Source organism: Sceloporus occidentalis, unplaced genomic scaffold, assembly GCF_023333645.1.
Source record: "Sceloporus occidentalis isolate IW3139 unplaced genomic scaffold, rSceOcc1.0.p SCAF_22, whole genome shotgun sequence".
NCBI lineage: Eukaryota > Metazoa > Chordata > Lepidosauria > Squamata > Phrynosomatidae > Sceloporus > Sceloporus occidentalis.
The window spans coordinates 1,504,376-1,648,554 of record NW_028317002.1 but is presented as its reverse complement, the minus strand read 5'-3'; the positions used below and the strand labels follow the sequence as shown (position 1 = coordinate 1,648,554).

The following is a 144,179-nucleotide window of genomic DNA, read 5'->3' as shown; positions in this document are numbered from 1 at the left end:
GGGGACCGACAATTAAAAAAATCCCCCACCCCATGGGATCAGTATACAACAGTATAAACGCCGAATGGCACCCAGACGGAGGAGAGAGACGGGCGATGAGCGTTCACTCATTAAGGGGTTTCAGCAACCATTCGGCGCCCCGCTGTCTCCTCCGTTCCAGCTGCTAGCCGCCACCCACCTTAGCGCTGCACTGACTGCGGTGGTAGGAGCGCGATGCGTCTGTCTCGGTGCTGGCGCTTCACGTTGAGCGCCGGATTATGACCTCCAATTCCCAATCCCTTGCCCCTTGATACTTTGGTGGGTACCACCCAAGCGCACCAAAGTCAGACTAGCATCTCTGAAATGGTCAAAGCCTACCTTGAAGCCACTACCTTCTACTACTGACACTCTAAGTTGTTGGGACTAGAAAGCCTTTATCTGGATAGGCCTCTCCTTAGTGGCCCAGCAGCTGCTTTCAACACCAGTGTCAAAGGTGAGACACTCAATTGCAAAGTGAGTGAAGTTCTAGCGCTCCTGCTCTATCTCCTTCCTTACTCTCAGGGATCACGTCTTTTGATTATTCAAATTTTGGGAAAATTTGGTCCAGCACCAAGGTGCTACATGTGCCCCTTGGGGCTATCATCAGCACCAAGAGGCTATGATCTGCCATTGCCTGCCCAAGCCAGATGACTTACATCCTGACTGCTGCTGCTGTTGTTATTCCTCTGTCTCCTTCCTTACTCTGGGGGATCATTTTAAAGAAAAAAATCAAATAAGGTGGAAATTAATTCCTGTACCAGGTGGCTGGATGTGTCTGTCTGCCAGTGCCTGCACAGGCCCAGTGACCTGTTGTTTCTGAATCAAAAAAGACCTCTGAAATTTGTTTCCCGAAAGCTGAGAAAAAAAATAAATGAAAATCTGAATTGATTTGTAATAATGTGCTGTGCACACATCTATAAAATAGTAAATATATTTATACATCTCCTACACTGTATTCATTAATTAAATGTTTGCATTCTGGTGTTACCAGATCACATACAGTGATTATCCAGTTCATTAAGCATAACCCTTACTGTCACAGCTTTCTTCAATTTGCTGTCTGACTGGTAAAAGTTTATGTTCAAACTTGCTTGTCAGCGTGCACAAATTGACTTGTCCCTGAAACAAAGTGATAATGCTTAGTCTTAGTCTTACTGAAGGAACAGAAAGGGCTGTGTTCTTGTTCACACAAGGGAAGTACTCCCTTGGTTGCTGTGGTTTTAAAGTGCCAATAAACTTGGTTATTGAAGATGTCAAAGTAATTTGTCCAATGTCTCCAAAATTTTAGGAAGGAAGCTCGCACTTTTGAGGTTTCAAGATGGTTTGTCAGGAGAATGGCACTGCCTGCTTTTAGACAGTGGTCCTGTTGCCGACCGCCACGCACTGCTGCTGCATTGAGTGGTGTTATTTTTACCTAGAAGTGATCTTAACTTATTCCACTCTACTATTGGTAAGCAATTCCGACTACATAGGCAGCAAGAGAATCTTGCTTATTTACCAACTGACCTCATAAGCCATTTTAATATTAATATGGTACACTTGGTATTGTGAATCAAAGTCATTATTGGGTAGGAGGACTTTGCATTGTCACTGCTTATTGCCTTATAAAGTCTTATGAATATAAATGAGTAGGAGTATATTGTTGTTAAATGTAAAATGTAAGAAAAATCTGCAAAAGAAGCAAATACTGAACAGCTAGATGGACAACATGTGGAGGGTTTCTCTATATAATTACTCTTTATAATAATGGTCTATAGCTGTTTGGGGAAAAAAACATTTAAAGGTTCTCCTCCATGTACTCTGCTGAATGTGACACATTTATGCAGCATTAGAAAGCACACTTGTGCATTTGGATTTATACAAATTAAAATATTAACACAATTTGCCAAATGTATTAATTTGTACAATTACCTGAAAATTAAGGACCCCAATGAATCAAATGAAAAAAGCAAATACCTCCAAATTTTTGTTGGTTATTTCACTCTAACTTTCTGTCACACTATCACGCACTCTCTCTCACACTCACCATTCACGCTCCCATGCATTCTCTCTCACGCTCTCTCTGAATATCTCCCTACCTTCTCCACGACTATTTTCATGCCCCTATCTCCTTGACCTGCAGCTCCGCTTCTTCTATGGCATCTTCTTGTACTTCTGTCTTCTTTCTTAATCCACTGCTCCATGTGTCTTGTTTCTTTGTCCACTTCTCCATTGACATGGCCTCCTGGTGAACTTCTGCAAAAGGGCGCAGCCTCTGGGCACACCCTGTCTCACGACTGGCGGAATGGAGAGAAGCTGTCCCTGTGGCTCTCTTTTTACGGAAGTGCACATAGAGGCCATAATAATACAGACAGATTTGCTGAGAAAGAGAGGCGTTTCTGTACCTCACTTTCTCTGACTCTAAATGCATTAGTTTGGGTCTGTGTGCACTTCTACAAAAGAGTGGAGTCATGGGAACAGCCTTCACCAATCGGACAGAAGATGCAAGAAAAAGCAGAGCTGCAAGGCAAGAGGGCAGTAACACAGAAGTGGTCAGCAAGGAAGGTAGGGAGACATTCAAAGAGAGCATGTAAAAAAGTGAATGAGAGTGTGAGAGAATGGGTGTGACTGAGACTGTGAGAGATTTTGGGTGAATATATTTAGTTTCCAAATGTAAGAAGATCTCTGATTTTCATCGGAACTGAAAGGGCAGGAGACGAAATTCATTGTCTTAAAAGACAAATGGGACAATGAATTGTTTTTGGTGCATTTGCACAAGCCTATTAGAAATGCATTTCCTGGAACTGTTGCATGCCCAAACCCTTTCCACAAATTATTAATCAAGTAAAAGATTTGTCTCATTCATAATTTTTACTAGGAACATTTAATTGGCATGTATCACAAAAGTGGATAGTGATAGCCTGTTGCTATAAAAAGTGGTAAAACCTCTTAAACTTGTCTGTGTTTTTATGCGATTAAACCTTCAGTAAAAAGAATTAACAAACAGGTCTACTAAGGTTCATTTGCTAATCATGTCATAGGGTGCAACTAAGCCTTTAAGTTTTGGGTGTAAGGATGCATTTTACCCTGTGGGAGGCCAGGCCATGTTTGTAGTTTTGCAATAAGTACATTAAGGTGAAAAAAAAACTAGAAAATACACATGCTCCTATATATGACACCCATTTTGTACCCATGGTGCATATGCATGTATACGTTACAACTCCCATCACTCAGTATTCTGACTGTGTTGATTGTGTTGAGTGTGTTGATAGTTGTAGTCGACAAAGGCTCATCAGTAAAAAAATGTTATTAAAAAATAAATATATTTATATAAATTTCAGTCAAATGGTATCTATTTTACTATTTTGTTTTTTTACATTGTTCTTCTTAGGTGCAGGCTTTTTATAGCGAGGGTAACTGTGACACAAAAAATATGATCCCCGCATGCCAGCAGCAATTAGGGTTCTCCACCAGTAAATCTCACAAGAGATCAGCTGGTAGCATGCTCTCACTTCAACATAGCAGCATTTGTTACCAATGAAACACACAAACACAATGGCTGCCTCCACAGACCTAATTGCTGCCTTAAGGATTTTTTATGCTCCCAGTCACCCACTGATCAGCAAACATCTTCCAAAACATAGCCTCGCATTTAAGAGTAAATGAGAGACATCCCTCTTTAAGCACTTAACCCCTTCGTGACAAAGGCTGATTTTACTTTTTGTACCCTTCGTGACAATGGCCGTTTTAACATTTCTGCGCTGCTCGTGTTTAGCTGTAATTTTCTTCTTTCCCATTTACTGAACCCACACACATTAGATATTGTTTTTTTCAGGACAAGAAGGGCTTTCTTTAGATGACATTGTTTTGATTGTATCGTATTATTTACTATTAAAAAAAGTATAAAATATGGTGAAAAATTTAGAAAAAAATGACTGTTTCTAACTTTTAGTTGAAAAATCTTTTACTCATCTATAAAAGGTAATAAAAAAACCTGCTAAATAGATTCTACTATTTGTCCTGAGTTTAGAAATACCCAATGTTTTTATGTTTTTTTGCTTTTTTCTGCACGTTATGGAGCAATAAGTACAGGTACCGTTTTGCTATTTCAAAGCCATTTTTTCCAAATCTGGTAATTCTTCCCCCCATGTGCCATTTCGGGTATCTTTGAAGCCGGCCAATGCAATTTACCCCATCAAGTCATATATTTTTGAAAACTAGACAGCCCAGGGTATTCCAAATGCTGGTATTTTAACCCTTTCCAAGCACTTATTCTACCATCAGCCTTTGTCAAACTTTATGGTAGTAATTTTTTTGCATTTGTTTTTTCACACACATTTTACTTTAGGTATAAATAAACAGGTTCTGGTATATGTCACTATCAAAAAACACCCCAATATGTGTTTAGCAACATCTCCTGAGCGCAGTGATACCCCACATGAATGATTTTGCCTGGCTGTTCGGGGGCAAAAGAGCCACATTTGGGGCATGCACATTTTTCAATGTTGAACTTTGGCATTTGGGGATCCACTGCCCGTGCCCTATTTGGTACATCTTTGAGCCGGGCCATTTCAGTATGCCCAACAAAACCATATATTTTTGAAAACTAGACACCCCAGGGTATTTTAAATGCTGGTATTTTAACTCTTTGCATGCACACATTTTACCACCAGCATTTTTTTAAAGTTTGCAGTAGTATTTTTGTGTGTGTATTTTTCCCACACACACCTACTTTATGTATGAATTTACAGCTCCTGGTATATGCCGCTGTCACACGACACCCCAATATGTGTTCAGCAACATCTCCTGAGTACAGTGATACCCCACATGCATGGGTTTGTCATTTTTGGGGGGAACTAAAAGGCCACATTTGGTACGTGTGCATTTTTCTAATTGGAAATTAGATGTGTGGCCATCCTTCCCCCCGTGTTAATTGGGACCTTGTTGAACCCGGCCAATTCAATTTACCCCATCAAATCATAAATTTTTTAAAAGTAGACACCCCATGGGCATTTAATATGCCAGTATTTTAACTCCTTCCATGCGAGAATTGTTTTAAGCTAATATGCTAATTTTAGGACTTGCTCACAAAAATATATTTTTTATATATATATTTTTTTTTTTTGCCTTTTTTTTTATTTTTTTTACATTTTTTTTCAACTTGAAGGTTCCCCTGATAGTGACATCAGTGGGAAATTATTTTTACATTTTACTGTTTTTTTACTATTTTTTTTCTAATTATTATTAATTTTATTTTATTTTTAATTTATTTTTTCTAATCACACTGTGATTAGAAAGCTGAGCTCCATTGACTTGCATGGTTGAATGCAGTACCTATATTCAACCTGCAAGTGGAGCCAGAGTTCTCTAGAGGGTCTGGAGACCGTCTAGCGAACTTTTTAGACTTTATTGTTTCTTTATTGAATTTTCCCGGACCGCCGCCATCTTGCAGATGGCGAAGATCACCGGCAGCTGCGGCTGTGACCGCTCTCCGGAGCGGTCACAGCCCATCCAAAGGTAAGTGTTTGGTGTCGCTGGATGCCTCCTGATCGAGGCATTCCAGCGACACCATTTAAGTTTAGGAGGCCATCGTTGATCGCCTCCTAAACGCTTTTAAAACGGGCGTCCGCCGCCATACAAAGTATGGCGGATGTTGACGCCCCGGGGAGGGGCCAGAGATGGCCCCTTTGTGCCGATAATGGCGTTGCTGAATGCCTCGAGGTCGAGGCATTACAGCAACGCCGTTTCGGTGCAGAAAGCGAAAATAGATCGCTTTCTGCACCCGTTTAATGACGTGCCGGTCCTGGCACGTCATTTGTCGTTATCGACATGAATTTCCGTGACGTGCCCGGACCGGCAATTGTCATCAAGGGGTTAAACATGTAAAAGTAAAATTTCCTGAAGTCACCTGAGCCCACTTTGTCTGCTACGTATCTCCTGTCTCCAGGGCGACTCGCCGCAGAGGAGAGAGAAAGAGGCGCCGAGTGGGTACTGACAGCTTGGTAAGCGAAAACCACTCGGTGCCGCTTTCTCTCTCTTTCGCTTTAAAAAAAAAGGGCCCCTTCAAAAGTGCTGCCTGGAGCGGTTGCCCCACTCGGCTCCATTGTCGGGCCGGCCCTGCCTGTCTCTGTAGCTGTCAATTAAGTGGCTAATGCATTGTCTAAGTGGAACATAACCTTTAACCCAATGAACAAAGCCATGTTTACCTGCAAAAAGGGCATCTACCACAATACAAATATGAACTGCTTTTATCTAGACTTGTGCATTTGAATTTGGGCAAACATGAAAACGAACACGAAGGGTGCGTTTTCGTTGTTCAACCCGAATACTGCAGAAATGAACATGGCGGCGGCAAAACGTACACAAAGACGAAGACACACAACACAAACAATCTTTGTGTTCATCTTTGTGATAGTCTTCGTTTACTAATCTCCCTGGACCCTTCCCCATCTAGCCTACCTTATCTACACAGCATCGCAGGCGTTAACAGGAGTGGAAATCAACCAATTGGTTGATGCTAGAGGAGGCTCCTGCTGGCGACCAGTAGAGTCGCTCTTATTAACCTTTAACTCCTGATGGCGAAACTCCGCCAGGGGAAACCCTTGATTTCCTTTAACTTCTGGAGCAGGGGGTCTCTCCAGGCGGAGTTTTACTGGTAGGAATTAAAGGTCTGTATGAGCGACTCTATTGGCCCCCGGCAGGGAGCTCCTCTGCCGTCATAGAAGCCTCGGCAGAAGTGCCGGCAGCGGAGGTTGCCTGCGTGCATCGCACAGACGTCCACTGGCCGGCCACGCTAGACACCAGGGAGTCTGGGGGTGAATTGGTAAGTCAGAGTAGCATTTCTAGGGAGCAGAGTGGTATATCAGGGGGCAGAGTTGCATTTCTAGGGGGTATAAAGCATATCTGGAGGGGCAAAGTGGCATATCTGGGGGGGCAGAGTGGCATTTTTATGGGCCATTAAGCATATCTATTGGGGGAAAGTGGCATATCTGGGGGAGAGAGTGGCATATCAGGGGAGCAGAGGGCAATATCTATAAGTAAGGTGCATTATAAATTAAGGGGGGGACCTTAAAATGGCTATTGGTTTATATAATATAATAGATACCAAAAATGTTAAAATACATGTATTCCTGTTCATTAGATAAAATACAAATTTTTTCTTTAAAAAAATTTTTTTCTTTAAAATAGCACCAAACTTTTAGGGTGTGGCCTAAAATCAAGCAAATACGGTAATTCAGCAATGATCTATAAAGCTACCAATTCTTATTATCGAAAAAAGAAAAAGGGACTACTCCAAAAATAAATTACCGTATTGGTTCGAAAAAAAACCCAGTATATTTTTATATGCCTGTATGTTTTCTGTGATTTGACACAATACATATATATATATATATATATATATACACAGACATTGCTTGAAGTAGTACTTTCAGCACACAACAAATCAGTCCTTTGTTAGACTGTCAACCTTTTCAAACATCTGTATGTTAATAAGGTGGTTTAGTTCAGTAAATCGGGAAATAGTTGTTGGTTTATGCCCAGTTGAGAGACATCCTTCAGCACCCAAAGTAAAATCTGCATTATTTTCTAACAAAACTGTACAGTTAATATGTCAAGATTCCCTCATAGTAATGTTCTCTTTGCTTCCAGGGATTAAAACCTTCAGAATACAAATGTGCTTGTTTTATACAAAGCAATATAACAGGTCACCTCCGCCTCAGCCTAGGCTATCATTCAGTGTTACAGTTGCAAATTCACCCCAAGGTCAGTGCAATGTTAAAAGAAACTGCAAAAAAACCAAGTTACTCTACAGAGCTTAGTTAAGCATGTTAAATGTTAATGTTCATGACAGTACAATAAGAAAAAGACAGAACAAGTCTGATTTGTTTGGAAGGGTTGCCAGGAGCAAGTCTCTTCTCTCTAAAAAGTATATGGCAGCGTGGCTCAGGTTTGCATGGTTGCATGTGAACAAACCACTTTGTTCTTCTGGAACTGTGTCCTTTGGACAGACCAAAGTGGAGATGTTTGGCCCTAATGCACCAGTAGAGTCGCATTTAGCAAAAACCAAACACAGCATATCAGCACAAACACCTTATACCAACTGTTAAGCATGGTGAGGGGTAATGATTTGGGCTTATTTTGGAGTCATGGCGTTGACTGTGAACTCCTCTGTATACCAAAGTATTCTAGAGTTAAATGTAAGGCCATCTGTCAGGTATCTAAAGCTGGGCCTAAATGCAACAAGACAATAATCCTAAACACACCAGCAAATCTACAAAAGAATGGCTGAAAATGAAAAGAATCAAGGTGTTGCAATGGCCCAGTCAAAGTCCAGGCCTCAATCAAATTGAAATGCTGCAGCAGGATCTTCAGAGAGCTGTGCATAAGCAAATACCTGCAAGCCTCAATGAATTGAAGCAACATTACATTACATTTATTTATAAAGCGCCGGCAGATTCCTCAGCACTGTTACAGTCAGTAGAACAAATGTCACATACAAAAACACATACAATAACAAACTGGTGCAAAGGAGTGGAGGGCCATGCTCTTGCGAGTTTACAATCTAGTGGTGGTTGAGGGGGAAGTGAGACAATAGGAGAGGACTGCTTGGATGAGGATGAGTTGATCTGGTTCCAATGATGTGTTGAAGCTGCTTTCTGCAGTGGTACTTGTTATGTCGTTGCCCTCCAGTTTAACTCCAGTGTAACTCTTAACTATCCACTTATGAGGAGGCCACTGGGGAAGAGGTCACAGCAGCTACATTTCCAAACAAGCTTGTTTCCATGTGAGGCCTAGGAATTTATAGGGCTGCCTCACAAGTGGTCAGATAAGCTGATTGCATACTGTCACGTTCTGCCCAGGCTGCGGAGCTGCGTACCTGTCTTGTTTCAGTTTCCCTGTTTTGCTTCGATCCATTCCTGGATTTCCTTTTGCTCTGCTCTGATCTTCCATTCCTTGCTTCTGCTTCAGCTCTTTGCTTCAGCTCTGTTTCCTTTATAAGGTGTGCCCCACCTGTGTGTTCTGTTTGTCTCAGTCTTCAGTCTAAGGTATGTCTCAGTGCTATGTGTTTGGTTTACTTCGTACCACTGTCAGCAGGGATTAGCGTTAGGACCCACCGTCATTGGAGTACGTTGGCGTAGTGGTGGGCTAAGCATACTATGGCCATATCATGTGACGGAAACTCCAATTGTTATCAAACAGTCTTAGGCTAGTTTCTGTATTCATGTTTGTGTGTCTTATGTACCTTTGCCCTTCTCCCTTGTATCATCTGAGGATTCTGGTTCCTCTCTCCTCTCCCTTTGTCCTAGTTAATATGGCCTATCCTTAAAGGAGAAGCGTCCGAGGATTCCGGCTCCTCACTCCTTCCCCTGTGTTCCTTGCCTTGTTCCCTGTCCTTTGTTGTGCCTTGTATCATGTATATCTTGTCTAGTAATGTTTATTCCTTGTTTGGTTTACTGTAGTGCCCTGTAACATGTATGTCTTGTCTGGTTATGTTTCGTGCCTGGTCTCCCTGTCCCTTGCTTGTTATGTTTCTGCTATATCCTTTGCTTAGCTTCCATTCTCCCAGCCTGCAGCATCCTGCATGTGATTCTAGTGATCTGCTTCATGCCTGCTCCAGGGTGCCTGCAGGATATCACTTCACTTCATTCTGGACTTCATCCGCTGCCATATCAGGGCGCTGGTGTTTGGCTGCACAACCCTAGGTGCACAACACCTGGGTGAGTGTGGTCACCCTGCAACCAGGCCCTGTCCAAACTCCACTACTGCACTGTGACTCCTGCATACAATCTTCGGGCGCGCTGGGTCCTTTCAGTCATCTGTTTGGACCCAGTCCGTGACACATACAGGAGGCAGATGTTTCACACCTTGGCTAATAAATGGAATTAAGCTAGACTAGAGGGCACCAAATGTACCCTTTGAGAGCAGCAGGGTATGGAGGCATGCAGGATAAAGAGATACCGGGTGGAAAACAGGGGTAACAGCAGGAGATGAGGGGTTCAAATGAAATATGTTATGGTCATACTGGGTGGAAAACAGGGGTAACAGCAGGAGATGAGGGCTTCAAATGAAATGTTATGGTCATACTGGGTGGAAAACAGGGGTAACAGCAGGAGATGAGGGCTTCAAATGAAATATGTTATGGTCATACCTGTAAGAGAAGGAGGTATGGCAGACATTAGTAATTGCCAGAGGAGTAGTTGGATGAAAGCATGAAGACCAGGGATGGATGTCTGGATAGTCCAGTGTAACTCTTAACTATGTCCATTGCATGTACATATTAACCTCTAACAAATCAATAAAATAACCACAGACACAGAATTGTAAATTGGATAAAATTGGCCGTAGCTTTATTTAAAAGGGTATAAGAGGCATTAACAACACAAACCATTTAACGTAATAACCAAATAACTTCTTATAAATAATACACCAAATACAATCCGCCCCTTTTCTCAGCCAGATTGTGTAACACCAAGCCTCTATCCACCTCAACACAGAGGCGACCTTTACCCCTTATAAAACTACGACAATATACATATTACATACCTTACATTTAAAACAAAAGGGAGGGGGGGTGGGATGCTTGCTCAGCAACAGCTCCTTGAAGATTTTTCTTGAGGTGAATTTAATCACCCAGCGAGCAGCTATTTATTTATTTTACAGTTGCCTCATGCTGTAAGCACAGCTGACTGTACCAATCAGCTGTGCTTATTTTTCCCGCCGCACAGAAAGCCCAATCAAACCTCGTGCTGCAGCACAGCTGATAAACCAATCAGCTGCGCTAAATAAACTGCCTGCCCAGTAACCTAGAATTAGATTTAGCTAGCCTAGCCCACCAAAACTTTATGCCTTATCTATCCTGACCTTTTAGTGACCCTTATTATATAACTAATGTCCAGCAATGGACAATTAGCGCGCCGCTTAGGCAGCTTGCGCTTTCAATCCACTTATGAGGATGCCACAGCAGCTACATTTCCAAACATTGTCAATACGAGTGGGCTAAAATTCCTCCACAACAATGTGAGAGACTGATAAAGTCACACAGAAACCAATTACTTCAAACAATTGCTGCTGAAGGTGGTTCCACAAGCTATTGAATCATAAGGTGTACTTCGGTTTTCACACATGGCTTCTCCATTTTGGTGTTATTTTTGTTGAATAAATCACGACAACAACACAGTGTGATATATGAAATTGTCATGTGTTAAACATCTGAGGTTGTATTTATCTAATTTACAAACCTGCTAAGGAACAGATGATTGTTATGTCCTGATATGTAAATTCAAATTCAAAGTGGGTGTACTTTCCTTTTCACATGAAAAAGATCTTTGTTTCCCACTTTATTGTGAAACATGGTGTGTGCAGTGTTACTGATGTCGCAAGAATGCTGAGGTAAACCACTGTTTACATAGAACAATCTTGGATGATCCTTAGGATCTGTCAATTGCAAACCATGAATCCCTAGGCATTAACAATAAATTATTACATTCTTATGGATAGATATGGAATCTCCTGTTCTGGAAACCAAGGCCCGGTATAGTTTTATTACCAGCATCCATGCTGCACACTTCCTCTTTGTTTTGATAGTATTTGAGAGGTTAGGGGCATTATAACATTTAAGGAGGCCATAATATTCACAACGTGGATGAAACTATTAAGCGGAAAACTGTACAGATCTGTGTACTGACATTTGAAACATCTGCAACATTGTCTCAATCAGGAGTGTATTGCTGGATGCCTTCCAACATCCTGAGTGCAGCACTATTGTGAGTATTGGCTGTTACCTGTTTGGAGCAAATTATTTCTGTAGCAGTTCCATATCTGTCTCCACCCTGCCTGAAGGAGTGAAATGAGCTCAGAATGTGAATGCTATTGGAAGGCTCCCTGTGAAGAATTACTAGTGGCAACTCACAACGTAATGTGTACGGTACATCCAGTGCAACATCTTACCAGGGTTTACTATACTTTTATGTTTTTATACAGAGGACTTTTTTTACTTTTGTAATTTTGCATATTATGGTGATGCATTAATTACTATTTATTCAGAAACTTTGTAATTTTCTATCTGTTGTCTTAGTGTGTGTATATATATATATATATATATGTGGTTGTAATCGCCAGACAAAGGCAAAGCATTGATCTGTCTAGATGTTGAAAAGAGCTTTGAAAATGTTAATGAATACTCCCAGTTGAATATGGAGCTGTTTATTTAAATTTGTATAGTTCTTTTGACACCTACTGCGGTTTGTGCTCCATATGGTGAACACAGCTAAAGGAACACAGACGGCTGTTGATCCCAAGTGGCTGGTTAAATAGGGACAAGGTGCGACTGAATGTAACAAAAGGTGAACTTTTTTTCCATATTTATTGTTCCCGAAGCTCATTCCCTTGTGCAAATACCCTGCTGGTCATAACACAAAATGATTATTATATAAAGTTATAACTGTTCAGTAAGTGTCACATATAAATTGTTAAATAAAAGTGGCTAATATTATGTACAAGCAAGTAAAACTGTTAAAACAAATTGTGAGTACTGCTTCGAGGAATACAATATATCATTAATTTTAACAAAAAGGAAAAAATAAAATGTGCTTTATGTACAGCAGAATAAAGGTCAACTCATAAATGTAGAAAAGTAATTTAGCTACAATAAAGAGATCTTGATCTTGTTTTGTAGTAGCAGAGCCAGTTCTAGAAGGCCATAAGTGTAAATGGGGTTATTGGCAAAGTTTGTGGGAGTCAAATGCCATCCTTTCTCGGGCTGCAATATGATGCTGGGCCAGTTAAGGTATACACCACATAACTAAAAACAATATCTTCAAACTATCAGGGGGCAGAATAGACTGGAGTGGGCCCTGAAAGAGTGCTGATCAGGGCTACGCTTAGATGGGAACTTTGAAATTTAGGGGAGGAGTTTTGGTAGGAGGATATTTAAGGTTGGTGGTTACAGTGTCTTTTACATGTGGGTCTGTTTTTTGTTTTCTGTGTCTCTTGTGTCCTTGGCTGTTTCTGGGTTCTGTGTCTTTTGTGTTTAGATCTGTCTCTCATCTGTGTCTCTCTTGGTTGTTTCTTGTTTATGTGTGGGTATCTGAGGCTCTTTTGTGTTCATGTCTGTCCTTTCTTGTATCCATGTCTGGCCATGGGTCTCCCTCCTCCCCCCCCCCCTTTTTGCCCCTGCAGGTGTCTGTGTGGACCTGGGGGTCTGGAGCAGCAGCTCGACTTTATGGCTGCAGGAGCAACCAGGCTGCATGCTGGACCTGGCATGACTTTTTGCGAAGGCCTGCTTGGAAGACTGTGATATTTCTAGATATGCTGGTCTTGAGATTCTTTTCATGTTACATTACATTGCATTGTGGCTTTGGCAGAATGGTTTTAAGTCAAACTCACTGATCGACTGCTGCAGGGGAAGGGAAGGGCTCTGCATTTGAGAGCTATCAGTCTGGTTGGTGGTCTACATGGCCCTTCATGAAGATTCTTAGTAGCAACTTGTTGAGTGGGTTCCGGCAGCTCTACACATCCTCAGGGAACCTTTACTTAATTGGGTCACCTGCATTCAAGTAGGGTCATACTGGGAGAAAAACTTAGTGTTGATTTCACTGGGCTTTTTGAGGTGGGGGCAAGTTATCAGTTGTGATGTGCGTGGTTGAAGGGGGTGGCATGGAGGGAATGTTGATAGGTTGTTTTCTGAGGTGGAGTATGTCTCCCTAGGTGGGATGCTGCACAGGGATAGTTCGGGTTTGAGGAGGAGTGCGCCAGTGTGGTGGGCCATGTGGCTAGTAGGTCTATGCTCTTTGGAGGGTGTGATTGTTGTGTTTGTATGCAGGGGTTGCACTCTGGTTGGAATAGAAGTTGGCTGGGTGGTACGTTCTATGTGGCTCAAGGTAATTTAGTGGGGCTGTAGGACGTGTCGCGTTTGGGAGGCCTTTTCTGCCTCATCTAGAATGTCAAAACCTTTGGGGACGGGTGGTGGGGATCTGTGCCTTCCGCTGGGTTCCTTCTGTTTTTTGCGCCAACTCCGAGCAGTTGGATACTTCCAAGAAGGGGGGTTGCTGGAGGGGGATGGTTGTCATTGGCGGTTCATTTTGAGGCAGCTATTTGTGCGTTAGGTAAATCAACAGGGCTTGCACCTCTTAAGCATTGTGCAGAGGTTGCTTCAGTTTTTTGGGGAGATTGGGGGGGTTCTGATTTGGCCAGGGGGATGAAGCAAGCGCTGAGGGGGAATTTGTTTTCGGCAAAGATCAGTAGGTCACAGGGATGTTTTTTGGGCCAATTGGTTATGGTGTTGTCTGATTAGAGCTGGTCAGTTTTGAAGAGGTTGGTGCAAAAGGGGTTTGGTGTTGACGAAGGTGTGAGATAGTACTGGTGTGGTTATGGTCATCAATGACTAGATGTCTTGGCCATGGTGGGCCGGTTTGTTTTGTTATGATGTACCTGGTGCCGCCATCTGGATGGCTTTTTGGGTAATATACTGGCGGACATACTGTTTACGTGCCAAGGAGGCTAGGGGGAGTTTTGATGCTGGTGGTCAGGGGGGTTGTTCTTCTTGATTAGGAGTATAATCCCATCACTTTGAGACAGCCCAGCTCCTTCATACAGTTCTATGGCCAGCAATGCCCACCCGACAAAAAGTCACTATTTCGGGGTGATCCTGAGGGAGCAGCGTCAATCCCAGGTGCCAATAGAGAGTGACTTGATCTGGCGTCGGGACCCTGAGCGACAGCATCGGAAACAGCCCCTGGATTAGCCTGTGCTGTAGCCAGGCCAGAGTTCCATAGTCGGTCCCAAAGATTGGTAATAAAACCAGGGTTCCCAAATGAGCTCCCTCTTCCTAGCCGGCATGAATTTGCGGTAGACTTGTGCATTCGTCTTCGGGCGAACATGAAAACGAACACGAAGAGTGCGTTTTCGTGTTCGTTCCGAAGACATGAAGAAGAGAAGACAGTGCAGGTAAAACGTAGGCGAAGACGAAGACTCACACACGAAGAATCTTCGCCTTCGTCTACTAATCTACCCGGTCCCTCCCCCATCTAATTTACCTTATCTTCACAGCATCGCGGGAGTTGACTGAAGTGGAAATCAGAAGGTTCGTCGTCAGGGGTTACAGGGCAGTGTGAGTGAGCCTATTGGTCACCTGCAGGGTCTTCCTCTGGCATCAAACAATTGGTTGATGCCAGAGGAAGACCCTGCAGGTGACCAATAGGCTCACTTGCACAGCCTTTTTAATTCCTGATTTCCGCTCCCGTTAACCCCTGCAATGCTGCGTTGGATAATGGGAGCAGAAATCTGTAGGGTAAAGGGCTGTGCAAGCGACCAATAGGCTCACTCGCACGGCCCCTTACCACTAGTTGCTAGGCAGAAAAAAAAGCAACCTGGGACCCTGCTGCACCAGTTAACTTAAAAGTCCGTGCCAGTGACCAACAAAGTCACTGGTACGGACATTTAACTGACACAGCAGGGACACCAGTGGTCTCCCCACTGTGTCAGTTAAATGTCAGTGCCAGCGACCAACAAAGTCGCCGGTACGGACATTTAACTTAGTATAAATAGCTTACTATAACTTCGGACAGAATGCTGCCCTCTGTTGGTTTTACATTAAGTAGCATATGCTTGAAATCCAAAGTTATTCTGCTACTCAACGTAAAACCAACAGAGGGCAGCATTCTGTCCGAAGATATATTAGCCATATGTGGCAGTGTGTTCATTTTCATTTATTAATTATTTAAATAAAATATATTTCCATGATCCGCTGGTCTCCCCGCTGCAACAGTTAAATGTCCGCACTCGCGGACATTAATTTTGTCGAACTTCCAAACTCTTTTTTTCTATTTATTTTGGGGTTTTTTTGTATTAAACTGTTAGACGAAAGGATCATGGGAATAAATGCAAATGAGCACACGGCCCCATATGGCTTATATATCTTTGGACAGAATGCTGCCCTCTGTTGGTTTTACATTAAGTAGCATATGTTTGAAATCCAAAGTTATTCTGCTACTCGACGTAAAACCAACAGAGGGCAGCATTCTGTCCAAAGATATATTAGCCATAGTCTAACAGTTTAATACAAAAAAACCCCTAAATAAATAGAAAAAAAAGAGTTTGGAAGTTCGACAAAATTAATGTCCGCGAGTGCGGACATTTAACTGTTGCAGCGGGGAGACCAGCGGATCATGGAAATATATTTTATTTAAATAATTAATAAATGAAAATGAACACATTGCCACATATGGCTAATATATCTTCGGACAGAATGCTGCCCTCTGTTGGTTTTACGTTGAGTAGCAGAATAACTTTGGATTTCAAACATATGCTACTTAATGTAAAACCAACAGAGGGCAGCATTCTGTCCAAAGATATATAAGCCATATGGGGCCGTGTGCTCATTTGCATTTATTCCCATGATCCTTTCGTCTAACAGTTTAATACAAAAAAACCCAAAATAAATAGAAAAAAAGAGTTTGTAAATTCGACAAAATTAATGTCCGTGAGTGCGGACATTTAACTGTTGCAGTGGGGAGACCAGCGGATCATGGAAATATATTTTATTTAAATAATTAATAAATGAAAATTAACACACTGCCACATATGGCTAATATATCATCGGACAGAATGCTGCCCTCTGTTGGTTTTACACTGAGTAGCAGAATATTCTGCCCGAGAATATATTAGCTATATATGGTACTGTGATCATTGGTCGACAGCAGGAGGCCCCCTGCTGGCGACCAATGGAGTTGCTGATACACACATTTAAAGTACTGGCGCCAGAGCTGCGTTAACCCCGTATTAACCCCTTAACCGGAAAAAACGAAGAAAAAACGAATATTCGCCCGAAGAGAAGACAGGAACGGGCGAATATTCGCGGAATACGAAGATTTTTTTTTCCCCGAAGACGAGCACGAAGACGAACACGAAGAGCCCCCTGGTGCCCAAGTCTAATTTGCGGCTAGGTCTTGGCCAGGCGCATGAAGGGTTTCCGTGCATGTAGAGCCCCAATAACCGGCTAGTTAATAGAAATCTGGTTAGGGCAGGCCTGATGGGGTTTCCCGTTCACATCTACTGTGGGCTCTAGCCTCAAAACTTTTGGGGACCAAGCAACTCCACTGGTGGCAGGCTAAGTAATATATGGCCATATGGTATGACAGAATCCCCAATATTTATGCCTTAGGTGTTTTTTGAATAGTATTCTTTGGGTATGCACTAAATTCTTGCTTTGTTTTGTGTACTTAGCCAATTAGTTCCTGGTAAAATATATTATAGGCATTATTGCTTTGATGTATTCCTTACGTTATTACATGTCAGTGAATTTTTTTATGATCTAAAAACTTATTATTTCACATAACTAATCATTTTTGGTAATTCTCATAATATCAGCGGTTATGGTACCATCTGCACCACACTTTTGTGGTTTTGTTTAGTTCTTAATAAGTTAAGGATTAATTTAACTGAACAGACTTGACTTTATGTATTTATGTATTTGGAGACCCTCTTGCTTCTGATTTGTACTGTTTTAATTTATTTTTATTTACATTTGATTGCTTTCTTGTTTACTTTAAGTTTTTTATACTTATTGTAAGTTACACCAAAACATGCTTGGCAGTCAAATATTACCATCTTAATACAGTTTCCTTTTTACATGTTTTAAAGTATCCCTGTGTGGTATGTGCAGCTCAATCACAAAAAACACTCTGCAAAGATGTAAATGTTTAAGATTTCAGCAAAACCTTTAGCCAGGACTCATTAGCATACTTTGCATCTGGGCACCTTTATGTCTGCCCATCCATCTAAAATAAATGTACACTCAATGTTAACAGCCATAACTACTATTGCCTGTATCATGCCATTTACAGATACTTTTGTAATTGCTGAGCATATAAAGAACAGTATATAGACAAAAGTCGGGGTGCATAGATATGTGGGAAAAAATAGAACAAATATAGTGTAATGAGTTTGAAAAAACCCCAAAAATTAAGATATTTGTTGCACTCACAAGTGTACTTGAAAGTGATAGCTCATCAAAAAGTCCAGACTCTTTTCTGTCTTGGAACTTCTGTGTAGAAGATAGGAAAACGAAATAGTGCAATAAAAATTGGTATTGTTTAATAAGTTACAAACAGATGGGCATAACATATGGGTTATGCGTAAAAGCAATGTCCTTCACGAAGGTAAAAGGGTAATCAGCAAGTCCTTGTAAAGTCCAAATTCGATAATTATAAAGTTTCTCAACGCGTTTCGCCGATTTGTTTCGGCTTCCTCAGGAGAAATTCAAGAATCAATCTGATATACAGATCAATACAGATTGATTCTTGAATTTCTCCTGTGGAAGCCGAAACAAAAATCGGCGAAACGCGTTGAGAAACTTTATTTTTTATTTTTTATACTCACCCACTCGTGAAGGTGTTCCTTTTCTGTTTTATATTGTCATATAAAGAACAGTAACTGGTCTTTTAAAGGGGAAACATGTGCATTTAATTTTGGTAATATATTGCAAATCAATTCTTTCCTATCAAACTCTCACATTTTTTAGTTCACAGAGTTAATACCATAGTATTCCTATAATTTCACATGATCGAAGCTCTTACAACAAAGGAACTTGCCTTTATTTTATAATGTAATTTGATTCATAAATATGTAAATTATTAACGCAAAGTGCTGTAAGGTTGTCATCTCTCTCAAACTAAGTAGTAGATGCAAAGCCAGTAGTGGGAAAGCATCTTATTCTTAGCTTTATTGGTGCGCAGTATATCACGTAGGACAATCAAACAGTAGAACCATGGCCTTTGCGTTCATGCATTTTTACCAGGATAAGAAAAACCTCAACAAATATGATTGTGTATTATTCACACATTCTTTATTTGTTTTTGGATCTGACAAACTAATTTCCTTAAAGGCGGAGGTTGGTGAATCACTTGAATTGTGTCATCATCAGGTTCTAATGTTTATCAGATGCAGGTTATCATCCTCATGTATGTAAGGGGTAAGGAGTGTAAGAAGCCTAAAAAATAAAGCACAGACTTTAAAACAATGTGTAGGTCCTTGGATTTGTGATATGTTCCTAAAAAAAATGTGGTTACACATATCAGCAGATGTTTCTAATTTGCTTTCCCTTAATTGGAACATATTGGATCAATCGTTTCCCGTTAGTCTAATTCCTAGGAACTAATGAAAGGCAGTTTTCTGGAGCAAAATATCCCAGTCTATTGTTGAAAAGGAAGCTTGAAAGTTTAGAAAATACAAAAACAATGACACATTTCTAACAAGTCTAGATGTGGTAAGCAAATGAAAAGGAAGGTAATAAAAGTTATCAGCTACGCAGAATAATTAAAGAAGAACTGTCACTGCAAGCTTTTAGCATAACTAAACTAAATTATTTAAGTTACATACAGCTTATGTTTTCTATTTGCAGTGTAATCATTTTGGAGACTTATTTCAAAAGTAAACAAGCTATTTTATCGTAAGAAAGCTGAGAACAGTGCAAAATGATAACTAGCTACTTTTATCTACTACTAAAACCCCTCATTGCCATAAAAGATCATTGGATGTTCCTGATGCAGCAACACCCCTATATCATTGATCACTGGAGGAGGGCAGCGTTATATTAAGAAAAAGGACTATTTCATTAGCACAAGTTACATTTTTCTTCCCTAGCCCATGAATTGTAATTTCCCTTTATTGCTGGTGTATAGTGGAGAAGTCTAAGGAGTAGTTCTAATGCTATAATGAACAAGGTTGGTGAAAGTGGGCATCCCTATCAAGTCCCCTTTTGCAATGCAAAGACAGAGGAATTTAAGTTATTGGCTAGAAAAATGCCAACGGATCACCGTAAATGTAGCGCAGATAAGTAAAAAAAAAACCTGCTCCACAATTTATTTTTCCGAGAAGCCTTCCAGAGAAAATAGACCACGCCACTCAATTCCTTGTCTGCATCTGGGTTTAATAGCATAGTTGGTCTCCCCGTAATGTCCATGGCTTTCATCAAGGCAGCAAAGCCCATTTAGGTGGAGGAAATTGTTAATTAGTGGCATTGCAGTGACCCCCTAAATCAGGGGCGTCCAACATGCGGCCCGCGGGCCAAATGCGGTCCGCGAGACCTCGAGGTGCGGCCCGCGTAAGATCGGCAGCCAGGGCAACTGATCTTACGCGGGCCGCACCTCGAGCCCTGCTACTTACCTGTGGGAGGGTCTTTTGTGCTGCACAGAAGAAAGCGGAACCCAGCAGAGTTCACGTGGCATCACATGACTCTGCTCCAGTCCTGCTTCCTCTGTGCTTTACCAGAGAACACAGAGGGAGGCTGCGCCCCCTGCTGAAGTCTGTGAGCTGCATCGAGGAGCTGCAGTGCAGGTAAGGGGGTGGGGGAGGTTGTTTGAATGAGTATGCGTGATTGAGGAAATGAATCTGTGAATGAATGAGTATATGAATGATAGCATGGATGTGTAAGTGCTGGAACCTAGGCATGATGGGACTGTGATTGCTGTTAGCAATCACACTCCTATCATGCCAAGTCATATTGCTAATTTTTTTTGTCCAATTGTGTGTTACCTACTTTTATTAAAAGTAGTATTGTGAGTTTTTATTATTGTTTTTTTAAGGTGGGGGGTCATTTTCGGTTTTGGCTAAGTGAACCGTGAATGTTTTGGTCCAGAATTTTCATTTTGGTGCATCCCTAGAATAAATAGAACTATTTCATTTTTAATTACCGTATTGGCTCGGATATAGGCCGCCCCCGTATATAGGCCGCACCCTAAAAGTTTGGTGCTTTTTTTAAAGAAAGTTTTTTTCTTTAAAAAAGCACCAAAAAAACATGCTACCACTGTCCTCCCTCCCCGAGATATGCTGCCACTGTCCTCCTCCCTGCGCGAGATATGCTGCCACTGTCCTCCCTGCCCGAGATATGCTGCCACTGTCCTCCCTGCCCGAGATATGCTGCTACTGTCCTCCCTCCCCGAGATATGCTACCACTGTCCTCCTCACTTACCGGAGCAGACTCCCGGGTGTCTTGCGGGGCCGGCGGGGGACATCTACGCAATACGCGTATACAACAAGTTGTATACGCGTATTGCGTAGATGTCCCCCGCCGGCCCCGCAAGACACCCGGGAGTCTGCTCCGGTAAGTCGGGGGGGGGGGCAGAGGTAAAACGCATCGTGCGGACGGTCCGCACGATGCACTTAGACAACCTCCCATGCCGGCACCCCCCCCGTGGGAAGTGCGGGCAGGGGAGGCTGTCTCAGCGTATCGGGGATTAGGATGCAGGTCCCCTGCACCGCTGCGGGGGATCTGTATCCAAACCCCGCTGCCTGCCCGGTGCCCGGGACTGCATGTCCCGGGCGTCGGGCGCTAGACCCCGAATATAGGCCGCACCCCCACTTTAAAAACTTAGTGGGGGGAAAAAGTGCGGCCTATATTCGAGCCAATACGGTATCCTGAATTTGTAGTAACAAAACTCTCTAGGCCCAGAAATCAGTGAGAGGAAAAGTAAAGTAAAGGTTTTGTTATTTAATTTGGATATTTTATTAAAGGCCATATTTTCTCACAGTGAAAAATGAGTGCAGCCCACACACACATATACAATTATGATGAAGTGGCCCACTGCAAAAAAAACTTGGACACCCCTGCCCTAAATTTATCTCTTCATAATTAAATTGCATCAAGATACCATGCATAGTATTAAAGAACTGATCTGATTTTGTATTGGGAGCATAAAACTTGCACAATAGCAATTTGTGTCCTTCAATTTCACCTTCTACCACCCTGAGGATCCTTTAAAACTTATTGGGATAGGATTGCCACAACCCAGCTGAAGAAGGCCGTTATGTGTTCACCCACCCATGCAGACCGAAGTGTGTTATAGTTGGTCGAGGGCAATTGCATCTGCTGCAAAAATGAGATGAGCTAGAATGGAGCTATGTTTGGTGGGGCTATGCCACTTTTATGTACAAAGTATATACTGTGTTAGAGAGCTTAAAGCCCACCAGCCTTAATTACATGCCTGTAACTAATTTGATGTGTGATCTCATATTTTAGTGCCTAGTATCAAAGCCACCCAGTGTTGACTGGGTTCAAGCCTTATTAGTCACCTTCACGCTATTTTAACCAATTTAGAACTCATCTGAGTCGGTAAATGTTCATTGATTTTTGAAGTTGAATCTGGCAACTGCTGTCATGATGTCTACTTTTATTCCAAATTATCCTCATACTGGTTTCCCTGGTAGGTCAGTTCACATCTGCGACCAAGCAGTGAGAACTGCCCCGACCAATTTTCAAGGTGTGGCCTCTCAAGGATGAGAGTACCTACATCTTGAGGTACCTACAAAGATGGCAATTATGTTCCATAGATGGCCTGCCGATATATTCTGTTGCCAATTGTCTTTGTGGAGTAAGGTTAAAGCCAGTGCATCATCAGTGTGCCACTGAGTTCAAGACCAAATTGTAGTTGTCAATAAGCTTACCAACAACAACCTTGAGGAGTCTTCCCGTGTGATTTAGTCCGTGAGTAGATAATTACAGCGGCCTCTCCAGGTGCATCAAACAATTTGATCTCCACTTGGTAGTCGATTCGGAGATGTGCTGGGGAAAGTAGAACAAATCTAGAACAAAGAAGCCCCTTCTCTTGCCTTTAACTGAGATCCAAAAATCTTGAAAGAGGAGGAGACAATTGTTTTGAAAGGTGATGGATTTTTGTGTTTGTTAACCCCAAACACCTTCAGTATGTCTGTGAAATTCGAGGGTTTGTGCTCACTGTGGTGCAATTTTGTGTGCTCTTTCAACTAATGGTTTCCATTCCGTCTCCTCTGGGACCAGCAATATTGGTTGTGTTTTCTGTACTAAATCACACAGATTTGCCTGCATAAGATTCTGAGCCCAATCAGCAAGAAATTATTCCTCCTGTTCTAAATGTACTCTAATTTGGTTTCCCGCAAAATAGTTTTTTCTTGTAAATGAATAACTTTTTGATGGAGTAAATTCATGTCTGTTTCACAGGAGGCAATTTGGTGCTCAGCTTCCTCCAATTAGCCTCTATGTATTTTCAATTCTGCCAAGATGGAGTCAATTGACACTTGCATTTTGTTCTAATTTTTGATCTATACGCAGTGTTAATAAATCAACAATCTTTTGCGCAAAGGCATCAGGATAGGGTGGTGAAGGTCGAGTTGAGGACCCATAGTCTGTCTCTGTGGTTGTACACCTTGCTTTTTTTGAAATGTATTTCTTCACAGTTTGGCTACCATTGTTGCTTGACATCCACCAAGTCAAGCGTTTTCCTCGATGTGCAGATGATAGACAGGAAGAGAATCTGAGGCTGGTCGCCTCCAGCAGCTAGTCGTCTCCCTGGCCAGTTGCTTCCTCTCCTCACTACGCTGCACGTTTGGGCCTAGTCAGGCGATGTTATACAGACCACTTCAAAATGTTATCTGTGTCCATCCAAGTTCCATTCAGTCGCTGCAGCATTCAAGAGCCCAGTGTGGTAATTGGTACAGCACTCACATGGTTTTAAGCTCCCCGATGGGGACAGATTGAGTCAGTTGTTATCGGAGCTATTGTTCTATTCGGCCATCATAGCCTATGTCCAAGCCACGCTCACTGGTATTCTTTTCTATTAATGATACCTGTCTCTAATGCTTTTTGTTATTACATGCCAGTTTCCGTTTAATGGGAACTATACCGTAATTTGTCCTATCTATAATCACTAATGCTCTTCCCTTGTATGTAGGATTAATAATAATAAATATTAAACAATACAGGGCAGTAATCTGATTTTAGACCAATAATTTTTTATGTGTTTTACTTGCACATTCTGCATATGGCCACTAGAGTATTTAGAGTAACAAGGACATAAGACAGCATTTACACATTAAAAAAGATTCTTTCTGCAATCTTGTTATGGGTTTCTATGCATTCCAATTTCTGTAAATAGGTTCTGCATGAAAATATTTGAAATGTTCTATATGTCAGTACAAATATTTTGTGTTTTAGTAATTTAAGCTGCTTTTCTATAAAGCCATGGTTTAATAACTTGCAGTATCTTGATGTTTATTATAGAAGACTCATCAGAGAAAAATGTCAGGGATAAATTGGACACTAAAAACAAAGATCTACTTTATGTAGATTGAAGGATGGGGTCGCTATTAACGCACAGAAAGGATTATCTTAATGAGTCAGGAAAGATTTATGAGGTTCTATGACCAATATTCTTAAACTGCCATCCTAGCAAAACTGTCAGTAAGGAGTTGGGGCAGCTCATCTACAGATTAATTTTTGCAATTTACCTTAGCTTATGACATATTATGTTTTACTAAACCCCACTACACAGCGTGCCAGGAGGAAAGGGATATTCAGTACTGCCCTTGGCATTTTAGGAGTCTTTGGTATATTGGGGTGAGTTTTGCACAACACAAATTTAGCTGAAAAGTGAGAGTATTCTTAAGTCTGGAAGTCTATATATAATGTGCACTGTAATCTTATAACACAGGTCATAAAAAAATACTGGACTTACTAGATGCACATAAAATATTATCTTTATATACCATATTATAATTATCCCTTCTATAAAACTAAACAGCATGCTAAAACACCTGAAGAAAGTATTGCCTCCTCGGTTTCTGACTCGGACTTAGCTCTGCGGTGGTCTCATTGCCTGCTACATTCTCCGTCACCTACCTCCTAGCTAGATTCCTGCACACGATTCCTTCTCTCCAGGACCAGGTAGGCCTAACACCTATACTTTTAGTTTGCTTGTAGTGAGACACCAATAATACTATACGTCTTTAATCTTCACAATCAATAGATAGCAACATTGAACCCTAAGTTTTAATAAAAAAATATTATTTAATTGGCTTAAAAGCAGAGCGATGGCAAACCTGGGTTTCTTCCATAGCATATGACCATGACCCGATTCTTGTTGTGATACAGTAACTGTTTTTCCATGCAGTTGTAAAGGACCGCATGTTTACAAGTTTGCTCTGACTTTGTCGTCTCTTAAATATGTTTAGGAACCCCTGCCATTAGAGCAATTAACTGAGCTTGATAACATTGATCTTAAGGTTGCCAGTCCTTCATTTCTGCATCTGAGCTTTAATGCTATTATTATGAACATCATTTCTAATGATGAGTCTATCCAAAACAGTATGGTAAGTGTGACGGAAGCCTCCATCACTGGGACCACTGGAGAAGCCTGACTGCCAGCCTCCTCCCTATTGACTATGGGCCCTGGGTTTGTAAAGACTTCTGTGGCTACCCCCAGCAGTATCATCTCATCACTGGCTAAGGGGATTATCTCCAGCAGACAGCCAGGATCTGCCACCAGGGAGTGACCATCATTCTTTCAGTTTAATGTTGTATAAATCAGTGTCCCCCCTATTGTATTGTTAATCCCGTTACTGCCCCTGTTGTCTCTGGGAGTCAGATTAAGGGGGCGGTTTGTGTCCCAATATCTTGTTTTATGTTAATGTGTGTTTTGCTGGGTATATCCAGCTCTGTGTGTCCAAAATAAATCAGTCTTTGTTTGGTTTTACCCTACACTGAGTCTCGGCTAGTGACTGGGGAACCGGGGAAAGTGTGGTGTCCCAGGCTAAGGGAGCACAAGACAGCGGAGGTAGTCGGTTGGACTAGCCAGCGCCGTGACAGTAAGTCAAAACATTGAGGGTCCTGCTAATAGAACATGTGGGGGTGGCAGGTAAAACTGGAAAAAATATGAGGATGATGGCTGAGAAGACGTTTTCAATGCTACTTAATTTTCCAATTTATGTTTGTTACAAGCAAAAAAAAATCTAGGCCAGGAAATTGTTAACCTTGAATTATACTCAAAATATGTTATGGTAAGAACAAGGAAGGTGATGAAAATCCCCTCTTTACCTTTTCAAAAAATCCTTTGAAAGTCTTTAGGCTTGCCTGGTCTATGTGAGTTAGTGTTTGCCAATGATTCCTTATCCTTATTTCTAATGCATCCCTTATTGTCCAAAGCTTTGAAACATTTTGCTTTAGGCAAAAATCCCAATTGCCATCAGCATGATGTTTTTCAAAGCTGCCAAAGTATTATATAAAACTCATCCCAAAGAATTGAATGGCACTTTGGTAGGACAAATAAATGGAAAGCTGTTAATGTTAATGCAAGATTAAAACATAAAAACAGTAATGTTGTAACATCTCTATCTAATGGAGCCAGGAACCTGCCTGTAAGTTAACTTTGATTTCATTTTTTTGACATCATGGAGAGAAAATATAAAGGCCTTCTTGAAGGAGCTGGACCAGAAATGTGACGCTGGAAAGAATAGGGAGGATATTAACCTTTCTGAAAAGCTACATCTACATCTAGTTCATATCTCTAAATGACAATGACACAAAATTCATGATGGGGAAATGGTTACACTGACTGTTTTCTCTGAGCTGCTGTTAAAAAATGTCCCTAATACTTTTGGAAAATACAGTACAATGTAAAGACACCTCATTCAATAGTGATGGCTAGAAGGTCTGCAGGTGATCATATGTAAAACCATGTGAAAGGTTTTAATGAAATACGTCATGCGAACATGAACATTTGTAGGTGCCTGAGACCCCTGTCAGCCCTGCATGTCATATGCAAATGAAAGAGCCCATGTAAGGAATCAAATAGAGTAAGATGTTGGTGACATAGAGCTGGATATTCCCAGTAACAAGATAAGCCAGTGCATAAAGCTAAGACCCTATTCCTTCTAAAAAGATTATATCCCAAATCTTGGAGACAAAATATGGCATAAGAAAATTCCAAGTGCACTTACAGGTTCCAGGAAATGTTAGAGGCTAGTATGTCATGCACTCAGCTGAAAGTCAACAGAATAAATGTCCTTAAATGGTCAACGGGGCTTCACTACGTCACATGCATGAAGGTGAATGATCTCACATTCCTAGAGAATAGGAAAGAGCAAGAGATTACGCAATGATTTTCTGTGAATTGCAGAGTAGAAGAAACACAAACATAAAGCCAGATATGTAACGTCAGCGCTGCATCCTGTTCTTGTGAGTGAAGCAGGAAAAAGTATAAGGCTCTACTCATTCAAAAGTTGAGAAATCCCAACAGCTGGGGGATTTTAATGGAGAGCTGCCAATGGTTGGATGCTAAACATTCTTACGTAATTCCTCTGGTCTACGGGAATGATGTGTGGGCCTCCTCTGGAATGTTTTTTTTTATTATTTTCATCAGTCCTTGAGCTTTTTACTTTTATTTTGGAAAGAAACACATAAGGAGGAAAACAGGAAATTTGCCTTTGTCCTGCTTAACATTTGTTCCGCCGAAACCTTACAAGTGGCTTACCCATGGAACAATGTTTATGCCATAGTATTTATTAACTCTTACAGCTAGATAAACGCTCCTAAAATGTATCTCTGAATTTTACCTGGAATTGCAGTCATAGAGAAAATCTGTGTTTCCTTTCCAGAGATATCGCAAATAATTGAATCCAAACTCTTCATTTTTTAAAAGACATGTTATATATTTTTATATTTTACATTACATTTATTTATATAACAACTGCATATTCAATAACTCTGTTACAATAGGGAGAGTAAAAATATTTAACAAAGTGTAAAAATTGACAATGACATTAACACATTAAGATATACTGGTACATAAGGAGAAGAGGGCCCTGCAAACTTAAACATTTTTGGACATTACTGTTCACAATTGTTTTTTGTTGGTTTTTTTTACATTACTGTTCGTCTCTGTGCTTAAAAAGTTTTGTATTCATGGCTATTTAATGCAGCATTTCTGACCAGGTTTTTAGTCATATAGTAGCTAGTTTGATATGTTATGTTGATATGTTAGTCTAGTATAGTTACCAGGTGCCCTCATCCTTAGAAATGTAGAGCACATCCTTGTTCTCTGCCTTTTAAGAATGAGTGTCATCATCCATTTTAGTATGCATCCTCTACATTGCAAGGTTTTCCCCAAATAAAGCAAAAGCACAGTGGCTGCTGGAAGCAAAGGTTATCCACTGTAGCAATTTAGTTTGCTTTAAAAGTAGCTTGGCTAAGATATATATATATATATATATCTATATATATACACTAGACACCAATCAGCCATGATTCATCGAACTAGGCCACCTTCTTCCATTGCTCCATGGTCCAGTATTTATGCTCACGTGCCCTTTTTAGGCAACAGACAGGGGTCAGCCCTATACATAAACTGTGATACACTGTATGTTCTGACACCCTGTAAGAGCCAGCTACAATAGCTTTTCTGAGCCTTGGCCGCCCATGACTCTTCACCAGTTTTCCTTCCTGGGACCACTTTTGATTTGATTTTGATTGTATTCAGGTGTTTCAATTAGCCCCTTTGCCACAGGAGAAAAAAATCAAGCACCTAGCCATGCCATCTGAGTTACAAACATTTGTAAATAAAAAATGGGTCATTCTGAAGAACTCAATGAATTAAAGCATGGTATTGTGATAGGATGCCACCTTTCCAATTTCATCCCTGCTAGATATACTAGGGTTATTATTGAAAACTGGAAGTGTTTAGGCACAGCGGAAATGATAAAGTAGAAGATCATAAAGTTGAAGATCAAAGTCACAAAGCAGGGTCACCAAGTGCTGAGGTTCCAAACTTCCACTGGCATTAAAAACTGTGCGGTGGGAGATTTATGGAATGGGTTTCTATGGCTGAGCAGCTGCGTGCAAGCCTCACATCATCAAGCACAATGCCAAGCATTGAATCGAATGGTGTAAAGCAGTCTGCCACTGGACTCTGGAGCAGTGGAAACATGTTCTATGCTGTGGCGAATCACGCTTCTCTGTTTGGCAGTCGAACGGAGAACATTACCTGCCTGACTTCATTGTGCAAACTGTAAAGTTTGCTGGAGGAGGCATAATGGTATGAGTCTGTTTTTCAGGGATTGGGCTACATCCCTTAGTTCCAGTGAAGGGAAATATTAATGCTTCAGCATACCAAGACATTTTGAACAATTCTATGCTTCCAAGTTTGTGTGAAGAATTTCGGAAGGCTCTCTTCTATTTCAGCACAATAAAAGGTCCATAAAGGCATGGTTGGATGAGTTTAATGTGCAAAAAACTGACTGGCCCACACAGAGCCCTGATCTTAACACCATCAAACACCTTTGGGATGAACTGGAACGGAGATTGCAAGCCAGTCCTTCTCATCAAACATCAGTGCCTGACAACACAAATGCTCTACTGTATGAATGGGCAAAAATTCCCACAGAAGCACTCCAAAATCTTGTAGAAAGCCTTCCCAGAAGAGTGGAAGCTTTTATAGCTGTAAAGTGGGAACCAACTTCATTCTAATGTATTTAGAATTCAATGTCATAAAAGTCCCTGTTGGTTTAATGGTCAGGTGTCCCAAAACTTTTGTCCATATAGTGCAGGGCTCGACAAATCCCAGGTGCCAGGTCGCCATGGCGACAGAGAATTTTGTCAGCCTCTTACATCCAGAAAAAATTGTGGCTGTAAGAGGCTGAGTCAGCACACGGGGGCGCTGCTGCTGCTGTCTACCCAGGAGTCTGGGCAGACAGCACAGCTACTCAGAGCCCGCCCCCAAGCCTGAGATCACTCCCACGAAGTGATCCTGTAGGCTGAAAACGCGGTTGCTGCAAAACCAGCAATCGTGTTTTCAGCTGCCACAGGCAGCTTCAGGGAAGGGGGTTGTGTGTTGATTGGGTCCCCACACAAGTGTGGGGACCTGACCCAACCCCCCCCAGCTGCCTGATCGCTCCATGAGAGCGACAGTGCAGCGTTAACCCCTTCAATGCCGCGATCGCGGCATTTAGGGGTTAATTCCCGTTTTGTATGGGGCTCTGCTGCTGGTGGTCTGCCTGGAAGCCCAGGCAGACCAGCAACAGCAAAAACGAGCCCCCACAAGCTCTTTGATGATTCCTGTAGGCATGGAAGCCTACAGCAGTCATCAGAGACTCCCCCCCTGCAATGGCTGGTCTATAGACCAGTAATTGCGTCCCAGCTGCCAGAGGCAGCTTCAGGGACAGGGGAGAGGGTTCTTTGGTCTCCACATGAGTGTGGAGAGCAGCCCCAACACCCCCCTGCAGCCCGATCGCTCCATGAGAGCGACAGTGCAGCGTTAGCCCCTTCAATGCCACAATTGTGTATGACAGATTCGTGGCATTGCAGGTGTTAACATTTGTCCCCACAAGCTTTTGTTATATGGGGTCAGAATGTATATTTTATAGTACTTTTAAATATTAGTGATCGTTCCCTTTTAATATGCTTATTATTTTATAAAAATATACAATGCCTAATCATGTCATTTTTTTTACCATTCATTTTTTTATGGAATTATTATTATTATCTTCTATTTATATAGGGCCAACAATTATGCAGAGCTTGATACAATACATATATTCAAGGGGTATGACAAGACTAGAATTCACACACTAAGACAAACCATGCAATGTCCCTTAGTGACAGTAGTATTGTAACTGCAAAGTTTTTAATGTTTTCAAGTACATGAAAAGATTATTCTGTTTAGCTTTGAACAGTTCTTTATTATCTTAAGAGCTGATCTTTGGAAAGGATGTTTGAAACTATTTATATTATATATATTGTAAATGTCTGCAGCTGTTTTCAAACATTTCAAATGGAGAAAGTTATCCATTCAAGTATCTATAACATCACACTTTTGCTTAAGGCAACTGCTTTTATCATTAACTTCTAAAAACAAGCGTGAACTTAGTTACCTATTTGCCTTGAGTTTGACTAAGCTATTATAGCATTTTATGCCACAAATCAGTAAGTAACTTTTTGTAGACCCATTTTTTATTAGCATTAAAAACGCAAACTGTTAAAATCCAGACTGAGTTAACTTGACTAAGACAAATGGCACATTTCTTTTTATAGTATTAATAACAGCCTTAAAGATAAAGCCTTGCGTGCCAGATAGGTGATCCATTTTACCGCATTAGCCATAAAAAGGGTTAATAGGGCAAGCACTGTTAGTGATGAGTGCAAAATGTCTTAGGTAAACTTCACATGATACTGTTGTTTAGCTTAATGAAGACTCTTTGTAAAGTGCAGCTGGAATTAGACAGACAGACGTTCCAAATAAAATATGGTTATCTGTCACTGCTAATAGTTTTAAGTGTTGTTACTGTTGCTGCAGGCAGTGTTCTGTGTTCTTATACAGAGCAAGCTGGTTTATAGTGAATTCATTTAACACTCCATCCCATTGAAAATCTTTCAATTTTACAAACAGTTGTGGCCAAAAGTTTTGAGAATGACACAAATATTAATTTTCCCAAAGTCTGCTGCCTCGCTTTAGATTATGGCAATTTGCATATACTCCAGAATGTTATGAAGAGTGATCAGATGAATTGCAATCAATTGCAAAGTCCCTCTTTGCCATGAAATTTAACTTAATCCCCAAAAAAACATTTCACCCCTGCCCCAAAAGAACCAGCTGACATCATGCCAGTGATTCTCTCCACAGGTGAGAATGCTGATGTGGACAAGGCTGGAGATCACTCTGTTATGCTGATTGAGGTAGAATAACAGACTGCAAGCTTTAAGAGGAGGGTGGTGCTTGAAATCATTGTTCTTCCTCTATTAACCATGGTTACCTGCAAGGAAACGTGCTGTCATCATTGTTTTGCACAAAAAGGGCTTCACAGGCAAGGATCTTGCAGCTAATAAGACTGCACCAAAATAAACCATGTATTGGCTCATCAAGGACTTTAACCCCTTCAATCCCAGGGGTTTTTGGTACCTCAAAGCCCAGAGCAATTTTGCCATTTTTGGGGTATGTCGGTTTAGCGATTATTCTCCTTTCCTGTGAATAGTGTACCCATGTAAACTATATATTGTTTTTTCAAGGAGAGATAGAGCTTTCGTTTGATACCATAGTTAGATGATTAGCTGAAAATTTAGAATGAGAAATTTAGTAAAAACTAGCGAAGATTAGAAAAATAAACTAATTTTTTTTTACATTTTCCCTCTGAATCCTCACAAAATTAGGTAAAGTGATGGAAAATCCCCTCCAAGTTTATCAATTCAGGTGTCCTGATTTCAGAAATACCTAATTTATATAGATTTTCCAGACTTTCCCAGCACCAGGGAGCATACTATTAGGTGTACAATTTTGTATAATTTTTATGCCTATGGCTTAACGGGTTTGGGGGTTGTGAACGGGGGCAGGAGGGTTATACTGGCTAGATGTTATGCTAGGGCAATGGGATGTAAGGTTTTTTTAAGAATTTTTTTTATTATCTTTTTTTATATATTTTTTTAAAAAATTTTTTTTTATTTTTTATATATTTTTTTTTTAAACAGTAATGGTTAGAGGTCCTCCTAGGGACCTCCTGAACATACCAGTGATGTCACAGTGACATCACAGCTCATATTATACATTTTTTTTGTATTATTTATATTATTATTTTAATGATTTTTTTAATATTATTTTTAAATGGACTAACGTTTTTTTTTTCTCTGCTTTTCTGTTTCAGGACGGGAGGGGGAGTGAGAGAGATGGTTTCTCACTCCCCTCCCCGCGATCCCCCTGCACCGATCACACTGTGATCTCTATGCAGGTCCTCACAGACCTGCATAGAGATCGCAGCGTCTCTGTGCCTCATCGGAGGGCAGGATATCCCCGCAGGGGATATCCTGTCCTCCGATGACCTTCCGGGTTACGTCAGCAGTGACGTAACCCGGAAGGGAATGCCCGATCGCGCGTTTGCAACTGCGCGATCGGGCAGTTTACCGGTAACAGCTTACCGGCTTTCATGCCGGAAGCTGTTGCGGGAGATCGGACAGCAGAAAGCCGGCAAAGCCGGCTTCTGCTGTCAGTGGGGAGTCCAGGCTGTCAAACGACAGCCTGGTCTCCCGTGCAGCGGCAGGGATGTGTCCCTGACGCTGCACGAAGGGCTGGACGTACCGGGACGTCCATAGGGGTTTCTTTGTGGGCGTTTTTTGGACGTCCCGGTACGTCTATAGGGGACTGAAGGGGTTAAGGAGAAAGGGTCAAATGTTGTGAAGAATGCATCAGGGCACCCAAGAAAGTTGACCAAGTGCCATGAGCGTCTCCTAAAGTTGATTCAGCTGTGGGATTGTGGTACCACCAGTGCAGAGCTTGCTCAAGAATGGCAGCAGGCAGGTGTGAGTGCACCTGCATGCACAGTGAGGCGAAGACTTCTAGAGGATGGCCTGGTCTCAAGAAGGGCAGCAAAGAAGCCACTTCTCTCCAGGAAAGTCTGGAGACTTCTGCAAAAGGTACAGAGATTGGACTGCTGAGGACTGGGGTAAAGTCATTTTCTGTGATAAATGTCTGATTGTTTGGGGCATCCGAAAAAAATCTTATCCGGAGAAGACCAGGTGAGCGCTACCATCGGTCCTGTGTCATGCCAATAGTAAAGCATCCTGAGACCATTCATGTGTGGGGTTGCTTCTCAGCCACAGGAATGGGCTCACTCACAATTTTGCCTAAGAACAAAGCCATTAATAAAGAATGGTACCAAACACATCCTTCAAGACCAACTTCTCCCAACCATCCAAGAACAGTTTGGTAACTAACAATGCCTTTCCCAGCATGATGAAGCACCTTGCCATAAGGCAAAAGTGATAACTAAGTGGCTCGGTCCATGGCCAGGAAACTCCCCAGACCTTTATTCCATTGAGAACTTGTCGTCAATCCTCAAGAGGCAGTTGGACCAACAAAAAACCACAAATTCTGGCAAACTCCAAGCATTGATTATACAAGAATGGGCTGCCATCAGTGGCCCAGAAGTTAATTGACAGCATGCTGGGGCAGATTGCAGAGGTCTTGAAAAAGAAGGGTCAACATTGCAAATATTTTTCTTTGCATAAATTTTATTGTCAAAGCCCTTGACACTTATGAAATTTGTGTAATTTTACTTTCAGTATACCATAGTAACATCTGACAAAAATATCTAAGAACACTAAAGCAGCAGACTTTGTGAAGACCAATACTTGTGTCCATGTCACCCTACCTTTTTCCATCAGTCCTTTTCAGGGTTCATGCCTTTCTGCTTACACGTCCCAGCATACTTAACTCTTCATTTCATCCCCTCTCTATACTAGACTTGACTTGTGAAAATGGACCCTGCCTGCATGTCTGCTCCTAAGCTTCATGTCAGCTTCTCCCTGTGCTCTTTATTTGCTTCTCCTGACCTTTCAATAAATGTCTGCATAAGGGCAGAGCCGCTGGGCACATCCTGATAGGAACAACGGAGAGAGGCCTTGCCTGTGGCACCGCCCTTTTGGAGAAGTGCTCTGTAAGGCCGGAATAATGCAGATAGATTGGCGTAGAAAAAGAGATGCAGAAAAGTTTTTCTTCCTCCGTGAATCTGTCTTAATTATTCTGGCCCGCCAGTGCAAAAAGGTGCACGCCCTCTCCCTATTCCTACAATTAAGAATGATAATGTGCCTAGAGTCCATGGGCATAGGAACCGGGGAGGACAGATCCCCCCCAGTAACTCATGCGGGGGGGGACCAATAATGAAGAAATCCCCCCCCCCAGGGCCGTAGGAACCCCCCCCCAATAGAAACGCCGCAAATGCGGCCCGTGAGACCTCGAGGTGCAGCTCACGTAAGAGCGGCAGCGAGGGCAACCGATCTTACGCGGTCCGCACCTCGAGCCCTGTTACAACAAGAGCCCTGCTACTTACCTGTGGAGGGTCTTCTGTACTGCACAGAGGAAGCGGAACCCAGCAGAGTTCACGTGACATCACATCACATCCTGCTTCCTCTGTGCAGTACCAGAGAACGCAGAGGGAGGCCGCGCCCCCTGCTGAAGTCTGTGAGCGGCATCGAGGAGCTGCAGTGCAGGTAAGGGGGTTGGGAGGGTCTTTGAATCAGTATGCGTGATTGAGGGAATTAATCTGTGAATGAATGAGTATATGAATGAATGGGGGTGTGTGTGATAGCATGGATGTGTAAGTGCTGGAACCTAGGCATGATGGGACTGTGATTGCTGTTAGCAATCAGACTCTTATCATGCCAATTCAGCCAGTACATGCTGAAACCTAGCTAGCTGCCCCCTTGTGTATTGAAGCTGCCAGCAATATGGGGTCTGCACTTACAGCCACCCTGTACCAGCATGTACTGGCTGCCTGGGTATGATAGGAGTGTGATTGCTGTAAGTGAACCGTGAATGTTTTGGTCCAGAATTTTCATTTTGGTGCATCCCTAGAATAAATAGAAGTATTTCATTTTTTATTATCCTGAGTCCTGAATTTGTAGTCACAAAACTTTCTAGCCCCAGAAATCAGTGAGAGGAAAAGTAAAGGTTTTGTTTCATTTACTTTATTTTAATCTGCATATTTTATTAAAGGCCATATTTTCTCACAGTGAAAAATGAGTGCGGCCCGCGCACGTATACAATTCTGATGAAGTGGCCCACTGCAGAAAAAACTTGGACACCCCTGGGGTAGACAGTGAGAAGGGGGGGTAGGGAGAGGGTAGCTAGTGAGAAGGGGGGGTAGGGAGAGGGTAGCTAGTGAGAAAGGGGGGTAGGGAGAGGGTAGCTAGTGAGAAAGGGGGGTAGGGAGAGGGTAGCTAGTTAGAAGGGGGTAGGGAGAGGGTAGATAGTAAGAAAGGGGGAGAGGGGGTAGATAGTGGGGATCTGATGGGGGAAAATGCTGTCCCCCCCAGATTTTTAGGGGTTCCTATGCCCATGCTAGAGTCTAGTGTATATCCCTCTGAGCCTGTTTTTCATTCTTTCCGTTGCTGTTGTAGACATACCTGGGAACTCTCCGGGTTTGACCTGGAGATTGCCAGGTGAGCGCTGCTGCTCCGGGTCAAGACCCGAATCCTTGACACGTCCCGCTCGCATCCCTAGCAGCAGTAGGAGTGAGGTAATGCATGTGATGTCTCTAGCGTTATTTTGTGGTTCCTGTTACAGCTATATTAATAACTAAATACCCCTGATGGTGGCCCTGGGCTCCATTACCATGCAGGTTCAGTACCATTTCTGTCACTGTATTTTGTTTATTGCCTTTTAACCCCCTTGTGGCAGAGAACATAAGGAAACATTCAGATCATCAGAGAGTGAACATGTGTTTCCAAGAGAAAAAAAAATCCCCCCGAATGTTTAACTGAACAGGCAGGGAAAGTAATTTTGTTCCACATGTCTAATATATATATAATAATATCAGTAAGTTTAATTTATTTAATATTTATAATGTAAAAATTTAATGAATAAATGAATTCAAAATAAATTACACAGGCAGCAAAAAGCCTACGCAGTGATCAATGGCAAGAAAGGATGTTTCTGAATGGATGGGAAAAGCGCTTAGAAAGCTATCAACAATCACTTCCTTCGTTTAGCCGATGTTGCTGAAATGCTTCGACTTTTGTTGATCGCTTTCTAAACGCTCATTTCATTGGTAGGGCACCACAATATTAAAAGTGTATGGTGTATTTTAGTAGAGAGAATGTAATCACTCAATCACAGAGACCCTACCTATTTTTTTCTGTCGCTAAATGCCTCAACATATAGGCATTGCAACAACATTGCTTTCTAAGCTCATTTAATTGCTCACTGCTGTTTTGTCATTAAAGGGTTAAAAGGCCGCAACATTTTAATTCAGCTGCATCTGTGCACCAAGAAAAAATGATGGATGCATTTAGCCCTTAAGGGCTGGAATTGAATTGCAGAAAACGTTAGTCTTTCCAGAAGTTAGATTATTTGCTCAGACCAGAGGAAAACATGTACAGCCATTTGGATTTGCTTGATGGAAATCACAAAATACATATTTAATTTCCACCCTTTAAATCCCCCTGGGCCGTGCCACGCTGAATTCTAATTTAAAACATGTAATTAATATACACTATGTGGACAAAAGTATTGGGACACCTGACCATTACACCAACAGGGACTTTGTGACATTTAATTCTAAATATATAGACAATATGTATTTGGTCTCCCCATTGGGAAAGGTTTCCACAAGATTTTTGTGTTTCTGTGGGACTTTTTGCCCATTCATCCAGTAGAGCATTTGTGAGGTCAGGCACCAATGTTGGACAAAAAGGAATGGCTCGCAATCTCCGTTCCAGTTCATCCCAAAGGTGTTCGATGGGGTTGAGGTCTGGGCTTTGTGCTGGTCAGTGAAATGACTCAAAGAGACCCAGGACCTTTCCCCTGAGGCATACCCCTTCCAAATGTACCAGATATTTAAAAGACTATGATCCATAATGTACTGTTCAGGCCTGTACTTTATGTTCTAGATGAGAATTCACTAACACAGGTTTAGGACAGTCAGTCGTTTTAGTATATTTGTTGGTAATAATAATATATGAAGGAACAAACAAAGTAGTAATTCATATGCCAAAGGACTGATAGGACAAAAGACCCAGAAAGCCACCTATGTAACAAGACACAACAGCCACACTTTGTCACCCTGGAGTATGAAGGATTCATTGGTGATGATTGGCCTCCAGTTCATATAGCACCAAAGCCTTAGACAATGCTTGCCGAACCATAGCCCAAAAAGCTGGCAATTGGACAACATAATGGTCCACCGTATAAACGGGGCTTTTGTTCAGATCTTTAGTGTTCTCTTTTATGGATTGCTTGGTAATACCCAATTGCATAGGCTCTTTGGAGGTAGAGACAGGAATCGCTGGTGGATAAGTAATTTTTCAAATGTTCCGACAGACCATCACAGAAGGCCACAATGACAGTTTCCCTAGACCAGTTCAACTCGGCTGCTATGGTTTTAAATTCTGTCTAAACTTTAATAGATTAATAGATTTTTAAAAATGTATGCTTTGTGATCTAATAACCTAGTGGAAATATATGCAAATTAGTAAGGTGTTTTGCAAAATAAGGAATGTCAATTTATTTTAGTCAGTTTTTCTAAATAATAGACATGCAACCCTATTTCTTCAATTCATTTTTGGCCCGTTCATTTTCGATCAAACTAATTTTGGCCCCTGCCCATTTGGTTTATTTGAAAATTTGGGAATATTTTTAATTCAGCAACACCCACATTCACTCTCGCCCACTCTGGACCTATCTTTTAGTTTCTCCTTTCTCTCTTCTCTTCTATCTTGAATCTATCTTTGCTGGACATAACACGGCAGGTTAGAGGACCAGGGAGAGGATGTCACCATATTTTGATATAGATAACTATACTGAACAGATTAGGTCAAATAAAATAGCTTCACGTTTTTTTTTTTCAGTCTCTCGGCTTCAAGGCAATTAAATTTATGTTCTGTATGCACAATCATTCCTAGACAATGTTTTAATGGCAATACAAAAAGTATTAAAAAAAAAAAAAGAAAAAAAAGAAAACCTGCTTATAAAAATATGATTAACCTATTTTGGTCTCTTACAATGTGTTAAAATTACATATTAAGGAAAATAAATCAAACAATACTTTAAATCATATACAAGTGTAATAATTTCACCTTTGACACAGACATATATTACAATTAAGATGACTGTGATTGTTTGATAACCCAGATCACAGAATCGTATGATACAGAGAGAAGAATATGCCCAGAGGGAGCGCAGAAAAACCTTCAGATCTTTTATAGCTGACAATAGTCTAAAAAGGATTGACTTTATGAAAACATGACATGATACTAGTATGACTGTACATCAGCTGTCTTTGAGCTGCAAATATTTAAATACAGCAGAAGCAAAAACTACCATTATCTAAACATGCCACGCAGGTGTCTAGACACAAAGCTGTTAGGAGAGTTATTATGGGAGCAAAAGCAGAATTTTTCATCGTACAGACAACATGATAAAAGGGAATATGCAATGTTCTGTCACAGGCAGAATACGTCTGACAGTTTGCTTGAGACATTTCTTGATATAGCACAGCAAGACTCAAAAAAGCAGTGTGAACCTAGGCATTTAAATCAATGGATACAGCCAGCACTTGACTTACAAGCTTTGTGTATTTGTAATATTGTGTCATTAAGTGTGATCTGAACATTATTTTTTCCCCTATATTTTTCTATAGTGTGTGTGTGTGTGTGTGTGTATATATATTTCAGAAGAAGGGCTACAAGGAAAAAACTATATCCCAAAAAATTAAATCTGCTGTAAGGACACCACGGGAAAGGCTTCTAGAATACAAAAAAAAGGATAACACAAGCAGGATCCCTCTGGTAGTTACCTACAACCCAACTCTTGAGGAAATCCGCAAAATTATCAAAGACCTACAGCCGATATTCTCAGAAGACCCCATACTGAAAAAAATATTCCCTCAGCCCCCAATACTGGCATTCAAACAACCACCAAACCTGAGGAAAAGATTAGTGCGCAGCAAACTGGCCCCAGAACAGGAGCATACACAGAATGGCACTGTACCATGCAACAAATCCCGCTGCAAACTTTGCCAAGATATATGTGACAGTAACACAGCCAGTCACAACAACAAAACATACAGCATCAAAGACTCTTACTCATGTACATCGGCAAACGTGGTATACATGATACAATGTTCTGCATGTGACAAAGGGTGCTACATTGGAGAAACTGGGCTTAAGCTGCACCTTAGAATGAACCTGCACCGAAGCTCCATCAAAAACCATGAGGAAGAAAAATATTGCACCCCGGTAGGACATCATTTCACACAGAACAATCACTCCATCCAAAACCTAAAAATGAAAGTACTCAAAGGAAATTTCAGAGACTCTCAGGAAAGAAAAACATTTGAGATGAAAATGATTACACATTTTAACACCATAAAAGAGGGACTTAATGTGGATTCTGGTTTCCTTACACACTACCAGAACTTTATATGAACTTCATCTAGTCATCCAATGTCTAATTGCTGTTATCTTTGATGTTTTACTGTGGCTATTGGTTTCCCTAAGTTTTTGTTCTGTCCCTGGGTTATCTCTCTACCTCTCTGCATTTCTCACCTCCAGACCTATTATTTACGACACCCCACTCAACCCCCCCTTCTCTTATACCATCTCTTGTTTTAAGTTGTAACCTCTATCATGTTGATTAGTATTGCTTCAGACCTGATGAAGGGAGGATAACTCTCGAAAGCTTGTCTTTTTAATATTATGTTAGTCCAATAAAAAAGGTATCACCGCATACTCTGCAATACTCTATTTTTTGACATCGTATATATATATATATATAATATATATATATATATATATATATATATATGTGTGTATACCATCCAAAATTTGGGATCACTTTAGGAAAGGAAAGAAGATTTTGTCCATTAAAAAACAACAAGTGGATCAGTAATACAGTGTACACATTGTTAATGTTGTAAATAGCTATGGTAGCTGATTTTTAATGCAATGTCTTCATATGTGTACAGGGGCCCTTTGTTCCAATGGCACATCATTGTGTTAGCTAATCCAAGTTTAAGTATAAATGCTAAGTAATCATTACAAATGAAGTTGTTTTATTTGCTTTGATATGCTCCTCCCTGTTTTGCGTTCATTTTCTTTTATTAAAATGCGTCTCTGTTGGAACATGTCCTGAAATTGGTAGGGCTACTAAATCTGGTGTTAAATAAGCTAGTATTGTAGCTTCAGGCCCCACTTGAAATAATCAAATACTACAAAGGTTTACAAGGGTCCTGTCTACCAAATAAAATGTTGAAGCAAAGGCTCTGCCTTATGTATGTTTCCAAACTGAACACTCAAGCTGTGTGTAAACAGCATCATAAACTGTGCCTGTTATACACACTATACCCTTACGAAAAAAGTGCACTAAATGTGCCAGAGGAACGCGGCCCATACGTCACTACGTGTGCATGCACGTATGCCGGCAGGGACTCTCTTAAAGAAACCATGACCTATTTTTGGCGGGAGATTTTTTAAGGGTTCTGGGACTCTTATTTAAGGCCCTACATCACTAACATTCCTTGCTCATTGGTGGAATTTGTTCCTGCTCAGCACTTTGTTCGTTGATTCCCTGCCTGTTCCTGAGTCCTGCACCAGTTCCCTTCCCTATTTTCTTCCCTAATCTATTCCTTATCGGTTGTGATCTCGGCTCGTATTTTGACTTTGGCTGTGTATTAACCCTTGGTACCCTGTTTGGCCAACCCGGCCTTCCTCCTGACTACGCTGCACCTGTATAGATTAACCGTTGCTGACCTGGCCTGCCTCCTGATTATGCTGCTCCTGTACCGATTAACCGTTGCTGACCCGGCCTGCCTCTGGACTATGCTACGTTTGCTACGTCTGCTATGTCTGCTACGACTGATTGTCCGTTCCAGTATTCTCAGCGTTCATATCAGCTTCTTCTTGTTAACGGTTCCAAAATCCCAAACCAAGGTATGCTCTCCCTACTTACTTAACAACAAGGCAGGATCACAAATGGAATCTCTCTGACAGGGCACGAGGCAGGAGCACGGCTGGAAATGGGGTTACCAAGGGACAAACACTAGAACAAGGTCAGAGTCCAAAACCAAGGGTTAAACACAGAAGACGGATCAGATGCAGCAAATCAGTCGCTCAGTATACAAGGCCAGGAACACAATGTTCTAGCACTGAGGCTAAGACTGACTCTCCAGTCACCGAAATCACTAGCCGAAGCTTAATGCAGGGTGAAGTACAAGAACTGTTTATTCAGAGTGACACAGAGAATGAGAAATGAGAAAGTGTGAGTGAGAGTGAAAAAGGAATATAATGCAAACAAAAATTATGATGCAATTGGGAGATATGCTGTATCACTGTCAATGTCTGGCTCAGTATATAGTGATCTGATTTCTACTGTACTACCATCAGTGCCTGACTCAGCATTTAGTGATGGGGGTTTTGTTGTACCACGTCATTTTTACACTGTGTCAACAACATAGGAAACAATTATTTTACCCTGTATCTGATTTTGGCTTTGGTCACCTCACACATTGCTCTGTAAAATAGCACACTTCTCCAAATCTGCCTGCAGTTCAAGATGATGCGCATCCATTCATTTTTGCACCATTCAAAGAGCCTGATGAATTATCCACCCCACATATGGAGAGAACGTCAGCTCAGTCAGGGAGTACTGTGATAAATCCAAATGGACAGCAGCTTGTTGAATTCAATTCCCGGGCTAGGAGTGTCCTGGGTCCAGAACTAGACACCCACCTTGGGAGTGGCCAGAACTCCCAAGTACTCTCTCCCCCCCATCCAAAATGCCTGAAACTTTGTAATTACTTGGTAATTTGGCTAAGGAGCCATAGCAAAAACAGGAAGAAATTGAAATTATATCTCTATTTTCTTGATTTCACTAAATCTTTGTGTTGTTTGATTTGTAATGGCCCAGTAAACCTTGGCTGAACAAAAATGATTACTTTTAGTTTGCTATTACAAGGTCTCTACTACACTGCATTTTTCCCACAGAAGTAACATTTTGAATTGCTAAAAGAAACTATAGAAAAAGCCCAAAGGATAATGACATATTTGAAATATCATGAGATACAACCTGTAAAGTACAAGAACCACTTCTCTGGACAATAAAAAATATAATTAAAGGGGAAACAAGAACATACTTGAAAAATAATACGAATTATCCACAATCTTACCACTTTTGAAGAAACATTGTTTTTTTTTTATTTCTACAGGATTCTGGTAAAAGCAAACTTTTTGATTTTTTTTAAATAGTTTCCTTTCTGTAAGTCTCTGGATACAACATACAAGTTATATGTTTACTAAATCATCCTGACAGATAATCAAAGTTTGTATATCAGACATTTAAAATGTCTCACTAAAATACTCACTAAGCTTCCATTCACCTCCCCCCCCCAAAAAAGAGGGTCTGTTCATATTTATCTATAAGGAGGTCTAATTTTACATTCTGATTATTAGAGAGAGTATCTCTTTTTGTGTGCCCCATTAACAATCTCAGTTTGCATCATTGTGGATATAAAGTATATACCCACTACACTCAACAAGGCAGTTTCTTATAAAACATTTTGGACAAGGTAGATGAGGTCAGGTTACGGAGAGTGCTGCTTTTGTTGAAATTTTAATCTAACAATATATACAGATGTCTATTCCACCTCCAAACCAACCACCTCAAAAGTTGAAGCGAAACCTGGGTCTTTTAGCTTCACCCAGCGTCCCTTGGATCAGGATTTTTCCCTCTTTTCACAAATCACATTCTAGAACCTATTGCAAAATGGTATATGCCCTCATTCTTCTATGTGTTCTAAGCACCTCTATTGTGGTCCAATTTTGCCCCTATTACTTTGACGACTTGTTAACAGATGCCCGACAGCGTAGAATCAATGGGAAAATACTTCCCTCCCTAATTAGTGAAAATGTTTTCCAAATAACTAAAGCTATATTTTAAACAAAATGATTTGCCTTACACATCTTTTAAATTTTTAAAACAGGTCCATAAGGCTATTATTACAGACAAATCTCTTCTTTATAGATTGAGAAAACATGAAATGTAAAACAAACCATTTCTGATGTTATAGCAGTAGATATATGCTAGATATAAGGTTGAAGCTAAACTAGTCATTTTTCAAAAACCGAAAACTGAATATTCTTTACAAACGTTTGTATTCCAAAACAAATCAGATACCATGATCACAAATAAATTAAGGCAAAGCGAGACTAGGCGCAACATAACCCATCTAATTATTCACAGTCAGGGAAGGGTTTAAATTCCCAGATTAAATAATATGATGCTTCTGTATATCAACTGACAGCAGTTTATATTTCTTATTTTTGGACAAATTCTCTCTGCTATAGCTTAAAATGGAAGTAGCAGACTTTATCACCTCACCCTTAACTAAAGAAGAGTGTGTGTAAGCAATTAAATCTTTGAAACCCTATAAGGCCCCAAACACAGGTGGTATCTTGAGCACCTACTATAAAGTATTTAAACCTATCTTGTTCCCTATTTCCTAACATTTATAAACACCTGCAGGAAGCTTTCCAGTCAAAGTTCTTTCAACTACAAAGATGGGAAAAAAACAAATAGCTGTGTAATTTTTAGGCATATTTCTTGCTGAAATATATTTTTGCCAATGTTGTCTAAATAAATAATGTCACCGTTATCTAATCATCAGGTTGGATTTGTTCAAAATGCTTGTGACAAAACAAGGTTGATTTAATTGGCTTGGTTAGGAGATCCAGTTGCACCCTTATCATACTACCCCTACATTGGAATTACCTGGCTCAAATTATACAGAGAGTCATATAGGTTCCTGAATATAAGACAAGACCAAAGACCAAATAAGGGTTGCAATGCTTACAGCTGGAAAAAAATGGACAAACTAGATTAGGTGAATTGCCATTATCTGATATTAACGTGTGTGTTGTATTCAGGGGAGGAGTAACAATGGGGAGAAGGGGGCATTTACCCCAAGGTTTCTGGTGACATAATAGCCTGAACTGCACCAAGGGAATGCAGTACTTGTGCTGGGTGATTTGGGATGCAGAAGACCCTATCTGGCAACTGGGGTATTTATAGAGACTCAGACATATTCCATTATGGGTGTATGATCAATGATGGCTGCGTTAGCTTCCTTTTTCCTGTCATGTGGTAGGATCAGATGTTTTATTGGTCACGTGTTGCAGACAGTAAAAGTGAAAGCACCATGGTTCTTTGCCTTTTAGGTAAAGGACGCCCCAGGTGTACAAAATCAATCACATAGGCATAACATCTTCATAGACAAACTTTGGTTCAGCCGGGGTAAATGTCTGTAGTGGTGAAACTGGGGAAGAGGGGGGGCAACATAGTAGTGCAACATGGGGTGGGGGGATTTGATATTAAACTAAAACAATGTTGGTCACTCCCTGTTTGCAGATCCTGGCTGTCTGCCAGAGAAAATCCCCTCAGCAAGTGATGAGATGATATCCTGCTGGGGGTAGCCACAGAAGTCTTTACAAAGTCAGGGCCCATAGTCAATAGGGAGAAGGCTGGCTGTCAGGCCTCTCCAGTGGCCCCAGTAATGGAGGGTTCCGTCACAACAGCTTTTTACATCATTACCAATTTAGCAACCCTAACATTTCAATACTTGGAGTAAGGATCGTAAACCGTTCGAAATGTCAGAAACTTATTCCAATAGTGTTGGCAACTGCAAACTTACACCAATGGATCCATTGTAATCATCACATTATAGGACTGCACACAGCAAACTCTTTCTTTGTAGTTTGTATTTCCATGTTTAGATGCTATGTTACAGAAAGAGTCACAAACATTTATTAAACTTCAATCTAGAGCCATAAACAAACTTTAAAACTGATGTTCCAACATACTGCCTGGTACTGTACTAGAGGCCACCTCTAGTAGACATATAGTTAGACATTCAAGACCTTGTCAAAGGAACTGGGAGTAACGGAACCGAGGCAAATGGGACAATGGTGCTGGTAGAGGGGAGGTGGGAGGATGCGTGATGATGGGTATTTGCTGCTTTGGTTGTATAGTTTTTCTTATTTTCTCCCTTTTTACAATCCAGGCCTTCTTGCCCAACAGTGCTCTTTTGGCTAAATGGGCACAAATTCCCACAGGCACTCTCCAAAATCTCGTGGAAAGCCTTTGCAATAGAGTAGAGGCTGTTATAGCTACAAGGTGTTTGTGGGGGGGCAGAGGGCAACTCCATATTAATGCACATGGTTTTGGAATGGGATATCAAACAAGCTCATGTACTGTAGGTATAATGGTCAGGTGTTCCCTCTTCACCTTACTTTGCAGAGTATAGTCTTAGTGTCCATTTATTTCCATATGTTTTAACTGAGGTAGCTTTCATATGGATGTTTGCTTAGTTTTTTTGGAATAGTGATGGCAAAAGCGTAATGTGCTTTTATATTTACCTGATTTCTAAAGTTGATGGTTTCTTTGATCGTTGGGCTGATTGATTTTTATATGAATTCCTTTTTTTGTAACATGATTTGGCATGTTTCTTTTATCTCAAATATGTATTATGACAAAAGTTTAAAAAAATAAGAATTAAGAAAGTATATCTACTGAATCTTTACTGGGCCATTGTTATTTCTTGTAAAGAAAATACAAAAAACTAGGCAGTCACATTTTCTTAAATTGTGTTGCAGGATGGTAACATACCGGTAATATCTTACTGACTTGCAAGATCATCAGGCAAAATCTGGACAACATTTCAGGGTTTTTTTTAATGCTGTGTTTGGCCCCCCAAATTTTCCACACCATCCTAGGGGCAGCCATATACAGTTTGTGTTAGAGAAGCCTAACATTGAATTTGTTTTTGAAAAATTAGAACAGGGGAAGTCCAGGGGAAACAGGGAAATTAGCCCAGAGTCTGTGTGACTCAACAGTCTGTATTATAGTGCTGTGATTTCAAATAAGTTATTGTTGGTTGCAATGTGTCTTCATATTTCATTGTGTGGTCAGATAAAACCAGGAAAGTCTAAATAGAACAGAAAATAAACATACATAGATAGCATATGACCACTAAGTTCAGTCTGTATTTTCTCTTTTGTATGCATCATATCCAGAAAGAACTTGATATGCATATTTGTAGCATTTTATTATCTTACAAAGTGCAAAACTACAAATGCACTACATAATTAAAACAGTAATGTCAGACTTGCACGTGGTACAACATAGCTGCTGCCATAAATATGTTAAGGGTGAGTTATCTGTATATCAGAGTGTCTATACGACAGTAATCATTGTTCCAGAACTTAAAAAAATATGCACTCAGTAGCAGGCATGGTGTCCAAAACACCATGACAGGGGCAGAGCTCATGTCGGTACCCTCCCCTACAGCTTCTCTCCCATTAAGACAAACACCCCAATTAAGTAAACAAATATTTTATTAACGTGTTGTTAGCTATGGATAAAATCAATCTACAGTGCAGGTATTCCTGCCTCTCCGCACCATGACACTAACAGCAAGATAAAATCCATCTTTAATACAATAACAATGCCGTATAATATTGAATTCCAGGAACCTTATTATAGCAAAAGTCTTAACTGACCAGGCTGGCACAGGTGTACACACTGTATCCCTTCTGCAACTACTAGTGTCCAATGCACGGCAACCAAATCCAAACCAAATTCCATAATATGAAATTATGAGGGCACATAACCAAGAAGTGTCCTGCACTTACACCAAAGCCTTGTGCACCACCAGTCAAACCACACTATAGGTGTGTTCACTCTTGCACCATGCCAGCATAACCAACCACCACCAACCTTACATATAGAAGGGGAAAGCAGGGCAAGAATGCTGTCCTGCTGTTACAAAACCTATATACCCCTCTCTTGGTTCCCTCCATCAAACCAGGCCACCAACTCAAGCCTGCGGCCAATCAGACCCCAAATGCCCCTGGCCACATTAACCCTTAGAGGGCTGCCTGGGGTCACCCCTGTCATGCTGCCCCTCTCTCCAATGCTTTTCCCCAGAGCTTTATTTGTTTTAAAGACTTCACCCTTTGGGTATGTTTGCCTGAGACATTGACCTAATTTTAATAAACCTAGGAATTTTTCATTAATCATTTCATCTAATTCCATTATATATTGATGAACATAATGGAATTTTAGTACTTTGATCCTATATCTCAGTTCTCCTGAACTGAATATACCCAAACATCGGAATGGGTACATATTCTCAAAGCGAGACTGTCTAAAGATGTCATTTTTATACTGCAATTAGGTATTCATATGGCCATATAGAGTTCTGGAAAATATCACTCCTGCTCTCTCGTGCTTTGTTTGAAAATGTAGTGAAAAGTAGCTAGTAAGTTGCCAGCCTCTTATACAACAACATTATGAGTACTTACTGGGTTAGCTGATAAACACAGCCAGCGCCCCTTTAGATAAGGTCCATCATGTCTCATGACAAGAGTTTCTCAAGGGAAACATGTTATCTCAAGATGTCTGCTGTTCTAGCATGGTCTTCTGACAACTACCGTATTGGCTCGGATATAGGCCGCCCCCGTATATAGGCCGCACCCTAAAAGTTTGGTGCTTTTTTAAAGAAAAAAAACATGCTGCCACTCTGCCCCCCCCCGAGATATGCTGTCACTGTCCTCCCTCCCCGAGATATGCTACCACTGTCCGTCCCCCCCCCCGAGATATGCTGCCACTGTCCTCCTCCCTCCCCGAGATATGCTGCCACTGTCCTCCTCTGCCCCCCGAGATATGCTGCCACTGTCCTCCTCTGCCCCCCGACTTACCGGAGCTGACTCCCGGGTGTCTTGCGAGGCCAGCGGGGGACATCTACGCAATACGCGTATACAACTTCCGGTGCCGGATGTGTATACGCGTATTGCGTAGATGTCCCCCGCCGGCCCCGCAAGACACCCGGGAGTCTGCTCCGGTAAGTCAGGCGAGGCCAGAGGTAAAACGCATCGTGCGGTTAGACAACCGCACGATGCGCTTAGACAACCTCCCGTGCCGGCACCCCCGCCGTGGGAAGTGCTGGCAGGGGAGGCTGTCTGAGCATATCGGGGAGTAGGATGCAGGTCCCCTGCACCGCTGCGGGGGATCTGTATCCTAACCCCGCTGCCTGCCCGGCGCCCGGGACTGCATGTCCCGGGCGTCGGGCGCTAGACCCCGAATATAGGCCGCACCCCCACTTTAAAGACTTAAAGTGGGGGAAAAAAGTGCGGCCTATCTCCGAGCCAATACGGTATATCAATTATTCTGGCTATGACTCCTATGGACACACTTACTGTTAAGTCAAATGCCTTTGCAAATTTTACTGATCATAGAGACTACAACTAGGATTTAGATACAAATAATTTCTATAATATATATATAGTTTCCCAGCCATAGAAAATAGTCCTTTTTTTCAGCTCTCTGCATTTAGAAAGAATGTAAACCATGTGTGATGAGTCAGGAGCATGCAAAAACTATACCACAACATGAATAGCAGAAACATATTATAAATGATTGCACTCACTATTGGTTTCACATGGTATTAGTAAAAATTCCAAAGCATCATGATTTATATCTATGCTACTGTACAAATATATTATAACATATATTATAAATTCAAGGTAAAAAGGAAGAGCCACAGCAAACCATAGTTTGGAAATCATCACATCAAAAGATAGAGGAACAGCTTGTCCAATAAACAACAACACTTAATAGCTTATCTTCATAGGGCTGCCCCCAGTTTGGACCTACATTAGAGCCCATGTGGTACAAATGTGTAAATATTTACACATTTGTACCACTAAAAATTTAAAAATCACAATCAGCATATCTGCTGCCACCCAGCCAGTCCAAACTCAAGATATTAGGCAGATCTACTCGGCAAAAGAGATAAATGAGGATGATGATTTCTCTCTGCCAAGATTACAGAGTTTCTAGAATTTATCTTTTTCTCAACAGCAAATAAAACATAGCCTTGACAAATCTATATTTACGTTAGTCTACAACAAAAGTATTATGCCTAATAAGACCTAGTCAAAAAGACCCTAAAATAAGAAGAAACACAAGTGAGGTCCACTTTTGGTTAAAATTCTAACCAATAAAATGGCCAAAATGGCCTAAAGTAAATGTCTAGAAAGGTTTAAAGCACCGCAAAATCATGATTATTATATAAATATGTAAGCAGCTACAACAGTGTCCAAAGCTCATAGTTTTGTAAAGCAGACAACAATATTTGCTGTCTAGCAATATTTTCAGCAATGTTTACTGTCTTTTTTTTTTGCTTACAAGAATGTGGTTATTGGTTGTGTGGAAATGTGAAGATGTTTGAATCTCCCTATTATAATAGAAGCATGTGTATCTCATAACTATAGTACAGTGTGTGCAGTACCCACAGTTTAACTATTACATGCTTAATAAGATCAAAAGGAAAGCTTCTAATCAACAACTAATATTTAAAGAATTTGTAGCAATTTGTTACAATTTGGATTAATGTTTGGTGGAGTTTTTCAGCTTTTTTATGATGTCTGTTTATCTTTGTGTTAAATTAATATACTGTATTTGCTTTGTTACAGATAAAATAGGTAAACTAACATAATTACATTTATTTGTCCAATATTGGTGTGTACAGTTATTTGGTCAGATAAGAAGCCACCTCTATGGAACAAAGAAATCTATATAACCCCTAATTAAGTGGAATATCATTTAGAGTAGTGAAGTGGCTTTGTATTCCTGCTGCAGGCCACATGTTGCTTTTGAAAGTGTTACATTCTCACTAGTATACAATGTTTTTGCCTCCCTAGACATTTGTGCAAAGTGCTTATTTTAGCTTTGTACTATACATATACGTTCCTTATTAAGGTGGCTTTGGATAAAATTCTGGTCTGTAAATCATTTGTAACAATGTATCCTTTAAAGTTATTACATTCTAACATCTTTAATAACTTAGTAGAAGGTGGCTTCTATTGATTTGAATATAGCCGTTTTTAAGGTTACATAGCAGGTTACATTGAGTCCTCTTAGGACGTATCTGTACGTCCTTAAAACTTGTGTAAAGTAGCCCATTAGGATGTGTAAAGTAGCCCATTAGGATGTACAGGTATGTTCTGACTTTTTTGCAGCAGTAGGCATATCTCCCAGCCACTGCACGGGAGATCAAAGAGATTCAAGTTTAAGTGTAGTCCATATTTTAGAAAAGGGTGCAAGCTTTAAGTGTAGCTACACTGCAATCCGTAAAAAAAAAAAAACTATTACATTCCTTGTCTCCATTCCTTTTTTTCTTGGCATTTGTGAGGCTACAAGAAGCTTTTAATGTAAAAAACAGAGGTGGAAGCAGAGACATGATGTAAAATGTGTGGCACAGACTTTGACTGTGAGGTTTCCTAAGTATTAATTTACTACTTCTGCATTAGTGAAAAACACATTGTGCTTCTGCAGCATTTAAAGTGTTCTTTTCTATTAGATAAAACTTTCTAAATAAACACTTTCTTTAGTATGTTAAATCAAAGGCAGGATTTTGAATGTATTGGTGCTAAAAGAGGGAGCGCCAAGCATACCCTGACAGTTTTTTGTTTGTATTTTCAAAACACATTATAGAAATGTAACATTGTTCAATATCGATGAGTGAGAGGGTAAGGGAGTTAGGGATGGAGGGAGTGAGTATGTAAGTGTGTATGTATGTATGTTAGAGTGAGAGTGTATGTGTGTGTGTTAACAGTAGTGTGTATGTATAAGTGTGTTAACATGAGTGTATCTGTATGAAAGTATTAAAGGGAGCATTTGTTAACATGAGTGTATCTGTGTGTTAATGTAAGAGTGAGTATGTGTGCTTGTGCATTACTGTAATTATGTGTGTAAGCATGAGTGTGTAAGTCTGTATGGCAATTGTGCATGTTAGTTACCAGGGGATGGGCAATGGGCCTATTGGGCCACTTGGCTTTGCCTGCCCCCTGTGCCAGAAGGGGCCAGCCCTCCACTGATTGGGTTCCAAGTAGCACCAGTGGCCAACACAACATATGCTAACCCAGAAATATTAGAAAAAAGGCAAGTGCAATCCAGGTCTAGGAAGAGTTATAGAGCCTACGATAATTATACAATAACATGTTAAATACAATAGAGGTCTTGGTCCCATGGAAAGTTCTACATATGTATATGAATGGTATATTAGAATCCTGCCAAGGAGCACCTGACTGTCTGATGTCACTATCACAGAGTCACTCAGACAGAGGAGGAAGCATGATGGCCCAAATAAAAGTAACAGCAATAAAATCGACACAGGAACAAACTCAGAAATATTACCCACAGTCCTTATGGTCAAGATAGGTGGTAACAAGCCATGGGTCTATCCCATTAATTTCCTGGTTACTGACCTGTGGCTTGTTTAAGGGCAACCCCACTTGTCTCCTGTTTACTGACCCTCTGCTTGTTAAACAAATTACCCCATTTGTCTCCTGTCATGACTACTGCTTTGGAGATTCGCTACTGAACCGTAGCTGCCTATATGTTGTGTTGTCCATTGGTGCGACAAGTGGGGTAATACTTACAACAAACCCAGGTAATAGAACACAAGTAGCACTGCAGAAGGACTGGTGTAAGCACATGACCTGAAGGTAAGCTGTACTTATACAGTATAGTGCTACAGTCTGAAGACCCCTTCCCTCAACACCTGTGAAGCTTCTTCTGGGTGATGTGGCTTTAAGGAGGTGGATACTTCCTCTCCTTCCCCTTTTTTCGTTATGGGCAGCTTCTCCAGTGGGGCTGCCTCAGTACAAGCAGGTGGACGCTCCTTCAGCAGCCTAATCGAGAATGTGCATGCCGCCAGCTTCTAGGAGTATGCAGAAGCACTGTGCTCAAAACCCCAGGTAGGGGTCACAGCCTACCACTAGAGCCAACAAGATCTTCAACAGTAAAAGTGACAAACCATTTGTTTTTGGAATAGGAGATACTGTTGAATAGAAGTAGAAAAAAAAGGTTTGAATTGACGCGTATAAACAAGTTTAAGCACTTATTTACCTTTAATGTAGATTTAACTGGAAAAAACACAATAGTTTCCGCAGGATAGGACACAGGAAGTTGTGCCAGTCTACATGTTCCTACGCAAACCACATTGTTATTTTGGGATTAGGGAGGATTCCCTGCTTTATGGCTACATGATAAAATAAAAAAAGTACAAATTCCCTAGATTTAAATAACCTCAAAGCCGCAAATTAACATTTCATATGCTAGCACTGTATAGTGATATGTCGACACATACACATATACGCCAGAAAATATGTCTCTTCAAAGAAATTCACTGCAAATAGCATGTTTCCCTCTAGGTTTGTAACCAGTTTATGTTCAGCAGGAAAACTGACATCCCTAAGCAGGATCCCTAAGAAGGATTGCACACATCTTTGGTGCGGCCGATAGCTGGATACATGTGGGAGCACACTACGTATTTATGCTCACGTAACGTGCGGCTGGGCACATCCAGGCATTTGTCCGCTGTGATCAATTACCAGTCCGGGCTTGTAGGCATGAGGCAATGGTGCCACTTACTCATACCCCCAACATTTCAGATGCCTAAATTGGGACACTTTTGGAAGGGCAGTGGTTAAAGGCTGGTCGACCAGTGCCATTTTCCTAGGTTACCACTTTATGGCACAATGAAGCAAAATGCTAGGATAAGACATTGTATACGGTGGCACACTTTCAAACTGACCCATAATCATAGAGGGGCAACTCATTGGGGCACTACTCGAGAATCAGGATCATACCACACAAAATGCTATGCTTCCATCTACCACCTATAGTTTTACAAAGCTATGACTATATTTTCCGCTAGCTTTTAAAAAATGATCTGTACTATTGGGCAGTGTGTTAGAACAAATTGTGCATCTCAAAATATAGAAGATTAGAAATAACACACACACACTCCCTGATTATGTTCCTCGTAGTTATTGTTCAAAAATAGCTAGCAGTGTAGGTGACTATGTTTGCTGCAGGAGATCACTGCATAAACATTGATCAACGTAGGTGATCATTTTCACTGAAGAAACATTTGGGCTTATGTATATTTTCTAATTGGTTAGAAGGAGATAAAAATGTTCGCTCTTTCTTTGAAAGAATTATTTCTTTCCTGTTGCAAGCGCCTTTAATATTCTGTGAAAAAACTAATTTTAATCTACATTATTAATATTTTATGACATGCATATTTTCAGCCTACATTTTGATAAAATAGTTTTTGGACAATATAAATCTCAGATTTTGTAAAACATAAAAATGAAAATGTCGACATTGCTATTCCTTAAAGAATTAGGCAGTTGAATTATTAGCATATTGGACTATAGTGAGACCAATGCAAAAATGTGGTCACAATTGTCCATAGGCATTTGAAACCATAAACATCTGGGGGAAGAATTGAAGGAAGACCCATTGAAAATATTTCTGCTTGTGTGTAAGAGTCAAGTTTGCAGTTTTTCATTGTTCAAACTTCAGAAAGCATCTAATTGCCACAGTTAGAAGATCAATGATTGCAAAGTGATCCGCAGGAAATAGGGAATTTATTGTGGCCTGTACTTATACACACTTACTGGCCAGAATATTCAACATTATTTCTAAACCAGAGTTTCCTGTGGATGATTCAAACAGGTTGATCATGTTCTGTCTTGATATCTGTAATTTCCAATATACTTGAACTTTAATTCAACCTCATCCACCCCATGAGAGTTGAGTCACTACTCTTTTGCAACATATTATTTCTCTCACAACAATTATTTCCAGTGTCTGAATGAAAGAATGACATCTATACATTACAGGGGCTTGCATATGTATTTAAAATCATTTGGGGTTCCCATGTTTGCCATTTAAATGATTCAGAGGTTTACTATTAAGTGCTAGTGGCTGCTGCTCACCCCGTAACAACTGTGCTGTGTGTGTATACACAAACATTGCGGTTTGTATGCCCCCAATGCTTTCTGCCCTAGCAGCAGGGTTCTAGCCAGGTGCACTTTCCACTTGATACCAACTGATCTGTGCGGCAGCTAGGAACAGTGGCGATGCCTGCCATCATTTGGAACTGAGTCATTACCGATGTCTGTTGTCCTATCACGTTGCTCTTTTGGTGTTATACTGGTCTCATGGTGGGTCACAATCGGAGATGGTTACGGAAAGGAAGCTCATTTGTTAAACCTGGTTTTATTGCCTATCCTTAGAACCGGGCTTTTCCCAGCCACAGCTCTGGAACTATAGTAGCGCACTGTCCTTTTCCGGACAAAACATGCGCTGGATTTGCTAAGTTACGGCTAGCTACAGCACCAATGCAGTTCCAGTGCAGCTGCATCCCCCTCTCTCTACAACTCTGGTTCTGTCTGGCGCTGAAAGGGTTAGCCACTGGTGTTTTGGCAGAAGGAAGCACAGTCTGGTGGGTGTACCCAGTCGGGGTACAGGTCGTCCCGTCACACTTTACATCTTTGTCTATGTGTATATACAAACAGTATTTGTGAACTATGATCTATGATGATGTTGCATCACCAACCTATGTTGCATAGGATATGATGTCACTCTGGACCAATAGCCCTTCTTGATTGCATATCAATTGGAAATTGCTTTGATTACCATGGTACTAATAGATTAAATTGTTGGAATCCTAAAGTGTGAAGTTTGTCTTGAGTGGACAATTCAATACAGTTATGTTATGATCATGAATGGAATGCCTCTAGAATCACCCTTTAGATCAAAGATGCTCAAAACAACTGTGCTTTTGAAAAAGCATTTGTGCTTTTGAAATGTATGCAACTAAAACAAATTATCAATACCTACAACTACTTGTACTTACTCCTTCACATTATGCATGTCTAGTCACTATTGGGAGACTATTGTTGATTGCTGCGTATGAATCTGTGCATAAAGAAGATTTTGCCACAGTTACCAGTTTTCATTGATGCACGACACCTGCATTCACAACACTAATATGTTAAATAAATGAATTCCCCCAAGAAGAACAAATGGGCTAGAAGACATCTTTACCATCTGTTCTTGTGAAGGACCGGCACAGTACCTCAGGCTGGTAAGGATCATTATACACAATTTCACTTCTGCATGCTTGAGCTTGACTGCTGGGTTGAAAGTTAATTCTCCGTCATGGCTGCTGCATGTGCCCCAAGTGATCCATGGGTTCTTGTTATTTGTCTGTCTCAGGAGGTTTATTGTTTAAAAATACATCTCAGTGGCACAGCTGTCGAATGACCCCCTTTTGTCTCTCTCTCTCTCTCTCTCTGGCAGCTCTTCACAGCATCAGATAAAAAGAATCACCACCAATCTGCCTGTGGGTAGGGTTTATTCATAATAATGGCAATATGGATTGGCATTGCTAGCAAATCACAAAGGAAATATATTGCTGGCCATATAACAGAAGTGTCAATGCAGGTTTGCAAAATAAAAGTCTTTACAGTCAATATTGTTACTGAAATGTTAGCAGTAATCCAAGCTAACGAGCATTGTAGCCCTTGGTAGTAATGTAAAGCCTTGGGCAGAGGATCAAACAGAAAAACTAGTAGCACTAACAACACCAACTACATGCATGGTTTAATGAGACAGGCACTTTTACAGTGATCAGACAGCACCTAAGTAGAATTATGCTAAGGTATCAGATTTAAAGTTGAATAGGCTATGCTTATATAATATACCTTATGAGGGACAGCAACAATTTCAATGTAGCCCCCGTTGAAGATAAATATGGTTACCTATTAGTTAAATTCCAACAATCAGTGTCCCACACCTCCCTGACCTACATGTATATGAAGCATCCAACGGTGGTACAACCGTATATGCACTTTAATTATTGATGAGTAATACCTTACATTTTTGTTGTGTCCACCTTGCAAATGCATGGGGGGATTCTGGAGAATGACATCATATCCTGACACTTAGGAGAAGATAGTGAAGTGGAGATAAGTAGCTAAGCAGAATACAGAAGCGTATCTCGAAACGTATCAGTGATGGCTGAGGGAACTTCTAACTTATACATGTTGTAGCTACATGTTGCAGTCAGAAGCTGCTTGGTTCTCTGCTTGTAAGTAAAATGCAAGGCTTTGAGTTGCTGTGTCAACATCCCCCAGCCAGCAGCCAATAGCCATATAAGCAGACAGAAGCCTAAATCCATATGTGTGGCAGTTGATGTATATGCATGCATCTATGTATTTATGTGGTTGATCCTCTTAAATGTATGCATAGTTGGCTGTGTGCATTAGGGTTACAAGTGGACAATATTTGACAGACATTTTTAAAGGTCAGTGGTTAGATACCTTGACCAGCTTATACAGAGTTCAGATTGGACTCTCATTTGACTGTATAAACCAGCATAGTCGGTAGACATGTGCAAATGGGAAAAAAAACGATTCAGACAAATGTTTTGGGTTTTTTATGTTCCGTGCCCATTCAGTTCAGGTGAAAATTGGGGGCATTTTTAATTTGGGAACTAAATTTGTTCTGTGCACACATTCACTCTCATTAACTCTCTCACGCTCTCCAAATGTTTCCCTAACTTCTCTACCGACCACTTCCACTTCTGCCAACCACTTCTCTCTTTTATCTTCATCCACATCTCCGTGGATATAACCTGGCGCGAACTTCCACCTGGGAGGACGTCACCGAAAGCGCTGCCATTTTGAGGGAAATTCACCTTAGGGCAAAATGGTGGGGCTTGTGGTGACATAGTCTCACCTGATTGGAGGATCAGACATAACCTGGTGCGGACTTCCACCAAAATTGCAGTGCTTTCAGTGCCGTCCTCCCTCTAATTGCAGGATCAGGTGAGAAGACGTCACTGGAAGCACACCCATTTTAAATGTTCGCACCAGGTTATGTTCATTCCTCCAATCAAAAGAGAGGAGATAAAAGAGAGAAGCTAGAAGAACAAGAAAATGAGGAGGCCAGAGTGTGAGTGAAAGGGCCTACAAATCTTCAAAGATTTAGAGCCATTTGCTTAATTTTTGGACACTTCATGGGGGGCCTGGCTTCGTACGAATCACAGAATTCTCCAAAATGTGGAAAATTTGCAATTCGAATGAATCGGAATAGTCTAATAGCTAGCTATTTAATGTCAGACACAATGTAACAAATACCATGTGGTTAATACATTGTAACTTCTCTGCCTTTTCTGTTCTTCTGTTCTTGTGTGTAGTTAACTTCTAATGCTGAAGTGGTAAACTTTCATGTACTCGGTTAACCTCTTCAGTCTGAAGCAAACTCTTTCATGTGTACAGGTAACCCTTTCAATGCTGAAGTCCAACTTTAATATGTCTGTGGTTAACCTCTCAAGTGCTGGAGCGAGAAACATCTGTGTTTGCTTAACCTCTTCAAACCATAATTATGATGAAATCATTAAAAAAGTTGATGCAAGTTGATGTATGGATGGCACCATGGTTGCGATGCAGGTTACCGTTACCAATATACTTTGTTGATGCCAGCTTTTTCCTTTTTTGAATCTGGCAACCTACATGCATGTATATGCACAAAGCCTTTGTGTGTCTTCAGTGTTCCAGTGCAAAGCACCAGATAAGGAGCAAATACATGCAATTGTCCTACCAGACAGCCAACGGCTATGCCCTGGCTCTGTGGCGTGTTTATTTAGATTTCATTATATTGGATGGGACCCATGTAAAGGTGTTGCCCCTGGGCCTTCCTGATCTTGATCCTCCACACCACTCATTGTTTTCAGCTGGCCTGTGTACCACTAAGTGTTGGCTGAAGATCATGGGATTTTAAGTACCATGGCTATAAAGCTGCTAATGCTTTACCAAAAGTCTCCCCTTGCCACGTCATGTCTCTCTGTTTCAGTTTATGATTTGTATGATTTCCCAAGTTTACAAACAAAAATCCAGAAAAATGCTGATAATTAAAGACACTTCTTTGTCAATGTGAATGAAAAAAAAAGATTATTTTACAGAAGTGAAGAGGTTACTGGCTGAGCAGAGGTCGCTCCCTCCCCCAGGTCACAGTTTGTTGTTTTTGTGTCTCCTTCCTGAGTCTGCTTTTTTTTCAAGGCGTGTAGTTGTTGTCTTGGCTGAGCAAACATCATTATGGGGAGGGATGTGTGTATTATAAACAAAACTAAAGAAAGACAAAATCAGAATTCAGTAACACGTATATATTTATACATTGTGGGACAGTTTAAGGTTTGGGTCCTTAAAGGAGGAAAAATGGGTAGAGTAAATGGGCCAAATAGAAAAAATTCTATATTTCTATGTATTCCATAAATTGTTGTTGAAGTAAGTTGTATTTTTGCTGCTATGACTAAAAGTATAAAGAGGTAGAATAGGTCTCATAAAAAATGAATGAAAAATTATTATTATTAATTGATTTATATAGTGTGATATTCTGCGGTGCTTTACACTGGATAAATCATTATTATTATTTATTGATTTCTGTAGTGCCATCATCTTGTGGTGTCCTAAGATAGAAAAAAAAAAGACTAGTGAAAAAAGGCTGCTGCTAACCGATCAGTCAACCCACCGAACCGTTCGAATCCAAACTTTTACTTAAAATCATAAAAATATGTACTTTTATTGTTTTGTTGGATGTTAATACTCTTTTACCTTTTACTTATTTTCTGCCAAGCTGCATATGATTAGGGTTGAAGGGGGGATTCCAGCCAGAACCAGTTTACGAAATTGCACAAGCACATCCAATCACAACCCAAATAAGCATCTGTATCTGTGATGGATTATGTGTCATTGTTTGTTATATGTAACCCAGAGCTTCTCATTTGCTTGCATGTGGATACTGTTTGCAACATACAATATAAAAATATAATAATAGTTAAAACCAAAGATATCAATCAAAAGCAAATGCACGTTGGCCCTCAGTGCCCTATGTCTGCAGTGCAGGAAATGCAAGGGCAAAGGTGATGATCTAAAACCTTTGATCAAAGCAAGTATGGCAGCTAGTTTGAGGGTGTGAAGAAACTGGATAATACTGCTCCCATCTATGAGGTCACTGTCATTCAAGTCAAAGTTAGCAAATATCATACAGAGAGATGTTTGAGCAAGTCTGTGTAAACAAAACCATGGTGTGTGTATTTAAACGTTTTGGTAGATAATGGGCTTATTCTTGTTGTTTCTTAACACCACTGATTTAGAAATCTGGAATGGGTTTCAGTTTATATTCCTACAGCTATTTGCTGTGATCTGTCAATGAGTTCATTAGAGAATGTCATTACTTATGATAGATCTAGTTGTTTCTTTAATACTTACTTTAAACGGCCAGACAGGATCCTTAACAAAGAATGTATATTAAAGTGCTTTGTAAATACTGTTGTCTGAACTTTCTTGCCACTAACTGGGAATTGAAATTTAATAGGAGCGCGTGCACAAAGGGGGCCTCATTAGATCCTCCACCCAATGCTACTTGTCCTGATATTTTATATATATATATCTAAAGGTATAATACACACACTATACATAACGTAAAATGCTGATATCAGGCTAGGGCTGGGTCCATATCTTATATGTATCAATAATGAAAAGCTCACTGAATGAGAAAATAAAGGACAAAATAAACAGAACAATCTACTTGTGATGAGTGGAAGGATTGGGTCATGAACTCAAGTGTGAGAGACACTCTGAAGGGAATATAAGAGCTACACTAACACTCAGGACTGGTCCTCAATCAAATAGCAACCAAGGCAATGAGGCTCTTTGTTGCCCCCACACAAGGACATGTAGAATGCTAATGTAGGCATTAGTGTATTGTTTCTGCCCCACTAGCATTAGTGTCTGACCCAGAGAGCGCAGACAGCCCTTCTGATATTATACAATTCTTGGCCGGTGATAGTTTTACTAAAGCCTGAATGGACTCTTGATATTTTTATAACCAGCTAGAAATAAAATAATACAGAGTAACATCAGAAGGCTGAAGCCATAACATGTGCTCCCAGTGACATTCACACACATTGCTCATTTGCAGCAGTGCTCCTCTTCATTAAAACTCACCCCTACTATCCCTTTCTCCCCACACCATCTGTCTCACCCAAATGCTCCCAATTGTGTCCCTGTCAATCTCTCATTTGCCTGCCTCACCCACTACTCCCCTCTGAGCCCTCTCCCCTTCTCTAGCATATGTTTTCCTTTCTCTCCTTAGAGTCCTTACTTTTTTTTTCTTCTTCTTAATCCCACAAATTTCTTAATTCCACACAAACTGTTGTCAATTCTATCTGCTCTCGATCCTTTTTACCCCTCACTGATCCCCTTGTGGAGGGTGAGCTGGGCTCGCGTGGTTTAGGCGACTGCCACTTTAAAGGGACTGTGCAGTAGCGAACCAGCCCTGCTCTTCCCCCTCCTCCTCCGGTGACCTCACCAACTCTGCCTGCGGCTCGGATGAGAAGGGAGAAGGAGGGGAGCGGAGTCCCAACAGCAGGCGCTGAAGTAAAAAGGGGGGAGCACGATCAGCACCCTCTGTACTGGGATCCGGTGGTTGCTGCAGCGAGACCCCCTTAATATCTTGTCCTCTGTGTCCTTGTAGAAGCTGCCTCTGCGGCTGTTCCTTGAGCCTCCTCTCCCTGCCACCCACACCATGGCCAGCAGCAGCAGCAGCAGCAGCAGCAGCGGTAGTAGTACTAGCACGAGCAGCAGCGCCCTAACCGGGCGTCTCCCAGGGGCCCGGGGGGCCAACCCCCGTAAGGGCCGTATTTTGGGATTATTCGATGCCATCCAGGACGCGGTGGGACCCCCAAAACAGGCAGCGGCCGACAGGAGGACGGTGGAGAAGACCTGGAAACTGATGGATAAAGTGGTAAGAGAATGATGGGGGGGCATTGTCATGTAAAGGTAATCGGCCCCCCGCAGTGCCCCACGTGGGGTGCCTGTATTCATGTTTAGTTGCTGGCTCATGTAAAACTAACTTAAGACAGAGAAGTCACTCTTTAGGAACTTAACCCCCCCCCATTCCTTACTAGTAAACTTTTATTAACCCCTGAGCTGCCAGGTGTTACTGAGTAGCCATAATAAAAATATTCCCATATATTATCGAAAATCAGATGTGCCTTTTGTTGACATTATTTACATCAGTGTGTACATTGAAGCTTTGATTTATTCTTGTAAGCCATATATTCCCCTTCCAGTAGTTCTCCTTCATGTATTGATGTATTTATGTGTGTGCATGACACTGTGATTTAGGAACATTGTGGCAGGTCCTGTAATTAGAGTCACTGAGAATGTAATGGGTACACACATGGGATGACGGTAGTAAAAGCGCTGGGTGATCGCTATAACAAGAGGCTAGAGCTAGGGAGAGGGGTCCATATGTTGCCTTGAAAGATGAATAGAGAGCAGGGGGGGTGGGTGTAAGAGTCACATGAGGGATCCAGCTGCAGTTGTGCTGGGAAGTTAGCACTAACTAGTTGTAGCATGCTGTTTCTTTTAAGACAGAACTTGTTATTGAATGTTGAAAATGTCTTTTAAGACAGAACTTGTTATTGAATGTTGAAAATTTCCTGAATTGAGTGTTTTGATCTATATCTACAGGTAGTCTTAGGTTTTGTTATGTATTCATCCTATTGTATGAAGAGAGACCATATCAAAAAGGTATTAGCCATTTATTTTAGAGAATGTATCATATGCTGCAAAACATACATTTTAGTCACCTGAACTTATTTGCTCCTGGGGATAAAATAGTGATTGATATGTGGGTGTGTGTGATGGGTGTGTTTGTGTATACAGTATAGTAGAAGCTAGTGTACAATTGTAGGTGATCTTTATGTAGTATGTTTTTCTTAGAGTTAAGAGGTTACTTGGTCTAACAATAATACAATTAATTTGCTTGATCAATACATTACACTAACTGCATGAGTATTTAAGTCTTGTTTTGTTACTTTCTTGTTTTCTGATTGGTTGGGATTCACTCCACACCTCTTACTTTGAGACATCTGGACCTTTCTTCTAGACTGTGTTTTGGGAAAAACCATGTATTTATCAAATGTGCATGATCGTGTGTGTAGGAACATGTGAATTGCTGGATAAGAAAGAAGAAAAAAAAAAAAAAGATAAAATCACTGGGACATGACTGAGGACCAGGTGTTCCTGTGGTTTGAGAGCTCAATATGTTTAATTCATCTGGAACATTGGTTTATAAAACATGGACTTTGTTTTAAAGTGAAATATAACAGATGGAAAAAAAAGAATACCCCTTGAAGTCATACCTAAATTTGTTAATTTGGACCCTGTTCCATAACTTAAGAAAAATAACATGCTGGCTATAAATAGGTCATGCAAAGAACCAAGAAACATGGTTTCTATAAAACAAAAAGCAAGCTAGTCAGATTCATAAGTAAAAAAAAAGTAAACTTTATTTTTTTAATTCAAATACATTAAAATACATTGCTGTATACAAAAAAAACAAATTAAATGTATTTTGTTCCAATAAACTCCTTTTATCTACAGACCTGGGAGCTGCCATTACTTTCAGGCATGTGATATCTTCTGGAAATGCCACATTGAGCCGATTCTTTATGGTAATGCTAATGAAGTCTGTTCTTCCACAGACTTTAATTAGTCAGTGTCCAGCTGGATGATTAAGATTGAGCTATTCTGTTGTTTACCAAGTGTAGATTGGTCTAATATTACAGTTAGAACACATACAAATGGGTAATACACAGCTGTCTGAAAACACCAAACACTAAAACTATTTTAAAATACAATATTTTTGAAAAAATATTTGTAATCTGATACGCTTAAGAACACATTTGTAAACAAAGAAAATTTTTAATATTGTAGGTTTCTTTACTCTGAACTATATTGTTGGCCAGCAGAGTAAATGTTTGGCTAATGAATGTTTACTTTCTAAGTTTTGCTTTCTGGTAATATACTTTTTACGATATATATAGCCATATACCACTTATTTGCGTAGAGACCTAGTATAACATTAACTGTTGTGGGTTAAATGTGTACTTCCCCTTTAATTGATAGAGGACAATATTACTCCACCCCTAAACAAACAAGAAGACACATCTACTTCTGTTTTTACCTGTACTCTGCCCTTATTGAAGAATAGACCCCTACATAAAGACAGCAATTCCTGTGTGAATCCTCTTGTACAGTGCTACGGTATATGATGGTGCTATATAAAGTGATGGTAATTCTAGCACCAACATATCCCACGGTGCTGTACAATGAGGTTACACAGACAACAATGGATTTAAGCAGAACGAAACAAAGGTTCTTGGACATTGCGTATTGTGTTTTATTGTTTATCAACAAATCCTATGCATATATATATATATATATATATATATATATATATATTTGTGTGTTTAATTAATGCATACAATCCATCATAGGACAATTTACTCACACATGCACTCCTCCACACAACTCTCAAATGGGACAGTTTTGTTTTAGGACATGAGGTTAAAGGTTTGGGCTAGAGAGTAGGAAGTTACTAAGTATAATATTAATTTGCCTTTGTCATCTATACATAGCCATTATTTAACAAAGGCATTAAGAAGTAGAATATTGTGTTTCATTTACATAATTTAATTTATAAATACATTTCCTGCTGTGTCTCTGCACATTATTGTGATTTTCAGAGCTGTATAAACTGTGATACACTTTTACTCATCAAATATGCTGAGCTCTTGTGAAATTTGGGTCCCAAAGAGGCACTGTCCCTACTGAACAGGGACATTTGTCAGCTATGCACATGACATTATTTAACACAAGGCATTCATCAACTGTTTTTTACTTTAATGAAAAGTTTCTGATTTTCTCATGTTACTGGTAGAGATATTTGGTTGTGGGTATTTCTGACATGACCTTTGGACGTTTTATTACCATTCTTATTGTTTATGTATACACAGCAAACCGATTCCTTAATAGCATAATAGTGATACAGTATATAAAAATGTAAGACAATTTTTTAATATATGCCTGTTGGGATTATTGCCCTGATTGACTCATTTAATTGGTTTTAATAGTTACCTAGATACTATGGTGGATGTTCGTTTTATCTGTATGTACATCGTTTGACAATCGATAACTGTACTTGCATCTGCCAGGGGTGCCTCTTTCTTGTCACGCCAGTCCTCTCTGCCAGTCCGTACACTGGTTGCCAGTGTCCTCCAGGATGAAATTTCATTCCGTGTTATTTTTTAATGACCGGTATATTCTCATACTATTGATACCACCTAAGCAACATTTTTTTTTTATTATTAGTAGCCAAGTTCCAGTCACCTTTTCCTCTCTGCTAAATCTTTGTATGATACTAATTATAACAACATTTGTCTCTCGTATATCCGGACCCTGAGTGCTATCTGCTGCAGTATGTCATAATGACACGTGTATAAATCCATGTACTACACAATAGTAATAATTAAAAGAATGCTGTTACCCCCATTCAGCCTCCAACACATGTAAATCCTCATGCCAACATTAGTTTGTATTGTACAAATCATATTTGCCAATGTCCTGGAAATCTCTTGGCTATTCTCATAAATCTATCTGATTCTACATTCTGCTTAATAATTCATATTCATTTGCTTGCAAACTCCAGCTGTTATCACACATCTAATATTTCTTGGATCTGCTTCCTTTTTACAAACCACCAAAACCCTTATTTATTTTCTTCACGTCAGAATCTTACCTTGATTTATGCTGTCTAATGTTGCTGTTATGGATTGTAATGAACAAACAAATACACTTACCTCACTACAGCAAGGTGAGAATGATATTTATGCTTCTTTGCCCAACATGTTCCGAGTGTATACTGATGATCTACTATTAGGTATCAGACCTACCTCTGGGCTCAATAGCCACTGGCTTGCAAAGACGTGGCCTGAAACCAGAACATTAAGATTTGGTTTATGTGCTGCAATCCATAATATGTGAAACACATTGAGTATTCGCACTTCAGCCTGCAGTCCTTTTTTGGCCCTGAAACAAACCTGGGTTATTTGTTAAGCTGGTGCTCATTATCGGGGGGGGGGGGCAGAAGTAAAATGCATCGTGCGGACGGTCCGCACGATGCGCTTAGACAACCTCCCGTGCCGGCACCCCCCCCGTGGGAAGTGCTGGCAGGGGAGGCTGTCTGAGCGTATCGGGGAGTAAGATGCAGGTCCCCTGCACCGCTGTGGGGGATCTGTATCCTAACCCAGCTGCCTGCCCGGCGCCCGGGACTGCATGTCCCGGGCGTCGGGCGCTAGACCCCGAATATAGGCCTCACCCCCGCTTTAAAGACTTAAAGTGGGGAAAAAAGTGAGGCCTATATTCGAGCCAATACGGTATTTTTTTTCCAAACGTTTTTCACATCACTTATCGTATATGTTGCCACATATAAATACATAGGCGCTACGTCATTTAAAACTATGCACTAACCACAGGGCCATACTGTTGAAATGTCACATGAACAGCAAGATTCCTGTAAGCCGGTGCACACAACTTGCTTTGAAGTGTCTGTACCCGGTAATCTTTGAGGTCAACTCTCAGGGATAATCGTGGCAATATAATAATATAGGAGTGAGATTTCAGCAGTCTCTCTGTGGCAATTACAGTGGTATGGTCTGAAAGGCCTTACTAATGTTTACTTGCATGGGTTGGCACTGATCACATAAGGTGTTTTGGTTGCTGTGTTTTATTGTTTTAATGCGGTTATTTGAAGACAGAACTACACATAAATATTTCCTCTTTGTGTATATATATATATATATATATATATATATATATATATATATATATTTGAAATAACTAACTGATACATTTGTAACTTTTTTTTAATGATTTCTTCATTTTGAAAACATTGAAAAAAATGGATGCTTGAATTTGAAGAAAAAAATTAAATACAAATAAAAAAAATCTCAATATATATGCAGCAATTGGCTGTTTTAAAGCTATGATAACATTTTTAGAATATTGTTGGTAAAGGAAACACTTCATTGACGTACAAGCAATGGAAAAAATAACACCTCCAACTGCAAAAAAAAAAAAAGAAGAAAACAATCCTTATAGTGACGTGTAGAATACAGAAGCTGAAGTTTGATTTTCCTTACTTCAGATCATTGAAAGGAAAGGGCACCTCGGAGTTTCAGTGACCGTTTAAGAAAGCTCTCTCACTTCCATTATTTTTTGAGAAGTTTATTATCTGTGGGTGAAACTGACCTGTTTTTATACAGCGGAAACAGGTAGTGGCCTTCATGCAGGTTCTTCTCAAGTTCATCCATCCCAAGGTGCAGAGGATTCACCTTTGTGTATATCAAATGTTATAGATTTCTGTTACCTGAACATTTTACAAATATGCTCTATTGATCATTTGTTGAAAAGAAAAAAAAAGGAAACACAAGCTGAAGAACAATTTCAACAGCGATTTAGTGGCACAAAGCTTTTCATGTAGTTGACTGACCACCACCCATCACAGAATAGTTAAATAGAGTTCCTGGCAAAGGTTTTAACAAAACCAAGGAATGAGAAGCTTGCAATTGTGAAACTGATATTTTAGTGCCTAGAATGATGCCAATTTAAGCTCAAAAGTAACATCCTTGATAATTTTGCTTTTATTGTTATTTTAGCAGTGAGGTCCACTTTGTGCTTTAGTTTTCAAAGTACTTCTCTACCCTTTCAGAGAACAAAATGTTAAAACCCAGTTAAATCCCGAGGTCTTCCACCCGTGATCATATAGCCTGTTACTCCAACAAAAAGTCATACTCCCAGAATGCTGTCAGCTTAAAAAAATAAAAAAAAATTAGGCGAGGAAATGAAAACATCCACTTCAGGCACAAAGTAGGAGGACCATGCCAGTTAGTACTCTAATTTCAGGCACAGATGGTATTGCATATCGCAGTCCACTTGACAGATTTTGTGCGAGGGAAAGCAGTTAGTCATAGCCATTTATTCTGCCTCTTCACATTAGGCAACAGAGTTTGTCAATTGCCTGCATTAGTATTAGTGTCAATTAAATGAGAAATAATTGTAAAGGGGATGTACAACAAAATGTCAGCAGGTATTAAATATTATCAACTACTACTTTGTAAATATTGCTTCTCTCTCTTTCTGGCTTCTCGTTGAGCAAATAGGATGTTGGGATGTCCCAGCAGCCTGTATGAAATATTAAAGTGCATATTGATTGAAGAAGCAGCTATGGAAGTACTGCATAGTCATGAAATATCTGTCTATTCCCCTTTTTATAGATCCGTTACTAGGACACTAATCATGACTACTAACTGCTGGTCCGGTTTATCACTGGGGAAACATTGGGATGTCGGTTTTGTATAATCGGAATGTGTTTGCACTATGCACCGCTTTTTATATACCTTGGCAGTCTGTATTCGCGGTTGTAAAGAGGGCTATTTATGTGGGCTAAGTAGTCCTGGCATAACCTGCCAAGAAAGTATGCTTTATGTGCATTGTACTGAAGGGGTTAAAAAAAAAAAATAATCTTGGATTCTAGGCCGCTTTCATTTTTATACTTGTGTGGTCAGCAGCATTGAGATAAATTTGCCACGGTTGCACCATGGAGGACTAGATAATAAGGGGAATACTTGTACACCTCTCTTTTAGCGAATAAATCCCTATGTTTCATTGTCATGCACGGAGGTACACTGTAGCGTATACAGTATTTCTATTAACAGAGTGTTATTATGGCTACGGTAGTGTTGGTTCGTAATGGGTTAGGAGTTGATTAGTTGTGTTATGTCCCTGTGTCCTGCTGATATGTGAAGGAAAGTATGCAAATGATTGTAGTACAGCATCTCGCACATCTTTCTCCTAATAATGTGATAATTTTGTAAATGGAATTGAAGCAGTTGGAAAAACTATAAGGTGTCTTGAGAACTTTAGGTCACTAGAATTCTGAAAGTTAAGCTCCCCAAGAATTTCTGCCCTTATTAAATTTCTATAATAAACTTAGATCTGTAATTAGCCTTACGGTGATCCTCTGTGGGGAGTGTATGGAATATCTTCAAGGAAAGTAGGAGTAGAAGAGGAGAAAAAAAAAAAAAAAAGATCAGAGACCCCAGACTGGTATTCTCTATTATCTTCAAAAGCAGCAATTACTTTTGTATCTCTCTGTCCCTCTGTTAACATCATGAAAGGTAAATTGCCAAACTGGTTTCAGATACACTCCAGCTGGAACCCTTTACCGACACACTCTCCTCTTCCTTCTTTGCTAGTTTTGCCACTGTTCTGGCAGTTTCATGTAGTTGCGGACGAGCGGAAATTGCTCTATTAATACTACGTAACATACATATAATATATATACATGTACTGTTCAGGGTTGCTTGTATAAATGACTTGAATGCAGAGTCTTTTCTAAATGAAATTGCAAATTTCATAGCTGGTTCTAGAAATAATGATAACTTTGCTATTCTGCAGAAGGGTTTGCCTCCCGGGTTCCTTTTTTATTATTTTTCTGAAATTGAGTTTGCTTAGCTAAATCTTTCAAGCCTTGTCGTCTGTTCTCTTTGTAAGACTGTAAGGTGATGTCTAAAATGAAGACGGTGCTTATAGCCTTGAGGTATATACCGTATTACCGTATAATCTCAAGAATGATAATTATGCTTTTTATTGGTGCCATTATTTTCAATGCTTTAAGTCATTTTTAGTTTTGTGTGTGTTTGATATTCCATGGAGCACACATGTTATATGGCTGTATATGTCATGTTTATTATTTTCATTGTATTTACAATGTACCATGTCATAATCATATGTATTTATTGATTTTTTTTAATTGAAATACAGCATATATGGAACAAATCCTAATTCACCCAAATGTAGATCTTTTTTTTTTTTTTGTTAGAAATTCTGTAGGTAAAACTTACGACAAACTGTAGCTCAGTTGTTTGGATTAAATATTGCTTTTAAGTGAAATAACCTCAAAGACTGTCTGATTTAGAACACTCAGTGTTCAGGTATTTGTAAGAGCTAAACTTAGACTTTTTCTTGAACTGAGTTAAAGGGGAACTGTCTCCATTTCAGCTTTTAGCATAAATAATTATTCACTTTAAAACTAAATAGAGCTTGTGATTTTTTTTTTTTTATTTATTGATTTTTTTTGTCTGGCAATCAGTGGCATCGCTTCTGATGTGAGTCTGCGTTATCTGATCAATTTACCATCCTGAAGTTCCCTCCCTTCTCATCTGCTGGAACCAAACAACAACATATACATACCTCCCAACATTTCAAAATGTGAAAGAGGGACACTTTTTTTCAAATCGCTCTCGTGGAACTCAGCAATAAAAGCAATCGCACTTTACAATGTTGCGCTTGCATCCCCACTTAAAACACTCTTCGTTTTTGTCAGCACAGTCATGCATATTAAAAAAACCCAATGCATTGAATTGAATTCCCATGTGGCTTAGCCAGACATACTACGAACATGATGTTGGCTGAGCATCATGGGAAGTGCAGCTAACGGTAGATAATGCTGCAGATGTTGGCTGTGAATTACAATTCCCAGGATGCTCAGACAGCCAGGTGTCCACCGTGACTAGGCATCGTGGGAGTTATAATTCACAACTAACACCGGTCACATCATCTGCTGTTAACTACAGTTCACATGAGGCTCGGCCAGACATCCTGCTTCCATGATGCTGGCCGAGCATCATTGGAAGTGCAGTCAACAGTAAAGCTGCATGCTATTTGTGAACTACAATTCCCATGATTCTCAGCCAGCCAGGTGTTCACCATAATGCTGATTGAGCATCATTGGAAGAGTAGTCCACAGCAGCAGAGATTTTTTTAATAAAAAAAAAAAAAAAAAAAAAGGATAATGTTAGCCTCCCACCAAGGACCCTTACACACACCGGCCCATAAACACACACAAACTCCTACACTGCCCTTACACACGCCTGTCCGTACAGACTGCCCTTACACACACACACACACACACATACATGGGTACACTGCCCTTACACACACCTGCCTTTACACACATACACGTGCACTACCCTTACACACACCTGCCTTTACACACACGCATACGCACGTGCACTGCCCTTACACACACCTGCCTTTACACACATACACACATACATCTCTTACCTCATCCTCCATCCTGTGGTGACATTGCGAGGTCTGTCACTTCAGAACTCGTTTACTGCTCCCTCATCACTAGGCGCTGTCTATTGATGCAGAGCGTGGGGGTACGACCTCATATCCCACGCTCAGCATTATTTGCTGGTACATAGTGATTCGGGAGCAGTAAAGAGAGGTCTAAAGTGACAGACCTCATGCTCCCTAATGTGGAGCCAACTAGAGGGAGATTGTGATCTCCCGACTAGTCCTGCAGGCTGCAGCTGCTGATCGGGCAGCTGTGCGCCCCCTCGCAGCTGCACCTGAGGTGAGTATCGCTCTCGTCTCACCCTTCCTCTGCCCCTGCAAAGCTGGACAGAGGTAAGGATAGGCCCGTCCAAATCGGGACAGTTAGGGGGGGTGTGTGTGTGTGTGTGTGTGTGTGTGTGTATGTGTATATATATATATATATTGCATCTGTCATGTATTTGTCCTAGCTCTGTTTATCTTAACCTCATATACTAGACAAACACCTGACGTCTTATCATATGGCCCGTGGCTCATTGTTAATCAACCAGCTGGACACTGTAACTATTGAGGAACATACATCATTAGTATTACCATAACTAATCAACTTTGTGTGGAAAGGGGAAGCCTCCAGGTCTGCAGATAAAGGAAGTTTATTTTAGGAAAATTAGATAAAATCATGTTATTGTCAATGCTAGCTTACATTATTTACTGTTTTGTTCCACGGGACTTTCCTGTAACATCACGATAAACCGCATAGACCCCCAGAACAGGAAGTTGATACCTTTCTCCATGATTTACAGATAAGGTTTTGTTATGGTAAGTGTATGTTACTGATTTTGATCTGTAAACAAGGCTACCTGGTCTTGCTGCAAAGATATCAATAGACTCTTTTAAATTTAGAAGGTGATTGGTCGCAAAATTAATTTTAGAGAATGACCAAAATGATCAAATTTTACTTTTTTTTTTTTCTCGCTCTCTACTGTACTGTGTGCATGGGAGAAAACAATATGGTGGGTGACAAATATACATGAAAGCTCCCATGTTAAAAAAATAAAAATAAAATAAAAACAAGTCTGTTTTATTTTTCTAACCGAGCAGGATGTTGTCTAGATACACACGGCTACATGAACCGTGAGTGTATTAACATAGTGTGCGGTCGTGTTTTTCAAGCAGGCAGCCACATGTACATAACTTATTAGCCCCTGGCCTTAAAGTACCAGGACCAATTTTATTGGTCAGTCTGGCCCCGTTTCTTACATTAATTAAAAACACTGTATTAGCCCGTTAGTTTTCACAATTCATTTTTTACCCCTTTCTATTTCTCTTTTGAATTTCTATAAATTGAAGTGCTTTCTTGCATGTTACTAAAGAAATGTTATCGTTGAACGTGCAGAAAGTATCAAGAGGAAATGTGTGAATTGCAGTTACTTTCTCATCATTAGCCAATAACGGTTTTCTTTGCCATGGAAAAAATATTGATTAGCAGCTTGCTTTGCACTGACCAGCTAGTAACCACAGCTAAAATTTAAAAGACTCCAATTACGTATCCTCTGTAATTCTTTTTAATTCCAGATTAAAAAGCCTCATAAAATAATCTGTTTGCATGTATTCCAATGTAAAAGCCCAGGGGAAAATTTGTTTTTCTTTTAGAATATTCTTTCTGTAGAGATGTTTAATGAAGCATTTTTACATGTCTTTTATTATTGCATCTCCCCATACACCACAGTACAATATGGAATTAAATTAGCCATAAACCGAAGAACAGCTTCATTAACTACAAGTCCTTCAGTGCACATGCAAACTCCAGACATACATTGTGTAGGTCATGACCTTCATATATATATATATATATATATATATATATATATATATGTATGTGTGTGTGTGAATTCTGCTGGTAGATTCATACTGTGCTATATGCATGAAGGATTTTGATTCCCTTACCCACAGATTGGTTTTGCTAACCAATGTTAGTTGCTGACCCCTCATAGATATAAGGCACAGACAATTACCAACACTCTCATAATGCTTGATGAATGTGGATACCAAACATTACCATACCTGGGAACTGTGCTTCACTGCTTCCTCAGGATCTATGGGTTTAACTTTTATCTCTGGGCAGTACAGCAGTGTTTGGTCATGGCCATTCCCTTATCCAGGTCCATCTCCCTATTGCCTTCCCTCACCCCTCCAATGTTTAACTGGGGCAAGACCACGTTTAGTGCCCTTATTGCAGCCTCACCAACATGAGAGAGAGGGAGCTAGGCAGCCAACCCTGGCAAGTTCCTGATTATACAGATTATTATACTGCTAGATGCAGTTAGTTTTTCTTAGGAAAGGATGCATGTGATAGGCATAAGGTTATCCTGAACAAGGACCTTGTACACTAAAACTGCCATGACCCTCCACTTAAATTATGATGGTTATTGAAGCCATAAACCACAAAGACAGGTGCAAGAATTGTGTCATAATAGTGAATATATGCATTTAATGCTTAGATTGTACAATCTGCATTTATTGACAACCTCGTATATTGGATACATTTACAGTTTTATTAGCATTAGAATGTTTTATGCTTTATTAATTAGCCATATGTACCAACCTTTTAAATTGGTAATAACACTTTGGTATGGCCAGGACTTTTTATATGTCTTATAGTGTATTTTCTGTGAACAGTTTATTTATACATGTGTTTTACTCTTTATGTACACAAATATGACTTTGGGTTGTGAGTTGTGAAACACTCATATCCAGTGATGCTGTGATATCTTGAAAAGAAAGTTATCACAGTAGAGAAGAGGAACAGGAGGAATTTGGGCTCCAAAGAGCGACTGTCCCTACTAAATTGATATACTGAAAGCCTTTCAAAAAGTAGACACGTCACCAGTGGCATATGAAACACAAAACAGCCTCAGAAATATATGCAAAACCCCAATGACTGTTAGTCAAATGCAGAACCATAAATGACAGACATACAAACAGAGCCTTTTGTTAAGTAAAAGCTTAAGATAATCTTCTAGTTCTGTTTCCAGTGACACATTTTCCAGGTTGTCTTTCACACTTCTCATTGCCCTGTTTGCTTTTCAAACTAAATTCAACATTAGAAGCATCGTTCCCAATACTGCCCAAACCCTTCCAGAAACAGTTCTTCAACCATGTCAAATTTTGCCTCATTTCCTTTCTAGCTGTTAACATTCTGTTGTCATGTGATATAAAGTAGGCACCGATAGGTTATTGCCATAAAAAATGAAATGCTACTTTGTTGTTTCTATGTGACTTCCTCCTTCAGAGGAAATAATAACATTTTAGATCTGTAAAGTTTACTTACATTAATTGTACTTTTTAGTATGCAATGTATGTCTAAGTGGAACAGCACCTGTAACTGACCAGCATTATCTGTTTTTTGTTCATTACACTGTACGTGTGGGCTCACATACCATCTTGGTTACCACCACGCCTCTGTAATTGGAAAAATAAAATTGGCTGCTGACTAATACCGATACATAACCTTTGAAAAGTTTAAGCAAACAAGACCTAGTGCTGCCTACTGGGTTACATGAGTGAAATACCTGAAATGCTGAAAACAAAGATTTTTAATTACATCAAAATCTTCTAATTGATGGTTGTCCCAAAGTATTGGGTATTAAAAGACATGTAGTAAATATTACAACTATCTACAGTTAATTTCTGCTTCCACCTGTATATTGTTTACCCATCCCTAACAATACTCTGGTATGGTTCTGTACATCTTAATTCATCTTTTTTTATTTTTTTTTCTGGCCAGAGACTTTTATATCCATTTAATAGCTATTAATGCAGTAGAGCATGAGTAATGTATTTAATTTACATAATTTCTCTAGTAACCACACATTCTGCTGTTAATATGTGTATATTGTTACTCTACTACATTTTAACCCTTAAACTTCTTTGGAGATTCGAAACCAACCCATGCCTACCTACCACTGCCCTACCAACCTGTCCCAGTTCTTTTGATGTCTATATCTGCATATATGTGGCTAGCGCCACCTCCTTAACCCTGACACCCAGCTTTGGCAATTTCCTAGGGATTTGCATAACACAAGCTGAATAATCTTGTTAGTGAATTAAGTGTAAGCATGTTACTGTTATGATTTAGGTACAGAAAGATAGTGGAAACGTAGACAATGGAATGTGTTAAATAATTGCATGTTAGGGTCCCATTAGAAATGCAACAGAACATCTGTGAATGATTTTCACATGAAGGCCACCCTACAGCATCGTGAAGTGGTTATGTGCTTTGTTGATTATGCAGACCTCAGTAAAAGGGGCTGTTTTATTTGTTGTCTTTTATGTTTGGCCTTATGGTTGAGCACATCCTGTTTAGAATAGTTTTTTGTTTTTTTTTTGTTAGCAGTATGTAGTTATTTTTTAGGGCTATTCTTTAAATGTAAAGAATGCCACTAAAATATACACTTCTTTTTTAGGCATTACCGATTTTTTTTTTTAATTGTAAAATGAGTTGTTCTAGTCTGTTTTATTGGATGTCTATCACTTTAGTTTAAATACAAAGTATCAAAACAACAGCAGCACAAGCAAAACTGTAGCGTAATGGTACAAAAAAGTCTAAAAATTATGAAAACGTATATATTATAGAACATGTGAAAACCGTACAGGATGTATTCTTGGTATAGCCGTTTCTGTACACAGTCACTTCAACAAATAAATGGCCATAGCATCTAAATGTGTGTTGCTGGCTTCTGATTTATCTACTCTAAACCAACACAGCCTCCGTCCATGGCTCACTGAAAGTGAGTGTCCTCTGCATTTATTATCTGTACAATTTTATAGATTTTTTAAAAAAATGTTTTTATTGATGAAACACTTTAAGAAATAAAGCAATAAACCACTTTTACTTGTGGATCCCCAGTCAGTGGCTGAAGTACAGAGATCTATCTATAGTATGTAGTTATGGCACACAATTTTGGGGAAAAAATACTTTATTACCTGAAGATGCTCATGTTTTCCAAGGCTGGCAGCTGGCCATTGTAGAAGTTGAGGGTTGAACCATGTGCCTTAAAAACTGTGTGGTCTGTCCAGAGTGTATGTGAGGGCAGCAGAATTGTGTGTGTGTGTGTGTGTGTCTATAAGAGTGTGTGTTTTATGTGTATAATTTTGTAATCCTATATAAAGTTTTAAATTGTAAGTAGTAGATTTTTGTAATTTGCTGGTGTTTACCACCAAAAAAAGTCCTTTTGAGAATCACTAGTTGAAAAGGTTACTGAACAGTGTTGAAAATTGTATATTTATATTTAATTGTTGGAAATCTTAAATCTTGGAAATGCTCAGTGTTATTGAAGCAGCAAGATTTGTTAATCACATAGTAGATAATCGCTAACGTCAGATAATATATACACAATTGGCTGTGTCTACTCCCATTTATTTCATTTGGGAACTCTGCTTTCATTGACTAGGCATACTGTTGTAGAATCTCCTGGGTAGTGAAATGAGGCAGACATTTAATGTTCTATCTTATTGACTAAAGAATGCTTGCAATAATTACATGTAGTAATACACTGGACTCCTTGCGAAAAGGACTCCAATATGTGTTTAAAGTGAAAATAGGACTGATATGCACCTTTTAGTAACTTGACTTTTAATAATGTTTCTTGAAAAAGATGGGAGGATTACATACTTTTACTTTTTAGAAAATGTTGTGGTTCTCACTTGATTATCACCAGCATGACTTAAAATCCTACTAATTCTATACTGTACATATACAGTGCATATCCTCTGTGTTGGCACAGCAGGAAATAAATGTGTTAAATAGATGGTTAACCCCAGCTGGTTCTTATCTTATTTCAGTTTATTCCCAACCGGTTGTAGGATTGTCGCTGATATTTTGCTCAAGAGACAGTGTTTGCTGTAATGAGATATTTAGCAAGTAACTTAAGGTTAAAACATCAGAAAAAGCCAGAGGGACTTCCCTGCTTAGTAGTTATGCCCCTTAATAGCCCCTTCAAATGTTTCCTATGCAAATGATTACCTTTTCAGTTGTTTCAGTTCAGTTGTTTCATTGTAGGTAAATAAACGTATAAAATATAATGATTAGACAATATTGACATGATTACAAATATGCTAGGATGTGTTTACTAGAGATAAACAGTCTCTAATGTTTGTCGGGTTTTGTTGAACAGTTCTATGATTACATGAGCTGTGTGAATAGGGACTGCACTCTTGTAGATGCTCACATCCTCCTGGGACTGGAAGGTTTTTTGATCTGCCTTGAGTCGACATTTGCTGTTTGTCAGAACATGTTCAATACCGACCATAGCAGACAGGCCAAGGCTCGACCAGTCAGCAGTCACATTAAAGCTTTATAGTCCAGAAGAATTAATCTCATGATACAGTCCATAAGTGAGCTTGTAATTAATAATTTCAAAGTTTTAAAAACTGTAATATACAGTTTGGGCAAAAGTCTTAATTTATTTAATAAAATTTTTCTTTGTGTAAGTAAAATTTTAAGACCCCCTGGAACATGGTACATGTATGATGAGCTATACGTAGGTAATGACACACTGCATGGAATTGACCATTCTATACATTCTCATAGCTACATTTGGCTACAGCATCAACTGTAACAGATCTCTAAAGGCCATGCTTTTTTGTACTTTGAATGTCTTCCACATATTTCAGTGGGTCTAGTAACCTGCCAAAGTTCAGGATTAGAGCGGTACACAACAATTACTGTTGTCAATGCTCTGATAATTATCCTTCAAGATGAAGATAGCATCGTCACGGCTCCTATTGTGAACCAAACTAGATATTTTTGATGCAGCCATCAAGAGCAGAATAGATGTCAAATTGACTCTTATCTGCACAGTGACACTATCTGTCCCTGTGTGCCAAGGTGATGAATCTCATCTATATCTGGTTCTCAAAATTGTATTGTACTTTTTGGTTTAATTATTTGAGTTAGAAAATGAGACTTAAGTCTGATTTATCTCCTCCCCTGTCTGCCTCTACAGAGACAAGGAATCATTAGTAGGCAGCTGTATGGCACAGGCTCAGTAGTCCAGAGATTGGGTATGTCCATGATGCTCCCCATCCTGAAAATGTAACATACTGACCCAGAGCCTCTAGGGAAGCATCATTTCACCATTAGACTTTGAGTGAGAGGAAGAGAGATGCTTTGTTCTCCGACAAACGCTTCTCGTAAATATGCAGAGAGCTAAGTGGACAGCCAAGATATACTGTATGGGCCTTTCCTGTGAATGCGCAACAGAAAGCAGTTTTCATCCCTTTTTTATATTTTAGTTTTTATCCTTTTCATGTTTTCACTGGATCTGGTGTTTGCAACACACTGGTTACTCTTTGCATGCCAAAAAAGAGGATCAAACTAGGAGAATACTTTGTGTGTGTGGCTACTCTCCGAGTGGGTATGTAGTTCCTAAAACCTCTCCCACGATACCTCCCAACTGTTTCTGTTTAGGAGGGACTAAATTCTTCTGTCCTTTTCCTCCACTGATGGTCATCTTGTGTTGGTACCCACAATATTTGCTGGGTATGAGCAGGGCTTACCCCAGTCAGCCTTTAACGGCAGTGATCAGGCACTGGACATGGACAAACACCAGTCCCCTGCCCTGAGAGTTTCAATGAAAGAGGGGTTTATTAGCTAAGTTGGAAGTTTGCAGGAGGCCGGGTTGCCTAGTGAGGTTTAGCTCCAAGGTCACTGTGCCTGCATAGTGCCCCTTAGGATCAGTGCACAGAGCAATAGATTTTCACTGTTGATGTCAGAGTATGTGTTTGTATATTAATTTTGTGTATGATTAGTCTATATGGGTGTTTTAATGTTTATATTAATAAGATTATACTAAATGTACATATATGTATTTTTGCACTCAGCATATTTGTGTGTGCACGCAGTGCATCTGTCTCTATTGTTTTGAAGTAGCGTGCCTTTCTATGGATTTCACACTGACCTGCCTTGATGCTATGCCTAACAGCCACACAAACAAAAGCTTGGTGCCTTTGCCTTAGCAGTTTGTCCTTTCTGCAGCATTTTATTTCCTTGAGGAATTTCTGATCAATTGAGAAAACTTAACTGTTGGGAATTATTGATAGGTAGATAAAAGTACCTTCCAAATCGCCAGATACCGGTATAGGTCAGCAATGTGCACATTGTTATACTTACTAATAAAGTAATAATACAGTTGTGGTCAATATCTGACTTTGGCCTTGGTGTATTTTTTTTAAATTTTTTTTTTACATTTAACATATTTTTTTTCCTTTTCCAGGTAAGATTATGTCAAAATCCAAAACTTCAGCTGAAGAACAGCCCGCCTTACATTCTTGATATTTTACCTGACACATATCAACATCTGCGTCTTATACTGAGCAAGTATGATGATAACCAGAAGCTTGTGCAGCTCAGTGAGAATGAGTATTTTAAAATCTACATAGACAGCCTAATGAAGAAATCAAAGAGGGCAATCAGACTCTTTAAAGAAGGAAAAGAGCGAATGTATGAGGAGCAATCTCAGGAAAGGTAATTGGTTCTTTAACACATTCATTTTCTGTGTTCTGCCATATATGTTGTCTATATTAACTCTTTTAATGCATCTCTTTTTGCATTCCTATTGAGTATTTCATTGTGAAAGGTATGGTTATTGGTTAACTTTTTTTGTTGTTGCTAATGGAAAATCTTTTTGGGTAGCTCTTTAAACAGCTATGTGCCAGCAATTTTTCTTGTAGACCTGCAGATTTCAAAGGTGTAGGCGTCTGCTGCACCCTTCCACCAAATTATTCAAATCAGGCCAATGTCTTGCTTTTATAGATCTTTAAGTTTTGCTCATAAAGAAGCAGTTTAAACTGTTGAAGCATCCAAAACTTTGCAATAATTCTCATCCAGATATTCAGTAGCGGCAAAGTTACTGTGTACTTCAACATAACAAAATCCCTATTGTGTTGTAGTTCTTACTTTATATAATTGTATTTACTATAATGATAAAGACCACATTAATTGTTAATCACCTGTTTAAGATATTGTCTTATGTTACATGCAAGACTATAAAAAAAAATGCTATTTTTCTCCCAGAGGTAACTTTTTAAATATAACATTTTATATAATTTTTCTTATTTTACATTTTGAGTGCTGACAATAACTTATCTTAACAGAGTACACTAAGTTCCCTTTTTGTATTGCTGTTTGTAGTTTTATGGGGAAAAATTACCTTTCTTGGTTATTACAAGAACTTTCCACTTTTTATCCTTTTTTCAGCCTTTTTATTCTGGAAATGATTTGAAACTGCTTCAAACACACATGAGATCTGAAAAAAATCAGCATCCTGTTCCTCTTTTTTTTATTTATTTTTTTTTTTTTAATACAATTCTTTTAGTTTTCTTCTAATTGCTTTCAGATAGCTGAATCACCCAACTTCCACAATAGAAGACAGTCCGAAATAATTATTACACCTAAAAAAATATTCTTTGTATTTACAGTGTTGCAAGTTCCCTGTAAAATGGCATCTTAATAAATATATATATTTACTAAATTTATACTTGGAGACAAACACATCCAAACCGGTTTACAGTAATAGGCACAAATATTTATACCACATCTGCAGTTGCCTCATGCTGATCCCAGGGACACACTCAAAAAAACTCCCACTACCATTGTCCTCATTCTATGATACTGACCGCCTCAATCGGTCGTATTACAAAAGATCAGATATTGTGAAGATAATTCCCGGCAAGGGAGATTATTAAAATCTGCCGGCAGCGGGGGCTGTTTACGCGCATCACCACTGCCGATGAACGTCTGCGCAATGCGCTTAGACAACCTCCCGGGCTGGCAGGGGAGGCTGTCTCAGCGTATCGGAGAGTATGATGCAGGTCCCCTGCACCGCTGCGGGGGATCTGTATCCTAACCCTGCTGCCTGCCTGGCGCCCGGAACTGCATGTCCCGGGCGTCGGGCGCTAGACCCCGAATATAGGCCGCACCCCCACTTTAAAGACTTAAAGTGGGGGAAGTGCGGCCTATATTCGAGCCAATACGGTATATATATTCTGGTCAGATACAGCCCTCCCAAATAGAGCCCCATTGTGCATGAAAGTCCATATGTTCTGTTGTACTTCATCATTTCACAATCATGTGACCTTAACATTTAAAAGCTGACTGTTCTTATTGTGAGTTAAAATAGAAAATTGCTGCTTTTCTAAGAATAGCACTCTTAAAAAAGCAGGCCTTGACCATACTTGCAAAATGTGTGTCCTAACTTACTAGAAAAAAAGTGTGGTGATGAAGTCTATCATCATGGCACTTTCTGAAGATAGTTGATACTAGTCAATCATTTTTCTGTCTTTTGGAACACCGGTAGATTTTCATACTCCTTTCCTTGCATTTTTTCCGAATTGTCTGATGAGGTCACGTTGTTGCCCATGGAGCATTACATATATTATGGGCAACAAGTTCCTATGTCCTCCAATCTAATCAGTCTGTGTTTGTCAATAGGCAACTGTGAGGTCAATCACTACCATATTAGAACTCTTTGCAATAATGATTGTGTTCTGAGGGGCTCCTAAAATCACAAATAACTGAGAAGATCCTCTCTAGATTTAACACACACTTCATCCAGTTGCAATTAAAACTAACGTGCAGAGCAAACTATATCTCTTGAGAGGGATCTTCTCTGCCCTCTGGTTGCTTCATTGATAAAAGAATAGTTAAGTTTGTTTTAAATGCTACCTGAAATAGCATTGCATGGGTTAATAAATATTAAGATAATGGATATATCAGCTGGTTTTTCTGAGGTAGTCAGTACAAAGGCACCTTTCTTTCTTTGTGCTGTGGCCTAGCATAATCGGGATGTGGTAAACGACAAATTCTTTACATGTAGGTGCGAGGTTGCCTTGTCAGCTTGGTGACAAATGACATTGGTGTTTGATGACAAATGTCATTAGTGTTTATTTTGTAGTCTTAAATAAAGTCATCTAAACAAGGGAAGTGGTTAGGGTAAAATTTAATATAAGGGTAATTGAAAAACAAGAAGTTGTTTTGGTTCCTCTTTTTTATTTATCTTTACTATGCCATTGCTTTTACAGAATCATTTCAGGGTAGCGAAAAACAAAAGTATCCAGTCACATGGAGAATACCTTTTACTATTGTTGCCAAGGCTTTACCACTTAAGAGGAGCAATTTTTTAATATATTTTCATTGTATTTGACAAATAACGATGGAGAGAGAGAGTTTAAAGGGGAGAAACAAGCTGGCCAATCTGAGAATAGCATATGAGGTGGCTTCTAAAAATGTCCTAACGCTCAATACAGTTTGGGACTAGCTGTGCCCCTAAACTGCACCCCTAAGCGGCACATTGCCTGCCCTGGGAAGTTCCCCTGCTATGATTATTTTGGTTTAATTAGGATATATAATGTAGGGTTTGGGGAAAGTGACCGGTCTTAACAGTTACCAATTATACCTTGTCTACAAGAAGTTAACAATACATCACCATTTTTTTGTCTTTGTAATAGTAAACTGAGGATTATTGTGAACATTTTGGTTTGCTTAAAAATGAGTAGCTAAGAAAATAATAGTTAAGCGTTGCCAAGGTAACATCAGATAAAATGAACAATATAATTAAAATTTCCAAGATTAAATATAATACTGCTTTTATGAATTTCATAGACTCCGTAATCTTACCTGCTAAAGCTGTTTTCATACATATTAGAAATTAACCAAATTGTCAGTTTGATTCAAATTTAACACACATTTTTATTAATCCTAATTGTTGAACTTTTTTTTTTTTTTTTTTTTTAATAGTTGCTCTGGTTCATTAATGTCCTTTCTCTAAGTTTTGTAGAAGCTGCAATTGTCGGTTAAATTTGATAGGCAAAGTAATCGAACTTATTTTGCAGAATGGAAATTTTTTATATTTACTTTTAAAAGGCTTATTTTATTAAACACTTGGTTTTTGTGTTGGGTGTACAAGTTATCATAATTTGCAAATACAAAAACCTTTTCGTAATCATTCCGGCAAAAGGCAAATATTGAAATGACAGCTGTGTATTGAAAGTATGCAAAATACACATTAAATTATTATTACTACGTTGTATTCTATAGTGCTGATACCCAATGGAGAATACAAATTTAACACTAACATGTATCCATGTTATTAAAACATTACTAGCAAAGAAGAAGCGGACCATTCTAGAAACCTACCAACTCTATTGTAGTAGATGTGTGCATTTTAAAGAAAATTTCGATCGATTTGTTATGTATAGCTAAAGTCTGGTTTATCTACTTTTCTCCAGACATATATTTTTCCCAAAAGAAAAGCTGTCACTTTTCAGGAATCCTACATTTTCCAGTTCACTTAACTAAATAATCAGATGGGAATGTATTGGCAGATTAAAATCATTAAAAACCCACCTTATGTATATACAAAGGTGTGTAAATGTCATGTTCTTAGTATTTGCAGGATTATTCCTCCGCGGAGTTATTTTTTTTTTCCTGTTAAGTTTCTTGTGTTGATTAATTCAAGTAGACTTTGAAAGGAGAAGGTAGAGAACTTCAGGACATAGGCCATTCTTCCTGATATAAAGAATCAGACCTTCATCAGTCCTGGATTCTGACATCTTGGATTCATGATAGCCATCTTCTGATTCTATGCATGAAATTGATTCATTATTCTAGCTCTGCTACCTTTAGTCACAAATCTCAGCTTCTCTCTTTTAAGATAACCAATTTTAACCCCTTCATGACAAAGGCTGATTTTACTTTTTGTACCCTTCGTGACAATGGCCGTTTTAACATTTCTGCGCTGCTCGTGTTTAGCTGTAATTTTCTTCTTTCCCGTTTACTGAACCCACACACATTAGATATTGTTTTTTTCAGGACAAGAAGGGCTTTCTTTAGATGACATTGTTTTGATTGTATCATATTATTTACTATTAAAAAAAGTATAAAATATGGTGAAAAATTTAGAAAAAAATGACTGTTTCTAACTTTTAGTTGAAAAATCTTTTACGCATCTATAAAAGGTAATGAAAAAACCTGCTAAATAGATTCTACTGTTTGTCCTGAGTTTAGAAATACCCAATATTTTTATGTTTTTTTGCTTTTTTCTACACATTATGGGGCAATATGTACAGGTAGCGTTTTGCTATTTCAAAGCCATTTTTTCCAAATCTGGTAATTCTTCCCCCCATGTGCCATTTCGGGTATCTTTGAAGCCGGCCAATACAATTTACCCCATCAAGTCATATATTTTTGAAAACTAGACAGCCCAGGGTATTCCAAATGCTAGTATTTTAACCCTTTCCAAGCACTAATTCTACCATCAGCCTTTGTCAAACTTTATGGTAGTAATTCTTTTTGCATTTGTTTTTTCACACACATTTTACTTCAGGTATGAATAAACAGGTTCTGGTATATGTCACTATCATAAAACACCCCAATATGTGTTTAGCAACATCTGAGTACAGCGATACCTCACATGAATGATTTTGCCTGGCTGTTTGGGGGCAAAAGGGCCACATTTGGGGCATGTGCATTTTCAATGTTAAACTTTGGCGTTTGGCGATCAACTGCCCATGCCCTATTTGGTACATCTTTGAGCCGGGCCATTTCAGTATGCCCAATAAAGCCATATATTTTTGAAAACTAGACACCCCAGGGTATTTCAAATGCTAGTATTTTAACTCCTTCCATGCACCATATCTACCACCAGTCGTTGTCAAACTTTGTGGTAGTCATTTTTTTGCATTTGTTTTGTCACACACATTTTACTTCAGGTATGAATTAAAAAGTTCTCGTATATGTCACTATCACAAAACACCCCAATATGTGTTCGGCAACATCTCCTGAGTACAGCGATACCTCACATGAATGATTTTGCCTGGCTGTTTGGGGGCAAAAGGGCCACATTTGGGACATGCGCATTTTTCAGTGTTGAACTTTGGCATTTGGGGATCCACTGCCCATGCCCTATTTGGTACATCTTTGAGCCGGGCAATTTCAGTGTGCCCAACAAAACCATATATTTTTGAAAACTAGACACACCAGGGTATTTTAAATGCTGGTATTTTAACTCTTTGCATGCACACATTTTACCACCAGAATTTTTTCAAAGTTTGCAGTAGTATTCTTTTGTGTGTATTTTTCCCCCACACACCTATGTTATGTATGAATTTACATAATTTTGGGGGGGGGAACTAAAAGGCCACATTTGGTACGTGTGCATTTTTCTAATTGGAAATTAAATGTGTGGCCATCCTTCCCCCCGTGTTAATTGGGACATTGTTGAACCCGGCCAATTCAATTTACCCCATCAAATCATACATTTTTTAAAAGTAGACACCCCATGGGCATTTAATATGCCAGTATTTTAACTCTTTTCATGCGAGAATTGTTTTAAGCTAATGTGCTAATTTTAGGACTTGCTCACAAAAATATATTTTTATATATATATTTTATTTTTTTTGCCTTTTTAAAAAAAAAATGTAAAAAAATTTTTCAACTTGAAGGTTCCCCTGATAGTGACATCAGTGGGAAATTATTTTTACATTTTACTGTTTTTTTTTACTATTTTTTTTCTAATTATTATTAATTTTATTTTATTTTTTAATTTATTTTTACTAATCACACTGTGATTAGAAAGCTGGGCTCCATTGACCTGCATGGTTGAATGCAGTACCTGTATTCAACCTGCAAGTGGAGCCAGAGTTCTCTAGAGGGTCTGGAGATCGTCTAGCAAACTTTTTCACCTTTATTGTTTTTTTTCCCGGGCCACCGCCATCTTGCGGATGGCGAAGATCACCGGCAGCTGCGGCTGTGACCGCTCTCCGGAGCGGTCACAGTCCATCCAAAGGTAAGTGTTTGGTGTCGCTGGATGCCTCCTGATCGAGGCATTCCAGCGACACCATTTAAGTTTAGGAGGTGATCGTTGATCGCCTCCAAAACGCTTTTAAAACGGGCGTCCGCGGCCATACAATGTATGGCGGTTGTTGACGCCCCGGGGAGGGGTCAGACATGGCCCCTGGTGCCGATCGTGGTGTTGCTGAATGCCTCGAGGTCGAGGCATTATAGCAACGCCGTTTGGGTGCAGAAAGAGAACGTAGATCGCTTTCTGCACCCGTTTAAAGACGTGCCGGTTCTGGCACGTCATTTGTCATAATCGACTTGTTTTTCCGTGCCGTGCCAGAACCGCCAATTGTCATTAAGGGGTTAAAAAAAAACATCTCCAAGACAACTAGTTATAATTCAGAAATGGATTTAGTTATGTTAAAAACTGTTCCTCTTTAAGTCTGAGCCCAGCATTGTGTTTGCATCTAAAATTAGAGTAATTGATTTCCTAGTTTTGACAAATCGTTTCTGTATACTTTCCCATATAATTAAAATGCAATTTACTTTTAAAAGCGACTTCCATAAAAGAAATCCGCAGGACTTTATTATTAAAGTTGAACATGGCGATCCTCTCTGTATAATTGTCTCGCTTCCAGGAAACACACAAAAGCCCACCTTTAATGGTTCTAAAAATGTGATGCGCGGCTGTGGGTAAGAAATTGGAAGCTGTGTGTTGGAGAGCACACTACATAAAGTGTTAGCTTGTGCTATAAGTAGAAAATAAAGAGGAGAGACATTTTGGTTGCATAGTGTCTCTCAAGCTGCATAAAATGTTCAGTAACCTTCTGTTCTTCTGACAAGATCTATCAAGCCTAATAGCCTGTTAATATACTCTATCTGAAACGGCTGATGAGGAATAACGTAGGAAAAAGCAGGCTTGCAAATGTTTCTTCCCTGTTAAAAGAAAAAAAAACATATTGTTGCTGAACCTGGGGAAAAAAATCCCATGTCTGTTTTAGACACTTAACGCAGATTGTGAAGCACATGTTTAATACTTCTGCACAGGTATGCAACAGTTAAGTTACATTTGTGTATCAGAATTTCAAATGGCAGTTTCTCTTACCAGTAATAAAATTCAAAACAGTTGTTGGCTAAATACATTTTTAGAAACCGCCAACAGGTAACAATGTAAAAACAGGTAACAATGTAACAAAGTATGTATGTGTGTATTACAACAGGGTTGTAAAGGGGATGAGGACTACTTGGTGCACACCTGGACTCATTGATGTTGTCATTAATAACTTTTGCTTTATTAGAGATCTCTAACATGTTTTTATTATACCAGTCTTATTTTTGTTACAAAACTGACCAATTGCGCGCATAACCTTGTTTACTACTTTCTCACATGTATTAAAATTAAAGAAGCAGCCATTTTTAGATGCAAAACAAGCTACATGCACAGAGATAATGCCTTTTCTACAAATTTAAAATATTTTTTCTAATGCCACTTCGTTTGCAGTTCATGTACATTACCCTTCCAAAAAAAAAAAAAAGTACAGCATTAGTAGAAATTAGCAATATATTCTCACCTATATTCTATTACTCAAATTAATTGTTAAATGTTCTACTTCTGATAGCTTTTGTTCCTTCCATAATAAATGTGAGCTTATTCTACTGAAAAACATTCATAGGGCCCAAGGCAGGACTGTTTAAAAGTGTGTGTAAGAAAAAATATATATAAATGCAAACCCGATTTAAATTTAAATGTATATTTTACTTGCAGGAGGAATCTTACAAAGCTATCTCTAATATTTAGCCATATGTTGGCAGAAATCAAGGCAATCTTTCCCAACGGACAGTTTCAAGGAGACAATTTCCGTATTACGAAGGCAGATGCTGCTGAGTTCTGGAGAAAATTTTTTGGAGAGAAGTAAGAATCCTTGCAAATATGTTCTAACATATTTCTAAATGATATAATCTCTATATACTGTGGATAGTAAGCTTGTGAGTAGAGCCCTTTTTACCAAATGTATTAGTTTGTCTGCTTTTATCATACCCTTTGAATGTATGTATTGTTGGCGCTATATAAATTAAAGAAAATAACTATATAATATAGTGAATATATTTACTAGCTGGTTTTCTCACATGTATCACATACGAACTGTTGAAGTAACAGAAACGTCTGTAACATCTCTTGACGTCAGCGCGTCCAAAATGTGTTGTTGTGGTTCTGCAAAATGCGGTGTGGGTTTCCTCTTATTCACACCTGGGACGCTTATACCATTTGTTCGTAGCTTTTGGAGGTAATACCTCTTTTAACTTTTATAGAACTTCCAAGAACACAAGTGTGCAGTTCTAGTGAAACATATGTATTTGTGTAATCGAAGTTCATTTGTGGTTGTTTTAAAAGTTAACTTTTTTTATTAAAGAATAACAGGAAGGTGTAATAAACAAGAACAATTGGAAATTATTCTAGCCTTGGTGCACGAATAATTATAATTTTAATAAAGACAGGAGGCGAGTATTTTGCATATCTTCCTTTACTTCTCACCAATAGCAGCAAAGAAAGAAATACTGATCAAAGAAAAAACAACCAATAAACATCCTTCAGAAGGTATATAAACCCTAGCCAGTCCTTTCACTTCCTCTTTCGACTGCTGAGAACCGAAACCGACGAAGAACATCCAAACACCGGCCACAGGCACCGGACACGAATTGGACCTCCAACCGGAAGCAGGAACCGAGGCGAAGAACAGCTTCCAACCTCAGGCGACGAGAAAACCGGAATCATGGCAGGCTTAAAACAGGAACAATGGAATCCTCAGGAGAAAAGCCTCAACAGCAGGCAACGAAGTATCCCGACCAGGAGGAGTACCACAAACACCCGGAGAGGGCATCAAGCTGAAAAGCAAAGAGAACATGTAACAGTACCAGATCCCAATGATAGGATAAGGGAGAACAAAGTTACATAGAGGCTGCGATAGCAGAGGCAAAAAACCAAAACGATAAACAATACAGAAAAATGCACCAATTTCAACAAACAGGAGTAAAAGACCCCACAAACGAAAATTACCTCACCAAGGATCCTGACGCTAAACGGGAGGGAAGGGAGGGAAAATACTCGCCTCCTGTCTTTATTAAAATTATAATTATTCGGGCACCAAGGCTAGAATAATTTCCAATTTTAAGGCAAGACAGGAGGCTTCCTATTTTGCAGTTTTAACGCCCGACACCAACGCGGAAACTGCAGAGGATAACGGACGGAAATAAAAAGTGCGAAAGGTAGAAGCACTCAAGGCCCCTCTGGCCCGAAGGGCACCCGAGGCAGCCGCTCCCCTGACCGAGTGGGCCCCAAATGAGGCCGCTACACCAGCCAGGGAGAGTAACCAACGAACCCACCTGGCTAAAGTAGGACTCGAGACCGGCTGAAATGGCTTAACGTACGAGATAAGCAACTGAGAGGATGAAGGAGGCCGATGTACGCGTGAGGTAGGACTGAACACATCTGGCAACGAAAAGTTTAGGATCGTCCGACAGGTAAGGGTAGGCAACCGAAGAGGACAGGGACTTGGTCCTCCGGTGAATGGAGAAACGAATACCATTAGGTGAAAAGGAGATAGCCGAGGTATCGAAAGCCCGAACATCAGAGACCCCGCGAAAAGACAAGACACGAGAGTAAGGTAAGTTTGGCCGACAACTGACGTAAAGACAGAGAATCGTTATCAGGCCAGGCCCGAAGGAAGTCCAGGGACAACGCCACATCCCACAGGGATTCATACCGAGGGGCCGGAGGCCTGGACAATCTAATGCCACGCAGCAAGCGGCACACCAAAGGAGCCTTTCCCACAGGCTCACCTGAAAAACCCACATGGCCAACCGAAACAGCCAAACGAAAAAGGTTAATAGTCCGATAAGACTTACCCTCCCGAAACAAGCCGGCCAAAAAATTAAGAACACCAGAGATAGGCGTCCCTCTTGGAGGAGAGGGTGAAACTGGCCCCCCGGGTCCGTCAGAAGCGACGGAAAAACCGGAAGGGCCAATGGATCCTGAATAGACATCTCCAGCAGAGCAGGGAACCAGGGCTGCGCATGCCAGAGCGGAGTCACCAGAACCAAGGAGCCTCCTGCACGCCGAAGAAAGTGGACGACCCATGGAATTAGGGCGAAGGGGGGAAAAGCATAAGCGCCAGACACTGGCCAAATCTGGGTGAAGGCGTCCGTCGCCAAGGCCTCCGGATCTGGAAGCCAGCTGAAGAACTCCCTTAGCTGGCGGTTCGTCCGCGACGCGAAGAGGTCTAGGTGTAGAGGCCCTCGGAGACGCAGGATGTCCTGGAAAACCCGCGGGTGAAGCTTCCAGTCGCTTGCATCTCTCCAATGTCTCGAGAACCAGTCTGCTAACAGTTTCTCCGGACCCGGAAGATATTCCGCTTGCAGAGTGATGTTGTGAGAGAGACAAAAATCGAAGATGCCTTTCGTCAACTCTGTAAGGAGCTTGGAACGCGTACCTCCTAGGCGGTTGATGTACCGCACCGCCGAGATGTTGTCCATTCGGAGAAGGAGGCAGCAATCGGATCGGTCCCTTGCCAAGCTGCGGATAGCGAAGGACCCCACAATCAGTTCCAGACAGTTGATATGGAGTGAGCGTTCCTACAGCGACCAAGAGCCTCCCGTTGCCTCGGTGAGGGAGGCTGCGCCCCAGCCCAGCAAACTGGCGTCGGACTCCAGGATGAAATCGGGCTGGGACCCGAAAATGGCCCGGCCGTTCCAGGCTTCCATATGACGAAGCCACCAACCCAACTCCTGACGAGCTTCTTGATTGAACCGGACCGGCTGATCGTAGGAAGGAAGAGAGCGAAGGTGTTGCGCCTTCAAGCGCTGGAGAGCCCGGTAATGCAATGGAGCTGGAAAAATGGCCTGAATGGATGCTGAAAGCAGACCCACCACTCGAGCCAGCATGCGAAGCAAGCAAACCTCCTTCCGCAAAAGGACACGGATCTCCTTCCGAATCGTCACCATCTTGGATCTTGGTAGACGAAGCATGGCCGCCTTTGAATCTATGATGAACCCCAGGAACTGAATCCGTTGATGTGGAACCAACTCGGACTTGAGCGTGTTGACGATGAAGCCCAACTGATGTAGCCTCTGGACCACAAAATCCGTCTGTCCCTGGAGGAGATTCCAACACCTGGAGAAAAGAAGAATGTCGTCGAGGTAAATAATACAAGTAATCCCCCGAGAGCGGAAGAAAGCCATCACCGGCTTGAGGAGCTTCGTAAAGCACCAGGGGGCCGAACTGAGGCCGAACGGAAGAGATCTGAATTGCCAAAGTTGATCGCCCCAGAAGAACTGAAGGAACTGTCTGTGTTCCGGGTGGATAGGGACGGAAAGGTAGGCGTTCTTGAGGTCTAACCTCATGAACCAATCCCCTTCGGACATAAGGTCCCGTAAAAGGTGAATACCCTTCATCTTGAAGTGGCGGTAAGCCACAAACGCTTTGAGGGACCTCAGATTTATCACAGGGTGAAATTCTCCGGAGCGTTTCCGGACTAGGAAGACGGAACTGAGGAAAGAGATGGGACCCCTGGACCGTTCGATAGCCCCCTTGGCCCGTAATGCCCGGAGTTCTGACTCTATCAGACGTTGGTCGGACACGGATCTGACCGCCGGAGGAGGCCTGCTTACCTGGAAAGGGGGAGACACAAAATCTATCAGATAGCTGCGAACTGTTTGGAGGATCCAAGGATCTGACGTAATCCGCACCCAGTTGCGGAAAAAACGGGAGATCCTGCCAGCAACCTGTGGATGGGAAGAGAGACAGGAAACATCTGTACTCGCCGAATCCTGAGCGTCCTCTGGGGAAACCGGAAGAAGCTCTGCCTTTGCTGCCTCCTCGCTGTGGAAACGGTCGCTGTTGAAAAGCCCCTATAGGACGGTTGAGTCTACTGGGAGTATCTGGAGCCTTGGTAGGAGGAACGGCTGGCGACCCGGCCCCGCGGTCGTCCAGCCCTGGTGGAAAAACGAGGGGCTGGCTAGAATACCTTCCTCATGGAGAGCTTGGCTTTATTCCACGAAGACAGGAGGGAAATATCCCGATTAAGCTCTTTGACAAAGGCGTCGCCAAAAAGCATTCCGTTGGCAGCTGCTCCCAAGTCCTTGGAGCCCAGTTCCGCAAGCTGAGGATCCATACGTAGCAGGGCCGCCTTACGCCGTTCCGTGGCAATGGCGACGTTAGCGTTTCCCAGAAGGCAAACAGTCCGGAGAGCCCAATCCCGGACAAGTTTGGGATCCAGGGGAGATGCCTGGAGATAAGCCCTATCTGCTAGAGACAGAATCTGGGTAATGGGACCTACGAGATCCAGGATTTTATCCAGGGCGGATTTAAGACCCTGCTCCAAACCCTTCCTAGGATTGCGCCTAGCGGACAAAAGGGCGACAATATTAGGGTCAAGCTCAGGTGTGAGCGCCACCTTGTCGGGAATGCAGGGACGAAGACATTCTGCCCGGAGTTTATTGCGCACCTCCTTAGGTTTGCGCAGCCATTTATGAATATACAATGCAATGTGCTCTGGAGGAGCCCATTCAGTAGCCCTGGGGTGGCGCATTGTGGTGGGATCAAATAGGGCAGTGCCGGAGGGGTCTACGACCGGGAGGTCAGTAGAAGTAGAGGCAGAGTGGGGGGTAACAGAGGGGCCTCCGGAATGATGGGGTTCATTCAGGTGGGGTTCCTCCACCAAACACGTATGTATCGTGAGTCCAAAGTCCTGGACGAGGCCAGGTTAATTGAAGCCTCAGAATTATCGGAACCCTCAGCCTGCCATTCGTCTATGATGGAGAGAGGGAGTTGGAGGGACTCCTCATCCCCAGCGGTATGACGCCCGGAGAGGAGGGATGGGGCAGAAGTTTTAGGGCGTTTGGCAGGAGCCTTGCCCTTGCCCGCCGAGGCACTGTTGCCCTTCCAGGGGCGTTTAGTAGATCTAGTCTCCTCCTCTGACTTCTCAGAACCTGAGTGTGAGATAACATTAGAAGGGGCCGCCGGAGCTGGTGGTGGAGGCTGGGCCGACTGGGGCATGGAGGCTGACATTCTAGCTATGAATGACTCAACTGAGGAGGATAATTTAGAGTCCAGCCATGCCATAAAGGCATCCTGGCTCGGGACATTGTCCTGAGGCATGATATTATCAACAGGGGCTCAGCCTGAGAAATATATGTGTGTATATGAGACAATAATGATAATGGCCCTCAAGTGTAAATTGTGTGAACAGCAGGGGCTCAGCCTGTATAGATATGACAGGGACTCAGCCTGTCTGAAGCCAGTAGCAATAAAGGCTCCAATAATCTCTGAGGCACACAGAAGAAATGAACACACAAATTCAGGGGCTCAGTCTGATTGAAATAGTGAGACCTGCAAGAGAAACGAGGGTTCTGTAAGAAAAAATGAGGTGACAACAGTAAAAATCGGAAAACAAGACACAATGGCGTCCAAATCCCGAAAACGCGAGATCCGGACACCCCAAACAACATGGCCGCCGAAAACGGCAGCAATGTATAGATAGGTAAACCAAGATTGCCGCAGCCACAATAAAACCGTGAAAAAACAAAGATGGCGGCGAAATCTCGCGAAGCGAGATCTCACCGCCAAACCCTAATGGCCGCCGAGCGACAACGAGGGAGGAGAGCTCCGGGAAGCCCGCGAAACCAAAAAACCGCCGGCAAGGGAGACGCCGGCACACAAAACGCCGGCACACAAACGCCAGTAGAAGATCGAAAAGAGGGTAAGGAGGGAGCAGAACAGACCGCGGCAATCCGGAGGGGTAAAAAGTAAATATATATGAAGAAAATAAGGGGGGGGGGGGTGAGATGGAGGGGAAAAAAACAGAAGCCCGCAAGGGGGGAAAGTAAAAAAGGGCAGCAATGCCGGGGAAAACACAAATAAGCCGCAGTGTGTGTGTGTGTGTGTGTGCGTATATATGTATATGTGTGTGTGTGTGTGTATATATATATATATATATATATATATATATATATATATATATATATATATATATATATATATATATATATATATATATTATTTTCAATGGAAACAATAAAGAACAATTATGCAGCAATATCACATGAAAACCTGTAATGGAAAAAATCTGACCTGTCGCTATCGGTGAGCAGCAAAGAAAGAGGAAGTGGAAGGACTGGCTAGGGTTTATATACCTTCTGAAGGATGTTTATTGGTTGTTTTTTCTTGATCAGTATTTCTTTCTTTGCTGCTATTGGTGAGAAGTAAAGGAAGATATGCAAAATAGGAAGCCTCCTGTCTTGCCTTACAATTACAGAATATCTATCATTGTTTGTTTTTTTTCCAGTCATTTGAATGACATAGTCCAGGGGTGTCCAAGTTTTTTCTGCAGTGGGCCACTTCATCAGAATTGTATACGTGCGAGGGCCGCACTTATTTTTCACTGAGAGAAAATATGGACTTTAATAAGATATGCAGATTCAAATAAAGTAAATAACACAAAACCTTTACTTTTCCTCTCACTGATTTCTGGGATTTCTGGGCCTACAAATTCAGGATTCTGGATAAGTAAAAATAAAATTGTTCTATTTATTTTAGCGATGCACTAAAATGAAAATTCTGGACCAAAACCAAAAATTCAGGGTTCACTTAGCCGAAACTGAAAGTGACCCCCCCACACACTTTTAATAAAAGTAAGTTACACACCAAAATTGTACAAAAAATTATATATTATGATTGTTTACAGCAATCTCAGGCATACCCAGATTCCAGCATGTACTGGCTGGGCATTGTATTTTTTGTCCAATTTTAATGTGTAACCACACTTTTATTAAAAGTAACACACCACAATTGGACAAAAAAAATCAACAAACACACTCTTTTTATACCCAGGCAACCAGTAAATGCTGGAACCTAGGCATGATGGGACTGTGATTGCTGTTAGCAGATTGCTGTTAGCATCCCAAGTCAGCCAATACGTGCTGGTGCAGGGTGGCTGTAAGTGCAGACCCCATACTGCTGGCAGCATCAATACACAAGGGGGGCAGCTAGCCAGGTTTCAGCATGTACTGGCTGACTTGGCATGATAGGAGTGTGATTGCTAACAGCAATCACAGTCCCATCATGCCTAGGTTCCAGCACTTACACATCCATGCTATCACAAACACACACAAATGAATTCATTCACAGATTCATTCCCTCAATCAGACATACTCATTCACACAACCTCCCCCACCCCCTTACCTGCTCTACAGCTCTCGATGCCGCTCACAGATTTCAGCAGGGGGCGCGGCCTCCCTCGTTCTCCCCACAGAGGAAGCAGGACTGGAGCAGAGAATAGACCCTCCCACAAGTAAGCAGCAGGCTCTTGTGATCCTGGCTACCGATCTCACGCGGGCCGCACCTTGAGGTTCCGGCCCGCGGGCCACATGTTGGACACCCCTGACATAGTCTTTTCCTGTGGTTTTGGAGCGTCTAGTTACTCCATAATTCCGTGTATTTCCATTTCGCTTCTGCAAAATACAGATGTGGAGATACTGTAATTGCAGTGTATAACTTATTATACACCCCATCACTTTAACTAAATGTAAGATTGTTGAGTTATACCAAATATTCTTTATTGAATGTTGTTCATTAAAAATAGCACTTTAAAATGTTTTTTTATAGAGAATATCTCTGGACCTAAAGCCTTTCTCTTCTTTTCTGCAGAACCATTGTCCCATGGAAAGTCTTCAGACAGTGCCTTCATGAGGTCCATCAAATCAGCTCTGGTTTGGAAGCAATGGCTCTAAAATCGACAATAGATTTGACATGCAATGACTACATTTCTGTTTTTGAATTTGATATCTTTACTAGACTTTTTCAGGTATGGTTGGAATGTGCAGCTTGGTATATAGGGGCAATTTTGACCTCTTTTCAAAATTATTTGCTTATTTACAGTTTAGATTTGAGTATTATATATGTACAGTGTATATAAAAAGTTTACACACCCCTGTTAAAATGACAGGTTCTTGTGATTTTAAATAATGAGACAAAGATAAATCATGTCAGAACTTTTTCCACCTTTTATGTGACCTATAACGTGAACAATTTAATTGCAAAACAAGCTAAAGTCTTTGAGGGGGAATTAAAAAACAAAAACAAAAAAACTCAGGTGAAGGTGAAGGTGAACTTCCTCTTCAGCTTCCTAATGGACGCCTGAAGGTTTTGTGCCAAAATTGTCTGGTATTTGGAACTGTTCACAATTCCCTCCACCCTGACTAAGGCCCCGGTTCTAGCTGAAGAAAAAAATCCCCAAAGCATGATGCTGCCACCACCATGCTTCACTGTGGGTATGGTGTTCTTTGGGTGATGTGCAGTGTTGTTTTTGCACCAAACATACTTTTTGGAATTATGGCCAAAAAGTTCAACATTGGTTTCATCAGACCATAACACATTTTCCCACGTGCTTATGGGGGACTTGATGTTTGTTTTTGCAAACTTCTGCCGGGCTTGGATGTTTTTCTTTTTAAGAAAAGACTTCCATCTTGCCACCCTACCCCATAGCCCATTCATATGAAGAATATGGGAGAATGTTGTCACATGTAGCACACAGCCAGTACTTGACAGAAATTCCTGCAGTTTCTTTAATGTTGCAGTAGGCCTCTTGTAAGCCTCCCTGACATGTTTTCTTCTCGTCTTTTCATCAGTTTTGGAGGAATGTCCAGTTCTTGGTAATGTCTCTGTTGTGCCATATTTTCTCCACTTGATGATGACTGTCTTTGCTGTGTTCCGTGGTATATCTAATGCTTAGGAAATTCTTTTGTAACCTTCTCCTGACTGATATCTTTCAACAATGATCCCTTTGATGCTTTGGAAGCTCTCTGTGGACCATAGCTTTTGCTCTGAGATGCAACTAAGCAAATGTCAGGTAAATCCTACTACAGGTGTGTTATTTAAGATGAGTTTGAATGTGATTGAACACAGCCCCTGTTATAAGAAGGTGTGCACCAGGTTATTGTGAGTTTTTCTTTACCCCCCTCAAAGATTTCAGCTTGTTTTGCAATTGAATTGTTCATGTTATAGGTCACATTAAGGGTGGAAAAAGTTCTGACATGATTTCTTTCTTTCTTTAAAATCACAAGAACCTGGCATTTTATCAGGGATGTGTAGACTTTTTATATCCACTTTATGCATATAATGCAGCCACACAAAAAAAAAATATTTTTGTAAAATAAATGTTTTATGCTTCCAGGAAACATGGTCTATTCGCAGCTCCCATTCCATGAAGTATAGATGCAAATTAATACATTTGCTAAGATTTCAAGAACCACAAGGTCTCTAGAGACGATAGTATTACTATTACTATTACTAACATTGGTTAATGATAAATGTTAAATTCTGTTGCTAGAATGCAGAATCTATAATTTTATGGTGCAGTTATTACATCATTTGGTTGGATTTTTAACCGTCACTGTAGGCTTTAAAAATGACAGGAAGTGGTTTTAGGCGATATGATCAACCAGTAGATCGTGTTTTTCTGTAGTTGAGCAACTGCTTTTTCGTAAATGATTTAGAGAGCACTATAAATGATTTAAAGAGCACTATATATAATCTTGAGACTCGCCTGACTTCTATATATATTTCTATTCATTTGTGACAGTGAGAAGGCAGTTGTTGCATAGTATTTAAATTTGGTAAAGTTGCATATTAATGCAGTTTTTCAAAATGGCTATGAAAGCACAATTGCCTGTATCTTGAATTATCATGATTTCCACCATGAGGCCTAAAACATTGCATTAACCCCTAGTTTTTATTATAGTTTAAAACAGCTGACTATTACCATTAAGCCATGTGCGAGATAACAACTGCAGTATCAGATGAGGTTTTTTTTGGTGTATAATTGTCTAGGCTTAAACATTCGCATTTTGATCCATCATGCACTGTAGAAGTCTGCGGGCCTATCCCCCTTTCCTCTTACTGTTTTTTTTTTTCTTGTTTTATTCTTCAAGCCATGGAGCTCCATATTAAGGAACTGGAATTTTTTAGCAGTAACACATCCTGGGTACATGGCATTCCTAACATATGATGAAGTTAAAGCACGTTTACAGAAATATAGCAACAAGCCAGGGAGGTAAGATATTGTATGCTCTATGATAATTCTATAAATGGTTTTAATTGAACTTAGTAAATTCAAATATTGAAAGCTATACTTTACCATCACAGACAAACGATACAGCGGCTACAGCGACAACTCCAAAGTTTATAAATGTGATTACGATGGTAGATGTAATCTACATTATTTCAGCAAACGGCTATTTTACCTGTTTTCTGTATAGGTAACACTTTAGGCTTTTTTTTTTTTTTTTTTTTTAGCAAATGTAAAGTGTTTTATGTTGAACAGAAGAGTGACAATACCTCATTAATTAAAACCTCTCACATTATGTCATGTTTTATCTAGTTTTTTTTGTGATATTAAGATTTAACACTTTACATATTTAACAGTCATATTTTCCTCCCTAGTTATATTTTTAGATTGAGTTGCACAAGACTTGGGCAGTGGGCAATTGGCTATGTGACTGGTGATGGAAATATCTTACAGACAATACCTCATAACAAACCATTGTTTCAAGCGCTCATTGATGGCAGTCGAGAAGGATTGTAAGTATAAAGCCTTTCATTAAAGCTTGTCATTAAAATGATTTGCCCTCAAAAAACAATCTCTTTGGTTTACTTTTTTAATTCATTCATACCAACTTTTTTTTCTATTCCTTGATCCCTCTCCCACTTCTTCTTTGATTCCACTCCTCCTTTCCATACCTCTCAAGTTACATACATTCCTTAATTCCCACCATACCCTTTCTTCCAGTTTCAACACCCTAACCACAAACCGGTCTTATAAACCAACCTATTTCTTTCCGCTCCACTCCTATCTCCTCTTGTCTCTCCTTACACACTTTCTGTACCTTCTACGTTACCACCTTTTCCTCTAATCGTTACCTCGCCTCCTACCCACTTGGTCATTCAACCATCACCCTGCTTCAACCCGCAGCAAGTGCTGTATGACTGGGCCATGGCCTAAAGTCTCACCCAGGCTGACTTAAAATTCCCACAGTGACATGCTTTCGTGGAAACCCCAATGCAGGAGCAACCACAGGCTAGCGACTCTCACCATGATGTTAAGGGGGATGTGGGTGCAAAACAGTTAACAGAAAACTCAAGGTTACCAGCTGCTCTCCCCGCAGGGCCCAAAAATCTTTATTTACTGCCAAGTTCTTAAGTTTTTGCAAATATTGAAGGAGGCTTAGGTAACCACCTTAACTACTCAAACTATAGAAAAACCCAATTTGGTTAAAAATGTAGTGCTAAAATTATAAAAAAAATGGTAATTTGCTATTGCTGAAAGCTGTCGGTTTAAAATTAAAGGACAAAGACAGAACTGATTCATTCATATTAAATATAAGCAGAAATAATCACAATGCTTATAATAAAAAATAATGGATACAAAAACAGAATAAGCACGTAAAACTTACATAACAATAATGTAAGAAAATAAGGAGGTTTAATATTTTACTCAGGTTCTCATTCTTATAGTAATCTCTCTCTAACCTCTAGGAGTCCAGGCTCTTTATGACACTCCTAATGACTTAGGTAGTAAAACATGGCAGTAAACTCCTGCCTATTTTAAAATGCCACATTTTCTTATGGTACCTTGTGCGTTAAGAACTCTGGGGTAACTCTCATGTTTCCTATCATTTGGAAGGGCACAATTAACATCTTCATGTTATGATTCTACTATGGAAGCTTAACCATATTTCTCAAATCATAATGGCACCCAGGACAGTACATCTGGCAGGATGTGGACTAAGAAAAAGCTTCTTTTCTCTTATTCATGCAAGATGCCTTTTTAACCCTTAACCATATGTATTTTGAATGACACATCCCTCTTGAAAGCATATAGGTATCTGGTAGGAAGTGGAACAATACTTCTTTGTGTCTGAGCATTCTTGTAGAAACTACAACACTGTTGAAATAATAGAATACCATGTATGTCTGTTATTGCTGATACTTTAGCTGTTTTGGAGATTAAGTTTTTTTTTTTCTCTCTCTCTCTCTCTCTCTCTCCTCCTCCTCTCCCCAGTTTAACAATGACCCATGCATTTGCTATCCTACCCACTTGCCCTAATTCCTGTACATAAGTTTTTTTTAACAATTGCTTCTTCCCTCTTATTTAAAGTCAGTGTGTTTTTATTTGAAGATGCATGAGTTTCAAGAACCTCCTGTCATTACTTAAATAATACCAGCTTTCCTATACCCCAAAATGCCTATGCTTGCTATGCTTCAATTCATTCCTTCAACTCATACAGTAAACATTTTCATTCCGATTCCTTCTTCGTGTGGGATTCTTAACCTCTTAAGGACCGCAGGTTGTCCTTAAACCCATTAAGGATAATGCATTGTGAGCCCGTACATGTACGGTCTTTGTCGTGAAGGGGTTAATGAAACCTTCAGATTGTTCAATAAATTCTCCTGTTACAAAATGCCTTGTGTCCTTCCAAACCTTAATCGACCTTGTATCTTCTATCTCAGAATGAATCTCTCTACACACCCCATTTCATTATTTGTCATGTCATTTTTCCTACTATGTGGAAGATTGCAACTAGAACTCCCAATCCCGCACTTGCCATCAAACTCTTTCTGATTGTAGCATGCACATTTAATATCTTTCTTGAAGTATGTGTTGTAATGCTGTTATTTCCAAGTATTGTAATTGTATCTACATGGCTGGTCTGTAAATAAAACAAGCGGTGCATATCGGTGTCACAAAATTACACAATTATACAATCCCCTATTTTATTCCTGTCCAAAATCGACTGATGTGTCTACTATTTTGTATATTTCACCAAAAACCATGGTGAATAAAGCACAATTTACGGATATACATAGGTTCCTATATTCTGAAAATACCCATAAATCAATTATGAAACTACTCTTGGCGCATGTTGTTGGCAGCTTCTAGTTCGCTTCCGTGTCACACAATGGTAATTTGCTTCCAAAGATTAGATGTGAAGTTGTGCATTGTTAGAAACTAGCAAAAGCATTGCTGTGTTCTCAGCAATTTGGAGATTACGGATATTTGCAACACCAGTCATTTCTCAGTCATATAACGCAAATAGATGCGATGTATGTTTTTGTGAAGATTATGGTTTTAGAAATGCTTCAGTGCATGTTAACCCAGTCCTTCAAGTAATAATCTGTCCATTTCTATTTGGAAAAAGCTGATTTCATATTTGACTGCCTGGCTGTGAACAGTTGTAGTAGAAATATCAAAGATGTTATCACATTCTGAAAGAAATTACTCTTTTTAGAAGTAGTGGCTGGCTGTGCTGCGCTGCAGCTGGTGTTAAGTAGCAAAATGTTCTGTGATACAATCTTTACAACTACGTGACAGAACATTAAATATAAAAAAAGTATACATTGACATTGGCAAAGAATACATTCTCTTTCCTGTGATAACTTTTCAATAGTTTTGTTCCATCTTTGCATCATTGCCTTCAGTGCAAATAAAAGTTAAAAGGGTGTTTTTAAGATTAAGGGTTTGTGAAGGCCAAGATACCAGCTGGTGAGGTATTTTCTGATACCATCTTCCTTAAAGCTTAAGTATTAACATGTATAGCTCAATTTGTATTAAATATATTAATCCTTAAAAACTAAACCAATATTTGCCCTTAAACATGGGGTGTTGGTTAATGGTTTGTATTGTGAAATTGGGTGAAGTTGAATTTAGGTGGACTTTCTTATGAGTGTCTGTCAAACCAGGGAGCATTACTGCTTATGGTGATCGTGGCGTTAAATATGCATGGGAGAGATCATGGGAGCGATCATGCAGCATTTTATGGACTATCCACACCCTTTTCAGGACTTTTGAAAAGGGGGGAAATTATGCATATTTTAGGATACTTGTTGTGTGCATTTGTACCAGTACATCATGTAGGAGGTTTCCCTAGGTAAGGTATAGGTTGTTTATAAGGTTGTCACCTAAGTTTAACTGGCAGACTAACCAAACTGGCTACAGTCACCACATTATCGTGTAATTGATTAACATTGGCGGGTTCACCTAAATTAATCACTGACAATGCAATCTTTTCTGTTTTAGCTATCTTTATCCTGATGGACGGAGTTATAATCCTGATTTAACTGACTTGTGTGAGCCTATGCCACATGATCATATTAAAGTTACACAGGTAAACTTTCTTTAATTTGCCTTTGCCTATCTCTGATTATATTCGTATAAAATATGGTGTCTAAATGCGAAAGTCTTGCTTTTTACATGTTAGCTTAGTCTTTAGGTGTGTGTTCTCTTGGCTGGCTTCTTTGAGTTTATAGTAATTTGCCTCACTGATGTACTAAAGACAAGCTTTGTGCACAACATTTTGGTTGGTGTACTGTGCCAGTCGTGCAATGGACAACCATTTGAAAATCTTCTGGTCCTTGAGGCACCAAGAATCTCTGCTCTGATAACCATTGCATCGTAGGCCTGCTAATGCTTTAATGCATTCATCTTTTGAGGACCAAATGTGTCAATGATTTCAGGAGTAAGTGGGCAAAGACTCTACTATAACAGTTTAATAAAACAAATACATAAAAATACAATTTATGTGACCAAAATGATCACTACGTGCCAGTGAGGCCCAAGCAATTTTCCCAACGTACTACAATCCATCTTTATGAAAACGCTACAGTGCCTTACATAGGTGAATGAATTGCACATTTCACTCATTCACAGATTGAGATACAAGACTTTTGACTTATGATGCATGTAACATATTGTGAGAGCACATTTTATAACAATATTGCTTTTGTATTTTTTGATGTTAGACTTTTCTCAGCATTCTAAAATTGGGTCAAAGTGTGTTTTGACCTCCATGCCTGGCGTTTTTCTTTCAGGAACAATATGAATTATATTGTGAAATGGGCTCCACCTTCCAGCTGTGTAAAATATGTGCAGAGAATGACAAAGATGTGAAGATTGAACCTTGTGGACATTTGATGTGCACTTCATGCCTGACCTCCTGGCAGGTATAGTCAAGTAACCACACATATGAAACTTTAATGACACATATTTGCCCCTAATTTATCGATATTCTGATTTAATCTTCTGTCCTAAAACTAAAGTGCTGTTATCTTAGCCCTAAGTTTTTATGTAAGACATAAAGAAGGGTGATGAGCAGTAATTGTGGGATAATGCATGTGGTATGCATTTGTTTAAAATTGGTACCATTTTAGCATTTAACATCATGAGGTTAAACGGGTTTATAAAGCAATCAAAGGCCGCTTTCTCATAACAAACAGTGTTTCTGTAATGACTCAATGTCAGTAACACCGAAAATGCAGTAGGGGTCGCAGCACCATATTAAATGTGGCATTGGCTGCTTGCTTTAAAAGAAATATGCTTAAACTGTGTTGCCGAGATGCCTCAATATCGAGGCGTTTACATTTTTATGTATTTTCTCTGCAGTTCACAAAGGAGTCATAAATTTCAATTTCAATGTTCATGTGAATATTTTAAGTGGATCTTTAAATACAAGATCCAGAATTTGAGTTCTAGGCATCCGCATATTGGAGTAAGGAATATGCATAAAATAAAAATCTACCCTATGTGTGTACCATCAGCAAAGGTATCATAGCCTCCTGTTCTTAGGATCTGTATGGTTATTACTTCCCATTGTTCTCTCTCCCCTGTTAAGTTGTTTGATTCAGGCAACCTTTGTAAGGGTAATGGATAATAATGGAGAAAACTTCCGGCCATGACAGCGATCATGCTGGTTTGGCGCAACACAAAATCTTGAGGTTTTCATCAGGTTAATGATTGAACTAGATAATCTCCAAAACAGAGTGGCACAATAAATAAATTTAGTCATGCAAAATGCTGTCAACAAGCCCCCTTTTTTAATTTAGGATATTTGTGGAGAAGTTGGTACATCCTAAAACCAATGGTAGCTTCTGAAGGTGAAAGAATATTCAAGTTCAAACTATTTTATATTCAAAATAGAAGCATGTGATGGTACATAGGGCTGTGCCAGTGCATATTTGACATTAGCAGTCTTGTGATTCTGATCATTATATGAGCTAGTTTTTACTTGTGCAGTGTAAAAATATGAAACTTTCTCAAATAGCCTTTTTCTTCAATTGCCTGCTTTTGTGTTTTGTGTTTGAATTAGAATTATATTATATTTATATATACACACACATTATGTATCCATATTATAAAACATATTCGTACACACCAAAGGTCTGACTTGTGCAGGACATTTGCACGAAACCTTCATTCATTTGCACTTTTACATAAGTTCTATATGGTGGTTCACAACGTAAAAATGAATACAGTAGTTGACAACATATGTTCAGTTTTTCAATTTATGTTGTTATATTTTAAAGCAAATAAATAAAAAACAATATCCTGAAAAGCATGTCCAATGTCATTCTAATGTCAATCTTATCCTGTAAGGTGTGTGAACTCCAAATAAGCAGAGGCTACTCTTTAGTATACTACACAATATTTTCCTTCCGTGTTTTGTCTCATGCTCTTTCTATAAAAATACCGGTTTACTTTTTTAGACAATTACATCTTTATTTTTTTATTAAGGAACCGATGCTTAAAAAAATGACCTTAGCATTCATATGAAATTTATGACCTCTGGTCATGTTATCTGCGGAATTCATCATGTTGAGGGTAGCAAACTCTTCATAGGCACATAATGAATTCCTCCCTTAATCTTTGTTAACATTATTCTGGGTGCTTTCAAGAAGATTTATGAAATGCTTCTCTTGGAGGAAATAATAAAGGATTTCTCTTGTTATGGCTATATGAAATATTCTAATGTCTTGCACAAAATGTCTGTCTTTGTGTTCATACATATGTGGCACTTTTGCATAATTAGAGAGGAACAGAATTCAGAAGTCAAAATTTCTATTTCTCATAAAAAAATACCTATCCTGTTGATTGTATTTTCTTTCTCTCGCTCGCAAAAAATGTTTTAGTCCATATAGAGCCTTTAAACATAATATAATCTAAAACATACAAGTTCATTATTACCCAAATATTACATATATTGGTACATAGACTGCAACAGGGGATGTTTCTCTGTAGAGTGAAATATGTCTGCAGTTTATAGCTCAGTCTATATTTACTTGACATTTACCTTTATCTTACACAGGAGTCTGACGGTCAAGGATGCCCTTTTTGTCGCTGTGAAATCAAGGGTACAGAACCTATAATAGTTGATCCTTTTGACCCAAGAGATGAAAGCAGATGCTGTAATTTGGAGAGTTTGAGTACTCCAATATTGGACTTTGATGATGACGATGAACGGGAAGATTGTTTGGTGATGAATCGGTTGGCCTCTGTAAGGAAGGTAACTCAGTTTAAAAAATCTGATACATATGACAACATTTTGACACTTATTCTGGTTGTATGCGAGAGATCTCCAAGGGACAACTAGTCTTTACAGAAGGAATAATGGGCAAACTAGAGAAGCCGAATGGTTCATCTTTGCTGTGAAATTGTGTGTCTCTGTAATCAAGATATTGTATTACTAGAGGTACATACAAGTCCTTATACCGTGCAATATTACTTCTAAAGTGGACCCAACATTAAAAAATGTTTTGTAATCATATTTAAAGAATCATAAGGATAACTAAATAATATGTAAATGATTATACAAGTCTTCATTGTATTGCACAGGAATCATGTAAAAATAACTATGGTCAGTAACTGTACTCAGGGGATGTGGCTGGACATAAATTTATTTTTCAGCAGTGGCACCTATCTTTTGTAAGAAATCCTAAGAAAAATTACAAAGGTTATGCAGAAAAAAGTATATTTTGCCACGTAATTAGAAGTATTCTCACTTCACAGTGTGGCATGTCTCACCTTGTGGTTAACGTAATGTATTTAGATTTATTTTCTCCTTTTTTTTTATTTTTATTTTTTTTAATTTTACTATGATACCATACAAAAAGACATTATTACATACATATACATAAGAAGGGTACATAATTCCGCACCAATATAATAAAATGGGAAAGAAACGCAAGTTGCCAATTTCCGTATGAAGAACGGATTGGGATAATCCCAAAAATAAAACTGTATGTACACTGTTAAAATCTTTTAAAACTACAATTTTTAAAATCAGAGATGGTATATAGTACCAAAATAAGTATCTAAAATGTATCCAGCGATATCACCAGACTGTTGGAGATGGGAAACCGATCAGGGCACCTAAATACATATTTGGGGGGAATGTATTTGCCTTCAACCAATTTGGAATATGATATTTGGGGTATTGAGAGCTCTTGGGATTGCCGATATAAATAGAAAACCAGAAACAGTATTATTATTTTTAGCTTGGCCAAGATTAAGACTGGTACTTTTCTTTTTGGGCGTATTTTTAGATTTATTTATTTTGAGGGTATTTTCTTTATTGCTGGTTTGGCTATTTGTTTTGGATCTTGTAATGTCTTATCCTGCCGGGCTTTTTGTTTGTTTCTTGGTGTTTTTAAGATTGACAGACAGAATTCACCAGTGACATCTCCAGGGTCATCCCCTCTTACACAAAGGAAAAAAACACCACCTGATCCATTGCAGATACCCCACCTGAACCTTCCTCCTGTACCTCCACGATTGGATCTCATTCACAAAGGAGTAGCTCGATCTCCTTGTGCTAGTCCTACAGGGTCACCAAAGGTATGCAGCAATAACAGACATAAAAATACTTGAAATACGGTGTGACTTTGGAGAAGGGTGGGATCTACTAAATGTATTCACCAAGCGGTTCAACTCCTTAATTTCTTATAGATTTATCCTCCAACAGAATACATAGTGGATATTAGACTTGTGCAGATGAACCAAAAATTATTTCTACAAACTTTCGTTTTTGGTTCATTTGTTTTCAGACCTTTTTTTCCCCCCTGCCTTTTACAGTTAATATGAAATTCAGAGAGCTTTTTTAAGCTTGTTGTCCCTCACTCTCATTCACTCTCTTAATCTTGCTCACACTCTTTCGTTGCTCCCTACCTACTCCGACAACTGCTTCTCTGTCTCCTTCTCTGCAGCGCCTCTCCTTGATCTTCTACTCTTCCTCTTCTTCTCATTTTTCTTCTTCCAGCTCCCCCCTCTCTTCTTCAGTGTACTTTCGCAACAGGGCGGAGCCTCAACACACACCCTCCCCTTATTGGAGGAATGGGGGAGAGGCTGTCCACATTGTATGTATATAACAGGGAAAGGTATCTTAAACGGAACTTTATATTACCAGTATGATGATAAAAGCAATTTTTTTTAAGGTTTACACACAGTTACATACTAATTGTTTGTATGTGTTCTAGCTGTGTTGTATTAGCCCAACCTACTAGATAACTGACTCCTTTGCATACTTACATAAAATGTCCCCGTCTTAATCACCTAGACACTGACATTCTGACTCATGAAAGTCTATGGAGGCATTTCATTCCATAAGCAAGACTTCTTCATTAGCATAAACAGTCATGGTAGTGTGGTCTCAGCATTGAAATCCACCAGAAATAGTAGCCTCCCAGGTCCTTGGTTAAAGTAGTTTATCATTTAAAACTATTTATTTTTGTTGTTTTTAACTAAACTACATTAATGCAGTTTAATACATTAATACACTGCCTTTAATGGTCAAATAAAAATATTTGGTTTTTAGCTGGACTTCTCCTTATAACTTTAATTTCTTAGGATCTGGGTGACTATTGCTGGAAATTATCTTTGCCATCTTAAGTTGCTGGTTCATGCAGCCTTTCTCTGGGTATATGAAGTAGAAGGAGAAAACTTGATCAGATGACGCTCACCCTACCACAAGCTACCACGATCTCGGGTTCCATGATGGGGAATTTATAACTAAATATCTCCAAAACCAATACACAAATTGACTTAAACTTAAGTAGCTTCAATGCATTTCCTTTTAAGAAAAGGTGTGGTGGCTACAGTAGTTCTCCATCAAAAACATTCTTATGCTTCTTGATTTCTCATGTAGAAAAAACATTGAGTAGTATAATGACATAGTCTTTATATACAGTCCAGTAATTCTTGTAGATTTTATTTAAGCTCCATTCTGGGTAGTAAGTAATATAGCTAAGTGATGCTACTACTGCTTCTCAGTGTTAGACACTATTCCATATATAATCCTTCTTAACTCGCTTACTAGTGTTACAGGCATAATTATTTGGAATTCATTATACAAATGAATGACTATGCCCGCTTATCCAGGATAAAGGGTAAAGGGGAACTCCAAACATTTGTTTTTCTGTATGTGGCTCAATCATATGTCAGTATGCCAGTTTTTGTTATGAGATGGAGAAGAGCAGGAAAACTTGCATAACGTTTTGCACAGGTGTTCCTTAGATCATCTTTTTCCACTGGGATGTAGTATATACGCTGTTTGTACAGTTGTGTCTCACTTTTCCTAGCCGAAATTTGGACACTAAGGAAGAGCCTGGGCTGCAAAAGAAAAGGGGGTACCGAAAGACGGAGTGTTACACAATATGTGGCTTGGATAAGGATGTCTGGTTCGCTTTGTGTCATAAATATTTACGTGATTACGTTGCACTTTGCATCAAGACGCTTTTAGGTCAGGAGAAGTAGCTTTTCAAATAATTAGTATATATAAGTATAATGGGTGTACTTGCATGAAACATAGAAATAAACTATACAGTTACTTTGTATGATACTTTTGTTACAAAAGATACATACATATCCCTTGCAACTGATGTAAAAGGATTTAAAAGTATAGTGGGAGCTCCCCTTTGAATATATTTTCATGCATATATGTTTATGTGGAATATAAGCTGTTGTTGAAGATATTGTTTACCGAAAACCTTATATGTCTGATAGTAATAATACTTCTTGGTATTATTTATCTAGTCCTCTCCATGTATGGTTCGAAAACAAGATAAACCACTTCCAGCTCCTCCACCTCCTACGAGAGAGCCACCACCACCTCCGGAGAGACCTCAAATCCAGTCTGACAGCAGAACGTTTAGACACTTGCATCATGTGGAAAATGTGCCATGTAGAGACCAGCCTATGCCTCTTGAAGCCTGGTGTCCAAGAGACATTTCCGGTGCCAATCATTTATCGACATGTCGCATAACGCTTGAGAGTTCTTCTAAGCTTGGGAAAACTGCTAGTTCGGTTTTAAACGGAAGGCATGGTCGTCTGAGTTCTGATCCCCGATTTATGCACAAACATCATAAAAATCACGAATTGCCATTAGAAAATGTAAGGGTAAGACTTTTTTGGCAATTATTTTACATTTTATGCACTCGCCTAGTAAAAGCCTTATGAAGTTATGTGATTGCGTAATATAAAATGGCTGCAAAAAAAGATAAATATCACCTTATCAGGAGTGTTATGGTTAAATTATACATTTAAATTCAAGAGTGACTATACCTTACTAACCACCTCGCTTTCTACTGCTTTTATATCCTGTGCACTAAACATAAGTGATTACCATTTGAAAAAATACCTCGGCCATTCTTGCATAATGTATTCTGCTAAGGATACAATTATTTACATTACTTATTTTACTCATTCCTTAATGCTTTTTTTTTTTAAAGGTTTTATCAAATGTTTTGATGGAAGAATACGATGTGCCTCCTCGACTTTCACCTCCTCTGCCAACAATTACTATCAACCCTAGTATGAAGTAAGGAATGTTATCATCCGTGAAGGTTTAATATCAGATCAGTTCAGAGGGGCAGGTCGTTACTAGTAAGATTTACTATAATTCTTGCATTACCTTCACTATTGCCTCAGCTCTACAAAGTTAATACTTTTTATAATTGACCAGCCATTATTTGCCACATTGATGTCATTCTATTAAGCAAATTATTTTTACACTCATATTCTGCTGACTTAAGGAAATGTGGTTTATCAATTATGATTGTGTTGACTTTGCTCCGAGTAAATTGGGCATTGTGTTTTTGCAGGAACCACAACACAAACGTATGTGTATTCCCACTCAAGCCCTGAGGTAACTTTAGCCCACACAGGTGGCGTACATGCCAAATAATTGAGTCATTTTTTCAACCACTGTTTAGACAAACATTCATTTCTAAACCCTCTGAAAGTACAGGGAAAGGAAGGGGAATTATGTATGCTCAGAATTAGCCGACATTTTCAATTTCCTAAGACAATGAATTACTTTCCAAAAACGAAGCTAAGGTAGAGCAGGCCTCGTGTCCATTTTCTTTAATTGTACAACACCAAGGTTTTGGTGTTGTAGAGCCTCGCAAATCCAGAGAATGAGTAGTTTACAATGTCATATGGAACTTAACTTCTAAATTTGGCTATATATATAATAATATATATCATACATATGTGAGCATCATATCTGAAGTTTGTGTCATCTGTGATTAATGTGACTTAACATATAGCTTTCCTCTGAGCATCCTGTGTGTTTCTGTTTTCTACTCTAAGCAAGTAATGCATCATGAATGCATCATTCATTTCTGCATCCTTGAATAGTGCGAGTGGGTACAGCTGATATGTAGACACCATGACGCATGGACTACTAATAAGCCAAAATGTGTGTGAGTCCTATGATGCGACATTCTTTTCCTTAAAAGAAAGGAAAATAAGAATCTAGTTGTTGCATTCCTGGAAAATGAGTCTGGACCATTAACAGCTTGCCATAATGGTCATAATGTGTGTTACGGGTTTGTCATAGAATACGAGTTATTAGTCGTCAAATTGCCATGATTTTTAACCGTGACTTTTGTTAAATACCGCTGTTTTTGATTAAACTGTGTTCTGTCTGGAAAAATGAACTCTGTTTGCTTGGTTAGCTGCTGCGTGAGAATTCTTCATTTACGACTTTAGCCTGTTTGAAGCAGAAATGAAAGTAGTATAGAAATGTTAGGAATCTGCTTTGTGACCACATTTATTCCCCCCCTCCCTGAAAAGAGTGATATCGACAAGGATCCTTAAAAATAAATAGCTGCTGTTGTCTGTGCCTGCATAAAGCTATTAATCTGCTTAATGATCACCAGGAGCTTTTGGTTTCTGTATATTTTATTTAAGTTTGAATTCTAAGGCTTTAATGAGTAGAACAAAAGGTGTTTTATAGCATACTGAAAAGTAAGTATTCTTCTCTTCTGTCCTTGTTGTTTCTTGAATAACTGAAAATCTGCGTCATTTAAAAAAAATAGGTGACATCTAGTGTAGCTCCAGGAATGTTCTTTGCATTTTTGTTTGCCAATGTGATTTGTATTATTGAGGAAAACAATTCACCCAACACTTTGCAAATCTGCTTCTGTTCAGCTGTAGCTCTGGGCTTGTAACAGGATGAAGTTCCAAATAATGGCTTGCCAGCTGGAATTTTAAAGTGACATAGAATAGGAGTGAAGCGAAGTCTGTGCCAGGCCAATAGCTGTGTCCCAGGATGCATGCCAGGATTTGGATGGAGCCCAGCGGTGTTTTTTTTTTGGCTACACACTCAGTTTTAATGAGCCTTGTTAGGAATACAATGGTTCTAAGAAGCAGCACTTCCGTGTGCTCTACTGGAGTACGCTGTATTAGAGATTTTTAATGTTTGAGAAGAAATCTTTATGTGGCGCACAGCTAACCTCTAATGGACTTATGTAGTGAGCTGCTAAGGACAGCCTGGGAGCTTTTCCAGTGCGTGGCATGCATGACTCAGTGGGGTTTATGGTAAAATTTGTAAAGCTGGCAGAAAAATAACTACTAGTTTAGTCATTGCTTAATAATTACAATTTTTATTGTTCCTTGAAAGGAAGGCTCTTTGATATAGTTTAATATGTCCTTTATATTGATTGTTTTTGTTTTTGTTTTTTGTACGTACAGACTTGGCCTTCCCACAGACGCAATCAAATATATCTAGCACACAGTATGCAACACTTGCTTGTAGAGTTCACAAGCAGTAAAAGGAGAAAATAAGGAACTTATATCGCTGGCCATCTGGCACACCAAGAAAATGTCTGGTGAGCCAGTGGCCAGTAGAGACACATAGTTACCCAAGCTGCTGCTCTAGTGGCAGATCAGGTGCTGCAGTGTGCGGTGGCATGCTGCAAGCATATAAAAATGTAACAAGCAACCAGCCACACGCGTACATCACTTAAGTGACAGGGCCACTTAGTCATCCCCAGTCCAGACCTGCCCAATGTATGTTTGCCTATCAACGGATACAAGCATAAATTTAATGTAATGATGCACACTCAATTCTATAGAAAGGCAGTCATGTTTTATTGTCACTTGTATTTGTTTCCTTTATCTCCTGATTATAGTTTATATAGTTTTGTGCTAATAACGTTCAAGTTTACAAACCTTGCATAAAGGTTGATGGCAAATACAAGCTATTGGTCTGTCTAAAACAAATATGCTCTATATCATGTTAGCAACATTCTAGTAGTTTACAGCTAACTACTCAGCTTTCACTAACAAGTTTTAATTAGGATTAGGTTCACAAAACCTCACACGGCTAATTAGTTACTTTAAGAAAAAGTTTAGTGTAAATGTTAATTATTTTTCACTTTCTTTCAATGTCCAAATATTGATTCTCTTCCCACTCACTGATTCACACAAATCTTGTTTCAATATAGTCTGCCAGGTTGCTTTATTTATGTTTATGAAAACCTATTCCATACGGTTTGTATCTGGTTTTCATAGTCATTTGGGATTTTATGTGCTGATTTTAATAAAATGTGTGATTACTTTATTCTAGCTCCTTTTCTATGAAGTTTATATTTTCTCTCCATTCCTTATTATATAAGCCAGCATGGCTCCTATTCCTGATATATTTCAGCAGAGGATACATTCTGTGCCAAGTACACGTGAAGTGTTATTTATGCCTAGAGAGAATAAATGCTGTATTCTTTAGCAATATATCAAGAATATTACTTTTTATAGTTCACATGCATGCAAATGGAGCACAGATCTGGGTGTTGAAAAATCAGAGTATGTTAGTTTTTCAAGGAAATAATAAGAAGGTATTAAGCATAATTAAATCCCACATTGTTTTACCTTAAAAGCTGCAAATACAATTTAGTTGTCTATTGTTTTTCCAAAGGTTATATTCAAAAGGTTTGATGTAAACATTTAGCAAGATTCTATGTAGTGTTGTTAGTAAATCTGGATGATATAAATATATCACCTTGAACCCAACCTTTGTGTCTAATGTTCCTTTCCTTTGTGCTTTTACGCCCCCCTGAATAAGGTTCTTTGGAACTTTAGTTCAAAGATGTACCAATATCATAAGCCATAAACAGCCTGTTAACCTGTAATATAATTAATCAATATAAAGATAAGACTCATAATAACAACAAAATGTTGCTTCATAAACAAGTTAAAAACCTGCTTACATTTTATTGTTGCATTTGTATTTTTTCTTTTAAGAGCCACAGCGTACTCTTCACTTCAGTATTGTAGTTCACTACAGTTGATTTGAATGTAAAATAAGATTACTGTAAAGTAATCTTTAGTAAATATTGTGTATTTGTGGAATGCAGGATTCATTGTTTAAGTATCTTGTACCCTGACTGCATCGTTCTTGAATTTTTGCTATGAACAAATTGTTGCATTCTTTAACCCCTTCATGACAAAGCTCATAAATGTACGGGCTCACAATGCATTGTCCTTAAGGGGTTAAGCAGATGTGTAAAGCTTTTTTGCCTGGCTTCTAGATCCAAACCAAATTTGTCGAACCCCTGATTTAAAATGTAATAAATTAGCACCTATTGAATGACTGGTATTGTGCTATTTTTATTGCATGGTAACTTTGGATGTCATTATTTTATTGTTCTGTCATAACAATAGTACAGTTGTGGCATAATTAGACGTCTGTGTCCGCGTAGGAACAGACTAGTTTTCAGCCTGCTGGGCTGAAAATCATTTGTTAAGAATTCTTACTTAAGAAAAGAATGTTTCAGATCATAGTATTGGACTAGCAATCTCTTCCATTGCGGCTCTGGTATTATCTGCTGTGTCGACTAGAGTCCTATTGTGAGAATAAAAATAATGTAGCTGTTTTTTTACTCACGTGCAGGATCAGTCATACCATACCTGCCTAGAGGAAAAAGTTAGACGAAGGAAAGAGTGTCACCTTTCATGCATAATCCCCATTGTTAAGAAGTAATTTTAATCATGTATCCGTATTCACCAGGAATCAATTTAATGAGTGTTGGCCGAGCTTGTGTTCTTTAACGTCGAATCGCAAATTTATATAAATGTTTTATGCTTCTGTGTAGAAGCTTAAGAGAGACCGTGGCATAGAGCTGTCTAAACTGTGTTTAGCTTGAGGTGAACACAATTGGCCTTCTTTTCAGCTACATCATGTGTGTGTGTGTGCACTAGGTATTGGAAAATCTGGTAAGTTTGAAGCTCTTGGGGTAGGATGAGGACCTTATGGTAGGGTCATGAGGCAGAATAGAAAAGTAGAAGTCCAGCGAGGGTTTAAAACTACATCATGTGGCAGTTCCTGCAGATTTGGGTAATTTAAAGTTGTGTCCTATAGTCAAAACCTGAAGTAAGTGGGCAATAGAGACAGTCAAGACAGAAGATGAGATAAAAGGGCTGTATTGTTACTGTATGGTTGTCTTAACAGATAAGCTCTTTATTTACCTGCTGGATTTTTAGACTAAAGGAACAAAAACACGTTAATTAGATATGGTTTCCTTTAAAATTATAAAAGTAAATAATTACAGAAATCCATATACTCTCACTTGGATTATTTATGAATGTGTTGGAATAAAATGAGAGAGAATGACTCAGGGAACTAATACATGTGCAATGTGTAGCCTATTGCAGGGCTCGACAAATCCCTAGGTGTTTGTGAGCCAAACCGGTGGCCGAAACACATATTCGGCCGAAATTAAAAAAAAAAACGGCCGAAAATAATCCCGCGGGGGCCACACTGCTGGAGTGGCCGCAGGAAGCAGGAAACCAGAGGAGTCACATGACTGCTCTGTTCCTCCTCCCAGTGGGCGGGACAAGAGAAGTTTGTGCAGAGAGACAGAGATAGAAGCAGCAGGGCCCCTATGGAAGTCTGCGTGTGAGAGATCTGCAGTGCAGGTAAGGGGGTGAAGGAGGGTGTATGAATGAGTGTGTGTGTGATAGCATGGTTTTGTAAGTGGGGGGAGGGGCATGGCACATGGGGCTCTAAGTGATGTGTAGCATCAATACACAAGGGGGGGGGCAGCAAGCCAAGTTTCAGCATGTACTCCTATCATGCCAAGTCAGCCAGTACATGCTGGAACCTGGGTATGTCTGGGCAGGACTGTGATTGGTGTTAACAATCAATAACTCGAGATTGAGTGCTGGGTGCAAAGTGTGAGTGCTGGGTGCAAAGTGCGAGTGCTGGGGCAAAGTGTGAGACTGAGTGCTGGGCAAAGTGTGGGTGCAGGGCAAAGTGCTGGGGCAAAGTGTGGGTGCAGGGCAAAGTGCTGGGGCAAAGTGTGGGTGCAGGGCAAAGTGTGAGACTGAGTGCTGGGCAAAGTGTGGGTGCAGGGCAAAGTGCTGGGACAAAGTGTGGGTGCAGGGGCAAAAAAAAGTCCTGGCTCCTAACTTTTTTAGCTGGCTCCTAGATTTATAACAAATTTGTCAAGCCCTGGCCTATTGTATAATGAAAAATAGATGTTGGGTAATTTTGTATTAGCCGGATAAAAATGGGATGCATTCAGAAATATTCTTTGAAGTTCTCATTGTATACTGTCCACTTATTTTATTCTCAATACATTCAGGAAAAGTGAGGTAACCTCGGTATATTTATGGAGGGCTTTTAGCTAATTAACCTTTTGTGAGTAGAATTAAATTGGCGTAACGGTGGTTACTGATTTTATATTATAGTGCAATACAGACTGAAGTTAATAACCAGCACATAACAGAATAAACAAATGTATTAGGATAAGATAGAATTTTCAACCAGATTCATATTCAACTTTAATGTTAATATACTTAATTGTGTTTGTTTTTCTATTTTGTTAGCCCAATTTTCTAGAAATATTTTTCTTTATAAAGTAATGTTTTCCTTGCATGAATAGATTTCCCTAATTAAAATAGCCTCATGTGCAAAATCCCAAGCATTATGGGAAGGCATGCCCTCTTGTGGAAATATAGGAATTTACCATTCGCAATGTCAATTGTACTTTAAGTACAACATTAAGTCTATTTGGCACAATAGCTTTGAGCAAACTCAAGCAAACAAAAACTGTGCCAGTTTCTTCTTACTTTTTTCTTTTAATATAATTACAGCCCTGAACACAATCTTTTTATTATTTTTGTAGTTATGCTATGCAGCTGTCTGACACCAGTTTAAGGAATCCTAAGGCGGTAATGCAGAACTAAAAGTAAATATGCCAACCTGTATACATTTTTAATATGAAAAACCCTTATGGCATGTTTTTATTTTTTTTATTTTCGTATATTCTAATATGCGTATGTTTAAGTAATTAAAAAAAAAAAAAAATACTGCAGAATTTTTCATAAAACTTTAGAATGTAAACACGTTTTGTTCCTCTTATAACACAGAGTAACTTGCCTGCTGAAACTTAAGGTATTGGTTATGCATTTTTGTAAAATTACAGTGGCAAATATAATACACACACATTGCTTTATGCATTAATAATCCTGTTTTGATTGATCAAATTAATTATCCATTGTATTGTGCTGTGGAATATATTTGCCACTATATAAAATAATAATAAATTGATCAAATTGAATGATTCTGATGACAGTTAAGGGGCTTCGTATGACTCTCTATTAAACATTGCCTAAAGAGCCTCAAAGATTGTCCATGTTTAATACCATGTATCTGCAAAGTTTTTATCATATTTCAGACTTATTTGTAAGTGGAATAAAATGCATATTCATGCACAAATATGTATATTGTAGGAACTATTTTATAGTATTTTAGTGTGACTCTCAACATCCAGCAAGAAAAAGGAGAAATATGTTACTATAATTTGAGTTGTCTTTTATTTATGATTAGAACATGGAGATGATAGTGGTGTTTTAGAGCAGTATCCAAGACTATCCGGATTATTAAAGAGTGCAGAGCATGGATCTTTACTGAAATAGAAACCATGTTTAGTGTTTCTGGTCATCACACTTTGTTTTCTGTGGAAACACACATCTGGACATTGGGGTAGCACCATATAAACTCATTAACTGGTGACTGAACTAATATTAGTTGAAATTTAAAGCAGCCCATTTGGCATGCAAAGCTATTATGGAACAAGACGATTTTACCATAAATCTAATTTCTTGTGCTCATTAAAATCGGAGCATGTCTAGTTAGAAATAGTGTAACTGCTTACAGGAGCCCTAGGCATACATATTAATTTTAGTATATTAGAATTTATGTACTTGCCTGATGTCATTCTTTAGGTTTGCTTTTGAGTGGTTGGCGTTAGAAGCATTGTTCCGGTGTAGTGAACAAAGTTGCAGGATTACATTTCCAACCCATGGATATCCATGATTAACATAGTTTATCTCCCTATAGTAACAGGATGTTTCTATATGGTTCTTAAGAAGAAAAGGATTTAGAACTTTATTCATTAACAAAATGTTTTCATGTAAAAATTGTTCAGATGACAGATATTTCTTGAGACAGTGCTTGTGTCTTCTGACCTGACCTTTGCATGTAGCCCCAGACTTTTTTCACTCATGTATATTAATCCCAGCTAAACTCACTACTTGTGTATGGGAAGTCTAGGTGCTACCAGAGCCACCACAAATAGTGATAAAGTCCTTTCCAACTGAAATAATATGTATATTTTTCATGATTCATTGATGAAATAAGTTCAAAAATAATACCTGCCTTACAATGCTTTAAGATGTTTGGATGTTTGCTTGAACGCTAGAATGACTTATGAATTTGGTGAATATTTTTTGGACGAAATTGTGGACGATAATCAAAGAAACGGATAACAAAAATGAATGTGTTGTAATAATCCATGAATTTCTGTTGTGTTAATCAAATCTTAACCATCCGTGAAGTTAAATCCAAGTGAAACAACATTGCAATTTTCTTGTTTCCAGGTAGCAACAGAGAATCTGTAGGCAATCGGTCCCTTATGTATTTAGATTATATTACTGAAAGTGGGCAGTTTACTGCTTTAATCCCCAGGCACAGAACCATCTAATTCTACGTTCTACAAGTCTAACTTGTTAGCATTGTAAATGCAATGAACTTTGTTGGATATAACATTTAATTGCAACTTTCAAATTTAGTTGTACTGCAGAATTAAGTTGGTACTTTACAAATATATAGCAGACCACCCAATAGTCATCTTTTCACTCTACAAACTTAACAGGCTTAGGTTTATGGGCACAATGAGGTTTGGTTGGGCTCAGCAGTAATATGTATTCACATAAAAAAATTCCAAACAATATCATTTAATTTGGGTGTCAGTGCAATATCAGGCAGTCTCAATGAAAAGCCGCAACACGATCCTTACAGTACAAGTCCTGTTTATAGGATTGTTCTGGGTTTTTAATTTTTGGTTTTTTTTTTTTTTTTTTTTTTTTTATTTGCCCAGTGGAATTGCTAATGTTGCTACGATTGAAAATGCCAGAATCCATTCTAAAATGATTTTATCAAACACAGTCTGTTGGCTTAAATATTTCAACCATTTATTTAAAAACCCAAGGAAAAAAAGTAATACTGGTTACATAAAAATTTTCTTTTTACGTGTGTGTATATGTGTGTGTGTGTGTGTGTGTGTGTGTGTGTGTGTGTATATATATATATATATATATATATATATATTCAAGTTAGTGCGTGCTATATACAAGTATATACATACACATATATAAAATTGCACGCATTTAATATATATCCCTTTTTAATGTGTTATGTTATCGCTTTGTGTCTGTTAAGGAAGACCAGTTATAGTAGTTTTGCTTCCATTAGTCTCAAAATAGCCTTGCTGGTGAACCAATTTCTTTTGGAGCCTATACACTGTATTTGTAAGAGGTATTACTGGTATTTCATCATTCAGAAGGGATATTCTGTCTTTCGTGTGTGTCTGTTTTAAATCTTGCTCTTAACAACGTTGCCTGTCTGATACTGTTTGCCCATTATTGATTGGCTTTCCCTGATTTCTCTTTGTTTGTTTTTGTTAGGTAATGTTTATTTTTTCTTCTTTTTCAAAACTTTTTTATTAAAAAAAGGACATGGCCTGATGTTATATTGTTAAATCCTACCAAGCAAGATGAAACCATAGTATTATGTCCTTTTCCGAAACACCAGCCTAGAGAATAGTGTGTTTTATTTAAGGAAAAAGGGTTTGAGAACTAAATATGTCATTTTTTTATACCTCTTCAAACTGCTTGATACTTAGAACTTGGATTCTATATTTTTGTGTAATGGAAGAAATATATAAGAGGATGTTGAAGTATCTTTTTTACATGATGATTTCCAACTAGGTATTGAAGAATACCAAGATATGGGTTAGATGGAAGGTGCACAAACTGCAAAATTCTTAAAATTATTCCTCTTATTCTACATATTTACTGGAGCATAGAGCTGTGCAGCTACGCAAGCAGTTCAGATCCCAGAGGACCCAGCTAGAAAAGTAACCTGGGGAGGTCCGTGTAGAGAATTAGGGCATATCTGATTCTTTTCAGAATATGAAGTACTAGGAAACGGAATAGAGTTGTATAGATATCAAGGTCTTCAATGATGATGGGCCCCTAGGACAACCTACATGTAGCTAACTACAATACAGCAGTTGATGAAACACTGTCCCTGATCATAGGAGCAGACAACCTGTTTGGTACATTTGCCATTTTTAACCAGCCAGGGTTAGTATACACTGTATCCATCAACATTTACTAATATAGTAGAACACCTATACTTTCATTTTGGGTTGGATTCTTTGTAAGTTTCAATCAAAAGAACTGTTTTAGTTTTTATGTGTTATTTATTGATTGTAAAGTATGTTCTTTGGATTCTAGGAACACTTTTTTAATAACTTTTTAAAAATGAAACTGTGTGCTTGCAGGTGTCCTTTGTTACTTTCGCTGTCCGATAAAGTGAGAAATTCCTTAGAGGACGATGAAGGTGAATATAAAATTCCTTCCTCTCACCCTGTATCTTCACGCCCACTACCGCTGCACTGTCACAGTGTCAAACCTTTTTCTAGGTAAGCTGTTACCTGAATCTTCTCATATATTTGGAATGTCATCTTGCTCATTGTTTAAAGAAAATGGTCATTTTACACCACAATTTAACACTTATTGACATTTAATCTAAATGCCAAACTTTCCCGTTTTTGAACTTTACCGATGCCTCTACTTTTTAAGCACCACTATTTCTATGGCTGTACAACTAATATAGCACCGTTATAGGATTTGGGAATTGTAAAAAAAAATATGATTTATGTACATCATACTGATGTTCTTGGATATTTGCCTACTTATGACATACTTATGAGTATGAAACACTTACTTGGCTCTTCCTTGTGGGTTGAAATATACAATTTTCCATCTTTGGTGACAGTGTTCATTAAACATTTCTAAGGCTGGGAGAAGAGTGTGATGGGAGATAACATTGCTACATAATATTGATATACTAGTTTTGCCACTCTAGAAGGGCTGAGATGATTATAAATAGATCATTATCTATTTTGTCATGTAAAATGACATGACCTTTAACCTATGACAAAATGTATTTATCATGGTTTCTTTCTCTGTGCCCTAGATTGTGCGAGAATGGACAGTGTTTAACCAATGGGACACACAATGGCACATCTGAAATGAAACATTTTAAACCTCCAGACCATGGTATGAACTTTATCTTCTCAATTTTCACTTACGGTATCGGATGCATAACCTCCTATCCTAATCAGCAGTGGTTACATGCATCCAACTTGTTTTGTTGTAATACTTAGGTGATGTCCTGGCCACAAGTTCTGTACCAGTTCCTTTACCTCCAGCACGGCCTTCATCTAGAGAAAACCAACCACATGGTTCTTCTCTCATCAGGACACCCTCCGATTATGATCTTCTGGTTCCCCATCCAGGTGCAGATATAGACATTTATCATTTTTAGTTTAACTCTTATAGATGGCACAAACATGAAGCACAGCCTTTATTGTTATTTCTAGTAGGTCTAATTCAACTGGTAATGAGTCAACACATGGTGCAGAGTACTTGCTTTCGTTCCTACTTTAACATTGGTTGTTCAGGTTCACTCAGTACATGAGAAATTCTTTAGCAACTTAGTATCTATATAATTGATTATATCAGTAGTTTATTATTGATTACCATTTCTTTGAAAATTTGCCCTCACAAAAGAAATATACAGTATCTCACAAAAGTGAGTACACCCCTCACACTTTTGCAAGCATTTTATTATATCTTTTCATGTGACAACACTGAAGAAATGACACTCTGCTTCAATGTAAAGTAGCGAGGGTACAGCCTGTATAACAGTGTAAATTTGCTGTCCCCTCAAAATAACTCAACACAGGCATTAATGTCTAAACCTTGGCAATTAAAGTGAGTACACCCCTAAGTGGAAATGTCCAAATTGGGCCCATTTACCCTCCCCGGTGTCATGTGACTCGTTAGTGTTACAAGGTCTCAGGTGTGAATGGGGAGCACGTGTTAAATTTGGTGTTATCGCTCTCATACTGGTCACTGGAAGTTCAACATGGCACCTCATGGCAAAGAACTCTGAGGATCTGTACACTCACTACTTTAGATTGTAGCAGTGTGATTTCTTCAGTGTTGTCACATGAAAAGATATAATAAAATATTTACAAAAATGTGAGGGGTGTACTGTGTACTCACTTTTGTGAAATACTGTATGTGGATAAATGGTATATTAAGAGCTACTTCTTTGCATCTCAGAATTAGTGTTACTTGTTCACTCAGTAGGAACAGCAACAAAAATGTAACTTTCAATAGAAGCTTCATGGTAATGGTTGAGTTTTTTCAGATACCTTAATAAATAATTCCTACTTGATAGGACTAAAACTACTTGTCCGTAATAGAACTGCCTGCAGTTCTGTTCAGTCTATGCATTGTCCACAACATTAAATGTGCAGCTCTCCTTTGATTGCATTGCCTAGTATTCTAATCAAATAAACGTTAGAATATATACATAGTCTTTCATCTGAAGTTGTTTCTAATGCTGCATTTAGTTTAGCAAAGATACATATTCTGCAAGCAAAAGTTGTTGTTAAATGTGTCTGATTTTGCATGTTCTGTCTCCCGCTGAGAAGACCTTCCTGTAGATAATCCTAAATATAATAATCCTAATATATATTAAGATTAAGTTTAATAATATTTGCCATAGTCCATCATAGTCATGTGAAGGATGCATACAACATCTCCCACATGGTGCTTATGACTTTGACTACCATTTATCCTGTCTTCCTCTTTATGGGTATCAGCCCCCTGTGGCTGAGCTTCAGGGACTTCTTGCTTGTCTTCTGAAGCTCCCAGAAACTGTACCAGATTTAGTCCATGCAGATGTCAAAACCTGATATGTCTGCAAAAACGAAGATGTGTTGATCTTTTAAAAATAAACTCTAGCTACCTCGAGTGCTATATAAATGCATGCTGGTTAATGAGGAACACAAACCTACAATGGTTCAGCTTGCTTGTCCTATTTCAATAATGTTCTATAATTCCAGTTTTGGAATATACTGCCAGTTTGTGCTTTCATATATAATAAATGTGTGCATATAATGTATACGGTACATTTATTTGTGTGTGCGAAGCAGGCAGTTGCTTTTGCCAAATGGGTGTCAGACTCTATATTGGCTTACAGGACTCTGAACATTTGCTTTAGGCAGCCTTTTATGTGTGAGATTCTGCTTCCCCCTTTTTTCGAACCACAGATATTTGTATCTGATGGTTCCGAGGGATGTAGCCCGTTGGTGAAGTACAGATTTGATTTATATTTGACTTTTTTTTATATTTTGCGAAGCTTCATGTAATTTTAATAGGTTACAGTTTATACTCCTTTTGAAAAAAATACAATTAAGGTAATTTTTAAATTTGAATATTAGTGAGACTGACTCATTTTATTATTTTACAGTCATTCCTGGTAATTCACTTTTAGGCACTCACACCAGTTGGGGCTTCTTACATATAAACCGGCATAGACCACAACATTTAATGGGGCAGCCTGGTACAACTGTAGTGTATATGCCATATGGATCATACAGTTTATCTACTGAGTGTATAACATTTTATAATTTGTCATTTCTATCTCTGTGTATGATATATTGTACAGTGGATATAAAAAGTCTACACACCCCTGTTAAAATGCCAGATTCTTGTGATGTTAAAAAATGAGACAAAGATAAATCATGTCAGAACTTTTTCGACCTTTAACCCCTTCGCGACCTTTGCCGGTTCAGGACCGTCATGACATGAAGGTCACTAAATGACCTTTGACGGTCCTGAACCGTCAAAAAGTAAAATAAGCTTAGAAAGTGATCAACGATCACTTTCTTCGCTTAAACGGCGTTACTGTAATGCCTCGATGTCGAGGCATTCAGCAAGGCCGAGATCGGCATCGGGGGCCATGTCTGGCCCCTCCCGGAGGCGTCAACAGCCGCCATACATTGTATGGCGGCGGACACCCGTATTAAAAGCGTTTAGGAGGCGATCAACGATCGCCTCCTAAACTTAAATGGTGTCGCTGGAATGCCTCGATCAGGAGGCATCCAGCGACACCAAACACTTACCTCTGGGTTGGCTGTGACCGCTCCGGAGAGCGGTCACAGCCGCCGCTGCCGATGATCTTCGCCATCAAGCAAGATGGCGGCGGCCCGGGAAATAAAACAATAAAGACGAAAAAGTTCGCTAGAGGGTCTCCAGACCCTCTAGAGAACTGGCTCCACTTGCTGGTTGAATACAGGTACTGCATTCAACCATGCAAGTCAATGGAGCCCAGCTTTCTAATCACTATGTGATTAGTAAAATATTCAAAAAAAATAAAAATAAATAAAAAATGGAAAAAAAAATTAAAAAAAAATGTGCTAACATTTAAAAATTATTATGCAGTGATGTCACTAGATGAACCATCCAGTACCAGAAAAATGTGTAAAAAAAAATATAAAAAAAGTATTAAAAAAATAAAATAAAATTAAAAAATAAAGTTTATTATTTTGAGCAAGTGCTAAAATTTCTCAAAAATCTCAACAAAGAGTTAAAAAAAAAGCACTTCAAATACCCAAGGGGTGTCTAATATATAAAAAAAATGGCTGATGGGGTAAATTGGAGTGGCCTAGCTCAAAGATAGGGCATAGGTACAGACTGACCAAAATGGAGAAAAAAAGCGCACTTCCCAAATGTGGCATTTTAAATCTGAAACAACCCGACAAACCCATGCATGTCGGGTATCACTGCACTCAGGAGATGTTCCTGAACACACATTGGGGTGTTGTTTGACAGTGGCATATACCAGCACCTGTATATCTATAACTAAAGTACAATTTGTGTGAAAAAAAAAAAAAAAATTACTATTACAAAGTTTGACAAAGTGTAGTTCTATAATTGGTGCATGGAAAGGGTTAAAATAACAGCATTTGGAATACCCTGGGGTGTCTAGTTTTCAAAAATATATGGTTTGAATGGGTTAAATTGAGTTAACCGGCTTCAAAGATATTCCAAAGAGGAGAGGGAGGCACAATGACCAAATGACCACCTGAATTACGCATGCCCCAAAAGTAGCCTTTTACCAGCCAAACAATCTGACAAACCCATGCATGTGGGGTATCGCTGTACTCAGGAGATGTTGCTGAACACACATTGGGGTGTTGTTTGACAGTGACATATACCAGCACCTGTATATCTATAACTAAAGTACAATTTGTGTGGAAAAAAAAATAAAAAAAATTACTATTACAAAGTTTGACAAAGTGTAGTTGTATAATTGGTGCATGGAAAGGGTTAAAATAACAGCATTTGGAATACCCTGGGGTGTCTAGTTTTCAAAAATATATGGTTTGAATGGGTTAAATTGAGTTAACCGGCTTCAAAGATGTTCCAAAGAGGAGATGGAGGCAGACTGACCAGATTTGTTAAAAAAGATTTGGAAATCATAAAACGCTGCTTGTACTTATTGCCCTATAACTTACAAAAAACAGCAAAAAAACATAAAAACATTGGGTATTTCTAAACTCAGGACAAGTAGTAGAATCTATTTAGCTAGTTTTTTTACTTGCTTTTTTAGGTGAGTAAAAGATTTTTCAAATAAAAGTCATAAAATGTGTTTTTTTTTCAATTTTTCACCATGTTTTTTTTTATTTTTTTTATAGTAAATAAGATGATACGATCAAAATGGTATCTGAAGAAAGCCCATCTTGTCCTGAAAAAAACAATATATAACTTATGTGGGTACACTAAATGGGTGAGGAGAAAATTACAGCTGAACACAAGCACCACAAAAGTGTCAAAACAGCCTCGGTCCCACAGGGTACAAAACGAAAAATGAGCCCGGTCCTTAAGGGGTTAATGTGACCTATACTGTGCACAATTCACGGTATAACAAAATTGCAAAACAAACTGAACTCTTTGAGGGGGAAAAAAACCCTCACAATAACTTGGTTGTATAAGTATGCGCACCCTTAAACTAATACTTTGTTGAAGCACCTTTTGATTTTATTACAGCAATCAGTCAGTTTGGGTAGCAGTCTGTCAATATATGCCCACTTCTTTTGCAAAAGCGCTCCAAATCTGTCCGATTACGAGGACATCTCCTGTGCGTAGCCCTCTTCAGATCACCCCACAGATGTTCAGTTGGATTCAGGTGTGGGCTCTGGCTGGGCCATTCCAAAACGTTAATCTTCTTCTGGTGAAGCCATGCTTTTGTGGATTTGGATGTGTGCTTAGGTTCGTTGTCGTGCTGAAAGGTGAACTTCCTCTTCGGCTTCCTAACAGACGCTTGAAGGTTTTGTGCCAAAATTGTTTGGTATTTGGAACTGTTCACAATTCCCTCCACCCTGACTAAGGCCCTGGTTCCAGCTGAAGAAAAACAGCCCCAAAGCATGATGCTGCCACCACCATGCTTCACTGTGGGTATGGTGTTCTTTGGGTGATGTGCAGTGTTGTTTTTGCTCCAAACATACCTTTTGGAATTATGGCCAAAAAGTTCAACCTTGGTTTCATCAGACCATAACACATTTTCCCGCCGGGCTTGGATGTTTTTCTTTGTAAGAAAAGGCCTCTGTCTTTCCACCCTACCCCATATGGGAGATTGTTGTCACATGTAGCACACAGCCAGTACTTGCCATACATTCCTCCAGCTGCTTTAATGTTGCAGTAGGCCTCTTGTAAGCCTCCCTGACAAGTTTTCTTCTTGTCTTTTCATCAATTTTGGAGGAATGTCCAGTTCTTGGTAATGTCTCTGTTGTGCCATTTTTCTCCACTTGATGATGACTGTCTTTGCTGTGTTCCGTGGTATATCTAATGCTTAGGAAATTCTTTTGTACCCTTCTCCTGACTCTGAGATGCAACTAAGCTAATCCTACGAGAACAGCTGAACTTTATTTGTGATTAATCAGTCACTTTAAAAGATGGCAGGTGGGTAAAGACTTCTATTTACAATGCGATTGGTTAATTCTGAACACAGCCACAGCCCCAGTTATAAGAGGGTGTGCGCACTTGTGCAACCAGGTTATTGTGAGGTTTTTTTCCTCCCTCAAAGATTTCAGTTTGTTTTGCAATTGAATTGTGCACGGTATAGGTCACATTAAAGCTGGAAAAAGTTCTGACAGGATTTATCTTTGTCTCATTCTTTAACATCACAAGAACCTGGCATTTTAACAGGTGTGTATAAACTTAGTGCGTATACATACCCACATTATATACTCTCTAGCTCTTTTACACACACGCACACTCTAACAAATACTCTCAAACTCTCTAACAACATCTCCCTACCATTTTCCGCCGACAACAAATTTTGTCTGAACAGAAAAGGGAAGGAAATGAATAGACCAATTGCTAAACAAAACATTTGTCCCGGTCTTTTTTAGTTCACTTGCACAAAGATATATATATATATATATATATATAAAAATATAAATATTCTAAAGTTTCTGGGAATATGCTTAGGAATTCACTCTCATACGTGCACAATATTCGGTATTTTTTCCTCCAAGAAGGATATTAGAGATAAAGTGTCTGGAAATGCATCAAGCTATACTCATACTTCTATGAAATATAAAAAATATTGATTTTTATATCCAGTGTTCACTTATTGCACTGAGCTCTGGCAAATTGACATTTTAATGTCCAAGACAGATTTCGTCTGCTTCAGAACCATCTATCATATTTTAAAAAATAAATTGAAAATTTCCTAAGCCAAATAACAGAATGGAAGCAAAAAGTTATCATTTTGTGTATCTGCAGCACAAGGCTCTCCTCATTAGTTTAAACTTAATGACATTGTTGTATCACAAAAGTTATTTAATGAGATTGAGGGATAATTATAAATCCATAAGCAAGCTCCAGGTTCTTGGCTAACATGTTCATGGAAAATCATATCCTATGTCCCAAAGTGTAAGCTGTGTATTCTATATCCCTTCGGGGCAATCTTTTCTGAAATTAGCAGGTTCATAATGTTAACCTCCTCCTTTCTGACCTTCTGGCGACAGCAGCTACATTGGGGGGAAAACTACCTTAGAATCAGCTGAACATGTTGAGGGGTGGTTGATTCATAATCCTTCATTTCACTGCTCACTTTGTTTTCCTCAATCATCACATTATCTTCCTTGTCTTCTTTGCCCCCTTTAAGTGTCTTCTAATCGCCATACTGCTCAATTGACCATGCTTCCAGAGCAGTAATTTTGGTGATGATGTTTGGAAGCCAATGGCAAAGTGTTAAGTCGGGCATTGTGTGCAGTGTCTTCAGAAATAAAAATCCAGACCAGTTATTCTGTACAATATCTGAACAATAATTAAAGAACATAAAATCCAGTGTTTGAAGCTACTTTATACAACCAATGTTTGTAAATTTATGGTTTTCTAATGGTTTTTCCAGTTAGTTTCATGGTTTGTCCAGTAATTTATACTACGCCGATAAAACTGATACAAATTTCAATGTGCCTCAGAATACCCTTAAACTTAGACACAACAATATTCTTGCATAAAAGCAGGGAAGCTATTTGGATTTCAGTGTAAAGACATTTCACCTATGATTTCATGTATGATAAGTCTTTAGGATAACAGTCTTAGCCAGTGGCTTGGATCATTGCACAATGTTAGCCTTTACCCTGTAAATGATGAAATTGAGCTAAACAGATGCATGAATTCTGTCCATATACAGGTGATGAGACTTTTGACAGCCCCCCTCCCTCGCAACCCCCACCGCCTCCACCCCCCCCAGCACGTGCCTCCATCACTGAGCATTCAAAACCCATTGCGTCAGGTAGCAGACCGAATTCGGGTGTGGATTTATGTCCTCCTCCTTTGGGTAAGATTTGTAGTACAAAAGAAAGAACCACAAAACAAGATAAACAGACATTTATTACTACTTCTTTCCATTTTATGTTTCTATTGATTTCTTTCCAGCGTGTCAAATACCATCATGTTTTACATAGAAAAAAGCTAAGAATTGTATTAATCTTCCCCATTTCCATATACCTGGGGGCTTGCTAAAAAGCTTTCCATCTGAAATTCCCAAGACACCACTGGGGCATATATATTGATTTGTTTGTAGATCTCTTAAACACTGTAGTAAATGGTTAAAATAGCAGAAAACCAAAAACTATGGTAAATGTGTGTGTGTGTGTGTGTGTGTGTATGTATATATGTATATATATATATGTACATAAAAACATGTCTTTTCTGGATGCACTAGATACATATTGTCCATTTTAATTTTATTACAAATGTATTTTTATATCTGTATGTATGAGTGTAAATATGTTACAATTTTAAATACAATATTTTTATCTTTGAACATTGAACAAATGTAACACATGGTCTATCTGTAAATATGCCCTGAACTTTATTTTGGTAAGTAAGTAGGTAATGGCTTTTCTGTGTTCAGTCACTATTGTCTTACTGTACTTCTCTTCTCTAAATTATAAAGAGGTTGAGCCAACCTATTTAAATAAACTCAAGCTATTTTTTTCTAAAAAGTTACAAAATGTTCTTTTGTACACACTTTGGTATTCTTCATTCTCTAGGTTACAGACACTTTGTGAACTTGCTGTGTTCTCAACCCAGGATTATTTGCTATCTCGTACACTTACATGGTTCTGAATTCTCAAGGGCTCTGTTCTCTATCTGTACCAGTATGTCTTTACGCTTGTTAATGTTCACTCTCCCCTATTATGGTAGTGCTTTAGATGCTTTACCTATAGCTATATCTGATCAGTAGTTTCAGTATAGCTCCAGATTCATTCTGCGGCTGCTGTTCAGGCTGATCTAAAGTCACAGCTGCTAACTGTGCTTGAGGACGGTTTATTAATACTATTAGATTATTAGGCTCCTGTTCTCGTTGCAATGTGAGGTACAAGCTGAGAACAGTTTCCTTTTAATTGCTTAGGCTTTCATAACATACAGTTGCAAAACACAATGTACAAGGTACATAACCCTTTTTATCATTAGCAGCATGTGGTAGGCGAGTTTCATATCAGGAAAAAATCATTGTGGATTTTGTTCGGGGATTAAATGGCACAATCTCTATGAGCAATTATTAGCCTGCTCAAATCACAGCTTGCTTGATATTCTAAGTCTGTATTATTCTTATCTCATAGTTTGGCATCTCTGTAAAGGTGGACCTATAATATGGGTAAACATTTCTTAACAATATTGTTTTTCAAGATGTAGACAAATTTCAGCTTCTCTTGGTGTTATATGTATTTACTAATTGCTTCTTGGTTATGACATTGGATTTGGAAACTGTAATTATACCATTGATAATACCCTTGTGTGCTTGCTATTTAGATTTTGAGTAATGTGATTACTTCTGTTGGTTGGGTAGTCAGTTTTATAAGGTATCCGGTCCAGGGTAGACTCCACAGTTAACGTGGTATAAGGCTATTGCTGAAAGAATAAATGCACCTATGGTAAAAAAAAATAAAAAAAAATTTCACCTTGGTTGTAGTGCATCTTTGTCGTTTAGAGTGTATGGCAATGTCATTTAGTAAAGGAATTTACTGTGTTTGCCTTTGCATGTGTTCTTCTTCTGAATTTTGTCCTCTGTATTATTATTATTATTATTATTATTATTATTGTTTTGTTTTTTTAATGTTGCTTTTCAATTGCTTAGTGGTAGCGATTAGACTTGGGCACCGGCCAACTCATCGTGTTCGTCTTTGTGGGGGAAAAAATCTTCGGATTCCATGAATATTCGCCCGTTCCTGTGTTCGTTTGGGGCGATTATTTGTGTGAATTCGTGTTTGGGTTTTTTTCTTCTTTTTTGCCATTTTTTTTAGAAGGGGTTAATACAGGGTTAACGCAGTACGCAGCAGCTTTGACAGAAGGATTTTAAAGGTTCATACGAGCAACTCTATTGGTTGCCATGCACCTGCTCTTCATTGGTTCATGGCAGACGAGCCCCTTGCTGTCACTAGTAGAGACTTAAAATCATGGTGCTGAAAATCGGCCTGGGCCTACTCCAAGAGTTAAAGGTCCGTACGAGCGACTCTATTGGTCGCAGGCAGGGAGCTCCTCTGCCATGAACTAATGAAATGCACTTGCACTTCATTGGTTGATGGCAGACGAGCCCCCTGCTGGCTACCAATATAGTTGCTCGTACAGACTTTTAAAATCCTGGTGCCAAAACTCGGCCGGGTCCGTACGAGCGACTCTACTGGTCACCGCGGTGAGCTGTATACCAATAGACCAATTGGTTGATGCCAGAGGAGGCCCCTGCAGGCAACCATCTGAGTCACTCGCACGGACCTACGGATTTCCACTCCCATTAACCCCTGCGATGCTGCGCAGATAAGGTAGGCTAGATGGGAAAGGGACCAGGGAGATTAGTAGATTAACGAAGACGAACACAAAGATTCTCCGTGTACGTTTTGCCGCTGCCATGTTCGTTTCTTCGGTATTCGGGTTGAACAAGGAAAACGCACCCTTCGTGTTCGTTTTCATGTTCACCTGAATACGAATGCACAAGTCTAGTAAAGATGGTCTTGCTGTGCATACTAGTTGATGATAATAAAATCCCACTTTATTTTACATTTTAACAGACTTAATGGAACTGGTTCATTCTTGGGGTTTTTTTTTTTCAGATCATTGTGTAGATGCTTCTTTACGTTCAGTTCGGAGAGTAACAAATGAGGTCAAGCTAAACAGGCTTTCCCAAGAATATGATCATCTCCCATCATGTTCAGGTAATTGTATGCATCAATTCAATATTAGCTAGCTATTTAATATTCCATGATTTTGACAGAAATGCCCTAATATATTTGGTTTTACTGTGTATTCCGTATGCACTAGTGATGGCCACAAGTATAGTTGTCATTTACATAATGGGGACTAGACGCAAGTGCACACTTTCAATAATTTTACATAAATGATGGGCAAGTTTTCACGAAACATGATAGATTTAAGGTGGCAAGGGAAAATGGCGGGTTTTTACTTACATTGTTCCTAATAAATAGAGCCTGGCGTATTTACATGAGACTGCCTTCGCTAACTTATCAGACAATATTAATTTCATAAAATATTTGTAAATCTGTATAGTTTATTGGACAGTGCCTATCATTGTTTGTATTATTACTACGGTGTACCTTATTTATAAAATAGTTTTCTGGTATGAAGTACTTGCCTCTCAGGCTAAATATTGCCAGGATCCCTTTGTATGCAGCATGTATCTTAATAAAGTGCAACAACAGTGGAGTAAGTTAAAATGATGTATAAAGAACGTGTGTGTGTAATGAATGTGCAACCACAAAAAAAGGGAATGATTTACTTTTGCAAAAACACACAATTTATTCCATGGTGAACGTAGTAGCTGGTGGAACTATTCAGACTACAGCCATCCTATCCTCTATACAATTCATATTATGTAATTCTTTTAATGTATATATACAAAATATGTATGTACAGATATGTGCCTTTACAAGCCTCATACAAACCAGATACCTATTTCCAACTGTTAACACAATTTCATGTTTATTGTAATTGCTTTTTATAGATTGTCCTCAAGCACCAGCAAGGCCCCCCAAGCCACTACCCCGCAGGACAGCACCTGAAATACACCACAGGAGACCATATAGCGCTGATGGCTCTGAAAATGTAGATGCAAAAATAGCCAAGCTGATGGGAGAGGGATTTTCATTTGACGAAGTTAAAAGGGCTCTTGAAATTGCTCAAAATAATATTGACGTGGCTCGCAGTATATTGAGAGAATTTGCCTGCTGTCCACCTCCTGTGTGTCCACGTCTAAACCTATAAAACATTACATGTACTTCAGACTCGATTTTAGAAGCTAATACAGAAGAATTGTATTCTTAATCTTCTTAACTTAAAACTTTCATTTGGACTTCTGGGCCAAGGTCCCACCTGTGCTAGTCATATGGGAGGGAAAACCTTCATTCAGCAAAAAGACAATATGATAAAATGTTTACTCCCTACAAAAAACAATTCTGTGAATTAATTTTATTTCTTTTCTTTTTTTTTTTTTAAAGCTGGTAAGCTTTTGTTTCCTAGTTTGCTTCCCATAATGTTACTATTTTGAAATATGGACTATTCTTGTTGTAGCATTTCTGTGGCAATTTCTGACCTCACCGCATTCTGGAAAATGCGCATTTATATATTTTTTTATTTTGTTTTTAATTTTTGTATGTCATTATTAATTTATCCAAAACTACAAACAAGTGGCCTTCACTACTGACATTCTGAGAATTATTTTGTATTCGGTGGGGGGTGGGGGGAATATTTGAATGTAAAATGGAAGTAATGTTGGTAGGTTATATTGATATTTTGATACTGATGTTTAGCAAAGCAATGTTACTTTGGCTATGGCAACTTTTAATCTTCTATGATCTTTGAAAGAAATGCATAAAAGCAAAGGCTTACAATAAAATCCTTAAGCATCATCTGTTTACACCATGGAATTTAGAATAAATAACCATCAGGATATGGAACAATTTTAACCAGCTTTATTTAATCTCTGCTACAGCATTTGAGTTTGAAGTGTAGGAATGGAAAATCAGGAGCATCAAATCAATTACTTATCTGTAAACCTCTTTTTTTTCTTTTCTTAAGGTTGCTTACAATTCTGTAGCAAAACCCTTAATTACAGAGAATGTAGGAGTAAACTTTTCAGTACTCATGTGGCCACAATTAGTTTATTATGGTAAATGATATCAAGAATGTTTGGTTGAAAATTATAGGATGTTCCGTTTCACTGTATTTTATTCAGTCCTGTGCTTTAATGTATTTGTTTTTTACAGAAATATTGAAAAATGGCTTTCCCTGTAAGTTGATGATGCTGCTATTGTATACACGATTTAGGAGAATGTGTCTCCATTGTTATTAACTGACCAACCATTTGCAATAAAGCACCAGTGTTAAGCCTATGTAACAATGCTGTACCGATCCTTTGAATGAGTCAATGGACATGGGAAGGATAGCTTTGTTTCTTTGGAGTACCGTGCTTACTTTTGTCTTATGCTTAGGATGGTTTGCACTTGAATAGAAAGGAACAGAATGGCTAAGATGCTGGAAAAGATTTTAAACATACAGTAAGGGCATGGAGTATGGGTTAGGGTTAGCTTGGGTAACAAGTAGGGCCTATTTGCCAGTTATTGCAAATTCTAATAAAAGTTACTGTATATTTACTAATGCAATAGGTTTCTTTGGAAAGATAAGGGAACAAGAAATGGTGACCATGCATGAACAATATGATATCATTGTGAGATTTAGCCGATAGCATTCCAATAATGCAAATAAAGCTCTTTAGGTAGAAGGGAAATATAATAATAAACAGTCGTGAGTTTGTTGCAAGCCTCTCAAAACCATTAACTATGAAAAGATCCAGTTACTATAAAAAATGCACAGATTCCGATGGGAATTTAACTACCCAGGAATTAAGAAGCAGTAGAAAACCTGTAGAACAATTAAAGGAATTTTTAAAATGTCTCAAGTGCGTATTAAAACGGTGTTGCATGATGTATCTGCCTATACTTCTCAACATTGAGGAGACTGTTAATTCTGACCAAACCCCTAACTCCATTTGCAGAAATGCAGCCCCAAAGTTGCAAGGGACCTCCACCATGCTTCACTGTTGCCTGCAAACATTCTTGTACTGCTCTCCTGCCCTTCAGAGAACAAACTGCATTCTTCTAGCCAGATATTTCAAATTTCAACTCATCAGTCCAGAGCACCTGCTGGAATTTTTCTTCACCCCAGTTCCTATGTTTTCATGAATACAGTTGTGATCAAAAGTTTGCATACCCTTGGAATCGATAATATATCTACTGTTTTTAAAGAAAATGTGAGTGAGCAGGCCTTTTATTTCCTTTGAAATTCCTATTCAACTGTAGGTTATAACGGAACAGCACAATCATAAAACAAAGCATTGCAACAAAGATTGATTAGAACACGTGGCTGTAGAGAATCCATTTAAGAACTTGTTTAACCAGGCGGACCCAACGGAACATAACAAACTGACTCTGCCTTTATTTTGGTAATCTGTCCACATCCATGCTAATGGAGCAAATAAACTATACAGACATAGTTACTGCAGTTTACTATACATATTATACAATGCCTGTCACAACAATTGATCTGCAGGGGTCTGTCTTAATAAACTCCGTTCTATACAATATTATTTCACATTTAAATGATTCTAATAACATTTCCCATTGACTCTTATACTTGGATGCTTTTCTGGCTACCTGAAAACATAAATCACTCTGCTTTACTCTGGTGCTATGTTTCTTACCTGCATTCAGTGCTGGTCTCCGTATTACTGAACCACTGAGGTGTTCACATGGTACCAATTACAGTTACTGTGGCAGAGAACATAGCAATCGCCACCTGCTGGTAGGAGGTTAACATAGCAGCAAAAGAACTATGGACTGCAGTTATGGGATTGTCAATAATAACAATAAAAAATGCTTAATACTTAATTCTACATACTGTATTCTTTTGTGGTGCAATGAGATTTAATACCCATTTAATACACAGTGCCACAAATTCTTGCAGATGGTATAGCTGCCCATTCATCATGGCAAAGGTCAGATGATATTAAGGACAGGAGACTGTGGTGGCCACTACAGAACCTTCACCCTTTTCTGTTGTAAACACTGGAGGGTCATCTTAGCTTTGTACTTAGGGTCATTGTCATGCTAAAAAGTCCAAGAGTGTCCCATGTGGAAGAATGCAAATTATCTGCCAGTGTTTTCTGATAACATGCTGCATTCATCTTGCCATCAATTTTCACAAGATTTCATGTGCCTTTAGAGCTCACCCCCTAAAAATACATAAGTGATACACCACCCTGCTTCACAGGACTTGTGAGCTGCCGCTGAGGAGATAGGCCTACTGCGCCTTCTCCCAGGCCCTCACTCAGCCCCTGGTGAGTGTTGATGCCTGCAACCCCTCCCTGGTGCTCAAGCTGCTGCTGGGGTAATGGGCCAGCTGCGGTATCTCCCTGGATCCCAGTAACTGTTGCAGGTGCGGGGCAGAGGCCAGTGACACTCTGCCCTGTTGTCAGCGCTTCAACTGGTGGTTGGGGCTCTGGGCCAACTGTAAAACATTCCAGGGAACCCAGGTGTGGAGACCGCAGTCCCATCCACTATCACAGTCTCTGGGGCTGCCTGATTGGACCTTACAAGGTTGCTGTGATCTGGCTCAGGAAACAGGGAAGGCAGCAGGCAGAGGCCAGCGGCACTCTGCCCCGATTGCAGCTCTTCTGCTGGGTGGGTGCTAGTGGAGACGGCAGTCCCATCCACTACACCCAGAAAACTTTCTTCCTTTCCCTGGGAAGGGAAGCCAATTGCAAGCCCTCCCGGACCAACATCCTCAGATGTAAAATCAATTAAAGCCACAATCTCTGGATCAAGTTGTGTAAAGTCACATAGCTCCGGTATCGGATCTGGGTTAGCTGCCTAGTATCCCTGTGACTCAGGGGTGGAGACCGCAGTCCCATCAACCCCGCCTGGGTCAACATCCTCAGATGACCACTCCACAACATCCACAAAATCCCTGGACACTGGGGCATTCTGTTGAACACGGCAGAACAGTTTTTTATATGCCTTCTCTAGTTCCCACTCCTGTGTAATTAAAAAGTCTAAATCACCTTTAAGTCCTAGTGCATCTGGGAGGTCCCACTCCTTGAAATCCCAGATGTCCTCAATCCGCCACTCCGCTGTACTGCCGAAGTCCGGATCCTCCTGAAGACTATCCTATGATAATCCCAGGCCACCGAAGTCATAGCCCAATATGCTTTCTCTGCATACCACTGCAGAGCCCGATATCGATTTTCCAGCTCTACCTCCTGTTGGACCAGCTTGTCCAATTCGGATACCCATTGCTCCTGGGGTCGCTGTCCCAGGAATGACATCCGTAGTTTCCGCTGGTCTCTAATCCTTTGTTCAGAGCTTGGAAGACACTGACCCCGGCGTACAACAGCCATAGTGACTGTCAAACCAGTTGCCTCAGATTCTGGTATTGTTCTGTAGGGATAGCAGTGGTGTAGCAGGAGAGGATGACCCGCAGTAGCCCCTGGAATTCTGATGTCACATCCATGTCTTTGTCAAGGCGCCCAAAGTCTGCTGTCCTGTCGGTCAAGCCTGGTAAAAAGGAAGTGTCCCTCAGACTAAGAAGCAATTCCGCCGCTTGCCACCAATGTCACAGATCTGGTAAGTCCGACCGACTACCTCCGCTGACTTGTGCTCCCTTAGCCTGGGACACTAGCGTGAAACTGATCAATGATTATTGACCAAAAACATTAATAATCAGTGGTAACATAGCATTTTATTGGTTAAATGTATATTGGGAAAAAAATAAAACTCAGATTTAGCAATTAAGGCCACTGACATTGAATCTGTAAATATGCATAGGACAAAAAATACAATCTAGGGAAGAATTAAGAATGCCCAGATGAATTTATGCTTAAGCCAATATTGCATACTGGTTGTATAACCCCTTAACGTCCATTGCCGGGTCAGACACGTCATGCAAAACGGTCACTTAACGACCTATGACGTGCCTGACACGTCATGAGACTTAAACAAGCTTAGAAAGTGATCAACGATTACTTTCTAAGCTTAAACGATGTTGCTGTAATGCCTTGATGCCTCGAGGCATTCAGCAACACCGAGATCGGCATGATGGGCCATGCCTGGCCCCCCCCCGGGGCATCAACATCCGCCATACATTGTATGGCGGCGGACGCCCATTTTAAAAGCGTTTAGGAGGCGATCAACAATCACCTCCTAAACTTCAATGGTGTCGCTGGAATGCCTCGATCAGGAGGCATCCAGCGACACCAAATACTTACCCCAGGGCGGGCTGTGACCGCTCCGGAGAGCGGTCACAGCCGCAGCTGCACGCAGTCTTCGCCATCTGCAAGATGGCGGCGGCCCGGGAAAAAATAAAATAAAGTTGAAAAAGTTCGCTAGAAATCTCCAGACCCTCTAGAGAACTCTGGCTCCACTTGCAGGTTGAATACAGGTACTGCATTCAATCATACAAGTCAATGGAGCCCAGCTTTCTAATCACTATGTGATTAGTAAAATATAAAGAAAAAAAAAAAAAAGAAAAAGCTTAAAAAAACATGGTAACATTTAAAAATTATTATGCTTTAGAGGAACTATCCAGTTTCAGCAAAATGTAAAAAAAAAGTCCAAAAAGAGTAAAATAAATAAAATAAAAAAATAAAGTTTATTATTATGAGCAAGTGCTAAAATTAGCGCTGTATCTTCCCAAAAATCCTGACATGGAAAAATTTAAATAAAAGCATTTCAAATACCCAAGGGGTGTCTAATTTAAAAAAATGAATGGTTTGATGGGGTAAATTGGAGTGGCCGGGCTCAAAGATAGGGCATAGGCACAGACTGACCGAAATGGGGGGAAAAAAAGCGCACTTCCAAAATGTGGCATTTTAACCCCAAACACCAGACAAATCCATACATGTGGGGTATGACTGAACTCGGGAGATGTTCCTGAACACATATTAGGGTGTTGTTTGATAGTGACGTATACCTGGAGCTATAAATTTATACCCAAAGTACAATTTGTGTGAAAGAAATACAAAAAAAATACTACCACAAAGTGTGGCAAAGGCTGGTGGTAGAATCTGATGCATGGAAATGGTTAAATACTACAATTTTAAGTACCTTGGGGTGTCTAGTTTTCAAAAATATATGGTTTTATGAGGTAAATTGTAGTGGCCAGGCTCAAAGATAGGGCATAGGCACAGACTGACCAAAATAGGGAAAAAAGCGCACTTCCCAACTGTGGCCTTTTAACCCCAAACAGCAGTCAAACCCATGCATACCAAAAAAATACTAACACAAAGTGTGGCAAAGGCTGGTGGTAGAATCTCATGCATGGAAAGGGTTAAAATACTAGCATTTGAAATACCTTGGGGTGTCTAGTTTTCAAAAATATATGGTTTGATGGGGTAAATTGAATTAGCCGGCTTCAAAGATGGTCCTATTAGGACATGGGGGCAGAATGACCAGATGTAAAAGTTCCAAGTAAAAAAATGTGCACTTCCTAAATGTGGCGTTTTACCTCCAAAACAACCCGAGAAACCCATGCATGGGGGGTATGACTGTACTCGGGAGATGTTGCTGAACACATATTGGGGTGTTGTTTGAAAGTGATGTATACCAGGAGCTGTAAATCCATACCTGAAGAGCAATTTTAGCGATAAAAAACACAAAATAAATGACTACCACAAAGTTTGACAAAGACTGGTGGTAGAATTAGTGCATGGAAAGAGTTAAAATTCTAGCATTTGAAATACCTTGGGGTGTCTAGTTTAAAAAAATATATGATTTGCATTGGCCGGCTTCAAAGATACCCGAAATGGCACATGGGGGGAAGAATTACCAGATTTGGAAAAAATGGTTTTGAAATAGCAAAACGCTACTTCTACTTAATGCTCCATAACGTGCAGAAAAAAGCAAAAAAACATAAAAACATTGGGTATTTCTAAACTCAGGACAAATAGTAGAATATATTTAGTAGGTTTTTTCATTAGCTTTTTTGGATAAGTAAAAGATTTTTGGGGTAAAAGTCAGAAAATGTGGGTTTTTTTTACATTTTTCATCATATTTTATTATTTTTTTATGGGAAATTAGATATGATTAAAAAAATGGTATCTGAAGAAAGCCCTTCTTGTCCTGAAAAAAACAACATATAATTTGTGTGGGTTCACTAAATGAGTGAAGAGAAAATTACATCTAAACACAAACACCGCAAAAGTGTTAAAACAGCCTCGGTCCCAATGGTACAAAAGGTAAAACACAGCCTGGTCCTTAAGGGGTTAACATGTTCTAATTGCAGTGTTGTAAAATATCTGCTACATGTCTAACTATGTAGGAGAGTGAAAGTAAAAGAGTGTGATAATACCCACTTTCGTACACGTAGCTACTGCATACCTACATTTAGAAACCTAATAACTTGGTCTTTTGTATTAAAAATGAATCCTGTGTGTTACTGTTGCTTATATTTTTCCAAACACAGCAAAATGTGTTCCACTGTAGCTGAAGTAAATACAGACAAACTGCATTTTAAAATGATTTGTAAAGCAGTAGCCCATGTAAACTACTCTGTGTGAAACATTGAAAGTAACTATTAAAATATTACTATGCTGGTAAAGAAATAAGTAATAGCTTCCAATGAAGCAGTAAATTACAACATCTACTAGTCTATTTATGATGTACTCACACTGTTATTCACCTCTCAAAACTACTCTATGTTTTGAATGGCTCTGCATTTTTTCATGTGTATGCGGCTTTGTTGATGCTCCATTCACAGTTATTTGAATTTCACAATAACAGTAATAATACTATTAAGACTACATCAACAACCAGTAAATATAACCCTTTTACCCATTTACTCACTAGGCATGTTTGTAAAACTGATTCATAGCCATTTCTAAGAAAGCAGACTTTTTTTATAACTTTGTTTGAAACACAGGCTATTGTAGTCTGCCGGGTGCCATACATTTGTAAAATCAACACAGCTATCATATACATTAAAGTGCTGGCATGTTCCTTTAATGTACCCAATACTGCCTTTTCCAAAATAGACTTCTGAATCTCTAGAGGGCAAATGATTGAGCTTTTGTGCTTCTCTGCAACACGTAGTAAAGTGGAGTCTGAGCCAGAGCCAACAGTAGAGTATGAGCCAGATGAAACCCCTCCTCTGAAATTTTCGAATGGACCATTGTGAGAGCTTTCTCATATGTTGCTTTATGTTTTTAACATTAAGTAGTTGACTAACCTTCCTCTAGATCAAGCTATGGCGATGATGAACATCAAAATAATAGCTATGGAGATGTTCATTGCTAATGCCTGCCACATGGTTAAAAGTTTTTATTGTGGATATTAGACTTGTGCATTCGTATTCGGGGGAACATGAAAACGAACACGAAGAGTGCATTTTTATTTTCGTCCCGAAGAAACGAAGAAGCGAAGATATCGGCGGTAAACCGTACACGAAGACGCGCAAACCGAAGAATATTCGTCTACTAATCTCGCTGGTCCCTTCCCCATTTAGCTTACCTTATCCACACAGCATCGCAGGGGTTGATGGAAGCGAGAATACCGTAGGTTCGCCGTCAGGGGTTAAGGGGCTGTGCAAACAACTCTATTGGTCGCCTGCAGGGTCCTCCTCTGGCATCAACCAATTGGTTGATGTACTTCATTGGGACAGGTGTACTTCATTGGTTGATGGCAGAGGAGGCCCCTGCAGTACGGACATATCCTGTACAGAAATATCATGGCGCCAAGGCTGCTGCGTGGTCTGTGCCGCGTTAACCCCGTATTAACCCCTTCTACAAAAAACGAAGAAAAAAAATGAACAAGAAGAATGTACACGATAAATGTACACGAATATTCGCCCGAACCGAACACAGGAAAGAGCGAATATTTGCGGAATACAAAGATCCCCCCCCACGAAGACGAAGACGAAGAGTTGGCCAGTCTACTGGATATGCACATAATAGCCATGTAATTTATATACAGGAAATACATGTGGTGTACAGAGATTTTGTTTACATAAGCCCAAATTCATTACATCAATCCATTCAAAGTAAAGAAGTGGATTTTTACAACTTAAACAGCAGAAATATAAACAATTAATTGATTTAATAAATAATGAACTGCACAGAGCAATACAGAAAATGCAATTACAAATAACAATTCGAATTAAAATGTGTATTACTGTGTTTTAATCTTAAATTAAAATATATTTTTTCATTTTCAGTCATTGTTTATGTTTAGGTACTCTGTGGTCGCCTAATGAATTCTCCTATTATTATTTCTGTCCATTTAGTACGTATATTTTATTTATAAAGGAATGCACAGCTGCGTGGTAAAGATAATCTACAGATGTTAGTGTGGCAGTTGGACATACAGCAAACTAAGGAGGACATGGAGTTGAGGGCATCTGTGTTACCTGCTGTGAGGAACAGAAAAATGCTTTGAGCGAGATTAGGATGCAGATTGGCACAATCGTTCCTTAAATATGTAAAAATGTATCAATATGCTAAGTACCTTCTGGTGTCTAGGATCAGAAAAGAGAGAATCCCTGCTGATTTGTTGGTCCCAATAAGCTTTTTATTTTAGCTTCAGCATCTCTAATCATTAGCCTACGTGACCCCATGCTGTTTATAAGGGATGAGTCCCTTATGCCTTTTTAGCTTTTGGCTCACAATTTTATGTTATTAGAAGAAGAAATTACTGACACAAAATGACTATATGACATAGGCACTGAACATACGGCTACTGATAACATCCCAATAAAGACACAAATACATTTTTCTTTGGAAAGTGAAAAAGGCCACAGTACTTTATTAATGTAAACAGACTGTGACACACAAATAAAGATAAAAATCGGGACTGGCACACAATATACTCTGGCAGAGTGCCATTTGAATGTTTGAAATTTAACCCCTGCCAGGGGAGGCTCCTCCATAGGAGCACATGAGCACGTGAACCCCCAAGTGCAAAAGGGAAAAAAATTGCAAAATGTATAAAAAATCCATGTTAATCTAAATTAGATTAAAATGGATTTTTGATGAATTTTGCAATTTTTTCCCCTTTGCACTTTAGGGTTCACGTGCCATGAAGCCTCCTGTCCCTGATGTAGCCTGCCTATGCCTCTTCCTATTGCACGTGCGATAGGAAAAGACCCTATTTTGCTCAATTGCTGCCGTGCTTGCTGGCTGAGCCGCTCATTTGATCTCTGTTAGCACAGTAAAAGCTGTGCGAACAGGAGGAGGAGCTCCCAGCCGTCAGCTCCCAGCCAACAAACTGCCCAGCCCGGAGTCTCCCCGCCCTCCCCAGTGTTTGATTGCAATCCCTGTAGTCACTCTAACAACTGGCCCCGCCCCTTTCCTGATAGATTAGTTGCTGAGCAGTGTGGACGCTAACTGTGAGTATAAAATTAATATTCGGGCTGCTGAAAGTTAGGGGAGGTGAGGGTTAATTTTGGGGCAGTTATGGTTAATGGGGTGTTTAGGGTTAATTTAGGGCCAGTTATGGTTGATGGGGTGTTTAGGGTAAATTTAGGGGTAGTTATGGTTAATAAGGCCTTTTGGGTTAATTTAGGGGCAGTTATGGTTGATGGGGTGTTTAGGGTTAATGTAGGGGCAGTTATGGTTGATGGGATGTTTAGGGTTAATTTAGGGCCAGTTATGGTTGATGGGGGTGTTTAGGGTTAATTTAGGGGCAGTTATGGTTAATTAGGCCTTTTGGGTTAATTTAGGGGCGGTTATGGTTAATGGGGTGTTTAGGGTTAATTTAAGGGCAGTTATGTTTAATGGGGTCTTTAGGGTTAATTTAAGGGCAGTTATGTTTAATGGTGTCTTTAGGGTTAATTTAGGGGCAGTTATGGTTGATGGGGTCTTTAGGGTTAATTTAGGGGCAGTTATGGTTGATGGGGTCTTTAGGGTTAATTCAGGAAAATGTATTTTAATCTGTACATTAAGTAGTAAATGTACATTTAATTTTCAAAATGTATATATTGTGAACCCCCATTGGAATTACCAACCAGCCGCCACTGCCCCTGCCAGTCCCGGACATATATAACAAAAGGACAGAGTCCATTATTAGCTGAACGTACCCCTTAAACATAAACCACTTAGTACACATGCCGACAATTACCCCCAAGCAGTAAAGTCTACAATAGCAAGAGGATCGGCTAACTCCAATTCCCCAGGGACCCAGCCCATTAGGAAACGTTTAAACAAAATCACACATCCAAAACTGCCGCCTTTTGTCCTGTGGCCCTTCCAATTTTCTGTTAACTTCTGTGTTCTTCATGCTGACCGCCTCCGCCACAGCCTGCGCTTTTGACACCTTGAACGCACCGGCTACCCCACAGAGCCACTGCCTTTTCTATGCTGAATCTAACATTGAGCAGCCAGATATATTTCCAATATCATTTAAGTGCACCCCGTCCCCCCGGAACAGCTTACTGTTATCAACTTCTAACTTTGTGATACCACAAAACCTCCCAAACGGCAGACAAAGCCGCCTATCGCCTTATTCAGCTTAACCCTAGCCCTGCCAACCCCTTGCATTAAACGAGCTCCGCACCAAAAAAGGGGAGGGACGACATTGGACCAGCCCACAATAAGCAAAGAAAAACAATCCCATAAACAAAGCAAGTCACATTTTATGTCTCGCATAAGTACCCTAATTGGTCTGTGACAAAGGTCATTACCTCCCAAATGAAATAATAACACATTAGGCGGAGACTCCGTTGAAGCATGGGCCAAGACCTCAATCAGCACGTCACCCCAACACGATCCCCGAAAACCCAACCATCGGATGTCTGCAGTATGCCCTGCAAAACTGAGTTGACCACCTTGGCTCTAACCGCTGCCCGCTTTGCTGCCCAATGCACGTAGGAATGTCCCGCGATCCATACCCTACAGGCTGCAGAAAATATGAACATCAAATCATGAAAAGAAATACAATACTTGAAGCAAAGAAAAACTCCTGCACCTATAAGTGTGTCCCAAAAGCCCATAAACAGATAGGACATTCTAAACCTTTAGGACTTGCATCCGATGGCAATTCCCTAAAACAGGCCCACTGCTGTTGTGAAAGTACATCAGCGACTTTGTTGCACACACCTCACCTGTAAACACCAGAGTACTAAATGCCGCAGTAACTTAATAACAGGAGGAGATGAAGAGGACAGATTGGTAATAGCTGCAACTACACCAGCATTGTCACAATTAAATTTTACCTTCTTATTCTTGAGACTATTACCCCATAGCTCCATAGCTAACACTATAGGGAATAACTCTAAAAATACAAGATTCCTACAAATATTGCTTAACCCCCAGGGCTTTGACCAAATCCCGGCACTCCATTGCCCTTGAAAATAAGCACCATACCCGATTGCTCCTGCTGCGTCCGTAAAAAGCCCAGTTTCACTGTCCTCCATCCAAACTGACCGTCCATTGAACTCCTGCAAAAACATGTCCGAAACATGCAAATCATCTTTAAGCTCACCTGACAAATGAATTAAATGGTGAGGGGAATGCCGGATTGCACGATAGGGCATTTTAACTGTAGATCGGGCAGCAGAAAGCCAGCGATGCTGGCTTCTGCTGACAGGGGGAGTCCAGGCTGTCAAACGTACCGATATGTCCATAAGGGTTTCTTAAGATGTGTTTTTTGGACGTACTGGTACGTCCATAGGGGACTGAAGGGGTTAAACAGGGCAAAATCACTTTTGGCTTTATTTTTGATGAATAAACCATGACAGTGTAATATGTCATATGTTGTTCTTCATTTGAGGTTGTATTTACCTAGTTATTATACCTGCTAAGGAACAAATGATTGTTAGTATGTTCTGATATGTAAAAACCATAGAATTCAAAGAGGGTCTACTTACTTTTTCACAAGACTGTATATATTTTTTTATCTGGGAGTTCTTACCAGTGCCCAAAAAAATCAAGGCTGAGATCACATACTAG

At 39.4% G+C, this 144,179-nt stretch overlaps 1 protein-coding gene across 2 annotated transcripts; it reads left to right on the top strand.

The window, feature by feature from the left end:
* The first annotated feature begins 60,782 nt into the window (after nucleotides 1–60,782).
* LOC149300877 (E3 ubiquitin-protein ligase CBL-B-B-like) lies at nucleotides 60,783–131,452 on the top strand. Of its 2 annotated transcripts, none has more exons than XM_089484448.1 (18): nucleotides 60,783–61,001; nucleotides 78,505–78,755; nucleotides 86,833–86,979; nucleotides 94,768–94,924; nucleotides 97,050–97,171; nucleotides 97,561–97,698; nucleotides 101,195–101,282; nucleotides 101,986–102,117; nucleotides 104,256–104,453; nucleotides 105,602–105,784; nucleotides 107,978–108,340; nucleotides 108,673–108,761; nucleotides 119,077–119,217; nucleotides 119,775–119,857; nucleotides 119,965–120,096; nucleotides 127,362–127,508; nucleotides 130,285–130,386; nucleotides 131,193–131,452. In XM_089484448.1, the coding sequence occupies exons 1-18, from the start codon at nucleotides 60,783–60,785 to the stop codon at nucleotides 131,450–131,452; spliced, it is 2,952 nt and encodes a 983-aa protein (XP_089340574.1). The 2 variants fall into 2 exon arrangements, with proteins under 2 accessions (XP_089340574.1, XP_089340572.1); XM_089484446.1 differs by having other exon boundaries at nucleotides 130,243–130,386.
* Nucleotides 131,453–144,179: the final 12,727 nt, after the last annotated feature.

Excerpts from the sequence above, each read along its gene's own strand:
- LOC149300877 (XM_089484446.1), top strand. The coding sequence starts at position 60,783 with ATGGCCAGCAGCAGCAGCAGCAGCAGCAGCAGCGGTAGTAGTACTAGC. Across the intron at positions 102,118-104,255 it reads CATGCCTGACCTCCTGGCAG|GAGTCTGACGGTCAAGGATG; the intron begins GTATAGTCAAGT and ends TATCTTACACAG. Across the intron at positions 105,785-107,977 it reads GTCCTACAGGGTCACCAAAG|TCCTCTCCATGTATGGTTCG; the intron begins GTATGCAGCAAT and ends TTATTTATCTAG.